Source organism: Equus przewalskii, chromosome 5 (assembly GCF_037783145.1).
Source record: "Equus przewalskii isolate Varuska chromosome 5, EquPr2, whole genome shotgun sequence".
NCBI lineage: Eukaryota > Metazoa > Chordata > Mammalia > Perissodactyla > Equidae > Equus > Equus przewalskii.
In genome coordinates, this window is record NC_091835.1 from 9,060,918 (window position 1) to 9,205,096 (window position 144,179).

The 144,179-nt window shown below is 46.0% G+C and overlaps 1 long non-coding RNA gene across 1 annotated transcript; it reads left to right on the plus strand.

Moving 5' to 3' along the window:
- Positions 1-5,203: 5,203 nt before the first annotated feature.
- LOC139083239 (uncharacterized) lies at positions 5,204-98,219 on the plus strand. Its single transcript, XR_011539796.1, has 2 exons — positions 5,204-5,374; positions 96,004-98,219. It is a non-coding gene; the product is annotated as an uncharacterized lncRNA (long non-coding RNA).
- Positions 98,220-144,179: the final 45,960 nt, after the last annotated feature.

Genomic DNA, 144,179 nt, shown 5'->3' on the forward strand with positions numbered 1-144,179 from the left:
ATTTTCTTACTGTTAAAGACACGTGTCTCTTTCTCTCTCATTCTCTCTCACATTGAAGCAAACAGAGTACCAGGAAGGATGAGAAAAGCAGCCAATCCCAGGCTGGTTTCATGATCTCGGGGCTGAAACAGGACCAAATATGGCTGGGGAAGCGTGGCATCCAGCATTCCACCTCAGCCAGCTTGCTGGACGGTGGCCTCTGTCACCGCTCATCTCCCGGGGAGCCTTGAGGAATCCCGCCCCCGGGCCTGGCCTCCAGGATTACCTGTAGCCCCTCCCTCCACTGAGGCATCCACAGCAGAAACAGAACCGCTTATTCTCTGCGCAGCTAGAAATCTCAGGGCAGAGACTCTCCTAGGCAAAGATGGAGCTTTGTGCAGATCAGGAGAGAAACCTAAGGTGGATGCTCTGAATTTCATTGTTTCTGTTTAGTCCCCGGAACCCCAATCTCCACTGCAATCCTTTGCCATCAAACCAGTGGAGAAACCTACCTTCTGCCAGCTTTCACTCCCCAATATTTACTGAGCTCCCATTGTGTCCACAACACTTTTCCTGGTTCCAGTTGTCCAATCAAGGCTCCCCGAGAACGTTCGGCCACCAAATGCAGGGGCGCCCCATCCCTGCTGTAGAGTGACACTCTGAGTCCAGGACCCTCTTCTCCCTTCCTCCTGCCTTCTGAATCCCATCCTTTTCTCTCCCGTGAGCCTATTCTTTTTCTCTCCATGACCTCAGGCTCCTGATCAGACTTTGGAGAAAACCCATCGTTTATGTTGGTTTCTTTTTTAGTATATGCTAACCTTTTACTCTTGTTGTAGCTTGCCTTCTCACCCACTTCTCGGCTCTTGGAGAAATAGTCCTAGTAGCAGAAAGAGTAGACAATTCTGGAGTGAGAGGGGTTTTCAGTTTTAAGTGGTGGCATCGTCATTCGCTATTGTGACCTTGGGCAAGTGACTTCAGCTCGCTGAGTCTGTTTCTGCGTCTGCACAATGGGTATGACATTAACACCTACCCAGAGGTCTTTTTGGGGCTTAAATGAAACAACTCATGGAAAAAGCACCGTGCAGACGTTTCCTGTTCGTGGACTGGGCAGAAGGTGACTTTAGTCCTGCCGGCTGCCCAGGATGTTCACGCGCACACCGGGATCTGTCCCTCATGCCCGATTTCAGGATTTGGGAAAGCTCTTCATTTCCAGTGCCTCCTGTCCTCACCCCAGAGGCAGATATCAGAAGCTGACTGAGATGTTTCCTGGATTAGTTGCCCCAAAACATTCTGAATTTTATGTTTCAGAATGTCTGAACAGGCTGGAATTTTAATCTCCTTTCTGCCACTCCCCCTAGTCTTATTTTGGAAATGGACTTAAAGACACATTTTTGAGATTTTAAATATGTGACCTCCTGAGCTATCTGGAGCATCCATTTGCTGCTGTTTATAACCCTGGGCTCTTGACCTGACTTTGCCTGCAGCTGGAACTCACTCGAAGACCCCGGGGTTCTCTCGTGCGTCCTCTGGCCTCTGATTTTGGGTGTCATGCTCTCTTGGTTCTGATTTAGATTTTGCGTCTCTTAGATTTCTTGGCTTCTGACTCTGCACATCCCATGACTCTGCCCTGCCTTTCCTTTCCTTTCACGACCCCGTCAGTGGCCACTCAGGCTTTTAGATGGTCCAAGCCTTTTACGGAGCATTCTGGTTGGAAGGCTCTCATATACCTATTCCTCCCTTAACATGAAACAACCCTGTTCTCCTTCATTTAACACGAATATGTGAATTCCAACTGAATTCTTTGTGCTCCTGGGGGACTTACCTTATTGATCTGTGTACTGGATACATCCTCCACTTTCTCCCAAATTATATATGCAATATACCATTTGATTATATTTTATATAATGCATATTATGTTATATAACATATTACATATAATACATACAATATATAATATTATATGTACAAATTTTCCTTTGAGTCTAACAAGGTTTTAGGAATACTTGGAAAGCTGGAAAAAGGAGGTAAAATAACGGGTCATGCTGCTCCCTAGTGGCAGAGCTTGGCAACACACATCTCAGCGAAGGTGGAAGTTTCAGATGCTCTTCTGATCAAAAAACAACCAGCCCTGGTGGTCCAGTGGTTTAAGATTCAGGTCTCTCACTGCTGTGGCCTGGGGTTCGTTTCTGGGTCAGGGAAACAAACCACCCATCTGTCAGTCATCATACTGTGGCAGCTCCGTGTTGCTGTGATGATGCTGAAAGCTATGCCACCCATATTTCAAATACCAGCAGGGTCACCCATGGTGGACAGGTTTCGGCGGAGCTTCCAGACTAGGAAGAAACTTCTGAAAAAACTGGCCCTGAGAAGCCTGTGAACAGCAGCAGAGCGTCATCTGACAGAGCACAGCAAGGTGACTCGTCAGGGTTACCTGTAGAATTTGCATAATGCCCTTTCACCTCTGTGATTTCAGTCTTTTTTTGAGGAAACCATAGACCATGACTGCATATCAAAAATGTGTTATTTTTTGTGGAATCACAATATTGTATACTATATTTATATGAATAAAATAATATTTCCCCCCACAATTTATGTATTTTTTTTCAAAAACTTTCTGTAAAATTGAGATGTGGCTTACACTCCTGGGCATGACAAATAAGGCATTCTACAGGGTCTGGGGCACAAACAGCCTTTTTGTGCTCTCCCAGTGCTGCTGTGACGTCAAGGGATCTGAGCAACTGACTCCAGCCGGTTAGGGGGCCTCTATGGGAGTCCAGCAGGCGGCTGGCCAGCCCTGATTGGGGTCTGCTGTGGTGGGGGGTCCTCTTTGCTGGAGCTCCCTTTGGTCCTTTTACCTTGAATCCTTTGAGCATCTCCACCTGCTACCTGCCCCCCCACCCCCGCTCCCCCCCCCGCCCCACCGGCCCAGGCCCAGGACCCTGGTAATAGACATGACTGGTCCTCCAGCTGCACACCAGACATCGTAGGACCCTGAGGACTGTCCAGGGCCGTGGCCACACTGAAAATATTTGCCACTCACAACACGCTGGAGCAGGGGTAGGCAGAGTTTTCCTGAAAAGGGTCGGAAAGTAAGTATTTTAGACTTGCGGGCCTGACAGTGTCCGTCACAGCTACTCGGTTCTGCTGTTAGTGTGCCTAAGCAGCTGTTGGCAATACAGAAATTAATGTGCTCCAACAAGGCTTCCCGAAGACAAAAAATCGAATTGCCTGTCATTCCCGTGTGTCATGAAATATTGCTCCTCTTTTGATTTTTTCCAGCCATTTTAAAATGTGCAAATCATTCTTAGCTGGCCCATGCTATGAAAACCCGCAACAGCCTGGAACCGGCATTGACGTGAGTATTCCATCCCCCCTTTCTAGCTGATGGCTATTTTTCTGGCAGCCATAAATGACTGGATTCGGGACTCTACTCTATCCAGTTTTACAGGTAAAGCACAGTTCACAAATGGTTAATTTATAGATTAAAACAAATGTAAATTTTTTTCATCCATTCCAAACAGGCACATACTTACGTAGGTGTTTTGAGCTGCTTGGCCGAGTTGGCCTTTTATTTCCTCAGAAGAATTTGTTGATCCACGGATGTTTTATAAAAGCCTGATTTAAAACCTCTGGGGCCTCGCTCAGTCACCTCCGAATGTGTTTCTTTCCATGTCCACGCCTCTGTCCGTTTTCTCCTTTCTTCTCCCTAATGAGCTGACTGTATAATTAAATGTTCCCTAAGTTAGAGGTTTGGAGCCCTCGCCAACGCTCTGATGATCCCGTGGCCCTCCTGTGGCCTCTTCTCTTTCCTTTTGAGATGAAGAGCCCAGAACCGAAAGGCAGTCAAGGTCAAGCCGCCCACATTTGTATTACACACTAGCACACCATTACCATGGTGTTCGCACCTCCTTAATACAGACTAATAGCTCATTCTCCTCCGTGACCTCCGGTGAGCACCGAGCAGCCATGTTCAGTTCTCTCTTTGCGATAATTTCAAGATCTTTTCCTTAGGAAGTTAGAACTAATGCAGGGCCCATCAGCGATCATAAATAGTTTAAATTGCTCTTTCGAGTGTGGACTGCGTCCCCTGGGCCATTTAATTTCCCAGGTGTCTCCTGGCTGTCTGTGCTTGTCCCACGACCAGCCGTTGTCCTGCCCTTTTAAACTCGGTGTCCATGTCTCGTTCTGTCCAGTCTGGGAGGTGGGACCAACCCCTGGGAAGGAGCTGGTGTTCTGCTACTGACTTACCTGGCAATACCTTAATGATGGATTTGCCGGGGTTTCAAGTGTCTTAAGCCCAAAGAGGTCATCTCTGGAGGATATTTGAGAGGCCAAACGGATCCTGGAATCGTGCTCAGAGTTGGTTTTCTTCTGTTTGGAGGAAACCCAGGGGTCTGATTTTCCCTGGAATTTTCCCAGCTTTGGGGTCTGACTGGGTTTTCATAAATGGCCACTCTGGAGAACTTTGGAGACAGGGTTCCGCCCAGGTGACTAGGATTTTAGCTGTCCTCAATGGGTAATTGTTTAAGATGTCAAAATACACGAATTAAGTAGGTAAAATTTGAAGGTGGATTGTAATTAGATAATAATATTGTATCAACGATAAATTTCCTGAATTTGATAATTGCCACTGTGATTACGGAAGACAGTGTCCTTGGACTTGGGAGATACATGCTGAGGGATTTAGGGGTGAAGGGTCATGATGCTGGCACCTTATTTTGAATGGTTCAGAAAAAAAAAATATATACAGTCATCTCTTTTATTCGCGGGGGATTGGTCCCAGGACCTCCACCCCAGTACCGAAATTCACGGATGCTCAAGTCCCTTGGGGGGCCCTCCATATCCGCGGGTTCTGTATCCGCGGATGCGGAGTCCTGATTGCATGTACAGAACATGTATAATAGTGCATACATAAGCACACACCTGTATGTGGAAAGATAAAGCAGATATGGCAAAGCACTAACGATGGACTAGGCGAATAAAGGGTGTGAAGGGTGAATCTAGATGAAGATTACGTAGGAGCTCATTTGTAATATTTTTGCAACTTTTATGTTGGTCTGAAGTTCTTTGCAAACGAATAGTTTAGCTAATTAGGATGGCGGGTCAATGACCATGATGTCCCCGGAGACATTTGTGGGTGGCTGGCCTGGCCCCGCCCTCCGTGGTGTGTTCTGGGGTTTAATCGTCCGCCCCGCCCCAGTGCGTGCTCCCGCCCTTCGCTCCCGGTACCCGCTGGTCTGTCCCGTCTCAGTCAAGAATTGTCAAACGTGTGCTGAGCGCCAGTGCGTGCCAGGCTCCGGCAGGGCCGGGGGAGAGCAAGCAGAAGTTGTCCCCGTCCTCAAGGAGCTACAGTCTAACAGGGAAGACAGAACCAACCAGAGAATCGCAAAGGGCGGTAAGGAGAGGTGTTGATGCTGACGGAAGTGTGTCTTAGGGTCTGATCCAGGTAGCGCCTCAGGAGGACTTCCCGGGGAAGCGGCATCTGAGCCCCGGGCTACAGGATGGTGAGGACTAACTTGGCAAAGAGCGGGTGACAGAGGGACCAGCGCGTGGAGGGGGGGGGTGGGACTTGAGGGCCGAGTTGCGGGTGTTGAGAGAAGCCCAGCCACAGGCGCGGAGCGCAGGGGCAGGGCAGCGGCGGTGGGAGAGGCAGGCAGCGCTGTGGGCCCTTTCGAGAACTTGCTTGTCTTCATGCTGAGAGCCTTGGGCAGGGCGTAGGCGGTAAGGTCATGACTAGCTTTGCATTTTTGAAAAAACAATGCCTCTAGCGGCAATGAAGAGGGTGAGTTGGAAAAAGCAAGAGCGGTGGTGGGGCGAGAAGCCTGGAGGCTGCGGCTGGGGGCCAGCGCACAGCCATGCTTCCCTGGAGCCCGCGGGGGCTGGCCAGAAAGAGAGAGCTGCGTGGGCGTCAGAGATATGTGGGAGCTGGACTTGGTGGGACCCAAGGATTGACTGGACTGTCCTGTTCTGACATCCCTTTATTGAGAAATTTCCCTGTCTTTCCTTCTGGTTTATACATCTGGTTGGAAAATACTGTTTTCTTTCAAAGAGCATTTGCAAATATGCCTATTTACATGGCGTTGACTAATTGTCTTGATTGTGGATGCCTGAGATGGGTATACCTTGCACAAAGATGATGGTTTATCTCATTCGGTAAGATCACTCTCGTTAGGAATTGGGACCTACCCATCTCGCACATTCTGGAAACTTAAGATGTGGGAGATAGAAATTAATGTAGTTTTAAAACAGCCTATCGCGTGTAGGAAACTGCATATCAGAGAATAGGGTTTATATTGGAAGATATTAATTTTGACAGGGAGGAGGCCCTGTAGGATGCAATCACAATTCTGACAAATAAATGCTGTTGTATTTTTCCATGCCAAGGATGATTTACAATTGTAGTAATATGTGGTTCTCTTTGATTTATGGCATCCTGTTTGCCGTGGAATTACTTAGCAAAATCGCTTTGGTTTGATGTAAGATTTTTTCCTTGCCTAGAAAAAATTTTGGCCTGAAGAAAAGATGACATTAATTCAGGAATAGTGGAGTTATCATTGAGTTATCAAAATAAATCTGAAGGCATAAATCAGTTCTATTGCATGGAGAATGCTAAATCGATAAGCCCAGGGAGATGTTATTGATTCTGTGGTCATCACTCTAGCCTTCTTATTAGATTCCTCAGCCATATGTTTAATTGAAATGATAATGTAACTTTGGGAAAATCCATGAATCCTGACTTTGATATGGGGTTGTTCGAAGTAATGGAAACAATTTGGCCAGACTGGCCCTCCTCTTCAGATTCAGGAGGGTACACGTGGGAAGTCTTTACATCTTCCTGTCTCCTTGGAGCTTCGACTCTGGGCAGAGGATGACTCTACAGTTTTAAGTGACTCTTTTTAAATTTAATTAAAAAAATTGTATGAACAAATTTATCACAATATAAGAAGAGAGTTAAAAAAAAATTACTCACTGGGTCTGGTCCTGTGGCCGAGTGGTTAAGTTTGCACACTCTGCTTTGGTGGCCCAGGGTTTTGCTGGTTCGGATCCTGGGCATGGACATGGCACCGCTCATCAGGCCACGCTGAGGTGGCGTCCCACATGGCACAACCAGAGGCGCTCACAACTAGAATATACAACTATGTACTGGGGGGCTTTGGAGAGAAGAAGAAAAAAAAAAAGAAGATTGCCAACAGATGTTAGCTCAGGTGCCAAGCTTTAAAAAAAAAAAGAATTAGGAAAAAAATTACTCATTATTATTATTAACACCACCCTAACATATTGGCAACTATTATACTAAACTATTATCTCAGTGTCCCCTAGATCTCGTTTAAATGCATGCATATTTTTACATAGCTGTAATCAGAACAGTATCAGTTAGCTTTTGCTGCATAACAAACAGCCCCCACGTTTAGTAACTTAAAACAGCAAGCATTTGATTTGCTCCTGACTCTGTGGGTCGGCCAGGTGGTCCTTCTGCTCTCAGCTGGGAATGAATAGTCTAGGATGGCTTCACTCACAGGTCTGACACTTGGTATGATGACACAGGGATGATGGCCACATCTCTCCTTAGCCAGTAGGCAGCGAGCATGATGGCAGGAGAGGTCCCGTCAGCAAGAGGGGAAGTAATTATCAAATACTGTGCAAGTGCTTACCAAGCCTTTGTTTGTGTCACATTTGCTAATAGTCCCTCAACCAAAGCCAGTGACATGCCAAGCCCATATTTGAGAGGTGGAGAAATGGACTCTATGTCTTCATGAGAGGAGTTACAAAATATTGTGGCCGTTTTTTCTAATATACTGCAGAAATATATGTCAAATTGTATTTTGTGCTTTTTTCCCCCTAACTATACATGCTTCCTCTTGTTACTTTTTTTAAAAAAGCTAATATATTGGATATTTACTATGTGCTGATTGCTTTAGGTAAATAAAATATTTAATCCTCAGACAACCTTAAAATGTAGGTAAAATGATTATCCCCATGTTACTAATGAGGAAATGGAGGCTCAGAGGTGTCAAGTAACTCCCCTAAGGTCACACAGCTAGTAAGTGGGAGAGCGGGGATTTTAACCCTGATTGCTCTGGCTCTAGAGCCTTCCACTTAGCAAACTTTTCCTGATGATTATTACTTCCCTCTTGTTGGGTGTTTAGATGTGGATCAGTTTTTGAAGTTGTAGGAAACATTGTCATGATTTCTTAAGCTGTGTGTGAGACTGGCCCTCTGCTCCCATGCTTTCCTGACCCAAGGGTGACTCGGGCCTTAGGGCAGAGCCAGGCCATCTGCAAGTCCATCAGATAAGACTCCTTCTGACTTAGGGTAATTTTGATGTTCACCTTTTTCCTAAACCATGGAGGCGGACGGGTAGTAGCTAGATTCTGTCAAACCCTGAGTTAAGGGTCTGGGTACATCCTGTGTGACTGCTCACCCTCTCCTTCCTTCTCAGGCAGGCAGAGTATTGCAGTGAGTCCGACCAAAGCTGTCCAACATGGTCCAGGAATCTTTATCTTCTTGCCTCCTCTTCTAGGTCGAGTGTCCCCTGAATGATATCATGAAATTATTCAGGTATCCTCCCACCTCCCCATCATCCAGTGGTGGACCAGCTGACTGTTGCTTCCTGGTGGAGCCAAGCTGACGGGAGCGTGGGCTCAGGCTGTGTGTTAGAGAGGGTCGGGCCAGGCTCGGTAACCACACCCCTCAGATGAGTAGGATTCAGAACAGAACAGTTGTTTAGATGTAATTGTTGGACTAGAAAGATCATACATGAGGATTAGCACCCCCTGTTCGGAAGAAACTTGAAAGATGTCCAGAAGCTTGGTCAGTAGCTCAGAAGGATTTCTCCACGCTTTAACCACCATTTCAAGTAATTGGGCCAAAAAATAAGTATAAAGGAAAGACCACACTCTTCCTGTTTCTCCTTTACTCTCGCAACACTTCTGACACCAGACGTGTGGTGTGTGGGTTTTCCACGCACCAAGCAATTCTGTGACACCAGCTGGGCGTCCTACAATTCAGCTCAGTTCTGATAGTAATTGGAGTTATTGTGCAGCCCAGAGATTCAGGGCCCAGTGCCACAAGACTGCCCCCGACTTCAGACGCCAGTCTCAAGTGGCAGGTCTCCAGGGTACCCACAGCTTCTGTCCTCCTTGGAGGTTCCCAGCACGCCCCTCCTTGGATTTGCTCATTTGCCAGAACAGCTCACAGAACTCAAGAAAACAGACTTACTAGTTTATTATATAATAAAGGGTACAGATGAATAGCTGGATGAAGAGGTACGTAGGGTGGGGTCTGGAACAGTCCAAGCGCAGGAGCATCTGTCCCCGTGGAGTGTGCCACCCTCCTGACACGTGGGTGTGATCACCAAACTCTATACTATTGGGATTTTTATAGAGGCTTCATTGTATAGGAATGATCAATCATGAACTCAATCTTCAGCCCCTCTCCCCTTCCTGGAGGATAGGGGGTGGGGCTGAAAGTTCCAAGCTTCTAACTATGGCTCAGTGTTTCTGGTGACCAACCCCCAACTAGGAGCTATTCAAAAGCCCACCAAGAGTCACCTCATTAGAACAAAAGACACTCCTATCACCCATGAAATTACAAGGTTTCAGGAGCCCTGTGTCAGGAACTGGGGTCAAAGACAAATGTTAGAACAAAAGATGCTCCTAGTTCTCTTATCACTTAGGGAATCCCAAGGGTTTTAGGAGCTCTGTGCCAGGAACTGGGGGGCAGAGACCAATATGTATTTTCTATTATTTCACAGTGGACAACTTCCCTAAGACCTAAAACCCTTGTCCAAGAATGCCTCAAATGCTCAGCTCCTCAAAAAGTCCAGTCCCCACAGGTGTGTTATTGGGCACGCTCCAGAGGTGTACTGGAGCTCGCTCATACCGGCTTTTTTAGCATACCATCTGGTCATCAAATTTTCGGGAATTTTGTGAGCCAGTTGTTAAACACGGCCATTATTAAAAATTATATAAGCTTACAATTAAATAAATTCTATTAAAAAGGAGTAAATACTCAAAACTCATCACTTCCTGTTTACTTTACATTTTCCTGCTATCTGTGATCTTGAGGTTATTTATACCTATTTTATCAGTGTGGTGGAGATATTGTATCATGGTGTGCTATTTTGTGTTTCTTCCCAACTGCCATCCATGACGCTATGTTGGTAGCTTGGAATCAGCCATGGTGGGAGTATTTACACCCTGGAAATCTGCAAATGATACAAATCAGGGCTTGGTTTTTTGTTTTGTGGAATCGCCTAGACTTAAGAAAGTAACAGAGAAAATGTGAATAATGCATATTTAAACTTAAAAAGAGTGTCATGTCTCTACCTGTTACATTGAGAATAGTACAGAAAATTCAGGAAATTCTCTTAGTATTTGAAACTATCATCTGACTCAGCAAGGAGGTCACTCGTGTTGTGGATGAACAAGTCTAGTTCTGACACACGTCTTCATTCTTTGCCTTGCTTTCTACTTGTTAGTGTAAAGGAAAATATCAACCAACATTCACGGGGTAACTATACTCGTTTGTCAGTTGCAACCATATCCATACAAGAATCTGCAAAACTCACCATTGTGTGACTCCATTGGCTATATGGAATTTATAATAAAGAGTTTTGTATAATTTATTATTGATGATTGAGTGCTAGACATCCTTTATATCAGTAAAATTTTTATTAAATTTATATATGTAGTCTAGCCACATGTGCACACTTTTTTTTTCCCCAGAGAGAAGTTCTTAAACATCCGCCAGCACACCATTAGCATATTCCCACCACTCTCTTACTGGTCACATATAAGAAGCAGGGGAATTTTCCTCTGCCGTATGTATGCTTGAGGATGCCACCTTTCCTCTATTCTTGGCTCGCTCAGCCACAGGGAGCCCCGCAAAGCATCAGGTTCAGCCCACTGGGGAAGTCCAAAGGACAAGAAAATGACTGTGCCACAGTCTGAGGCCTTCCCTAGGAAGGACTGTACCTGAGCGGGTAGAGGACAGAGTTCTCAGTTCTCGGGGCTCCTCTGAGTGACTGTCTCGTTCGTCACAAAGGAGCATTTTAGAATTTTGCATTTACGTTTATCAAAGTAACCATGACAACAAGCATTTAGGTGCTTTCTCATTGACAAAGCACACCCACGTTTGTTAACTTATTTCCTATTTCTCAAGATGTCTCTGTTTCTAGCAATTCACGTGCAGCTGGAGAGGGGGAATATTTCTCACAGCCTTGGAGCCAGCCAGCTCATTCCTCTCCAGGATGTTGTTGCCTCTCGCACATGGTATTCAAGGCGCTTACTTATTATTTCCTAAACTCTTCATTGCACCCAACTGCAGTGAATTCAGGGCAGGAGACAAAACTCCTTCAGGGGTTATTAACGGTTCGAGTGGAAAGAGTGATCCCACTTGCCAAAAGTGAGTGAGATGGTGTTGTCTTTGAATCTGTTTCTCTCCCTGGGCTGATGATTGGGAGCACTGTGGGGTACAGAGACGGGAGCAAGCGCTGTCCCAGGATTATGGAGAGAGTTCCTCACCGTGTTCTAAATACTGTACCTGTTTTAGCATCCATCACAACGGAGGAAAACGCCATCCCACCCAATTATTTTCTTTTGTTGTTGTGATCAACGTCATAGCATGCAAAGTTTGCTCTGGAAAATTCTGCGTAGAGTAAGGTATGAATTAATTCTGAAGCACGTGGCAACTCATTTGTAATCGTTCACGCCTGTTAACAACAATTAGGCGAGGTCTCAGCAGCACACACGGTGTTGGGAGTTTGGCTATTGTCCAGTTAACATGATTGATTTTCAGAGCTCCTGGGGACCTCTCAGACCCGAAAATGGTTGGGACTAAAAGAAGGGATTTGATGTCCTCTGATAATCAAACTAAATCAGATTGTTATCAAATCGTAACTCCCCTCGATGCTGCGTGAGCTTGGATTGTCCACAATAGCATCCTTGGTACGCTTGGGAACGAAAAAATTCAATTTCAACGGTAAACACAGTTAGAGAATGAAAGTAGTTCAGAGGGCAGCTTATGCATAGAACCAAGCCCAACTCGTTAGGGCCAACAAATACCACCGAAGTCTGCAGAACTGAAGCTGCGTCTTATCCAGCCAAAGGTTGCCAAATATATTTCTTCGCCAAGGTTTGCTTTTTTCTCTTTAGTTATTGATCACCTTTGTGAAGGACAGAATATTGACATGTGCAGAAGACCGTAACGAGTCGAAATAGTTTCAGATAGAGTCTCTTGGGCAGGGTTTCGTGTTCTGATTTAAGTGGGGCCCACTGGTCGTTCTGAAATAGCTTCTGTAACCAGTTTCATCACAGATCTAATCATCTGAGACATCGGCCCCTGTAATTTGACTGAAAAGCGGTGAGACAGCAAAAGCTTCAGTTCTTGAAAAGGATTTAGCAGCCAGCCAGCGCATGCTTATTAGCGATGCTCTTATACCATCTCCTCTCGTCTCTCCTCACTCCAACCACGACTAAATAAATCCAGAGGCTTGAGTCGTGGATGGAGATGGGAGGGGCAGGAGAGAGGACAGAACAGACTCCTGGGAGAAGACTATTTAGTTAAAAAAATATTAAACAAGGCTTTACTGTCCTACACAAGTTCTAGTCTCAAATATCGAGAACTTGAAAAGCGAGTCATTTTTTTTCAGAGGACAGGCAAGGACACCCCCTCAGGCCGGATTATGGTGGAAAGAATTTAGCACTTGTTGAGCGGAGACCTGGCTCCTGGGAACTCTTCTCGGCTGTGTGACCTTTGATGAGACTCTTAACCTCTCTGAGCCTTGGTCCTTTGTTTGAGGCTGTGTTTACTTTCAGCCTGTTCCACTTTTTTTTTTCATGGTAAACCTTTCCACTTTTAAGATGAAATCCTTAGCAGACTTTGCTCTAGCATCAGCTTGTCCTAATTTTTATGCTTTGGATTATTAGCAAACATTATGGTCCTTAGAAACTGTACTGCAGATATCCGGGAAGGCCAGATGTTTTTGGAAGGTATAAACCGAAGTGTAAGGAAGGTGCCATCCTTCAGGTACGCCTAACATCACAAACCAACCCTCATTTTGATTGTGAACACTACAGCATTAAATTAAAAAAAAAAAAAACACATAGAAAACTTGGTGGATGTATGTTACCCAAGCCCCCTCCTTTGCACATCTTAGATGTTTATTAGAGGTCACCTTCCTCCACCCCCGCGTTGACCCGTGGCTCACCCTTCGTCCTCACCTTCTCTCCTCGCCTTCACGCTATCGCCTGGGACTGCCTTCGCTTCTTACTCACCGGCTTCACCCTCTGCTGGAAACCACCCTTCTCCCTTCGTTCCTCCCACGCACAGTGACAAAGCCCAAGGGGAGCAGACCTGCACGAAGTGTTTGGAGATGTCAGAGGGGGGTTAAGGCACAGGACAGGGGTCAAGTTCAATCCAGATGCTCCTGTTCCTAGAAATTGACCGTCGAGCCCCCACTGTGGTGGGTCTGTGGTGATGGGGGGAGGAGGACGAGATGGGACATTTAACAGCTACCGTTTCCTCCCCTCCTCCTTTCCAGGTCCTGGAATCAGAATGTGAGAAGAGAGATGGGGGAGTGCATCTCAGGACGAGAAAAGGGAAGGGAGGCAGCTGCAGAGAGCAAGCTGCCTCGTTCACGGCTTGCCTAGAGCCAGCTCTGTTAGCAATAACCCCCCAACTAGAAGACCTTTAAAAATTCCTTTGGCTTCCAACATCTGGTTGAGCCAACTGCACTGCAACACAGAGTCTGCTTGATGAGGCTGCCCTAAGCCCCCCGCTTTTCTCTGTCAGCTCCCTTACCGGTCTGGCTTTGTAAAAGCTCTTTGGGGGTGTTCAACTAGCTAGTGACAGATCTGGAGATTTCACCACTTTTAGGGCCCGTGCTTTGCTTGGCGGGATAAAGAGATCCTTCTGCTGTCACTCATCTGATCCAACTTGTCTTCCGACCGTCACATCCCCCAGGTCACAATGAAAAGGCGGATTAGCCTGATTCTGGAGGCCCGTCAGCTTGATGCTCTTGGTTAAATGACACCCGCTACGAACCACAGAGCGGAGCTTTGCGGGGTGAGGCTGGGTGCATTATTAAACGACTTCATTTCATAAATTTGCCGTCAGCATCCTAATCCTCAGTCAAGTACAAGCATGAGAAACCTCGTTAGCCACGATTAGGCGACACTGATGGTTAACACCATTTTCTCATCCCACAGGATTCATTTTCATTACAAGTCTAAATTGATTAAAAAAAAACTTCGACAAGAGCACCTGACCGATAGTGACTTTAGGGGTTTTCACGATGAAGGCCTGTTACAGGCAAACTTTCGATTGTTCAGCTTGATTTTACATCCGGGTTTACGCTGGGACCTATGTCCTATATGGTTTCTAATCCTTCAGCCTCCTCTTCCGCCTTACCTGTATCTTCCTTACCTGTGGGTCTTGTCCATCAAACTGGCTAGGCGTTCTCCACATACGCACCAGTCCACTAAAGGTGCAGAGCATTTCCCAGAGGGGGCAGTATCAGGAATGGTTTTCATCTTCCTTCCGTTAGGGTCTGAGGTGGAGCCGTTCTAGGTCCTTGGCAGTGCCCAAGCTTCTGGTCAGACTGGTGGATTCTGACCTGGCTTTGGCTCCTTTCCCCCACTGGCTCCCTCTTGGGAGCAGTGCCCTCACGTTCCCCATGCCTGACAGTGCCAGGTGCACAGGAAGCTCTCCACACATGTAAGAATGAGGGGCCGAGAACCCCAGGTTCCAAATACACAACTGTTGTCCTCCTTACTTGAGAGCTGTGCTCCTCTGGGTCCTGGGGAAAGCAGACACGGAGATGGGATTAACATGCAAGGATTTCACTAGGGGTGCTGCCAAGGTGTGAGAAATGGGGGGGAGAGCTGTCAGACGTGATGCCAGTGTGAAGGAGGGAGGGAGGCAAGGCAGGGTGGTACTGTCCTGGACTGCCGTGCAGGCAAAAGAAGGGTCAGCAAGGATGCTGAGGACTCTCAGAACCAAAGCCAACAGCCAGCCGACGCAGGGACCTGCCTTGGCATCCCTGCCATGCTCAGTCATTGCCTGGGAGCAGTGGGTGGGAAGTGTGGCCTTGGTGGTGCCATATTTCCAAGTGCAGTAGCTGGGGTCCTTGGAGAATTACGCACCCTGGAGGTGGAGGTCTGTGAGGCACCTTCCCGGGGCTGCCACAGAGCCAATGGCTAGAGCTGAGCCAAATGCCACTGTCCAGTGCCTGCCTCTCGGTCTGCCTTCTGTTGAGCTGTGGATGCTGTAGTCTCCTGTCGTCAGCTGTGGTTCACGACTAGGCCCTGTTGCCCATGAGGCCATTGACAGCTCGGGGCGTGCTGCTGCTGTTGGCCGAGCTGCCGTACACTTTCTTGCTGTTGTAGGTGCCATGTTAGCTGAGAAAGACACAAGTCATTCTGCCAGTGAGAGACGGGGAGGGAGAGAGGGCTGTGGGGCTGGAGCAGGACTGCAGAGGGCCTCAAGTGCTGCGCGGAGGCGTTCAGACCACCATCCTGAGGGCAGTGGGGAGTGTTTAGCATGGAGAGCGATATGGTCAGATTTGTGAATAAGAAAAGCAGCTCCAGCAGGCAGGACGAATGGCTTGGGGAGGGAGGCTGCAGGGAGGAGAAGCAAGCAAAGAGATTATTTAGGGAGTTGCTGCAATCGTTTACTTAAGAGGATGGGTGGGACGGAGCACCTGTATCACCTTCTCCATCTGTATTCCCAGCTACCCCGTCGGGGCCTTGTCCTTTCATCGTCCGCCCAAGAGGAGGTCCTTTCTGGTTAGCCCACTTAGGATTCAGGACCCCGTAACTACTTTCTCCCTTCTCTTCCTCTGGCAACAGCTAAACTACTTGGTATAATAGTTTTGTTTAAGATCACCTCTGTTCAGCTGCAGTTATTTACACCCTTGGTGTTTGGGGAGGAAAATCACCCTTCCAGCTCATGCTGTAGGAGGGGCCACGCTTGAGTGAAGCTCACAGACCCCTTTGACATAGGTGCTCGTGTGTGGTTCCTCACTGGCAGGAAGTTGGTGCTTCATGTGCTGTTCTGTTCTCCATTTTCACTGTAGTTAATTCCATTCGCTCTGCTAACTCTCTCTCAACCTTTCTCCTTCCTTTCCTTCTGGAAGTTGTTTTTTTTTTTTTTTTTTTGAGGAAGATTAGCCCTGAGCTAACAACATCTTGGGCCAATCCTCCTCTTTTTGCTGAGGAAGACTGGCCCTGAGCTAACACCCATGCCCATCTTCCTCTACTTTATATGTGGGATGCCTACCACAGCATGGCGTAACAAAGGGTGCCATGTCCCTACCTGGGATCTGAACTGGCGAACCCTGGGCCGCCGAAGCGGAACCTGTGTGCTTAACCGCTGCACCACCGGGCCAGGCCCCTTCTGGAAGTTCTTTGTGGAAGGTGAGCTCTCACTTACTCTCAGTGGTTTCGGATCATCCCTTCTTGAGGAGGGAGTGTTTAGATGGCCACACAAGTCTTCTAATTCACGGTTTTACCCCCTCCCCCCGCCTTAGTTTTTTTCTAGCTCTTTCCCTTTTTCTCTTATTACATTCACACCCCAAGTTTGTCGGAAGACGGCGCTCTCGAGGATGGAGGAACTCCTGGACCTCCACTTCCAACTCGTCTCTGGAGGTTTGTCTTCTCTCACGGGGCTGTTTACAGCTGTTGGCACCCACCAGCTGCGCCCCTGGGCTCTGCTCCCTGATTGCCACCAGGAGACACAGCTCTTCCCCTAAAGCAGAGCTGAGACCAGGCTGGTGTGATTTAGATCTCGCCGCAGGTTTGCAGGGGACCATGAAGGGGCTTACATACAGAGTTACTCACTCTGGGCGGCCAGCTGTGGCTGCAGCTGGAGCAGCTGTTTCTGGTGTCTCTTTGCAGCCCTTGGCTGGCAGCCCTAGTCAAAGACAGTTTCTCGCATCTCCTAACCCAGGCGCACCCCCAGAGTCTCCGCATTACTTAGAGTCCAGCCCAAGAGAGCAACGTGCACAAAGAAGAACAACGTCCCTGCCTCTTATCTCAGACCTGCCTACAGAGTTTTAATAAGGTCCTGTTCTAGGACTACGTACACTCTACACCGCCACTCAGAGCAGTGCGGTCTCACGCTGTGGTCTGATGAGGGAATCTAGTCAGAACACAGTTACCCAATGGCCTCCCTCGTGGACATTTGCAAGAAACCTTCCGCCACAGCTTCGTGATGTCCTGTCCTGCCCCTCAGGGCGCTCACACATCAGCTTGAGCCGCTTGTTAAATGCAGATTGCTAAGGTTTTTGCTCCTGGAAATTCTGATTCGATCCGTCTGAGATGCTCCACTGATGAGCAGCTTAAAATTTGGTTTCTCCAAGCTGGCTCTGTGCTTGTCTTTAGCAGCGTGGGCTCAACTGAGCATGGGGTTCAGCTCCCACAGAGAAATGCAGAGGCCAAGGTCAGGGGTGAAGGACAATTGCAAATCGGACATGGAGACTATGGTGTTTGTATCCACATCCATGAAACTGAGGGCACATCTCCTAACGTTTGCAGCTACTGCCTCGGGAGCCTGTTTTCCATTTGGAATCTCAGTCTTAAGGTCCACAGCCTGTCAAAGAAGTTTTTAGTAGTGAGAAAAGGAGGATGGAGTGACCTGGGGAATCAAAAGTCATACCTAGGTTTTAGGATTTTGTACCAAATTTGATATTCTCTGCACTGAAAAGAACCCCCTGTTCTTGGATTAGATTGAATTTATTTGGTGCAAACACACATCCTATAAGTAGCAGTGTATTTTTACTTTCAAAGACCCTGCACGAAAGACCAGCAGTTGTCAGGAACAGCAGCAAACAACCTTGTAAACTCTTTAATGCAATCAATTAATTAGTAAATTGCTACCACTTTTAAATGAGGCATCCATTCATCGTCGGTGTGACTATAAAGCTGCTGAAATAAAAATTTACTGTTTTCAAATTGGCATTTTATAATGAAAAACAAATTGCTTTATGTAGAACATTTACTTAATTATATTTGCTCTCGTGGGATTTTATCTGAATTTCCCGGCATGTGAAGGAAAGGAGCTAGGTTCTAAGTTGAGAAAAAAGAATAATGGGGAGGTTTTCTGTAATAATTTTTGAGGATTGCATGGAGAAGACGTCAATTTTACTGTACATCCGCCATACAGGGAATTAAAAAACGTACACCATATATGCAGCAGTGTGTCCTACTGGAGAGTAAATCTGTATTTTCCTTCTGTCCTAGCAAGAGAGGGTCAGAAAGATACCTTGGTTGTCTTAAGGAGAATAAATCTTTGAATCACGGAAACTACCCGCTACCCTGCCCCCATGAAGAGATCTAGAACCCCTGTTGTCACTGAGGGGCTGGGACATTCCATTTTCCAGAAAAGCAAGTGTGACCAGACATTTCGGGGGACCAGGGTCTGAGAGGAGAAATGAATACCATCCTGTGAGGAGGCTTGGGGAAGAGAGGGTGCCTGTGGCTGTGGGCCCACGAGGTGGTGAAAGTTGAGCCCATGTGGTTCCTGATTCTAGGGCTGGCTTTCAGTCCGGGAAGTGGGGGAGGATGGGAACAGAGAGCGAGCCATGGCGATGGGCATCCTGCCACCTGGCATTGTGTTCTTGGCTTGTCCCTCCCGCCTGCTAGGCTGTGCTCCCGGGGCTCTCTCAGGGGTCCCTGCAGGCAGTGATACCCACTAACACAGTCAGGGAGCGGGGCTCGAGGGTCCATACTTTGGAGAGAGGGTGAATCATGGAAGTGCCCCCTGGGGAAATATGGGAGAGTCAGAAGGCTGGCCATCTCGTTTACATAAGGCTTCATCGTGAGGCAGGGCTTTCTGACCACGAGGGGTATTAGTCACTGTGATAAAGACCACGTGGACTCTCCTAGGGGCCTTTGACATAGGAAAGTCTCCTCTCTTTGGGGTTATTTTGCCTGATGGGGAATAGGGGACAGGGATGGGGGAGGAAGAGCAGTCAAGGATACCAGAAGAGGTTCATTTCTCACGCTGGGATTATCTGCTTACTCATCTGCTGAAACCCGGATGGGTCCCATCATTGTTCCTGCTCCTCCTGGCTTGCTAGAACTCCCCCAGGGCGCATTAAAAAAATACGGAAATCAGGCACATTATCCTCTATGTTTGGCTTCATAAAAATTAATTATGGGAAAAATATATGCTGTGACGTACTCTTTTTATCCCACTGAGAGGAGAACCTTTGTAGTGCTTTCTTTGGTGGATAGAACTCAATAGTTCTCCTTTGTGTAGTAAAATGGTATTGTAGTCATGCTTGATGGAGGTATTGCATGTAATTACAAGCCTGTTGAGTTCTGCATTTAAGCCCAGTTTCGGGGGATGTGGAGCTCAGCCTTTTTCAATCACACAGGATTAAACTCAGCATTCAAGTTTTTGCATAAAGCTAGTGCTAGCTGGTTAATGTGCATTCTGACCACTAGTGTGGAGAAAGATTAATTCCACTCAGGGTCCTCAGCTGACATGTGCCGGTATTGCTGGACCAGTGTTTGTGGCAAAGGACGATGTCCTTTCTGACGTGGGGCTCCTGCCCCATTGGTTTGCATCCATGTCACACCGGCTGTCAAAATATTTTCAGTATTGCCTCTGACTTACATCTCTATCTTTTTTTCACATGGGGGTTGGATTGCCAAGCTTTAAGCCAAGGTATTGTGTCCAACCTTGAAAATAAGTGCCAACTGACTTGCCTAAAATTTATGGGCATCTGGTGAAGTGCAGTGGATTTGCAAGGAGCTACCTCCAGGCTTCATCAGAGGAGGCAATTGAGTACTGTTGAAATAATTGTTCTTTTTTTTTTTTTAACAGTCCATTCATTAAGCTTCTCATGGGCAGGCTTCCATACAAGGGTTGGTCATAGCTGGGACTGCAGGTCAATAACATCCCATACCTGTGATCATTTCTCCCTGGGTTTCAGTGTGCTCATCTGGTCCAACAGTATCCTGGCCTCTCTGACTCTGTGATGGGTCAGCTTACTAGGTCAACTCTTGAGCTGGGCACGTGCTTTCGTGTAAGATTGTGAAAGTTGATCTCCTGATCTCCCCGGGGTCCGTATTTCTGACTGTTGTCCTCTATGCTGAGTTTCTGAGAGGTATGACTCTGCCTAGAAGGGCTGGGAAATGGGAAGAAAATGGGAAAAGGCAAAAAAGCTTTGGGATTTATGTAACAGTGGTGAGAGTAGAGACTGCCCTTCTCTTGTCCAATTTCCCCAGCCTTTGTTAACTCTCCTTGCCTAAGCAAAGCCAGTCATATGTTGTAGACCTGTTTTGACCTACTATTCCAAACATATAATTATGACTTATAATAATAATAATAAGTGGGATAATAGCTGTCATGTAGCAGAGCAATGGCCACATGCCAAACCCAGGGCTAGTGGTTTCACATTCTTTCATTTAATCTTTAGAACAACAACCCTGTAAGTAGGAATTATTTCCCACATCTTCTAGATAAATAACCTGAGCCTCTGAGAGATTAGTAACTTGCCCAAGTTTACTTAGCCTAGCTCTGTCCTGCACCAAAGTCCACAGTCCATCCTTGCCACCCTGTGGCCTCCCAAAGGAATCCAGTGGTCTTATTTGGCCAATGCATTTTTGAAAATGAGGTCTGAGTAAGTGTTTCATGTGCTCTAACTTTGTATGCAAAGTTCATATTTCCTTTAAAATTCCTCTGCTCACTCCTCCAGTCAAGGTTATCTTGGACACAAAGAGTTCTTCAAATATTCAGGCCACCTGTCACCCATGGCATGCTCTGAACCTTGACAGTCTCTGAAGTGTTCCTCCCCTTGCATGAAAACAGCTCTATCTGGCTTATAATTAGAAGTGAAATAATTTTAAATGGCTTCCACACGGCTCAGCTTTCCGAGAGGTTCCAGTTACATATAAGTTCACATCAACAGATAATCAGAGGCCAGAGCTGGAGAACTCGGTTCCTGCCTTCTAATTGGCATGAAGCAGGGACATCTGCTCTGCATGAAGCCTGGGTCAGGCTGTCGCTCTCATCTGTGACCTCCTGCGGTCGGGAGGGACTCGCTTGGAATTACCTAAAGACTTCACAAGGGCATTGAAAAATGGGATGGAATCAACTTGAACAGAAAGCCCTAATTGGTTTGAATCCTTCCTTAACCATCAGTAATTATTTTGGGATTGATAGCCCAGCTTATAAAATAAACGTTTCCCTTCCAAAGGTAGAATTTCTTGCCTTGGTTACAAGTCCAAACAATTTCACTTAAAAGGCTTCATTAGAGATGGACTTGATCTCATTCTAACTACTCTTCTTACTTAAGATGAATTTTTCAATTGGAGAATATGGAACATTTATTCAAACTTCATCTCAACCTTCCCCTCCATCTCTTCAATACACACACACACACACACACACACACACGTGCACCCACCCTTTATTATTATGGGCCTGGAGAGGGTAAATTGCTTGCCCAAAGTGATACTGCCAGTAACAGAACCAGAATATGAACCCAGGCAGCTGGTTCCAGAACCTGTGGCCTTAACCACTATACTTGTGGTGGCAAAGAATGGAGAGAGGAGACACAGGAACACCTAGATTCATATGCTCATACTGTGTCTTTTCTCCACATTATTCCCCCTTTCCTTTGAGTATATTTAATTTTTCTAGTGCTCAGGGGTAGGTGGTAAAGAAAACTTGTTGAATTGATATTTGCATGTGGGCTTGGAAGAACACTGGGAGTGCTGACGACTTGTCCCTTGTTTTGGCCACTGACAATTTCAAGCCTTGGCCTGGGGTGGGCACTGAGCTTGGCAATGCCTTGTTGGGCCTGGGGAGGGGGGGGTGGTTTTTTTGTGCTGCATCCCAGGAGATTCCCAGTCAGTCAGGAAATAGACTGCCCAAAGCCTATGTCCAAATTGGTCGAGAGAGGAAGGAACAGCCAAGAGGGAAGCTGGTGGGGCCCAGAGCCTTGGGTAGGCCGTGGCTGGGAAAACCTGCGTGGGGAGTCAGGAAGGTGGTCTCGGGCACAGATTCAAAACAGGGAGCTCTTAATACGGCTTCCAGGGGTCAGTGGGCAGCTCTGTACTCCCAGGGCTTGGGAATACAGCTCAGGAAAGGACAGAGGCATCTGTTCGGTGGCCAGCTGTAACTTGGAAGCATTATTCTCTGTCTGCCATTGCTGTGTTGCAGAAAGCATGATTGAGGTCAAGTCGGAGCCAGGGCTAAAGACCAAGAATGGAGTAATGTCTGCAGAGAGAAGGGCAATTAGCAGATTCCGTAATTAGAGTTGGGTTCCTATTTCTCCAGTCAGTTCTAATCACTTGTTGGGTTTTCACTCAGCTCCCTTGGCCTGCAGTGTGCAGCCACAGAGTTCAGAAAATCAGGACCCAGTGATCTTGGTTAAACTAAGTCAGACCTGATTTCCCCTTCTGTAAAAAGATCATCACAAATCTTATTTCCTGAGACTATGAGGATCCAAAGAATTAATATGTGAAAGTGTTGGCAAGCTCTGTAGTTTAGTTGTTTATTATGTTAGTGATAATGATGCCTTATTAGTCATTAATGCCGGCTAGTAAATGATTCTGTGCTTAAATTTCATGCTTCACTGAGTCCCGCTGACTTCATTTCTCACCAAGGTGCCGTTCTGCACTGACACCTGTAATCAAAGCTTGGAGATTTGCTTAGGTACCAAAGATCAATCTTGACAAAATTCATGAAGTTTCTAATTTCTTTTCTGTTCACTGGGCATTAGCCATCATCCGTGGGATGTGACATTCTCATCTTATTCTGATGGGAATTTGTATTTAAATATATGTTTGGAAAATGTCTTGTTGGAAAGCTGCAAGTCGACTGTGGGAAAAGTGCTTTCGTTGAACAGAAATCTCACCCTGGAACCAAGCTCGATATTTCATTACATGACACCTTCATTCTAGGTTGATACTGAAGACTTCCATCTTCCGTTCCACATCTCCTTCCTTTCCTTCAACCAGGATTTAATTGCAAGCGATCAAACTCATCTGTAATTATTCTGTCCTAAAGATACAGATGGAAATAAGATGTACGTCCATCCTCAGTAAGCTTGCTATCTGGGAGAGAAGACAAACTTGAAAATAGATAATTATAATATGGTGAGATAAATGCCATGAATACATATATACAGAGTCCAGAAGTGGTTTTTCAACAGGAAGGAGCCAATGCATCTTAGCATTTTAGCAGGAAAAAAATGCCTTTTGCCACTATCCCCAGCTAAATATGCAACCCCAGAACTCATTCATGACCTAGTAAAACAGACTCACCTTGCTTGCATATAATGTTAATTTAACTATCCTTTTTATTTTCAGAGGTTAAGAAATAAGGTGGGTTTTTGTTAGTTCCGTCTCTTCCTTCTTTCGTCTCACTGTACTTCTTAATCCGTAGCTTATGTATTTATAATGCAAACCACGTTAGGTCATCCCTGCTGCCCCCATTCTCTCCAATGATCTCTCTAGGTGTTGTTTTTATTTTTCCATTGTAAACGTTTAATGCTCCTTTCCTTAAAATCCAACCTTGCCCCATCAGATTTGCAAAAATTTGAAAGCTTGACAATACACTTGTTGGCAAGGCAATGGGGAAATGGGTATTCTCCTAGATTGTTGGTGGGAATGGAAAATGGTACAATTCCTATGGAGGGAAATTAGGTAATATCTAACCATCTGTGTGTGCATTTATCCTTTGATCCAGCAGTCCAGTTTCTAAGAGTTTATCCTGATATACTTCCAACAATATGAAAATACAAATACACAAGGTTATTCATTTAAAAATACAAATATTTGTAATCTGTCTATTTATATATTACAAATATTATACAAAATACAAATATCACAAGGTACTTTTTTTTTCTTAAAGATTAGCACCTGAGCTAACAACTGTGCTAATCTTCTTTTTCTTTTTTTTCTGCTTTCCCCAAATCTCCCCAATACGTAGTTGTATATTTTAGTTGAAGCTCCTAGTTGTGGCATGTGGGACGCCGCCTTAATGTGGCCTGATGAGCGGTGCCATGTCTGCACCCAGGATCTGAAGCAGTGAAACCCTGGGCCACCGAAGTGGAGCGTGTGAACTTAACCACTCGGCCCCGGGGCCGGCCCCCACAAGGTAGTTTTACTTGTAATCACAAAAACATTGGAAACCACCTCAATGTCCAAACATAGGAAATTGATTGGAAAAAACTATAGTACTCACACACAATGGAGTGCTAGGCAGTGGTAAACAAGAATGAGGAAGATCTCTATAACTGCTGTGGAACGATTTCGAGGAGATATTAAGTGAAAAATGCAAGTGCAAAAGAACATGTATAATATGCTACCTTTTGTGCAAGAAAGAAGGGAAATCAGAAAACATATTTGCTTATCTTTACAAAAGAAACACAAGAAGGATAAATCAGGGAACACTTAAGTTGATTACCCACAAGAGGTGGGGGGAATAGGGCTGAAGAGATATGGAGGGAGTAATACTTCTTGGAGTGTATCTTTTTGCACAGTTTTGACCTTCAGAAGCATGTTAATGTTCTACATATTCAAAAGTAAAATGAATAAGGATGGGAAGGGGAAAAAAGTCCCCCAAACAGAAATTAAACTGAAACAAATCACCCAATTGTATTTCAAATGAATACCTTAGCCATACTGAAGAGAAAAAAAAGAAATGACTAATCTAATTTACTTATGAACACAGTGTTTGACTGTATACCTCCGTCCTAGGTAGGGGTAGGGGAGGAGGGAAGTGCACACACATGCTGAACTCTTTTTAGTAGGCTTGTTTTTTGTAGCAGTAGGGAAAAGCGATTCTGAAACACTTCTGTGTGTATTTTAAGACTGAGCAAGTGAGTAAATGTGTTGTTCTTCTTGGGAGCCAGGGTTCTTAGGAGGGAAGAAGGGACATAATATGGAATGGGGAAAGGCAAAAAGGGCCCTGCTGGGATGGGCTGAAATTGGAGGCATCAGTGTGTACTGTGTTTATAAAATATACATCTGTGTTTACGTAGGTGTATGCATGTGTGCATGCATATTTGTATGTATATGTATGTATAAATGTACATACATGCAGATATTACCTAGCTTTGTCTGCTGAGAGCGCTAAGAAGCAATAACACCTCAGTAGCACTGAGCACACCTCACAACCCGATCTTGGTCTCTAATACCATTCCCCACTAACAGGAATGGGAGCTCTGGGAGAAACAGCTGATTCCAGGGCTGGGGCAGCATAGGTATGAGATGAGCCTAGAACATTTTGTTGTGCTAGAAATTAAGAAAGTGCAAAACAAGAGATGGGAGCATGTCACCAGGGCACAGGAGTCAGCTTGAAAGGAATCCTACTGGTTAAATTTGGGACAATTTTTTTTTTTTGAGGCAGATTAGCCCTTAGCTAACTACTGCCAATCCTCCTCTTTTTGCTAAGGAAGACTGGCCCTGAGCTAACATCTGTGCCCATCTTCCTCTACTTTATATGTGGGACGCCTACCACAGCATGGCTTGTCAAGTGGTGCCATGTCTGCACCCGGGATCCGAACTGGCAAACCCTGAGCCGCCAAAGTGGAACGTGTGAACTTAACTGCTGCACCACCCGGCTGGCCCCAAATCTGGGACAATTTGAATACCAAAATAATTAAGTATGATAATGAATCATAAACCATTAAAAATAGCAATTCATGACTGTACTAATAATAAGTGGATATATTAATAATCAATATATGGAGGAGAAGTGAGGGCTCTCGCTTAGAGTGAAATGCTAAATGCCAACTAGTGAATTGGGAGAAGGTGCTAGAGTGGGAAGTCAGCATTTTGCAAACATTGTGGTAAAGATTAGATCAAACAAGAATCGTCAATGCATGCTAAATTTAGGGGGAAATTGAGATGAGGAACAGAATATTTGTATGGTCCCCTTTTTTTTTTTTAAAGATTGGCACCTGAGCTAATATCTGTTGCCAATCTTTCTTTTTTCTTCTTCTCCCCAAAGCCCCCTGGTACACAGTTGTATATTCTAGTTATGAGTGCCTCTGGTTGTGGTATGTGGGACGCCGCCTCAGCATGGCCTGATGAGTGGTGCCATGTCTGCACCCAGGATCTGAACCTGTGAAACCCTGGGCTGCTGAAGCGGAGCGTGCAAACTTAACTACTCGGCCACGGGGCCAGCCCCGTCTGGTCTTAAAGTATCTCCCATAGACTGATTACTAATGCCAAGGGGAAAAAATAGTAATTATACAGTGGAGAAATTTGACATCTTGACTGATTGATCAAAATTTGCGTCTCCAATGACACCAGGTGGACACCATGTCCCTCTAGATGTGATACTCTGAGAAGGACACAATATCACCTGTGTAGTGTTCTGGCCAAGAATGTATAACTAGAATCATGAAGAAACATTAGACAAACTCCAGATGAAAAACATTCTATTAAAAACGAGGGAGAGGGGAGTGCCATACTTAAAAAATGTCATTGTCCTGGAACACTCAATCTGGACCATGACTGCTAAATGCCATCTCTGACCCTAGACTGGATTCTATAGTGGAGGGGAAAATGCTGTAAGGACATTATTGTGTCACTTGACAAAAACGGGATATGGAGAGTAGATTAAAGTATTCTTTCAAAGTTAAATTTACTGAAGATGCTAACCATCTATAGTTACGTAAGAGAATGTCTCTGTTCACAGGAAATACAATCGATATATTTAGGAGTAAGTGTCCATGAGGTATGTAACCTTTCCTGAAATGATTCAAGGGAAAAAATATACATATCCAGAGAAAGGAGGAGAGAGAGAAAGAGACAGAGACAGAGAGACAGAGAGAGAGAGACAGAGAGAGAGAGAGAGGGAGAGGAAGCAAATAATAAAGCACATGGGTAAACTGTTCCAATAGGTAGATTCGGGCAAAAGAAAATCAGGTGTTCTTTTACTATTTTTATTCTTGTAAACTTTTCTCTAAGTTTAAAGTGATTTTCAAATAAAAAGTTAGAAAAATTCAGTCTCGCATGCCTTGCTTTGGTGCAGGAATATTTATATCCCTTCTAGTCTGTTCCTTGGTTTTGGTTCTGGGTACCATGTTGATGTGTGACCACTTGTTAGAATAGATAACATCAGTAATCAAGAAAAAACACTTTTTTAGGGGCAGTGAAGCCCTCTCTTTGCAAATGAAATCTTCTGTGGAATGTCCAGCTGTAGAAGAGATGAAAGACGCCTTTGATGGAAGCATGTGTGTATTTGTTGGGGGCAGTACTTGAGCCCTGTCTACTTCATCTCCCACCCCGAGGTGGGCAGCCATGAGCTTCCTCCAGAAGATGGAGTTTGACAACCACTGCTCTTAAGTAAAGTGGGCATGGTCCCACTGACCTTAGCCGCCGCCGCATGAGAATGACTCTTCTGTGATTGGGTGAAAACCTCAGCATTACTTCAGAGCGGTTGCCTGGTGCTTTCTGTACACCTCGCAGTTTGCACGTTCAGTGATAAATCACCAGTTCCTTTCCTGCCTCTCCACGAGGGTGTTCCATCCTTGGCCTGGGTTCACACTGGTCAGCTGTTCAGCAGCCGGGCCCTGTGTGTCAAGCCCAGTGTGCAACTGTTTCAAAGAATTGAGTTGTCTCTGAAGAAGTGTGTATAGATAAGACTTGTGTAAGTAGAATCTTATCTTCTCGTAGCTGCTTTGTGGACGTTTGGGACTCATTTTCACATGGCCGTGGTGCCTCACAGATGGGTTATATGTTTATCCAACCAGCTTCTCCCTTTCCTTTCCTTTCAGGTACTTAAGAATCTTTAACACATTTGGTGGAGAGGAACTTGGCATTGAAGGAAATCTTTGGCAAACTCTTTTTTTTTTTTTATTAATGTTATGATAGATTACAACCTTGTGAGATTTCAGTTGTACATTATTGTTAGTCATGTTATGGGTACACCACTTCCCCCTCTGTGCCCTCCCCCCACCCCCCCTTTTCCCTGGTAACCACCGATCAGATCTCCTTATCAATATACTAACTTCCACCTATGAGTGGAGTCATATAGAGTTCCTTTCTTTGGCTGGCTTATTTCGCTTAACATAATACCCTCGAGGTCCATCCACGTTGTTGTGAATGGGCCAATTTTGTCTTTTTTATGGCTGAGTAGTATTCTATTGTGTATATATACCACATCTTGTTTATCCAATCATCAGTTTCTGGGCATGTAGGCTGGTTCCACGTCTTGGCTATTGTAAATAATGCTGCGATGAACATAGGGGTGCAACGGACTCTTGAGATTTCTGATATCAGGTTCTTAGGATAGATACCCAGTAATGGGATGGCTGGGTCATAGGGTATTTCTATTTTTAACTTTTTGAGAAATCTCCATACTGTTTTCCATAGTGGCTGTACCAGTTTGCATTCCCACCAACAGTGTATGAGGGTTCCTTTTTCTCCACATCCTCTCCAACATTTGTCACTCTTGGTTTTGGATGTTTTTGTTTGGCAAACTCTTTTTTTAAACTGACTTAACACCCCCCAAGTTAACTCTTCAGAAAGTTGGAATCTTGATATATTTATATCTATTTTAAAACTCAAACCCGAGTCAACCAAAATTTAAGAGTATTATTTATTCAGCAAGCTTTGGGAGATGGTCCATACAACTTCGATTTGTTTAAGAAGATGTGGCCATCTTAGTGATTTGCCTCTGTGTCTCTGTAAGGCTTTTTGCAGAGCCCAAGACTCTAATTGCTACCTGCCCCACTGTTCTTTCCTAGGATGACAGGCGCCCCCTATGGGGAACTGCTCCAAGGCTGAGGACAGAGATGGCCCTTGGATTTCATCTGTTGTGACAATTCCTGTTGGTTGGTAGTGACTCCCTGAGTCCCGTGTTGAGAAGGATTCTGGAGTAGCATCTGGGCTTAGCGAGAATGAGCACCATGATTGATTTGTGATGTCCGCTTGGGGTATGGAATGGGGAAGTTATCCAGATGTATGCAACATATGTGATGCTCCCTGCCTAAAAGTAACTCTCAGGGGCTCTGTTTGGTTGGAAAGGGCACGTTTCCCCATTGACCATGAGCGCTGTCTATTTTATGTGCTTTCTTACTAAACAATGGACTTCGGCTGTGGACTAGATGTGGGAGGAACTGGAGAACACTCCCTGAGGCTTTGAGGTGTTGTTCCTGCCCACATGTGGCACCCAACACCACAAAGGGATCGCTTGTGGAGGGTATGGCAAAAGGCAGTGTTAAAAATCCCCCATACCTTGTTTAGGTTCAATCGGTTGGCATGTTCAACGTGAAATTTTAGAACCCTAGTCTTCTTTTTAAGATTTCAGAGCCCTGAAATTTCTTGTACTTGTGCAAACTTGGTGATGTTTCTTTGTAATTCAAGGGTCAAGGAAAGCTGACCCTGGCCAAGCCCAGCCTCTCTGGGAAACTTCCCCAATACTGAGGCATAAGGGGCAGAACGGCATTAAGAGACAATTCTTTGAAGCACTGCCTGATTTTCACAGACCCGTGGAGAACTCCTCAGAATCCTGCAAGGTTTTGTACCTCTCTTAGGTTAGCTACATCCTGCTGCTCGACTGCCTTCCCACCCAGATCCCCCCCATCTGCCCGCCCCCGTTAGATTACAAGAAGCTTGCAAGAAACCTTCAATCAGTAAACATTTTTGAAGGCCAATTATTATGTCTTGGTTTCCTTTATCTTCCAGTTCTTGGCAAGGTTGAAAACACAGTATGTGTTTGCAAAGTGAATTATTTCAAAAAGACTTGTTTTGGGAATTATTTTTCAGGGTAAGAATACAAAGGTGGGCTGAGTGATGTTAATCCAGGCAGGTCGCGGTAGAATGGTGTCTTCTCCGTCCCGCTGCGCCTTCCCCTCCTTCTCAGGCTTTCGGTTTGGAGTTACTTTTGGAAATCCGCAAAGACAGCTTCCTGAAGCCCAGTCGTAGTTGGAGGTGTTCTCGCCAGAAAGGGTCTTAAAAGCAGCCCTCAGAAGGATTCAATGCACGTTTTGTTCACAAACAGCCCCAAATAAGGAAGAGTTTGTAGGAATGTTGTCATCTTTCCCAATAACACATGCTCGAATTAGCCAGTGCGACCTTCCCTTCCCCAAAGCAGAAAACAGCTCCTCGTTTATGACTCCTTTCCTGTCAGACGCTGTTTACGCCGCCACTTGCCTCCGTCTGTTCTAACTTTGGGGCCAGACAAACAGACATGAGTGTGGAGGCAAAAATACCTCCATCAAAAGAAGTCGTGGATGCAAGTGGTCCCCAGACAGAAGCAGAAATAGGTGCAGGGAACTGGGAGTGGGAGGTTTAAGCAACACTAGGTGGGAGAAGGGGAGTCTACATTCCTATATATATGTATATTTTTTTGCTGAGGAAGATTTGCCGTGAGCTAACATCTGTTGCCAGTCTTCCTCTTCTTTTTGTATGTGAGCTGCTGCAACAGTATGGCCACTGACAGACAGTGGCGTAGCTCCAAACCCGGGTGCTGAAGGAGAGCATCCCAAACTTAACCACTAGGCCACCAGGGCCGGCCCCTCTACGTTCCTATTTTGAAGATTACATTAAATGTCTCCCTTTCCTGCCTCACTTTCTCCTGCATCCTTCCCCCTTCACTGAGGAATTGGGAAGATCTTTTAATTAAAAAGTTGAAACTAGCAAGAAAAAAATACTAAAATGACGTGGATAGATATGCTTTATTTCTTTAATTAAAAGAAATGGAAAACACATTAAAATTTGAGTTTCGGAGAATTTTCACATGATTCTCCTTCAACATATGGTCCCAATTTTATTCTATCCAGGGGGTTGTCTTGACATGGCCGTGGTTTGAGATACTTCGAAGAGTCAAAGAGAATAATTTAATGTTTACGGGAGATGTAAAAAAACTGAGGCATTTAATAATTTTGAATCCAGATCACTTCACAATGATAACCAAGTGGACCCTGAATGCTGACAGATTATTTAGAGCTCATGAACCTGACTACGTATGTTACACCCCTGCCCATCCCCCTACCTCACCTCCAGTGTCTCTCCCTCATTCACCAGGCTCCAGGCCTTGACCAGGCCGTGCCCTTTGCCCTTTCCAGCCTCAGGGTCGCTTCAGGGGGCCATTCCCTGTCCAGGAAGGATGTTTCTCTCCCACCCTCCTGTAGGCAGAGGGCCGGCTCCTCCGGCTTCAATCTTACCGCCTCCAACAATAATGTGAAGTGATCAATAATATGAATCTTCTTCTTCATTTTAGCCTCCTTTTTATTTCCTTCAAAGAATTCATCAAAATTTGTAATTATTTTATTTGTTAGTTTACTGGTTTTTGGTTCCCCTGAAATGTATTCTCTTTGAAGGCTGGGACTTTGTCCCTCTTTGCCAGACTTACGGGTACTTGTGGAATAAGGGAACTTGTGATTCGTGGAAAGTCCCTCAGGGAAGCCCTTTGCCAGTAGGGCCTCGTGGGAGCCAGGCTGGCACGGGGAGGGGTTTCTGTCCCCTGCCTTCCTGCCCCCGCAGCCGGCCAGGCGGGGTCAGCGCGGGGGTTGCTGGGGCGGAGAGACGCCAAGGAGAAAAGTTGAGCTCCTTTTGGTTTCTGGTGCTCTCTGGATGTTTTAGTGGCAAGGTCATGCGAGTCAGCCCAGGCGGGGACTCAAGGCTGTGTCTTTTCTGGCAAAGGGTGGGGATGGGGGGGTCATAGTTACTATGTTTAATATTAGGAATACAGCTTGGAGTTTTTCCTGGAAAAACGTGGCCTTTTCACAGCAGACGCTCAGTAAGCCGTGAAGGTGCCTGCTCAGTCAGGCGTGGTGCAGAGGTCAGGGGGCACAGGGATGAAGGGGACAAGTGACTCAGCATCCCGAGGGCGTGTGTGTGTGTGTGTGTGAGTGTGTGTGTGTGTGTGTGGGGTATGTGTGAGGTAGCCTTTCCAGAAGGTTCCGTCTTAGCTTGCTGCCTCCTTGCTAGTTCCTTTAAAGAGGATTTGGTGACCTCTGCTGGGGGATGAGACCTCCAGCCTGAACTGACTGAGTCGGTGCAAGGAGAGGGCAGATTTGCACAGAACCAAGAAGCCTTTCTAAAGTAAAATATTGGCCTTAAGAGATAAAGTTTGAAGGAGATTTGATAAAAAGTGGAGGGACTTGGACCAATAGCAGCTAGAAAATACTTTGTGAACAGGCCAGAGAGTGGAGAAGGCTGGAAATGAGAGGAGCTAGTGCTCCCTGGAGGGGGATGTGGAAATGGAGGCCCAGCGAAGTGCAAACAGGTGGCTGGGGATGTGGACCGAGTAACTCCACTGTTAAGAATTTATTCTCAGGAGCCAATCAGATACCCGTGCAAAGATCTCTCCCTTCATCGATGGTGCACACTATAGTAGCGAGACACGGGGATGGGTAAATAATTTATGGCATACCCAGAATATGATAGGACCACTGAAATGATGGTGTCATTTTATTTATATTGAGATGGAAAGACATTGGGGAAATATTAAGTAAAAAATCAGATTACAAAACAATACTAAAAACATAGAAAGATCGAGAAGTAAACCAGAATGCTCGAGGCAGTGGGGAGGAGTTAAGAACAATTGTTTATTTTTTTGCTTTACACTTTTATGTGTGTGTGTTTTTCCCCCACAATGAACAGGCATTACATTTACAACCAGAAAAGCAGTAAAGTTATTTCCGTTTTGAAAGGAAAACTCCACAGGGTTTTTAAAGAGAAAATTAAGGCTGGAATGTCAATTGAATAAGGAGCTGTTAGGAAATGCCGTGTCGCTCACTCACGATTTTCTAAGGAGATTCTCCCGGGAGGCAGGGTTCTGGATCTTGTGGTTTTGAGTCTGGGTGGAGAGAGGAACCCTCCTTTGGGTTTGCTCCCCACTGCTGACCTAGGGGTGGGGATGTGCTCCCCTTTAATGCTCTACTGTAGGCGTGGGAAGAGGAGGAGCCTCCCCCATCCTCTGAGCTGGTGGTCTCCATGCTGGACGCACCTTAGAGTCACCAGGGAGGCTGAAAATAATACCTGTGCCTAGGCCCACCCCTCAGACCAATGAAAGCCGGATCTCTAGGGATGAGCCACGTAATGGGCTTAGGTGATGCGATCCTGCAGCCAGAGTTGGGTATCTTCTGAGGAGAGGATACAGAATGGAAGATAAACAGCATCATAAGTCTGGACCAAGTGTTTTTAAGGCGCGCCAGACCTGAGTGTTGATCTTTGAAAAAAGGATTCCCTAGTCAAATACTTCTGTACCTCCTTCTAGAAAAGTCTCAGAGCACATGAGCAAATAAAGGCTCTGGGGAGTCCTGTGGTAAAGACATCCGCTTGATTTGCTTCCCCTGGGATTTCCAATGGTACCTGACCATGGAAACCTTTGTCTTGGGTAATCCTTTATGTGGGTTACCGTGGGCTGGCAGCAGTAGCCTGGCATCTTTCTTGCATGCCACATAGTTTGGCCACACTGTGGGGACACTTCTCCGCAATGTCCTTAGAACACTAGTAAGACCAAAGCTGATCTCTGGACACATAGCTGCATAAGTGAATGGGGAGTTCCCATTCTGAAACTTTGGGGTAAGCCTATTGCCCACTAGAGCACCAGACCTGGCACGGTGGGCAGGGGACACCCTGGCTGCAGAATCTAGTGTACATGGGGGGAAAATGAGGTCCAAAGAGGTTACTGAGTGTCTTGCTCCAAATTATGAAGCTGGACATGAACTCAAAAGGGACTAAGATCCAGACTCTCTGCTTCTCAGGAGGACCCCGCTCCCTTCCCCCCACCAAGTTAAAGACATTATTATCTCAGGCATTTATGATCTTTGAATAGAGGAGCCCCGCCATGATTAATGGGAAGTTCCGACCTTCTAATCCCATTTTGTGTTCCTATCTCCGTCTGCCAAGAAGACACCCAAAGCTCTAAATATCACTTGGTTGTAAGGAATGTTTAGAATTGAAGAGCTGGTCTGACACAATTAAAAGGTTCCAGAAGGCTGTTATGGCGCCAATTATTTACTTAGCGATAGCAAGCTATTTAAATTTCATTATGGAGTAGAAAATAGGGAGATAAGAACAAAATATGGTCAGGCTGACTGTGACCTCAAAACCCCTGTTCCTTTGGTTCCTACAAGATAGCAGGCTCAGAACATTCTGATTCACGGAGGATCGTTTTATTAAACGGTGCATTCTCTTAAATGGAATCGTTTCTTAATCTCTTTGTGGGCTGCTAATGGGCCATTTATCGGAGCATTCCAAGGCAAAGTGAACCTGGACCAAATAGGGCTGCCCATTTGGGGGTGGGTCCCCCGTTATCACAGATGGCTGGGCAGTGACTCAGTGACTCCTCGACCTGAGTGCAGCCAGGTTTATAATTGTAAAGTCATCAACATCCCCCATCAACAAGGTAAAGAAAGCAACCTTCACTCCGTTATTTTCCTGAGTCCCTTTTGTACACATCACTTTGACTCTTGAAACACTCCGTCCTCTTCCCCCAGTCCTCTCTCAAGGCCGTTCTCTACAGTAATTGTAACCATAACGTTCCCAATGACACAGCTTCCCATTTTGTTCTTCTTGTAGGAGGTAGGGCTGGAGGCCATGGCGGGATGGAGAATCTGGTTCAGGGGATTGTCAAAAGGGGCACTTAATTGAGATATATATATATATAGAGAGAGAGAGAGGAGTAATTTACATACAGTAAAATTTACCCTTTTAATGTATAATTTTATGAGTTTTGACAAATGAATACAGTTGTATAACTACCTCCAAAATCAATGTAGAGTCCAGTTCCATCACTCCAAAAAGTCCTCTTGTGTCCCTTTGTTGTCAGTTCCTTCCTTCTGCCTCCAGTCCTTGGCAATTACTGATCAGTTTCTTATCTCCACAGTTCTGCCTCTTCCAGAAAGTCACATGCATGGAATCATACAGTATGTAGGCTTTCGAGTCTGGCTTCTTTCACATAGCGTAATGCATTTGAGATTCATCCACGTTGTTCCGTGTGTCGAGAGTTTGTTCCTTTTTGTTGCTGAGTAGTATTCCATTGCATGGGTGTATTGCAATTTGCATCTCCATTCTCCAGTTAGAGGACACTGGGGTTATTTCTAGTTCTTGGCAATTATGAATAAAGCTGCTGTAAATACTCACATACAGGTTTTGTCTGGATATATGTTTTCATTTCTTTTGAATAAATACCTAGGGAGCAGCATTGTTGTGTCATATGGTAAGTTTATGTATAACTTTATAAGAACTTATTGTTTAATTTTATCAGAAATTTATACGCTTAACTTTATAAGTAACAAACTTTATATGTTTAACTTTATAAACAATATGTTTTAGATGTAAACAATTAAATTAAATCAAAATAAATTGATTAAATTGTCTTTAACTTTATAAAGGGATATATCACTGAGATAATCTTTTAGGGACTAATTTTTTTAATTAACTTCTTATTGTTAAGATTTATCCATATTGTGACATTTGGCTGTGAATGTAATGGTCTAGCAGGTTAATATACCACTTTCCTCATCCCCTCTCCTATTGATGGGCGTTTCCAGATTTCTTTTATTGTTTTGTGTTACTGCTGGCGTTCTTGTATATGTCTCTTGCTGTGTTAGTTATCGATTGCTTTGTAACAATATTGCCAAAAACTTAGCGGCTTAAAATAGCACACATTTATTATCTCACAGTTTCTGCGAGTCGAGAGTCTGGGTATGGCTGAGCTGGGTCTTCTGCTTCAAGTCCTGTTAAGACTGTGGCCACAGAGCTGTCCCGGGCTGTGGGCTAACCTCAGGGCTTCATCCGGGAAGGATTCGCCTTCAAGCTCGTAGGGTTGTTGGCAGGATTCAGGTCCTTGCAGGCTGTCAAATGGAGGGCCTGAGGTTCTCTCTGGCTATCAGCCAGAGGTCGCCCTCAGTTCCTCCCCAGCGTGGTCGATTCCTCAAAGCCAGCAGGGGAGAGAGTCTGCTAGCGTGACAAACGTTACAATCTTATGGAACACAGTCACAGAAGTGACATCCCATCACCCTTGCCACATTCTACTGGTCTGAAGTAAGTGTCCATCCTGCCCACATTCAAGGGGAGGAGAGTGCCCGCGGGTGTAAGTACCAGGAAGCAGGGAGGGTGGGGGCCACTTTAGAGTCTGTCTGCCTCACTTGTTGCACAAGGGTGCGATTTTCCCTTGGGTTTACACCTGGGAGTGGAACTGCTGTGTCCTAGAGAACTCTAGTCCTAATAATGCTCTTGACTTAAAGAATTAAAGACATATCCTTGTGTTTGAAGTATGTCTCTTGTAAACAGCACATAGCAGAATTTCAAAAATAGATCCGGTCTTCAGCCCTTGTTTTTAAGTGGTGAGCTCAGTCCATCTACCTTTGCTGTAATAAATGACACGCATGGGCCTATTTTATCATTTTAATTTTTCAGTCTGTGTCTCTTTCACAATGCTTTCTTCTTATCTTCCTTACTTTTAATTTGAATGATACATCTGTATCTCCCTAAGTTTGCCTAAGGTGGAAATTTAAGATTCCCGGCTCGCTTCTCCATCCACCCCTATCGTGTTGACATAACCTGAGCTTTTAATCCTGGATTGTTAATAGATGTAATTTCTCTTTTCTTTGGCCTCAGCTAGTTTTTTCTTTTTTAAGCACTAAGAAAGTTTATCAAGGTATTTGATCATCCTTGTTCGCAAAATCTCTTGCAGAATCTCCTAGATTTTTCTCTCCTATAGTACTTCAACCAAAACTATTTATAATGCATACCTTTCTGCAGTATATCTTGTATGCTTGAGAATATTTTTATTTGGGCCTAATATTTGAATGACAGTTTGGTTGAATATAAGATATTAGATTCTAAATTCTATTTGTTTCAATTCTGTGGAAACATTAATCCATCTTTTTTTGTTTTGGATCTCATATTGCTGCTGTCAATCTGATTCCTATTCTTTTGTATGTGATCTGCTCTTTCTATGATGACTTTCAGAATTTAAAAAAAATTCTTAAATTTTATTATTATACACCTGGGTGTATGTTTTCCTGATTATAAATATATATATTTTTAATGCAAAAAAATAGATTTTCATTGTGTCCTCAAATTTTTCTTCCTCTCCATTTTATCTCTTTCTTTTATTGGAACTCTAGTTATCTACATGTCTGTACCTCTGTGTCTATCTTCCCTTTTTTCATGTTGTCTATTTCTTTGTCATTTTCTTTTTCCTTCTGGGATATTTCTTCGATGTGTTCTCCCAATTCACTGATTTGTTCTTCAGCAGTATCAGTTCTGCTCTTTATTTCTATTGTTATATTTTTATTACTAATATTTCTGTTTGATTCTTTTTATGTTCTCTTGCTTCTTGTTATTCGCTCTTTCCTGTATCTTTTAACATATTTATCAGGCTGATTAAAAATACTTTGTCCATACGTTTTAATATTTCCGCTTCTGTTGGAATCTGTAATCCAGGAGGTTATTTTCCTTTTGAAATGGCTGTCCTCCTCAAATGTCATGTTATTTTGTTTGGGTGCTCATTTTTTTTCTGGGGCACTGGCTACACAGGCTGGCAGTGCATATGGGGAAAGGCAAACAGACCCTCAGTGAACTCAGGACATAGGGGTAGATCAACTCCAGGGTCTAGAGTTCTGATACCAGAAAATTACATTCAGTTGCTCCTTACCCCACAAAACAACCTCTCTGGTCAGGTCTTCATCCTTTATGCCCCAGAGAAAAGCAGATTCACGAGAGACTCAGAATTCAGTGGTTCTGAAGCTTGGCTGCACTTTGAAATCACCTGGGAAGTTTCCAAAAGTCCTGATGCCCAGACCACACTCCAGACCAATTTCCTTGTCATCCCTGGAGGTGGCAACTGAGGGGCAGGGCTTCTAAAGCGATTTCAGTGTGCAGCCAAGTCTGAGATGTGTTATCAAAACTAGACCGTCATTCTCCAGCCCTGGCTGTTTGACAGAGAAGGGAAATAATTTCCGGGGGTCAGTTGGTCCTCCTAGTTTTTCTTTTTTTTTTTTTCTGAGGACATCTGCACCAGATCTCTGTCTTGGCAGGAGGGGTGCAGGCACTGTTTGTCACAAGGTGACAAGGAGAAGATTGGGGGAAGCAGGAGCAGAATTCTACCAATTTTTCTATTTTACCTTCCCACGACCATGCTGGGCTGTGTCCTGCCCCAGGAAAAAGCCACCACTCCACAAACATCTGTCCAAAGTAGCCCCAGTAAGCTCAGGAGCTTCTTGCAACGTTCTCCTCTTTAGTTTTCTATTCTTGTGGAATTGATGGGGATGGGAATCCAGCCATCAGGCTAATTCAGCATCTTGGCCTGAACAGGAGCTACTCAGGGTATGACCAATGGGCCAGAAGTCTCAGCATCACCTGGGAGCTTGTTAGAAATGCAGAGTCTCAGGCCCCACCCTGGACCTACAGATTCAGGATCTGTATTGGAGCAAGATGCCCAGGTAATTCCCCTGCGTATGAAAGTTCGAGAAGCACTGCTTTACAAACACACTTAAATTGAATCAGGCACCTTTATGACCAAGTACCTCACCGTTTGCTTGGCCATGTTGTGCTGATAAAATGTTGATTTTGGTTCTTTGAGTTGAGCTTTCTCTGCCCTAAGCCAGAATTCAACAAGGTTGAGTTTGCCTACGATGCAGATGGATTTTTAAAACAGAATTCTTTAGTTTAAGAAAAACAACGCTCCAGTAGCACCATCTACCTCTAGGTTCGAGCACTCATGGCTGTTGTAATTTTCTCTTCACTGGTGTGAATAGTTGATTGACGCCTGGCTCCTGCGTGATAGTGTAAGCTCCAGAAAGACCAGGGAGGGGTCTCACTTTGTTAGCCCTTGTCTCCCTAAGGGCCAGCACAGCATGTGGCATACAGCAGGTGCTTACTAAATATCAGTCAAATGAGAGAAATGACTTGAGCACTTACAGAGATCTACTTAACTGATGGCTGTCTGTTGCATGATTACGCCTGTAAATTGTTCTTTTGTTAAGAAATATATATATCTATATAGTTTGGGGAATATATTCCTTCCATTAAGTGTATTGTTATTTCTTGTCAGTAATATTAAGTCCAACTACTTGAATTTTTAGTCTTCTGTTGATTTTAAAGAACTTGAATGCATACCGGCATTTAAATAAATGCAAACATTGAGTACTTAGTAATTTCTTAATTCAATGTCTACATTTTCTTCTCATAAAACAAAACAAAAATGTTGCTTTCAAGGAATTTCACATTTTTCTTGCTATTCTTAGAAAAGAATGAATACATTTATTAAATGATATAAAAAACCAGGAGTGCAGGGGTCGTGGCATGAATCCTGTCTGAAGTGTTTGTGCCGCTGTTCTCCGCTTCCTCACTCCAGTTTAGGCCCAGGGCAGCAGCCCCAACAGTGAATATTAAGTTTACCCTTTCTCCTCTGTCCTCGCTGCCAGATTTCCAAAGAGGTGTTGACCGTGAAGGAGTCTGGCCTCTCCTCAGGGAGAGAGAAATGGGAGCGAAGTGGAGGGCTTAAGAAAAGCATCTGACGAAAATCCAGTTTTTTTATTACAGGTGTATCAACATGCATTTAAATAAACACTTTGTTTAATTTGAATGTTACATTTTATTGGTAAAGATAAAGCATGTGCTCATTATACCAGATACTGATGTCTTTTATAGTCATGGTCGCCAAAAGATATCTGGGTCCCCCAAATATAATCCAGTTTATATAATTCCGAATGGGGCTCCAAGCCTGCTGTCCTGTGTGTCCCCTTTTCTGTTCTTCCCTCAACAAGCCTGATTACACATACGTAATAACGAGGCGTGCAGCAGCATTAGACAATTAAGACAATTGGGATTTTTAAAAGCTCTTGCTTTGATTTTCTCTGGGAAACTTGAAGTATTTTGCTTTAAACTTGGCAAAACTAAAGACCAAAGTGACGTCTCTGATCGGGGAGTCTCACTAATAATTGAACACTCTCGGAGAGCCGGTAGCAGAGCACATGCTCATTGCTCGTCAGAGGTGATGAAAGATACGCAGAGGGCGAAATCGAGCAACAGAGGGAGAGACCTATGGAAGTGATTTGGTTCTGAGCATCGCTGAGCTTTAGAGCAAAGTAACTTATTTCAAGTTTTTCATAAAATATTGAACTGTGAAATGTAGAGACCATTTGAAAATGTTTAATTTTTAATTCCTAAAATGTGCATTTATCTAACAGATAAATGCAAGCCTTAACGAGACATCTGGGGGCTGAACTTTCAGTTATTTATTTTTTTAAATTATTTTATTCAGATCCTATTGGTTTATAACATTGTGTAAATTTCAGGCGTACATTATTGTATTTCGGTTTCTATATAGACGGCATCGTGTTCACCACTGATAGTGAACAGTTTTTATCTGTCACCATACACATGTGCCCCTTTGCCCCTTTCTCCCTCCCCTCACCTCCTTCTCTGGTAACCACTAATCTGTTTCTCTGTATCTATGTGTTTGTTTGTTGATCTTCCACATATGAGTGAAATCATACGTCTTTGTCTTTGACTTATTTCACTTAGCATAATACCCTCAAGGTCCATCCATGTTGTCACAAATGGCACACTTTTGTCTTTTTTATGGCTGAGTAGTATTCCATTGTGTGTGTGTGTGTGTGTGTGTGTGTGTGTGTGTGTGTGTATACCACACCTTCTTCATCTGTTTGTCCATTGATGGGCACTTGGGTTGCTTCCATGTTTTGGCTATTGTGAATAACTTTTATTGTTTTTAGTCCCTACATTTCAAAATCGGTTGCAAATTCTTCATTTCATTCATGGAATATAAAAAAAAAATAAAAGAAAAAAATGAAAGCAAATTATTGAGCTCCAACTGAAAGCATTTCTTTATTTTTTTTCTAGAGACTAATTATTAAACACAATAAAAACCTAGTTGAGTCTCACTTCTACACGTCATTAAAGAGTTCTTGAACCAAACGAACGACGCTCTTTTGCTGAAGAGATTGTAAAAATGACTAGGGTGGAAAAAATGGTCGCGCGTTCAGGGAGGACTGCTCACGTCTCCCCTCCTCCCAGTCTTGGCTCACTTTTTTTCTTTGCAGAGTTGGGGAAAACAACCAGATTGAAAAAACTCGTTTCACCAGCAGAGGTCACTCTTTCTCCTTTATCGCTCCCAGGAAATGGCTTCTTAGCTCTGATTCCCCTGTCCAAGGAGATGCAGTTTTCAGCTGGAAGCACAGCCAGTGGGCTGGTGGGAATATATGCATCATTCCCACGGGCTGTATCTTCTTACATATGCACTGTTTAAGCATATTATCTACCTGGACTCTTAAATGGATAACTTGCATACATACAATAAGAACCTTTAGGTTACGTATAATTATCCTATGCTTTAGTTAATCCACTTCATCAAGAATTATTCACTGCCTGCTGGTGCCAGCTCTAATTCTGCCCAGTTCTCTGAGTCAGGGACCAAAGAGTAGGTTGTCATAACCCCCTGGAGGGAATCAGAGCCCTCAGAGAGAATGCCCTGGAGAGTTTCTGCAGGGGAAAGAAGAAGAATTAAATAGGACGAGGAGAGGAAGTATTGAACATTGACCCAGCACAGAGCCCGGTGCCAGGTACTGGAGGGTATGCTGGGGAGGTATTCGCCCCAGACCCCGCTTCTGCTTTTTGTTTTGTTTTGGAAACAAAAGCATATGTTTCTAGTTCATTTAAAGACTACCACAGGACTACAGAATGAAGTTCTAAGTGGATTACTCATGAGTGTCCAGAGTACGGGTCAGTCCAGAAGTATCACCTACAGAAGGTCATGTGCTGGGGATGGGTGGGGACACGTCACATGTGTCCGGCCAATCCAAAAATGGATCTTGGGAATTCCTCTTCTCTTCCTCCCTGTATGGGGGAACTAATAGGTGTTTTCTTGGGGTCCCTGGGAAGGTTGGGCTTACTGGTTTTGCAATGATTGATGAAGATATTTTCTAAATGAAACTCGCTCCCTTTTTTTTCCCTGTAAATTAAAGTTTTTGTTGGCATTTTAGAAGTCTAAAAATGCAGTGGGCTTTGGGGAGTCCCTGGGGCTGCTGCTCTCCCCTTGGGCTCCAGAGAGCACAACTGCAGGGCACAGGGGGTGACATAGAGCTTCCTAAAGAACAGATGCTGTGCTTTCCCCTTCCCGGAAGTGGGGTCGTTGAATGACCGTGACGGTGGACCTCCCTTAATGCATGTGAGGTGACGCATCCCAGAGAGAAAAATCTGCCTGTGTCCTGGACCTCACCCCCTGGGGTCCTCCTCTTTCTGCTCACTGGGCCACTGGCTCTCCTGGCTGGTCTTGTGCCGGTCACCTCTACCTGCCCTCCCGGCATGCCTTGCAGAAGTATACTAGAGCCAACTGGGGCTGGCTTGCCAGAGACTGTGGATAAATAGGCGGGAATTTTGCAAGGTGATTTTTAAACCATTGGTAGCTTGAAATCAGCCTTGGTGGGAATATTTACAACCCAGAAATTGGCAAACACTAGAAGTCAAGCCCCACCCCCTGCCGGTTTACCAGTAGGCCACAACACTTGTGCCCCTCTTAGTACCAATGGAAACATACCCACATCACCTTATTTTAACAGTGACACACTTTGGAATTTTTTTGGTGCAAATATTTTCTAGGAAAAACAGAGAACACTAGCCTGACTTCCTTTTCCTCCTCCTTCAAAAGCTTTGAAACAAAATGTTTTTTTTTTTTTTCTTTTTTTCATCAGGTACAGATTTCTGCTCTTAATTTTAACCAGAGTTTGTTCAAAAGACAGGAAAGTTGTCCCAGCTTTCAAGCATGGTCTGAGTGCTTTCTTTCAGCTCACACTAGCCAAAATCTCCTTTTAAAATCCCCCATTTTCCTCTTCCTGCCTCCTCTGGCTTCCTGATGGTAACTATCCCCTGACATTGTCCCCACCCCATGGCATCAGACTCTTTGTGCATCCTTTTTGGCTCAAGAAGCCATTTCAGGTCTGCAGACCCACCTGGGCTGCCCATCCTCCTCTGGTTTATTTGTGAGCGACGATGGCAGCATCATCCTCTTATTTCTTAATGGGTCAAATCTGGACCCCACGCGTTGCACCTGGTCTACTGCTGAGCAACATTCAAGAGGGAGAGGAAGGCGTTCTTCCCCTGCCTTCCTCATCCCGCTCATGAGTGCTGGTCCTCCCGCTTGGAAAAAGGTACAGCTACGTAGGTCTAGAGGCTGCATGTTAGAAGAAAAGATGTGGATTCTAGAACTCATGGACGAGACGTATTGTGAGGCGATTGCCCCACTCCTGCTGGGGACATTGTCATATCTGCTGCCGTAAAGCAGTGCTTAGAAGAACAGTTAATCCCCATCTGTTGGCTGACCCGGTTTATCCCCCTCCCTCAGGCAGAAACATATTAGTCATTCAAGCTGCCATGACAAGGGACCACAGACTGGATGGCGTTAGCAATAAACGTTTATTTTCTCAGACTTTCTGGAGGCTAGAAGTCCAAGATCAAGGTTCTGGAAAATTCAGTTTCTGGTGGAACCTCTGTTCCTGAATGTAGACAGCCACTTTCTCACTTGTGTCCTTACGTGGCCTCTTTTCTGTGCATACAAACACAGAAATCTCTGGTGCTTCTTCCTCGTCTTATAAGGACATGATAAGGTTAGGGCCCCACGCTTATGACCTCATTTAACCTTAATTACCTTCTCCTAGGCCCTGTCTCCAAACACAGTCCCATTGCAGCTTAGGGTTTCAACATACAAATTTTAGGGGCACATAATTCAGTTCATAACAAATGGGAACTGATTCTGTTTTAAAAATATTTACGGAAAAGAGAAATGTCCTCGCAATCTTTAATTCCCTCTTTCAGATTGAACAACTCTCTCTTCAGGCAAGCCTTCCACGTGGTCTAAATCCTGCTCGACGCAGGGCGAAGCCATGTTTTCTTCTGGCCCCTGTGGGGAGGGCAGAGAGCAGATCCTAATTCTCTACACCTCTGGCTTCCATTGGAGCATCTACACTTACCCCTTGAAATTTCTCCACTCAAAATTAATTTTTATTCATTTATATTTAAATAATAAACATGTGCCGTAATTTAAAGAGATATACACATAGCCAAGCCAAAAAAACAGCGACGGGGTTTTATGACTCTCAAAAATGAGAACTTTTATTCCTTAAAAACCCTAATAACATAGTGGGTTTGAAAATGACCCTTCTATTATCCTTTATTCCTCTCGTCTTCTCCAGCGAATTCCTTCTCCAATCCTGTTTCTTTCACTAGCTGTCGAGGACATACAATAAATTTGAGTGGAAGTCAGGCAACATACCTAACTGTTTACTCCTCATTTTTATTTGTTTTTCCTTCATAAATTTGAGTGTTGTGGCTTTTTCTTGGTGGGGGAAGTTCTTGTGTTTGTCAGATGGGTTTGGGGGCGGGAGAACAGCCATGGGAGCTGGCGAATGTTAGTGGTGAGAGAGTGGCATTGGGAAAAGAGTTGTCTGAGGCTCAGTACATGCTACTCTTCTGTGCATGTTTGCATTTAATGGGAAACTTCTGGAAGCAAGATGCTGGAATGCAAAGAAACTGAGTGCCTCTGATGAGCATTTCAGGCAGGTCTATGAGTGAGATATTTGTTGGGTGTGTAGGGACTTTCTTCAAATCACACCATCTAGACAAGCATCTGCCTCTCCCCTACTCATGACAGAGTGGCCCAGAGAGCTGGGGGCTGGGGAGGGCGCAGGCCCAAGACTCAGCCATGGAGACGTGTTGGAGGTATGACTGTGTTTGTGACACACACACACATTCCCTAGTCTCTGAATGGGTTATAGCTGGATTTGGGACTACTCTGCCCACGCGTGGCCCCAGGTGCACGGGCTTGAAAGGAGCTGGACCTGAGCCATGTCAGGGGTGGGGCTGGCAGTTGGCAATGTAGGGTGTAGGCTCCCTTCCCCCAGTGGAACCCTGAATCTCAGGACTTCAGAGCTGGCAGGCACCTTAGAAGCCCAGCGAGCATAAGCCTTTCATTTCATAGATAAAGTCACTGAGGCCCCAGAGGGCTCCACCCTCTTTCTGGGCTTGTCAGAGGCACTTAAGAAATACATGTTGACTTGACATGACCCACTGTGAAACAGGCGTAACAAAACTCCCCACATGGCAGCTGGATGAGGCTGCCAGCAGCTGGGAATGATTCTCCCTCTGTTGGTTAAGCTAAATGGTCGGGGGGGAGCAGAGGGGCATTGTGGGAAGATGGGATGGTACAACCTGGGGGGAGGTGGAAAGCTTCCCTTTACAAATACACTGAGTTTAACAGAATGTCAGAGCTGGAAGGGACCTTATAAATCGTTAAGCTCAACCCCCTCAGGTCACACATGAATAAACTGAGGCCCCGAGAGGGGAACCGAATTGGCTGGTGAGTTGCTGGCAGAACTGGGCTTTGAACCCAGCAAGCCAGCTCCCGATGGAGGTTCTCCTCGTGGTGCCATGGGAGCCTCTGTCAGCAGCACGTCGCAAACCTGAGGTTGACTGAATTGTCTGGATGCAGAGAATATATGAGAGTAACGGAAGGGAGGCGCATGGAGGCGGTGAGCAGGCAGAGACGTGGAGCTGGAGCAGCCTGCCTTTCTTTTACGCCGCCATTTTGTGACTTAAGATGGAGCAAGAGTTGTTGTCCCACCAGTGAAACAGAACCGCATAAATTAAACCTGCAATGAACTGTCTGCTGAAGGTGTGAACAAGGCTGATAAATCCCTAGGAGCTTAAGAAACATCTGCTCCTTACCTCGAAGGCAGAAACTTTACTATAAAGCAGACAAAGCCAGGACTGGAATCTTTCACTTTGTCTGAAGGAATAAAGAGGGGGCCCAACCTTCAGGTAAACTCCAGAACTGAGGGAGATTTCGTGCCCCATCTGCTAGCTTCTCCCTTTCTCTTGTATTAGACTGGAATTTTTCCACTTCTGCCGTGCCCATCCCGGTTCTTCAGCAACCTTGTGCTGTTATGCACTCACAGAAGGGGATCTTGACCTGGTCAGGGTACTTTGTGCTGAGTCTCAGTGGTGGATGGGTAAATTTGAGGCAGAGGAAGTGATGACAAGAAGGCTGCCAGGCAGGACAGGAATCACGAGTTGGGGCAGATCACCAGGCCCTGGTTAGAATCCCTGGTCAGAGGTCAGAGTCTGAGGGTGGGTGTGGTGGCCTGGTGAGGGGGGATGGGCAAATAGCCCCCCAGAATTGAGGTCAAGAATCCAGGAAATCGGAATTGGATTACTAATGTAATATGAGGAATCTTGGAATCCAAGGTATATGAGGAAGCACCGTGATTTACATAACATGTGAGATGCTGATTTCCAGTAAGAAGAAATGGTCTTAAACACAAGAATAGTAGATAAGTGACATCTTGCTTGCCAACTGAAGAATGGTGGCCAGTTGAAGTGTGATGTTTAGGAGGGTTGGAATGCCTGGCTGGGTTGAAAGGTGCTGTGTCCATTGGTGATGTCTACTATGGACAAGTCAAAGAAGAGACTGCCTGGTGTCTCATAGTTCCCATTCTTACTTTAATTGATGGTCTCTCCTAATAGTCCTTAGTCCTCCTAACCCTGGTTTGCAGCTTATGCCTATGTGCCCTGTCCACCCATAATCTTTCAGTGTCTTGAATAGGGGCTACGCTTCTGGCCCAAGTCCTAGAAATGCCCTAGAGATGAGCATCCTCTTTTAATTTACCCCCCGGAATGGAGCCTGAGACTTCCTCTCTTCATATACTATTAGTTTCAGTAGCAAAGGGTATCGCATGTATGCCCTTTAGATAAAAAACAATAGGTAGTTTCAAATCTTAGAGGCTGTGCTTGGACGGAGACCCCCATCTTTGTTCCATGGCCATGGAGTCCTATCTCTATGTTCTCAGAGGAGCCTGAGCAGCCTGGGAGTCTAGTGGATGATGATTAGTGAGGAAGCAAGGTGTCCAGACATGATCCTTGCTTTGCCTCGGGATAAGCTCTTACTTCTCTGGACTGATAAGGAATGAATATTTAATAAGCAGTTGGTAAGTGAAATAGATTCTCCTGGGCACAGCATACCATCACAAGGCAAGTATGACCCAGTCCCTCCCCTCCAGGGACTTCCACTCTGGGGAAGAGATGTGGCAGAGGGGTGAGGGAGGACAGCCAGAATTATTTAGTCAATAATAACTGAAGGGGCAATGCAGTGGACTATTTAGTCCTTTGGTCAAAGTCATATGGATAGAGTTGTGCTTGGTTGGGGTGGGGGTGGGGACAGGGAGGGAGAAATCCATATTTCTTCTCCTTCCAATTCATCTGCACACATGAGACTGATCAGAGTTGCCACTTTGAACTTTTTGGTATTTCTCCAGGGGCATGTGTCAAAATCCACTCATCAAGGAAAGAGTGTGGTAGAGGTAAGCACCTATGGTTCAACGTGGGTGTTTCTCTAATTGCGTCATAGCACAACTTTGGGCAAATTACTTGATCTCTTTGAACTTCAGTTTCTTCCTCTTTTTTTAATCTGTGAGGTGGGGTGATAGTGTCTGCCTTACCATCTAATAGGATTAAAAAAACATTAACATGTGTGAAAGCATTTTATAAATTCTAAAGCCCTATAAAAATGCAAAGGTTTATTATTATGACATTAAACATGAATAATTATTAGGTACAAAATGCATGCCTATTGTATTAAAATTTGAAAATGGGACCTCTTTTGAATGGGATAGTCACTCCATATTTTATTTAACCAATCTGGAATCCATAGTAGCCTTCTCTTCTCCCACTCTTCCCTGATGCTGAGCTCCCAGTCAATAGTGAAAACCCTTGAGGTGTTTTAGCAAAGGTGGAGAAGTTTCGCCCTCGCCCTCCATGGGCTGGTTGCTCTGTGGAGAGAAGGGGCTTGCATTTAAGAGGAATGACCAAGTGAGGGGTGCCCTCTTGGATTAAAAACTTGAGCAGAGTCAACTCTGCTTGGTCTCTTGGTTAGCTCTTGTTAACCAACTGGGCCAACTGGACAAATGAATGACAGGTGATGCTGGGACGAGAACTGAGGTTGGAGCTTGCTCTATTCTAGCACCTAACACAACTTCCTGCTAGCTTTTCCTGGACTCAGTTTTTGTTGCTAGCAGACGTTGCACTGGCGAGTTTCACTGCAACTTCTGTTCAGCTCATTTGGACAGAAGAAGGTGATGTCCCGTTTGAGTTCAAGGTGCTCCAATTTGGAGCAAGTGCACTTTGAGCTCAGGAGAACAAATGCTATCCTGGCTACTTGTTTTCACTTTCAATTTCTATAGTTAGGAGGTTAAAAAAAAAGATTTCAAATGTCATTTGCTGTAATGATTAGCTCCAGTGAGGGATTCTATCTACGGTTATTTGCTTCAAAGCTTTAATTGGCTGAAGCTTGTATATTTGATCATTAACAAAATGGTTTCCTTTTTTCTACCATGTTAATAATCTTGTTTAATGGAAATGCAGCTTTGATTTCTTCCTGGGCTAGGTTGCTATTTTTATGGCACTGAGAAGTGTTGGTTTAAGATTTTGCCACATAGGAGACATGGCCACATTCCATCTTGGAAATCTCCAAGGTTGGGACTGCTTAAAAAGATGGGACGGGAAGGAATCTTCTTGGCCCAGCTGCAGGAAGCAGTCTGTTTAGATCAAAACGAAGCCACGAGGTTGGCTTATGTGGAAACTTTATACCTGTCCCACATATTTTAGACACTTCTGAAAAAACAAACAGCTCCAGATTTGCAATTACAGGGTCAAAAAGTCACATGTTGGCCCCAGTGCCAGTTTAGTTAACTGAGTCTTCAAGCAGGCAGCTCTGATGTTGTTAAGCAAGGGTATGTTGTGGCCGTTTAACCAATCTCTGCACCTGGAAAAAATAAAAACTGCAACGAGAAAGAAAGCAAAGTGAATTTGAAACCAGAGTGTGCTATAGTGACGGTGTTCCGATTCTGAGCTCCTGAACTGTCTTTACCTTCCGGGCTTGGAGGGGTATTTGCAAATCTTGTATCTTTATGGGCAGAATCTCCTTAGTCCACATCTCAGGGGCTTAACATTGTGCCACACCCTGTATGGACCCGGATTTCTGAAACTATATTCTCATGAAAAGTGGCCCATTGACCATGTCATCTTTTTCTTCCTCCTGTGGCTTAAGCCAGCTGGGTCATCTTCTGAAATTCAATATGCCCCCCCTCTTTTTTTCAGATATGTCAGTGCACAAAAGAGGCTCATGAAAAGAAACAGCTGCACTGATACCAGCAGGAGCTGCTGCACCTGCATGGAGTTGGGTGACTAAAGATTTGTCAGGGAAAGGAATATCGTGGAACATCGGGACTCTAAAGCCAGAGGGATGGATGGCTCCGGGGGTGGCAAATTGGATACCCCACTGCTCACCTGGAGGTCACAGGATCACACCTGACTTGCATTAGTCGAAAGGATTCCAGGGTGAAGGTTAGTTGGTCCTTTGCGAATGAAATGATTAGCTGGCTGTAACAGTTCCTCATAAACAGATTGTCCATATCGATGACATCTATTCAGTGAGCAGTGAACAAGTGGCATCTCTGTAGTCCTCATGCAGGAGGAGGCACGACTAATGAGACTTAGAAGAATCCTGTTAAGCTGTGTCCTCATGTAGCAGTGAGTGAGTTGGGAGCCACTGGAGGGTTTTGAGCAGAAGAGTGACATGATCTGACATATGTTTAATAGACTCACTCTGACTACTATGTTGGGGATAGACTGTAGAGGGGCAAGGTAAAGCAATCAAGATAAAAAGTGATGGTGACTTGGACCATTGGGGTATTGCTACGAGTGATGAGAAGCTGTGGGATTCTGAGTATATTTTGAAGATAGATTCAGAGTGTGAAAGAAAGGGAGTAAAGGATGCCCCTGAGGTTTTTGGCCTGAGCAGCTGGAAAGGCTGAGTTTCTCAGCCTCTGGGTTGGGGAGGGCTTTGCAGAAGAGCAGATGTTGGGGTGGGAGAGCATCAAGGTATCGGTAATTGTTGCCTCCGTTAGATGTCCAAACGGAGATGATGAGTAGGCGTTTGGATCTATGAGTCTCGAGTTCAGAGAGAGGTTCCAGTTGGAGGTAGAAATCTGGGCGTCATCAGTGAGTGATTGAGATCTGCTGGGACTGAACGAGATGACCAGGGGAGTGGGGCATGTAGAGAAGAAAAGATGCCCGCATGCTGAGCCTTGGGCCCTCCAGTAGGAGGAGGTTGGGGAGATCAGGAGAAGAACATGAAGGAGAATGAGACAGAATGGCCAAGACTGGCGGAAAACTAGGAGAGTGCAGGGACCTGAAAACCAGGTGAGCAAGGGAGGAGGAAGGGAGCAGCCACGTCCACTGATATGCAGGGTGAGCACTGGGCCTCGACAGTGGGATTTAGCTGCATGGATGTCACTGATGACTTTGACAAGAGTGATTTTGGTGGAATGATGAGGATCATCATATGATTGGAAAATACAAGGGAATGAGAGGAGAGAACTTGGCAAAGGAGTACTGACGACTCTTACAAGGGGTTTTATTATGTAATGGAGTGGAGAAATGGGGTGGTTATTAGAGGGAAAGTAGAGTGAGGAAAGGTTTCTTTTTTTTTTAATATGAGAGAAATGGCACATCGACGGGAATAACACAGTAGAGAAGGAAAATTTTGATAAAGTAGGAGGGGGCGGGGGATTGTTGGAGCCATGTCCTTGAGTGGGAGTGGGTGGGATCCAAGGAAGAGGTGGAGGCTGGACTTCTCCAGGAGCAGGGATGGTCCCTCCGTAGTAAGAGGGGAAGACAGTTTATGGGAGCAGATGCGGGTGTGTGGGTAGAAGTGGAGGTGGGAGACTGTGGCGGTTCTCTTCTGAGTGTTTCTATCTTGTCGGTGAGGTAGGAAGCAAGGTTAGCAGCTGAGAGTGGGGATGGGAGAGGAGATGCTGGAGGCCGAGGAGACAGGATGGTTATCCAGGAGAGTGGCAGGGTGAGTGGACGAGACAATGAGATGTGATGGCAGGCAGCACGAGGACCCAGGTGAGGTCATGAAAATGACTGAAGACTAGTGGGTGCTGGTTGTATGATCTTCTCCAGCCAGATTCAGCTGTGGTGCAGTACAGGGTGGAGAGTTGGATTCCAGGGGTCACCAAGGTTCTACAAAGCAAGAGAGGGACACTTTGAAGATTTCTCTTCTTTTTCATTAAAAAAATCATGGTTACAGACTTGCTAGGCTGATTTAACAAACTGTTAATGAGTTGTGACCCACAGTTTGAAAATCACTGATCTAAATGGCATACTTATTTTATTTTTTTTTCTCCTTGGCTTCTTAATGTAGAGACATAGCCTCATCGAGGATTTCTCTGAAAATCCACCAGGCATTTGTTGAGTACCCACGAGGTGCCTAGTACGGTTTTCAGTGCCCTAGCGGGAGACAGATAAGACATAGTTCCTGCCTTCAGGGTGATGAGTTGGTGAGGCTGTGAGTCAGGAGTGGGCTGGTAGACGCTGGAGCTGCCCCTCCCTCGTTAAGCACCTCGGTCAGATTTTACTGCTCAAAGATGGCACCACACCGTAGTGTGCTACTACCTAAACAATTGAATGGACGCTGAACGCCAACCACCACCGATGTCCACCTTCATGTCAATCTGAGAACACCTGCTTGCCTCATATGGTCAGATCACCCGACCCTAAGGCTGTCACCTCTTTTAACCTGAGCAGTAAACTCTATTAATGCATCCTAAGGTAGTGCCAACCTTTCAGGGAACCTTGGCAAACTCTTGGCTCACGCTGAACTTATGGTCAAATTCTACCCTCTGAGACTTAAAAAAAAAAATCTTAGTTCTTATCAATTTTTTAATTATATATCTAATTTTTTTAGAAGGGGGCAATGTGGGGTAAACTAAATGCCCTTCTGTTGGAGGTTGGGGACTGTGTGTTTTGGAGTTGTACACACACTCATGCTGAGTGGGGATAAAGTCAGGGAGCTGGTGGCCTCACATTGTAGTGCATCTCAGAACATCTGGCCCTGCAGGAAACTGGCAAGAGTCTTTGATGCAAAGGGAAAAATACTTAATTTCTTCATCTTTTTGTTCTATTTTTGGTCTTTGAATCAAAGGGGAAATGAGTTAGGACAAAGGTGCTGTGTTCTACCCCATCTGCCGATCGTATTTTAATTCGCTGTACAAGGAGTTCATTTCTCTCTGTGACGCTCAGTGTGTATGGTCCCAGCCCGGCACGTGCTTTCTGTTTATGCTTTGGATGCTTTGTGCTAACATCCGTGCCACTGATTCTGTTGGGCTTGCCTTTCTGGGCAACAGTTAAACCAGCAGGAGACCACTTGTGTGCAATTTGTTGGAATGAAATCTACATTTTGGGATTAGATTACTTAGTAGTGTCATTTTGAGTTGAAGCGACCTTGTGGGTGGTCTCCAATAAACTCTGCACGTACAGCCAGTGTCAGCCCTGATTATCTCCGAGGCCGCTTGTAATGACTGCACAGCTTGGTATTTACAAGAACAAAACAGCTTCCCTTAACTTCTCAGGGAATCCAGGGACATGGACGGACCCCCACAAAAGGGAGGCAAAAGGGAGGCCCCACTGTGGGGCCATTCTTGACGGGGTGCCACTGAACTTTCTTTCCTCTCTGGAGATTAGGATCACAGCCACAGATGTCACTTGGGGCTCGCCAATTAGGACATTTGTCTTTAACGATGCCTGAAGGAGCTGTTTTATCTCAGAACGGACAAGGACTAAAGGATTAGTTGAGGAGGACGGATTAGCGGCGTGAACTGTGTGGTTGGCTGAAGCATGAATATATATACTGTAAATAACAAACAATGTTCCGGGACCACCTCTGTGTCATCCTGGTGGTAACAATTCTTGGGGGGCAGTGGTTCTCAGCGAAGGGTGATTTGGCCCTCCAGGGGATGTTTGGCAACGTCTGGAGACATTTTTGTTGTCACACCTAGGAGGGTGCTGCCGCATCTAGTGGGTAAAGGCCAGGGATGCTGTTAACCATCTTATAATGCACAGACTGCTCCCCCATCCTCCTCCAATAAAGAATTGTTGTGCCCCAAACGTTAGTAGCGCCTCAGTAGTGCCGAGGTCGAGAGACCCTGCCCCAGGGTACCTACCGGTGAACCGTTAACCTGGGGCGGTGGGTGTAATGCACTCTTGCCCTTTCTAGTTCTCTTCTTTTTTACCCTCAACATCCTCTGCTCCACTTTGACTCCCTCTGCATCCCTGCTTGCCTGAAACCCTCATGGGACTGGAGCTAAAATCTTACAGTCACATGGTGGAGAGAGCGTCAGCACAGAGCTAGATGGGTCTAGGTTAAGTCCCAGCCTGACGCCTTCAGCTTGTGTGATTTTGGGGGCAAATTACTCAATCTCTGAGCCTCAATTTAAAAAACCTGAAACAATGGGACTGCAGTCTTTACCTTACTGGATGGTAGTGACGATGACATTTTTGCATATATATCAGGTAGTAGATACTTCATAACATTTTTATCATTGCGCATCCTTGCTTGCAATTTACTAAAGTTCAGTTTTTCCACCTTTAAAACATTATCCCAGCAATTTCTTTTTATTGTAGAAAATTTACAAAAAGATAAGCAAGCAGGAAGAAAACTAAATCACCTGTATTCTTGTGCTTTGGAGATAAACACTGTGAATGCTTTTTGTATATGTATTTCTAGACCTTTTCTGTGTGTGTGTGTGTGTGTGTGTGTGGATGTGTGTTCGTGCTGTGTATACTGTCAAGTGACCAGCTTTTTAGACTTAATGATGGATAAGGAACATCTCTCCATGTCAATAAATATAGATCTACATCATCGTTTTAAAAAACTGCCTGGTATTTTATCGTATCAATGAATCATGATTTAGTCAATCAATCTCTTACATTTGTGGACATTTAGATGGTTAAGCTTAGTCTTCAAAGCCCAGAGAGTATCTTCTCTAGGTTGTGCGGAGTTCGTGGTTTGTGGTTCTAGAAAGCCAGCCCTTTCTGTGCCCACTTGCTACCGTATGGACATCCCAGGTAGTTAATTCAGGAGGAGAGCACAGGATACATGTTCTCTGCTGCCATTCTTCCTGGGCGGCCTGTTCCCGCTGGGTGGGGGAGATAGTGGAGTTAGTGCTCTTTTCTGTTTACGGCACAGCACAATATAGTGGTTCAGAGCTCAGCCTCTGGTGTCAGGCTGCCCAGGTTCAAATCCTAGCTCCCCTGCTTGGGTACATAACCTCACCTGCCTAAGCAGCAGTTTCCACATCTGTACAATGGTGATACCAACTGTGCCTGCATTACAGAGTTGTTCCGAGAATCAAATGAGGCAGGATGCGTCAGGCACACAATGCAAGGTCTGGGATACAGTAACTACTCCATACGTTTTAACTTGTATCGGGCAGGAGCGAGTGCCTGACAGGCTGCCTGCTTCCTGGAAGCCTTCCTCCCATTACCCAGAAATCCACGCTGCTCCGTGTAAATTCCTCTCTGACACTAAGTGTCCCCACCTGTCACCCCAGGAGCAGCAGCAGCTGGAGCTGAAAGATCTCTCCTGCTGCCCTAAGGGTGTTTTGCTTTTCACTGCTGTGTAGTAGTTTCCTGTGGCCACTGTAACAAGTAACCATAAACATAGTGGCTTAACATAACACGAATCTACTGTTTCACAGTTCCGGAGGCCAGAAGTCCAAACTCGGTTTTGCTGGGCTAAAATCAATATATTGGCAGGGCTGCATTCCTTCCAGAGGCTATAGGGGAAAACCCATTTTCTTGCCCTTTTCTAGCTTCTAGAAGCTGCCCACATTCCTTGGCTCGTGGCCTTGCATCCCTCTGACTTCTGTTCCCGTTGTCACATCTCTGACCCTCCTGCCTCACTCTTACCAGGACACTTGTGATTACACTGGGCCCACCGGATAATCCCAGATAATTTCCCCATTTCAATGTCTGTTACCTTAATCACATCTGTAAACTCCCTCTGCTGTGGAAGGTGGCATGGTCACAGGTGGTGGGAATCAGGAGAAGGGTATCTTTGCGAGGCTGTTACTCAGCCTGCCATGTGCCTTTTGTCGGCTACTTTCATGACTCACGTTTTGAACTCAGACATTGCTGGTAGCTCAGGCTCTGGGTACACCTGACAGGTGTGCAGCACACCTGACCGGTATCTGAGTGCTGGCATCCTCATCCTGGACCAACTTTAGCATCTGAGCAGTGCCTCAGCTGCAGGCCATGGGTGGGCACAAGAGAAGACTGCTCCGAGAGTGGTCAGATGCCTGGGCACTGGGCTTGTCCTGTCCCTCAGCTTCTCTCCTTGACCCCCATGGTGCCTGGTTGTTTCAGAGTCCCTCTGGTTCATGCTGTGCTGGCTGTCACACAATTCCTCTTGCTAGGGCCTGCCGGCACTCCTGTCCCCTTGGCTAGGCTCCCACTGGCCTGGAACAAGCCTTCCACTCTTCTCCCTCCCTTCACACTGCCTGGCTTGGAGCGCCCCACACTCCTCCTCCCCAGGGTGAATTCCAAGCCTTCGTCCTTCAGGCTGCCTTGTTCTCCAAAGTGTAATTAGGGGAGCCCTCTCACCGTCATAGGTTCACCCTGTCTCCTGGACCGGAAGTGCGCCCAACAGTCATTCTTCCTTGACTTTATCCAGCCTGTGCTCCCCTCTGCCCAGCTCTGAATCTTCTACGTGTTCAGTGTGGCCCCTCCACCGCCTTGCTAGTCCACAGGTGCTAAGACCCGAGGCTCAGGCAGGGCAGTGTGGCACTCATGCTATAACTGGACCATTGGAGGTGGGCGATCTGAAAGCAGGTGTACAGGTGTCCCCCCAACATGATGTTGGGGTGGTTGGCTGGCGAGATCCCATGGCTGGTGCAATCCTTCCCTTGGCATCTCCTTGCTACAAATCCTCTTAGACAACCTTCTGGGATGTGACCTTAGGTGAATGGGTCCCATTCGGGGTCCTTCCTGCTAGTCCTGCCTCCTTGTTCTCTCAGTTCCCATCCATATGCAGCAGAAAGCCCTTCTTGTTGTTTTCCTGCCACCATGATCCTCAAGGGCCAGTTAGGGAGGATGGAATCACCCTTTAGATTACAGCCCCAAACCCTTAGGAACAGAAAGCTTGGCTTTCCCAAGCCGGACCTGGTTAGTTTCTTAGGAGCATATGCTCTATTTTTTAAGCAGCAAGAAAACAAGTTTCAGTTTGATACAAAACGCAGGTTGACTATTCCTGTCCTTCTGTAGAGATCCTACTTTCTCAGAATCAGGCAAGAGAGAATGACTGCCTATCCTCTCCCCCTTCCACCTATTCTTAAGTCTGTTTTTTATTTGAGGTTTTCACCATTTTCTCAGTGTTACAGAACCATTAGCTGAATATAAAGAGAAAAAATTCACCCATGATACCACTGTCATCCCTGACAAATTAAACTATTTTTATTTTTTCCATGTTCCCTTCCAGTTTTTGTCCCCATGAACATATAATTTAAATAGTTGTAATCATAGTGTAGCTATCATTTTGTGTTCTGCATTTTCCACTTAGCATTAATTATATCATAAGCATTTTTTCCATGTTGCTGCAAAGTCATTGTAATTATCGTTTTTAGTGACTGCAGGAGAATTCATCAAGGGGGGAGTAGAGTCTTTAACCCTTGTTCTGTTGTGGGGCCGTTTGTGACTCCTTCACGTTCTGTTTCTCCTTCAAGGTTGACCTTGATGTCATGTCCCTCTGCTGTCCTCCGGGAAGGGAAGGGAGGCAGGGCGCGGAGGCCAGCAGGGCGGGGATGGGGAGCAGGAGGAGGAGAAAAACAACGCTAGCAAAAGCACGCAGGGGGAGCTGAAGGCAGCCTCACAGTTAAGACTCCTGAAGACAAGAAAGAGCTGGAAGGAAGCCTGGCCTGTTAATCCCCTTCCCTAATGGCTGTTTTTGAGAATGACTTTTTCATTTACCTTTGGGAATGACTCTCAATGCCTAGAGGAAAGGCGGCTGTAGGGAACTGATCAAGAAAAACTTAACCTATCAGTTTTAACTTCCCTGGCCATCAAAATCAACTCCCAGATGCTCTTCTGAATTCTAAAAATGTAGATAGAATTTTTGCTCATCAAATATTTAGTGCTGATTAAAGCTAACGCGGTAACTTGAGAGGATTTCAACTCTGACAGTGTTTCTTAAAGTTCCACGTGCTCTTGGCCCACAAGATCCTCTATAAAACAAGGGTTCCTTGACAAACCTGTTTGGGAAACGGTGATGATACATGCTAAATCCCCTTCTTCGACATTCACGATGCCCATTCATACATTCAGTGCTCTGAGAAGTCCTGCAGAAGCAAACTGCTTAACTTTGGTTGACCTGGTGTTTCCCAAGGCCATGGGATGCTTTGTCATATGGTACCTCCACCAGTCAGAGTCTACTCAGGAAGAGACAAACAAGTTAGGTAATTTAGAGAGGAGTGACTACAGAGATCTAGTTTAAGCGTGGGGAGAGCTGAAAGAGCCAAAATGGTGTTGTAACCCAGAGATTCACAATTGTAGGAAGTAGCTGCAACCCCAAAGGGCGGATGTGGGACACATTTGTTTCTGTGATCGTGGGGGTAACCCACAGGGCTCTGAGACCAGTATGGGGGGCTGGGGGCATGGTGGGATGCAGAAGGTGGTGGGACTAGTGGGGAGGAGATAAGCCCTGGTGCTGGGATGACGAAGTGGCTTGAGCTGTGAGTTCTGGGTCTGTGGAAGGACCCGGGGGCCCACTGCTGTCTCCTGGAGGGTGTCACCCTCTGTGATAGGCAGAATGCTGGTCCCTATGATCTCTGCCTCCTGGTGTCACACCCGTGAATATGTCACATGGTGAAAGTGGCTTTGCAAATGTCATTAAGATAACTAATCAGCTCATTTTATGACAAGGATCTTATCCTGGTTACCTGGGCTGGACCCAGCGTAATCTCCTGAACCCTTAAAAGTAGAAGGGGAGGTCAGAATGGGAAGTCAGAGAAATTAGAAGCATGAGAGCGTTCGGTGTGCCATCGCAGGCTTTGAAGATGGAAGGGACCATGAGCCAAGGAACACAGGCAGCCTCTTGAAGCTGAGAACAACCTTGGCTGACAGCCAGCAACGAAACCTCAGGGAACTCAGTCCTACAACCTCACGAAACTGAATTTGCCAGCAACCTTAAAGAGCTGGAAGTGGATTCTTTTGCAGAGCCTGCAGAGCCAACCAGCACCTTGATTTTGGCCTTGTGGGACCCTAAGCAGAGAGCCCAGCCAGGCCTACTGGACTTCTAACCCATGGAATAGTGAGATGATAAATGAGTGTTGTTTTAAACCACTAAGTTCGTGGTAAATTGTTACAGCAGCAACGGAAAGTTAATACACAATCCTGTCTTGGAACCCCTGCCATTTCCTCACATTTGCAGAATCTAGCAGGAAGCCCATTGGCAAGAGGGTGTGGGAAATGTGGTTTGTGGGCTCTGAGCTCCTGCATAATTCAGCACAGAAAGGCGGGAGTGAAGGCTGAATGCGTATACTTGAGTCTCCAGCGCACCATCTGTTAATATTCGGTGGATGAATATTAGGAAACCACTCCGGGGAATTCTGACTTATGGTAGAGTTGGACTTTGGAAATGGCTACTTTGGGACTTCCCATAAAATGGATGAAGATGGTATACATTCATGCCAACGTTATGAGACTGCCAAAGGGTTGCAGTAGGGTGTCATGGAGAGAACCCTACAGGCTGGAGGTCAGGTGCCAGCTCTGCGCTCTCTCCTTGGGTGGCTTTAAATGGCTCCCCTTCCCACGGCCTCTGCTTCTGCTTGTGGAGTAAAGGGAGCTGACTAAAGGCACCCTTCAGGTCCTTTCAAGCTTTAAGGTTCTCCGACTTGGAGGATAATTTCACTCCTCTAAATGACTGTGGCTTCTGTTTAAATGGTTGTAGTCATATTTATGATTGATTTGATGCTGACTTCTTGATTGGCAACAGAACTCCCAGTCATGAGATTGTTGCTAAGGGAGATTATGATTCAGTTTGCAGTTAACTGCTCACCAACGTGGGAAAAATGGATAGATTCAATAATGACAATCTTTGGCTCCTAGTAAATCGAGGAGCCTCCATTGTGGGCATAAGATTGATTTTCATTGCTAGAATGATTGGTATTACTCTGCACCGGTTGCTGTGGGGGAGATTAGAGCAATGAACTGTATAACCCCTGGCTTCAGGGAGCTTCTAATCCAACCAAGGAGACAAGATGGACACGAGGAAATGATTGGACGGTGATGGGAATGAATAGAACAATGTCTTAAATGACAACGCAGGTTTATGTCAACTTTCTGTTAGTGCACGGGGCTTTTCTTAAAGGAGGCCTTCCCTTTTATCTTTCTAGATCACAGAGAGAGGCACAAACCTCTGAGCAGCGGTGGTTTAGAGCTGGGTTTTGTTGGCCTTTCATTCTTTCTCGCCTCTCCCTGGGAGCTGCTCCGTGAAGGCGTGAGTGTCTGTCATGACAGCTTCCCTGGAGGGTGTGAAACGTAGCTTGCCACCCACCTTGAGCAGGTTGTTTCGTGAGGCATTTGAAAGTAAAACAAAGCACCCTGCCATTAATGGAAAGCTAGAATTTTCTATCCACTTGTAACTTCTGACAGGTTGGTTGATGCTGTCACTGGCTGTGTGTGCCTTTTCAAAATGCATGTTTTTAGCTTATTACTCCTGGGTGGATTAATTCCTAATGCTCCTCTTTGATATGCAATGACGCCACGCTCTTTGTACAGCCCGATTCTGGGGGTGTTGCCCAAGTGTAGAAGCAGCAGCCCTGCCTTCTGAGGACCTGAACATTTGCGCAGGTGGCTGAAATTTTCATTTTGCACCTGGATGTTCAGGGGTCACAGCGATATAGCTTCTGAGTTTAAAGCCTCTTCGATGTTAGAAGTACCTTTGCGTAATAGGTGTTCATTGTTTCTTTTTTTTCCCTAGGAGACTGTGGTTTTGGAAACTTTCAAAATGGGGCATGGAACAAATTTTGCCTTTTCTGTCGTGGGGGCCACTGTTTCTCCATAATAGTACAGGAGTGTGGAACTGGGGAGTGCTGCCTGGGATTGAGTTCTGAGTCCAACATTTCTTTGGACAAATTTCTTAACCTGGTATGTAGTAAGTGCTTAAAACATGTTAGCTGACATTATCACCTTCATGATCACGATAATCATCACTGTCACCACGACTGCCATTGTCATCATCAGCATAACCAAGCATCAACATCAAGATCACCATCACCGTTATTATTATTACCATCATCATCACCACCATCATCACCACGACTACCATTATCATCACCATCACCATTATTATAATTACCATCATCATCACCAACACTACCGTTATCATCACCATCATCATCAGCAGCAGCAGCAGCAGCAGCATCCTGCCCTCCCAAAGACTCTCTGTAGGTGCCTGACATGTAGCAATATCTGGCAGTGAGGCAGATCTCAGCTCCTGCTCTGCCCTGGCCTTGGCTATAGCCACTGTACCTCTGAGGAGCAGCCTGAGGCCCACCTTCTCCTAACCAGGATGCATGACTTCTTTGCTTTCCCTCCTCGCATAGTTCTCTACTTGGCTGGAGTCCTGAGGTTGGGCTGCTGTCGGCCAGCCCCCTCTGGAGGGAGGTTGGAGCCTCCCATGGTCCAGTCGCTGGTGAGGATCTGGCTGCGGAGGGTTAGGCCATACCTGTATTGACTTTACTCCTTGAGACATTGGTTGTAGGGAGTTCAAGGGATTTTGGGGCTGTTCAAGGAAAAAGATATGACCATGAGGTGACAGTAGCACCCTCAGGTTTTATTTGGGTGATGCTTTGACAGGTTTGCGTGTGGAGGAAGTCCCTTCTAGCATGAGACTGTCCAGAGGGTATGCCATGGGGGTCACTACTCAGAAAGGGAGGGAGCAAAGGAGCAAAGGGGAAAGGGAGTTGGGAGGGGGTTTAAGTGTCTAGATGCTGCTTCTCAGCAGCCTGGCCTGGGTCAGAGAGCTCTGAAGGGCAGAACCCTGGGGCTTATCTTATCTATGGCTAGCAGACGTTAGATATGCTAAGCAGGCAGTCTATAAATGGCTAAAAATCTGCTTATTTGGGCTAAATAAAACAATAGGAAGTATTAAAATGAGTTTGGCACCAGTGGGCTTTTGAGCTATCACAGACTGCGTGGCTGATATAATGGACATTTCTCGCAGTTCTAGTGCTGGAAGTCCAAGGTCAGGGTGCCAGCATGGTCAAGCTCTTGGTGAGAGCTCTCACTCTTCCCGGCTTGCAGATGGCTGCCTTCTTGCTATATTCTCACATGTGGAAAGAGAGAGAGGGATCAAGAGATCAAGAGAGAGAGAGAGAGAGAGCACGTGGGTGCTCTGGTCTCTTCTTATAAGGGCAATAATCCCATCATGAGGACCCCATCCTCATGACGTCATCTAGACCTAGTCATCTCCTAAAGGCCCTATCCCCCAAAACCATCGCATTGGGGGTTAGAGCTGAAACATGTGAAGTTTGAGGGGGACACAAACATTAAGTCCAAAACACTTCTGATATAGAACTTTCTTTTCCCCACCAGAGACAATAAATGGAAATATACTTTGAAAAGTGAAGAGCATTATACCAATGGAAGACATTATTTTTATTAGTACTTGAAAGGTTAACTTCTAGCTAATCACAAATGGTTTCCAGTATTATGTTTTCTTACAGTGCAGCCAAATGATGACTTTACCTGTCTTTCTTCTAGCCCCTCCACTGAACAATGTCAAAGGACACCAGCTGCCAAAATAAACCCACACCCTCTGTCCCCTCCCCTTCTATCTGGCAGGAGGAGGGGTGAGATCACAGTGTGTCGAGCAGGCTGTAAACATTTGAGCTGCTTTCCCTTAACTTTTGGGAGGGCTTCTTCGGGATGACAGGGCGACAAAGGGTTGCATTGTAAATTACCATGCAAATTGCCACAGTGTTTGAACTGAAGACACCTCTGCCAGCCTGGTTCCGTGAACTTGAGCTTCTGCGACTCCCACAGAAGGGGAGACATGCAGTACCTTCCAGAGCTGAGTTGCTGAACCACCTGAACAGCCCTGTAGGCTTGACTCCAGCGAGCTCCTATAAAGACACTTGAGCAGCTGCTAAAATATGACAGCCCGAGGAGAGCATGCCGTAAGGTGGTTCTCTGCTGACCTTTTAGCAGGTTTCCCCTTTTAACGCCAGTCTTGTAGGACAACTCTGAACAGTTTGGTAGTGTGATGCTGTGGGTATGTTTCGAGATGCGAGCATCGCCAGCCATAGCATTGCCGACACGTGGACGCTGTTTCTTTCTTTCCCCAGCCCCCTCCTTCCCTCCTTCTGTCTCATTCGCTGGGTCAGCGAGGAGGAAATGGATTGCTCACTTGGGAGGTCCCCCTCACGTCTGAGGCCGGCATGCCTGGTACGTAAGTCCTGCCCCGGAGCCTGTGCCGAGAGGCATGACTTCAGGACATTTCCTTGTGGGCAAACATCTCTGACTTTGTTTCTACCTCCCTTCCTGGGGCTACATCTGCAGTGACGAAGGCTGCGGGCCACCTCCAGAGGTGGTGCTTGTTCCGAGCTCTCAATTCATCTTCCGTTCATAGGAAATGACTCCCTAAGGGCACCACCCCAATTCAGGGACAAAGAAGGAACTGTAGAAAGTGCCCTGAGGGGGCCAGGATGTAGGGAAATTTCTAAAGAGCCATTAGAGCTGATCTTAGTGCTGCTCTCCCCTTGTGCCCATTGTGCCATGATAATAACTCACATTTGGAGGTGTCATTTTTTAGTGTTAAAAAAAGGCATAACCCACAGTTAATGTTCATTAACCTTTATGTGCTGGGTACGGAGCTGAACATTGTGCGTGTTTTGTCTCATTGAAACTGGACAACAGTGCTTTAAAGGTAGATGTATGATGTCTTAGTCAAGATTCTCTGGAGAAACAGAACCCATATATATATATCCTATTGGTATACATACACACATGTATATGTGTATATACACCTACGTGTATTTATGTATATCTGTGTGTGTGAGTATCTATTTATTTATTTTAAGGAATTGGCTCATGCAATCACGGGGGCTAGCAAATCTAAAATGTGCAGGACAGGCTGCAGACTCAGAGAATGGTTGATGCTGCAGCTCGAGTCCGTAGGCAGTGGAGGAAGAATTCCTTCTTTCTTGGGGCTGTCGGTCTTTTCTGTCTTAAGGCCTTTGACTGATTGCAGGAAACCTACCCATATTATGGAGGGTAATTTGCTTTGTTCAAAGTCTATTGATTTAAATGTTAATCTCCTCAAAAACCGTACCTTCACAGTGACATTTAGATTGGTGTTTGACTAAATATCTGGGTACCGTGGCCTAGCCAAGTTGACATACAAAATTAACCATCACAGTAGATCTTGTTTCCTTTTTACAGGTGAGGAAAGCAGGTCTCAGAGAAATCAGTCCACTTCCAGTGGTAGGCTGAACAATGGTCCCCCAATATGTCCATGTCCTAATTCCCAGAGCCTGTGACTGCCACCTTATATGGCAGAAGGGACGTTGTAAGTGTGATGTGATTAAGCATCTTGAGATGGAGAGAGCATCCCGGCTTGTCCAGGAGGGCCCACTGTAACCACAAGTGTCCTCATAAGGGGAAGCCAGAGGGTCAGAGTCAGAGGAGAAGGTGCTGTGGTGATGGAGGCAGAGGTTGGAGTGATGTCCTTTGAAATGGAGGGAGAGGCCACAAGCCAAGGATGATAGGTGGCCACCAGAAGCTGGAAAAGGCAAGGACGTGGAGCCTTCAGAAGGAACTAGCCCTGCCAACATCTTGATTTCAGCCGGCGGAACTGATTTTGGACTTCTTACTTTCAGAACTGTAAGAGAACAATTTTGTGTTGTGTTAGGCCACCAAGTTTGTGGCAATTTGTCATAGCAGCTGTAGGAGGGACAGTAATATGCTTGCCAAGCGCACGTCATTCGTAGGTGGTAAAGGCGGGATTCGAAACCAGGTCGAGCTGAGCCTCAGATGCTTAGTGCTGTTACCATCGTCAGTCCTGTTGATCTCTCCAAACCATAGTTCTTGGTCCGTCCCTCCCTTCTCCTCCCATGGTCCTTGGCCAGACTTTAACCACCCTGCCCCTGACCTCAAAATAACAAGGGAAAATTAGTCTTACAGGAGAGAGGGTCGGCAGGTAGGAGGCCGAAGGGTAACATAAACAAGGGTCTCCATTTATTCCTACTGTGTGGCGGGCACGTCATGAACATTAATTGTTTAGTTCTCTCAATCTCCTTGGAAGGCAGCTACTATTATTTTCCTTATTTCATAGTTGAGGAAACCGAGACCGAGAGAGGTTAAGTAACTTGCCCAGGGTCACACAGCTAGTAAGTGGCAGAGCTAGGGTTAAACAGAGACCTGTCTAATGCCAACACCTTTGCACGTTCTCTTCACCACTCTTGCTTCTTGAGAATCTTCATCACAGCAGCAGCAGCCGGAGAAGAAAATGTTGGTAAAAACTTGAGATAACTGGGGCTGGCCCAGTGGTGTAGTGGTTAAGTTCACATGCTCCACTTCGGTGGCCCGGGGTTTGCCAGTTTGGATCCCAGGCACGGACCCACGCACCGCTTACCGGCCATGCTGTGGCAGCATCCCACATATAAAGTAGAGGAAGATGGGCACAGATGTTAACTCAGGGCCATTCTTCCTCAGCAAAAAGAGGAAGATTGGTGGCAGATGTTGGCTCAGGGCTAATCTTCCAAAAAGAATCCCCAAAAAACTGGGAAGAACTGAAGTCTGAGGTTCCCTGTGTTTTTGCTTCACTTTCCAGAAATCACTGTCTCAGGGGTATAGGCTTCAAATCCAGGGCTGGGGTCCCCACAGCGTCCTCTACACCCGAGGGTGGATGATGCTCCTCTGGTCATGGAGGACCTTTTCCTCTGCCTTCTGGTCTTCCTTTTCCACCTCTGCTCTTTGCTGCCTTTAGCATCTGCTGACGTAGCATTTGGGTACCGCCCGCCTCTTTTCCTCTTTCCAGTCTCATTGCTGTCATTTCCCTTTCACTCTGATTTTGCCCACCCACAGAGGGAGCTAGAAAACATGCGAGGGAAGGGAGCAGAGGGTGAGCCTTGGTCTCCAAAGACGTCTGACCAGGTTTCCTTGGCCTGTCGTGGTCGTGGTCATGTCGTGGGTTAGTGCAGAAGCTCGAGGGCAGCCAGGCCTGGGGCCCTCACCCTGGTGAGCCAGGGATCCAGTGATGAAGCGGACTCCCGGCGGCCAGTGCTGACTGGAGACATACGCTGATTCTGAGCTGAGTTTATGACTTAACAAAACAGGTTATCAACCACAATAGGCTAAAAATACCTCGTTTATTTTTGAAACAACTTGTTTCGGCAGTTATAAATACTCTAGGAAGCCAGCTTAGAATGTGGTCTAGCAGCTCTCAGGGAACTGAATAATATTTCAGATGTGCACATGATTTTCTCTGCAGAATCCAACATGCCGTTTCCGACCGGCTCTTCCCCAGCGTGGGTAATGGAGGGGAGATTGGGTGCGGGCAAACCAGTGAAGAATCGACTTAGTGAAGGCTTGCAGCCTAAGTTTCCAACCTGAGAATCTTACTTTGGAGTAGATGCTACTGGAAGAAATGCTCGAGGAAGTTTCCTTTGCCCACCGGGTACCCTTCTGCCACTGGGTAGCAGAGAACTGAAGTGAATTGTCAGAATTCCTTCTCTCTTCTCCCCTTCTCTTCCCTTACCCTCTTCTCCTACCTCCCTACCTCCCTCCTACCTTCCTCCCCTCTCCTTCCTCCATTCCTCTCTCTCCCTCCCTCCTTCTGCTCTTCTCTTCCCTGCCCTCCCTCCCTCCCCACTGGTTCCGCTTCCTCCCTCCCTTCCTCCTTCTTCCCCTCCCCCTCTCTTCCCCTTTCCCCTTCTCTTCCTTCCCTCTCCCTCCTCTCTTCCTTCTTTCTTCATCCATCCACCCTGCAAACAATTATTGAGCACCGATTTTGTGCCAGACACGTTGCTGGGCGCTGCGAGAGTGATCGACAAAACCAGCTCAATCTGTGTGCCCCGCTTCCCAACCTGAAGTTTAGGATGCTCTGTGATGGCGATTAACAAGTGGACAAAGGGATAAATAATTACAAAATGGGATTCGCACTATAAGTAATACCTGGGAGGGAGGGAGAGAGGCTGGGGTGGCATCTCCTTAGTGCAGACAGGTTGGCCTCTCTGAGGGGGTGGCATTTTAGCTGAGCCTGGAAGGATGAGGAGCCCACCTGAGGGTGGACGTGGGGCATGTTCCCAGCAAAGGAACCAACTGCCCGTGGGAAGGTCTGAGAAAGAGAGGGACAGGTTCGAGAATTGGCTTGATTCACTTTTATTTAAGAAATTTCTACCAAGAGCTGGAGCAGGGCTGCCTGCCTCGAACTCTGAAGAGCTTGGCACTGATTCTTTCCCTCTCTTCCTCTTTCCTTCCGTTCCCTCTCCTCTCCCTGTTGGTGGGACTCTCTCCTCTGCCGAAAAAACCACTCCCGCTGTTGCCTCGCCTCATCACGGTCACCACACTGTCCTCAGCTCCGAGCCCACCAGCACCGTTCCTGCTCGCTTCAGAGGTGCCCTGATAAGTTGAAAGATCTTGGGAATGTCCCTAACCATTGGACTACAATAGTCCGTCCATGGTTATTATGAGGATTATGGAAATGATGGATGCGAAACCTGCCTGGCACTTAGCAGATACTTAACGAAAGGGCAGTGTCTTCTCTCTCTCCTCCCTGTGGCCGTTGGTGACTCACAAAGAAGAAATGAACCCCCCGGTCACCGGCACCCACACAGAGCTTGCTGCCGCTCTACAGCACCTCCACTGCTGAGAAGTCATTTTGGAAACAACTTGAGGACTCCCTCACTGCCGTTTAAAATATTTTGGTTCATGATGCTCAATATTTCTTTAAATTACAAAGCACTACATTAATATATTCTTGTAAAAACACCAAGAATAGATAAAGGAAAGTTCTCAACCATCGCCGCCTCTCACTTTCCAATGCCAGTTTCTTCCTTAGTGGAACCTACTCTGAACGCTTAGTCTACAGAACAGCCTTCTGACCTGTAACAAATACATTTACATTGTGTTTTCATTTTTTAAAGAACTGGTATCATAATGTAATATGTATCTTAATGTGATATTACACTGCAACTTGATATTTCACTTAATATGTCATTTCCTTGACAGGACGTATAGAACTGTATCTTCTGTTTAGGAGCTGGCATTTTCTTTATTTTTAATGTTTTATTACGGGAAATTTTAAATACATGCAAAAGTGGACAGAATAACGTCATGAACCCTTACATACCCACTCCCAAGCTTCAGCAATTATCAACTTGTCCAGTTGGGAACATCTAATCCCACTTGCTTTCTGCTCCTTTATTATTGAAAGCAAATCCCAGGTATAGCATTCCAACCATAAATATTTCGTTATGTATCTCTAAAAGACAGGGGCTATTAAAAAGTATAAACACAATGCCACTGCCACACTTAAAAAAATTAACAATTCCTTGACATCAGCCTTTATCTAGTTTAAAAAAATTGAGTCAGGATCCTATTAAGAGCCCCACATTGCAATTGGTTAATATATCTCTTACATTTCTCTTTTACTCTCTAAGTTCCCCCTCCATTTCTCTCTCTCTCGCTCTATCTTTCCTTGCAATTTATTTGTTGAAAATATTTACCTTTTTACCTGCTGCATAGTATTTTTTGGGTAAGGATCCGTCATAGTCTATTTTCCCATCCTATTGATGGGCATTTAGGTTATTTTCAAACTCCTGCTGTCATACATACGTTCCAGTGAGTATCTTAGTGTGAGATCTTTGTGCAAATGTGCCGACATTTCTCTAGGGTAGCTACAAAGAAGTCAATGTGCACAGTTCAAGGGTGTGCACGTGGTATTTGGCTGAACCATTTAAAATTTTTATAGGTCAAAGATTGGCTCATTCTTATGGTTTGACCTAATATATTTTAATTGAAATTGTCAAATTGCTTTTAAACACATTATATCAACTTACCCTCCTCCTAACAGTTTATAATCATACCCATTTCCCTACGCCATCACCACAGTTAAAATGGTCAGTGTTTTAAATGTTCTGAGAATCTGATGGGCAAAGAATGGCTTTTATTGTGCTTGTCATTGACTCTCAACAGCCCTGTGGCATATGCAGGCTGGGATCCTTCTGTGGGAGCCAGATCCTCTGGATACAGACTCACACAAGATGGGTAGGGTTGCTGCTGGGCTGTGCAGTGAGATCTGTCGTGTGGCTGAGCTGCAGACAGGGAGAGGGGATGGACTGCCTCTTCAGGTGGATTCTTCTTTTCCCTACCTGCAATGAACCATGACCCCTAAGGGAGGCTTATACCTGGTTGAAAAACGAGGCCATTCGGCTGAAGCCAGTTGGTAATAGGTAATCTTCATTCCTGTTAAGGCACCTGCATTGGCTGGTGAAGAGAGACCATGGACTGAAGGCTCAGAAGGATACCTGGGCACGGCAGTGGCTGGTCCCTGCTTTACCCCAGCCTTGCCCATTCAGCGTCTAAGGGGTTTCTGGTGCCTGTTTCCCTAGTTAAGGGATGTATTGGGAGCCGGGCGAGGGGTGTGGGGGTTGCAGTTGTGGCTGGGGAGGACTTGCATGCTGGTGGAAGGAACACCAGACTGAAAGTCAGAAGTCCTAGTTGTAGATGCTGTGCTGTCCGTTAGAGCACTGTGACCGGGCCATTGTCTTCATTTGTCTGTGCCGCAGTTGTCCCATCTGGACAGTGGGGACATGAGGGCCTGCCATCCCCGACTCCTTCCCCTCACAGTGTTGTCCCAATGATGCGAAGTCTGTGAAGGCATTTTGAAAGCGTCTCTGAGCTCTGCCAAAGCAAAATCCAGTGTGTGAAACCCACCGAGTCTGCAAACTAGAGAAATGCCGCTTTCCTGGTAATTATCCAGTGATTATTCACGTAAGAAGGATCTCATTGTTACGTTTCGTATACCCGTCGCAGTTGATGGCCTTTTAATAGTGGCATTGAGTTTGTGTACAGAAAGGTTATTCATTTTAAGATTTCTGGGCCTTAATTGTTATTTGTTTTGCTCGGTTCCAGTGCGCTATAAATTAGTGATATCCACAGAGCATATTTGTCTTGGCACCGCGGCGAATTGTCTGCAGCGAGCGCTGTTTGGCCTGGCACCGGCCTGCATTTCCCCATCTGTTTCTGATGTTTACATTGTTAAAGATACGAGAGACACATAGGACACGGCCACATGCAGAGAGGGAACTTTTTTCCACTCCAGTGCATCAAACAAGGTCTGAGCCTGTAATAAGCATAGCCCTAAATTACACTTGAGCCCGCTAATGGCCGGGCCAGCCCCGCAACCGGGGAGGGATTGCTCCCGCCCTGGGGTATTCACTCCCAGGAATGCTTCCAGGGGCTCAACAGCTCAATCTCAGAAATTCTTTTTGCCTTGTATTTGAAAAGGGGGAACCACACAAACTGCATTCCAAATGGTGCTCCGAAAACCAAGGATGGGAAAGAGAAGGCGGTCAGTCCCCCAAGAATCCCGGTGTCGAGTCCTGGGGGCCGGTCTGTTCCAGAGGCCTGGACGCGGGAGGGACTGGTGCTGGTTGTCAGCTCAGTGGATGGGCCTGCTACAGTGGGGGCCCAGGTCTTTTCGTGAGGGGGAGATCTTAAATTTTCCTTGTTGTGTGCCAGCCCCCAGGAAGGAAGAAGAAGGGGGGGGGGGTAAAGTAGGCTGAGCAGGGGAGGGGCATTTGGTGTCTGTTAAGAGCAGTGGCTTTGAGGGGAGAGGGGATGCGGACAATGCCCTCTTTAAGTTCCCTAAATGAGGTGTGTGCGTAAGGGGGCAGGGAGGGGGTGGGATTGTGTGTAGTGAGGACACTGTTGATGGAGGCAGCCAACAGCCTTCTGGTTAGCTTGGGGCAAGACTTTGACATCTGCTGTCACATCCTTATTTTCAGCCTGGGGGTTCATCCTCTGCACCCCCTTCGAGTGCCGCCCTTGGGTCAGGGCAGAGCCTGCCCGCCCTTGCTGAACTGTATCCCTTTCAGTCCCCTGAGACGAAGGTGCTGAGAAGTTGCCCGGGTTGGTTCCTCCCCACGTATCCACGAGGGCGCTGAGCTCTGGGGTCTTCAGAGCTTGGAGAGGAGAAAACATCTCCGCATCCTCAGCTGCTGTTGGCGTGGGAACCCAGTCTCCCTTTCTCTCGCCTGCCCTATTTATCCTTTCGTAACTTGGCGCCCTTTTTGGGTAGCTCCAGCTCCCTGTGGAGGGGAATAGGTGGCCAATGACGTGGGATGACTTGCTGTTGCAGGCCTGTTCAGGAATCTGCTCACTGCCTGCAGAGAAATGCTTAAATCCCCAGCTCTGTCTCCTAACCAATCCCCCTATTCCTCTCTCCAATCCATTCTCCATACTGCAGTCAAGATGAACTTTCTAGAACGTTCGTGGAAGGGTAATATACAGAGATAGTCATTGGCGATTTGTTCTTGCTATATTTTCCCCATCACTGTGTCTCCTACCCCACGTCCACCTCTGAAGAAGGTCACCAGACTCTGCTCAACCCCGGGAGACGTTTGTGCTTCCTGGGCAGAGAAGCAAGTGCTCTTCCTGGCTCTGTTTTCCAAAAGCCTGAACTTCTTGAGGGGGATATGCTAGGAAGGATCTTGGAGGAGGAGGAGGAGCGGGGGGAGGGGAAAGAAGGGGAAGAGCATTGCGGATTTGACCTGCTTGTAGCCTCTGTGCTGTCTGTCCTGCTGTCTCCTCTCCCTGGAAACACTCGAACACCCCCGTCATGACTCCAGGCTCAGCCCAGGTGTGACCTCGTCTCTGACTCCTCCTTCCTGGGGGTCGTCGCTGTTCCTCTGAACACCCATAACCTCTCGCCCCATGTCTCTCCATCACGACACATCCCATTGGGTTCAATTTCCTGATAACGTGCCTTCCCCCTCCAGGGCTGGGGGCTCACTCATCTTTGATCCGTGGCACCTGGCAAGGTGCTGGGCGCCCAGGTGTGTTTGCTGAGTGACTGACTGCTCTGGAAGGGCTTTTCTCCGGGGGGCATCCTCTGGGCTGTCTGGGCACTCTCGCTCGTTTGCTTTGCGATATTGAACAAGTTTTCTTCATTCCCCTGTGAAGTGACGGGATGGGGCTGGAAGGTCTCCCAAGTCCTCTTGGGTGCTAAGATCCCCAGGGAGGAGAGGAAACTTGATCAAATAGAGATGGCCACACTCGCCGTTCTTGTTTGACTCCGCCATCTTCCCCATTACAGCCGTGGTTCTGCTGGGGTGGTATGGTCAGGGAACGGCATGCGTGCACCTAACACCCAGAGATCCAGAACCTTCTCTCTTTAATTGGGCCTCCTCCAGCATTTTTTATCTTAGTGAATGGCATTACCATCCATCCAGCTTTGCAGACCAGAAGCCCAAGGGCCATCCATTGACACTTGCTTGTCTGCACCCCTGTCCCCATCTGACCCACTCCCTGGTCCTAGATAGCTTCAAAATGTCTCTTGAATCCAACCACTTCTCCCCTTTCCACCTCCACCACTCTAGCTTTCTGGCCCTTTCATTGCATGCTCCAGGATACCCTCTGTCACAGGGCCTTTGCACATGCTTATCACCTTTTACAGATGCGATTTTACATTTGTGAGTGTAATTATCTGATTAATATCTGTTTCCTTTCCACTGTTAGGCCCAGGAAGGCAGGGCCATCTCTGTTTTTGTTTACTGTATCTATCTCTATACCTAGCACTGTACTTGGCACTTGGCACTCAATATATTTGTTAAAGGAAGGCAGGAAGGGAGGGAGGAAGGAAGGAAGGAAAGAAGGAAGGAAAGAAGGAAGGAAAGACGGAAGGAAGGAAGGAAGGATGATACACCCTGTTCAACATTTGTATGCTTACTTTACTGGAGCATATCCGGTTTGTCATACTAACTGGTAACTACTAACACTTAACAGGAAATTTTGCTTGGGCAACGCTATTCTCTGCATTTTATTAATCAAAATCTTAATATGCTAAATAGAATAAAGATTTGCTCCATTGTAAAAGATTCCATATGGCCTTAAGAATTAGTTCTAATAAAATGATGAATGGCTCTTCACTTCATTAACAAATGATCATTAATTTTAATTCATACGTCTGACATCTGTTCCTGATCTTTGTCCTTTCAAGCGTAATTAAAATAATTGTAAATATGCAACACATCACTGAAACTTACAGGTGATTGTACTAAGTTGTGTCTGTTCTCCAGCCAGCCGGTATTTCCTGGAGAGTAGGATCCATTCCAGCTGGGTGCTCGATCAGTGTCGGAGGAATAAGTGGTGCTATAAGGGAACAGAGATGGGGTTGGTCTGTGTGGGAGGCAACCATTTAAAGAGATGGCTTGAAAATGGATTTCTCTCTGATATGACCATGAACTAGTTCTCCCAAAGGCAACTCTGCTTCTATGGCCTTTTTGCTTTTTGGGCCGTTTTGTTTTAGGTATCTGTGCAGAAAATGATGAGATTTCAAGGAGCTAGAAAAGTCTCCCTTCTCACTCCCACTTCCAAAAAGAGTCTAATCAAATATGCCTGAGATCCCTCTAAGAACAAAATATTCTTTCTCACAGTCAGAAGGGTTATAAATTAAAACACCTTTGAAAGAGGAGATATTTGAATTCTCACTAAAGTGTGAATGACTGACTTGAGGTCATTTCCCCAGAGGAAGTTTTGGTACAGAAAAGGTCCTGAGTGCCTAGCGTAAGAAAATGTACCTAGAAAGGGGAGGTTTAAAGAATACTCTGTTGCCTGGGCATTTCCAGAACTCTTAGGTTTCATACTTAATTGTGTCCTTGTCAGAATAACAGGGGACCACTGCCTGGAGCAGGCAGCTTGTGGAAGTGGTTAGCTCTGGGATCAGAAATTTGTGCCAAGGGTGTCCCTAGGCTCAGTGCTAGGGGGAGTCATGGGAAACCCAGGGAGGGTGAGCTTCTCCATGTCTGCAGGAGTCCCTGGTCCCTGGTGTGTAGGAGGCAACTGGCCCCCTTCAACTAAGTCAGAAACCACTGCAAAGCCACTCCCTTATTAAATCTCTCAGGTCTCTTTCTGGGAGAAAACAGGCTTTACTATGGATGAAATAAAAATTTTAACACACTTGGGAAAAACGATGCAAGTGGAGTGTTTTCCGTATCCCTGGGTCTCACTGGTCGCAGAGAAGTTTTATTGTGATGGGGCCCGTGATCTCAGAGACCGGGTTTTTATCCAGAGGCAATTCTACTTTTATAACCACATCAAATCCGTGGAACGTGTGAGCTGATGACGATTTTGTTTCTCAGATCTGTCGTGTTTGTGAAACCTATTTCTGCTCTTGACACAGGTTCAGCCATGATGTTTTTGCATCTGAAGGAGAGAAAGGATCTCTTCTTCTCTCCCTCCCTTCGTTCTTTGTTTCCTCTCTCTCGATCTCTCTCTCTCTTTCTCTCTCTCACTCTTTCTCTCTCTTGCAAAGGCTCTAATGAAAGGAAGGATTTCAGAGTTTTCTGGGAATCTGTTCTCTGCTTTGAACCTGGGATAATAGGAGTGGTGATCCTGGTTCTGGGCACGCAGAGGAATAAACTCCTGTACTCCCTTCCCATCCGCATTCTCCCCTTGCTTTTATGGGGGGGGCGGGAGAAATTGCTCCCCTGGTTACAGCCCACAGGTAAGCAGGAGCGGCGGCTGTGATGTAATAATCGTAAATAGAGGAACTGGTTGGGATGATGAGATAAAAAGCCATGAGCGTCTTCTCTGTTTTCTCCTGGGGCCTCTCCCCCTGTTGAATCCAGTGAAGCTGGAACTATTCCCAAGTTAGCGACTTAGTTTTTCCATTCTTCCAAGATGTGACTTTCTTCATCAATTACCTTGCAAATCTTTAATCTAAATGATTAAATTATGACCTTTGGCCATCTCTCGGCATGCTACATCTGACAGAAAGGGGCACTTATTTCTGGCCTTAAGATCGACTGAATCTGAGTGTGGGTTTGAATCTCCTGTAATGCCAACCCTTGTAATAGATAAGGCACATCTTTGACATTAGTGGGAAGAAATAAAATTCTTTATTAAGGAAGTTGGATGGCTAGGGGGAGAAATAACTATATTTTTCTTTGCAAAAATGTATTGCAGTGTTTTTAGCTGTATGTTCTGGAAAAAGGAACGTAGTTTCTCTGAAAGTTAAGTAGTTGCCTTGAGAGGTCAAGTTGGGGGAAAATGGCACCTTCCAGAACTAACCACTGTTAATATTCTTCCAGACTATTTTCCTATGCAAGTATCTTTATATTTTTCAAAGGTCATCTCATATTACACATAACTATTGTCTTCTGGCTATGGCTGCTTTTTTCATATAATGATATTCTGGGGACATATTTTCGTAACAATATATAAAAATCTACCCCGTGTTTTTTAAATGGCAACATAGAAGCTAGTTGCATGGATGGCATTAATTTACTCAACCCGTCCTCTGGTGATGCACACTGGGGTCATTTCCTGGTTTTCACTGTGATAAATAACTCAGGGATGAACACCATTTTTACGTCGTTTTCTTAATTTGGCCAATCATTTTCATAGAGTGAATCTCAGTAGCCCTGGGTCAAAGATGTCCACCCGAATACATGAACATATGCCTGCTATAAAAATTCAAAGAAAATCTCCGACCCCAGCCCCTCCCCTCCTCATAGTTAATGTGCTACATTTGCATGTGTTTTGTTAAGCTGTGGTTTTACTAAAGATTAGTGAGTGCCAGGAAGGATGACTTCCCATTAAAAAACAACAACAAACAACTCCTTTTCGGCATTTTTCTTCTGGTTCCGCTCCCCCAGCTGGCCCCTCCTTTCCTCCTATCCCTGGCTACTCCTTTTCTGTCTCCTTTACCTCCTTTTTATGCGCAGAATGTCTCCTCTGACCTTTGGAACCTGGGTGCCAACCTGTCCTTCCATCTCTCAACAAAGACCCATGAAGTGCCACCCAGGTCTTGTCCTGTTCTAAGCTTTAGGTGTTCAGAAGGGAGCCAAAGAGACGTCATACTCCTACAGAACTACGTGCAGGGAGAGGAGGAGGGGAGGGGAGGGAGAGGAGGAGGGGGAGGGGAAGAAAGGAGGGGAGAGGGAGGGAGAGCATCAATTGTGCTAATAAAGAAACAAAGTGGACATTGAGATTATTTGTTTATTCCCGAACCTCTGCTATATCGTTTTATTTATTGTCCTTTATAGTACGTTTTAATATTAGGCAGAGCAAGACCCTCAGAACTGTTGTGTTTTTAAGAAGATCAGTTAAACAGAGGTACTGGGCAAAGATCAGAAGAGGGAACCTAGAAGGATTCACTGGAGGGCCTAGGAAAATCCCTTTTGATTGGTAGAGATTCTGGTGCCCAGGGAATATTCTGGACTTCCCAGGAGGGAGCAATGCCGACTCCGCATATGGGAAATGTGGGGCGTCCTAAAGTTCAGTCAAAGCAATCTGCTCTCCTCTCATGTCTAAAAGAATTGGGTGACAACAGCAACGTCCATGTGACTGAAATGCTAAGTCCTGGGGGTAGGGCAAGGACTTTAGCCAAGATAATAGTCAAATGAATTGTCGCATCCTCGGTGTAGTCCGTGGAGGCGGAGTTCATCACCATGAGAAGAAAAGGCATCAAATCGCTCAGGCTGCGGCTAACCTGGTTCCCCTGGATGGAACCCAAGTATGAAACGCTCCTATTTCTTAAGCAGCTTTTCCTTTTCTTTTGATTCCTAACCAGTTCCATTTCCTCTTAAAATTGAAATCAATATTGACTTTTTATCGTTGTTGATGAATAATTTGTGATGTAGGGCCTTCCCATTTTTGAGTTGTAACCTACTACTGTACTTCCTAGCCTGGCTGGAAATTGATTTCAGAGTCAAAGGATACGATTCTGTTGAACGGTTTTCATTCGACAATGATGGTGCAGTAGTAAATGAGGACATTAGAATAAACATCATAAGGCCCTGGCTGTGAGCATCAATAGTGTTTTTGTAATAGCTATTAGAGTTATTGAGTTTTCCATTTTATAATACCATTTGTGATTATGCTGGAGCGAGTAGAAAAGAAGCTCTGATAATATGGATTTATTTTTTGATGCATTAAGGAGGCATATTGGATTCAGAATCCAAGATTTTGGTTTTAAATCTAGCCCTACTAGCTCGATTTCCTCAGTGTGGCCATTTCTCTTCTGTGAATCTCAGTTGCATTGTCTGTAAAATGGGGAAAATAAGACTTACCTTACCCATATATTGGGTTCTTGAATGGAGTGAAAAAGACGACGTGTGGAAAGTTACTTTGTAAAAAGCAAAGCATGATCAATCTATAAAATGCCAAGCAATTACTGAGGGACACAAAGCATCCGTCAGATTCCTTCAGAGTGGTACTTTGTAAATAATCCAATTAACCCACAAATTCATTTTTGCACTGGATTCAAACAGTCTCAGTTCACTCTACTTTATCGTTTGTAGTGATGGTCATACCATCAGCAAATCTAGGTTCTTCTCTGGGTTGGTTGGTTGGTTGGTTGGTTTTTCCCCAAGAACAATCAATTGCCCTTTGGTGCCTGGGCATGGAGGACCCCATAGTTCAGATCAGTGTGGTTCCTAAATCTGGATCTCCATCACACCCACAGGGAACTTTTGAAAAATGCCGATTCTAAGTTCTCACTCCAGACCGACTGAATCAGAATTCTCAGAGGCCGGGGCCCCCAAATGTGTGTTTCTAACCAGCTCCCCAGCGCTTCAGATGCACGGCCGGACTCAGGGCTACACCTGGAACCAGGAGGCGAAGCTTCTGTTTCTCGCTCTGCCAGGTACTCCTGGAGTCTGTCTGGGCCTCACTTTTGTCATCAGTGAAATGTCTGTATTTTTAAGCTGTGATCAAAATCCAAGAGCGGAGGAGCTTCCGACACTTCGGATCTGTAAACAAGGAAGCATTTCAAGCCAATCTGAAGATTGAAGCCGTCCCGAGAACTCTCACTGCTTCTGTTTAATAATCGGGATTCTGAAAGCTTCTGTCTGAAGTAAGTTCCCCGGCTAAAGAAGTTTGGACCCCGCTAAGACTCTATGACCTCTGCATTACCTTCTAGCTCCGACAGTCCGTGCTTATCTAGCCACAGTTAAAATCCTCTCAGAGAAGGTGGTATAAAACTGCTTCCTTTTGTTTCACGTTCCAGTTATTAAAAGTCAGCACAAATCTCAGTAATGCGGAGAGACCAGCTTTGAGGATAATTTGGATCTTCAAAGAATGCTGCTCAGCCTCCTTGAACAAAGTTGTGTTAAAGCAATGAAATGTTATGTGGAGGAAAGAGAAAGCACAAGCTGACTACTGACTAACAGGAATAGTTAAAAAAACAAAACAATCCCACCCTGGGATCAAAGCCAGTGATGGGCAGCACGATCGTGTGCGGGGCTAAGGGGAGAGGGGGAGAACGGAGGGCATCAGAATGGCCTCGGCTCAATTAAAGATGTGAATGTGCAATTTGGGGATAGTCTTCTGAATTCAGAACAATAGCTGGAACAGAAACATGAATGGCCCCATGAGAACTCACAATGCAAGAAACACTGGATTATGCATCTCTGTTCAGACAAGGGGCCAAATAAAGGAGCAAAACAAACAAGTGCACGTAATTGTCTGCCATTCAAGGGAGCCACAGAGCGCTCAGCATATGGTATGCGGAGATTCCGGCATGGGAATCTCATTTGGAATGACTCTTCTCGTTCCAGAGACCTGGGAGCCAGATGAGCACAGGCCTGCCTGAAAGATGAGGGGAATTGTTCTCTCCATTTTTGATGCAGAACAGTATTTCTCAGCTTCCTTGCCCAAGTTATTCACCAAACTTGGCTCCAGTACACGTTGATTGTTTCCAAAATTCAAATCTCTCCCAAGAGATTTTGAAAATGCATTACAGACTAAAGAGAATCCCCCCAAAGGAGGTGCGGAACTCTTTTGAGGAACACTGGGAGGAAATGCACCGGGTCCCCACGGACCAATGGGGGCACGTGATGTGGGGTGCGTTTGCTGCCCTGTTTGTGGAACTTCCGGAGAATGGGGAAGATTGAGCTGTGGCGCGTGGAGGCCTGTGAGAGGTGACCGCGTCATAGTCTGTGGGACTTTCTGGCTTAGATGCAAGAATTCACAGAGTACCATGTTCTCTGGGTGCAGGAGGGAGAAACAGGAAGTAGTTGTTAAAAAATCCAACTCTCCAAGTCTGGGTGTCCTTAGGGAGTTAGTTCATCAGTTCTGGGCCATGTTACGAGGGGCAGAAAAATTCTTAGGCCAAATAAATCTGGGAGACAGTTGAAGTAAAACAGGCTTTTTGTTTTTATTGCAGGATTTTTCATAATCTTTGGTATTCTAGGACAGCGCTATGATACACAGCATTTTCCAAGTGCATTTGCTCACGGAAACGTTTCTTTGCGTGGCATCTCGTGAGACTAATGTTCCGTGGAACACGCATCGCAAAGAAAAGAAACGGGGTCAGAGAATCTTAGGGACCCGAGAGTCTATTTCCTCATCTTAGAAACCAGGTTATAGATACTAAGAGAGAAAATGGTTTTCCCAGGATCACACAGATGGTTTTTGGCTCAGGCTGGATGAGAAAGCAGAGTATCTGTAGAAAGTAACAGGTCTTAGGACTCCAGATATGTCCCTTTCTACCGCATCACATTGTACTTGTCATTGCCCCTTCGTACAGGGGGTCCAGCTATTCTTTAGTAAAGCTGAGATCAGGAAGGATGGGTAATCAGGGGTCCAATGTGGGAGGGGTTTGAATGCCAGATATTTTTGGATTTTATCCTGTGGTGGTATATTTCTGTCTTAGCACTTATCACACTGTGTCATCACTGTCTCCAGTGGCAGATGATAATATTTCGCTCACAGTTCTTGCTTCTTTTCCCACATTTGCTATGGTGGGTGGAGTCTGCTCCCCTGTGCCATTGATGTTGGGCATGGCCGTGTGTTATGGGACTTTGTCACAGCAGTCCTGGGAAACGAATACAATGTCTGAGGTAGTGTTCATCATTGGTAGGTGGCTGTCGTCTAAGGAGTCATCAGGAGTCCGGGCCTTTCCCATCTTATGGCTCTGCCATCTTCAGCACATGGTTTCCAACACTGCTGTGCTTGTCTACAAGAGGATGGCAATGGGGGAAGAGGATGAAAGAACACAGGTGAATGTTTTATGGGCTACGTCTGGAAGCAGCACACACTACCTCCACTCACATTCCACTGGTTAGTTAGTTAGAACTCAATCACATGGGTGCACCTGCTGCAAAGGATGCTGGGAACTGTAGTCTGTGGTGCCCCCGGGAAGAAGAGGAAATGAACTTGGAGATTAGCTGGCTGGTCTTAGCCATTTCTCTTAACTACCCTGTGGACTAGGTTGCATGAGAAAATAGAAATAATTTATGTCAGATCAAACGGCTAGAAAGTGGCATATGCTTTAAATCGTTATAAAAGAAACTTTGTACTTGTAAAGAAAACTGTATCGAAGTGTGTAATGTAGGAAGTAACAACCCCATTTGTTCCTCCTTTCCCAAAGCCAGGCCCCAGAGGAGACTGGAGCACCAGGCCCCTGGCCTCACGTGTGGCATCATCCATCTGTCAAGGTGGTTCAGCTGACGTGTGTGAGCTGGGGGTTCACACTGGCGCTGGGATTAACAACTGCACAAGGAGTGTGTCTCCCTCTCAATGTCAAAGTCACTTTCCCCGCCCTGTGGGTACCCTGATTGGGAAATCACACTGATTTCTACACACACAGAACCTAATGACTCCTCTGTTTCTGACTGGTATTTATTTGGTGGCAACTGATTGAGACTCAGACAAGGTCAGGAGGTCAGAAGAGCATCAGACTCATTCTGAAAGGAGTTGAATATTAGCTGGAGAGACGTCCTAGATGCACATTCAGAAACAGCGGTTCTTATTATTTTTAATGTTGGTGGCCTGGTTTAATTTTCTTTGCAAAATAAAAACACGACTTCGACGGTAGCTCCAACTTTGATATGATAGTGGTGTTTTGACTCGCTTGCTTTTCTCCTTATACCAGAAAATATTGATTCTAACTCGGCCCTGTTTAAGCCTGGGGCAATTTGAGGTTTTATTTTCTCATTTTGGGCAAAGAGGCGAATTTAGATGGATTATCATCAAGTCATCTCTTCTGGGGAGCCTTTGTTCTAAGCACAGGAACACCCCTCCGGTTTTGCCATCCCTGACACTTGCAACGCACCCCTTGGGTTTTGGCTGTTCGATTCTCCTGGTGTGTCTTATCTCTCAGGAACACTTGTCTTGTTCAAGTGCTATTGCGTTGTTAGAAAATAGGTTCTAATTCTCTTAAGGTGAAACATTTCCCTCATTTACTTTTCATTCATTCCACAAACATTTATCAAATGCCTTCTAGTCCCCAGAGGACCAAAACAAGCAAGACGGTCCCTGCTCTCCCAAACCCAGTGTCTAGTGGGGTTGGTTCCATTGTCACTGAAACTTGTCCTGTGTATTGTGGGAAGACTGGTTATCTTATCGTATGTGCCAGGGGTGGTTTAATGCATTGAATGAAAAGACTGAACATAATCTTGATATTCTTAAATTTGGAAACGTGCCTTCCTGGACATATAGATAAATATAAATAATTTCCCTTATGATTGTAAGAGGTAGTTGAACAGGAAGTGAAGATGATATTTCTGGAACATAGTACATTACTCAAAAATGACATGGAGTGAATCATTTATTTTATTAGATAGCAGCTCTTTATTCAATAAGTTATTGAATACATTAGGAAAGAGCTTGAGAGGAAATAGTCTATATTATGCCTTTTCCTTCCTTCTTTCCTTCCTCTAGCCCTCACCCTACTCCCTCCCTCCTTTTTTTTCTTTTTTTGAGGAAGATTAGCCCTGAGTTATCATCTGCCACCAGCCCTCCTCTTTTTGCTGAGGAAGACTGGCCCTGAGCTAACATCCATGCCCATCTTCCTCTACTTTATATGTGGGACGCCTGCCACAGCATGGGTTGCCAAGTGGTGCCATGTCTGCACCCGGGATCCGAACTGGTGAACCCCAGGCTGCTGAAGCGGAACGTGCGCACTTAACCACTACACCACCGGGCTGGCTCTTCCCTTCCTCCTTTCTCCCTCCCTCCCTTCCTTCTTTCTTTGTTAATTTAACATTTATTGAAAATCTGCCATATTCGTGGTGGTTCTCTGTCCAGAATTTTCCAGTATAGACCCAATTTCATATAATTTTATTTTTTTAAAATAAGACGCTGTATTAAATACTTAACTAAATGTGATTTGATTTCTAGCCCCTTGTTAAACTTTTCATATAAAAGAATCCACAAAATGGGGGGAAAAAAAAACCCTTGCTAGGGCTTGGGTTCTCTCTCTGGCTCGGACGATGTCATCTCTGGATGTGTTTAAGGTTTGGGGAGAGGCCTGAATCGGGCAGTGTGGGGACACACAGGGGAATAGGGCTCAGCCCCTGTTACGATCGCACAGGAGTGATAAGGCAGAAATCTAAGCCTCTGTCACGAAGGCACGATTTGATGAGTGTATATCGCGTCCCTCATGGACTTTTCCCGGCCATTCCTTCAGGAAGTGTGTGAAAAATGAGAAATTACTTCATTCGCGTGGTTTTATCCCTGTACATTTATGTTCATGACAATCCTTCTAGACAAGATGTTTCCCCAGAATTGGCTTTTTGTTGATCTGATAAATCCAAGGCACTCAGCTTTTTGGGAGCATTTCCGACTTCCTCTGTTGTACGTTTCAGGGTCAGCAAACTCTGGCCATCTGGTTTTGCAGGGCCCGTGGGCTAAGAATGGATTTTACATTTTTCAATGGTTGAAAAAAAAAAATCAAAAGAAGAATATTTCGTGACTTGAGAAAATTATATGAAATTCAAATATCCAGGTCCATAAATAAAGTTTTATTGGAACACAGCCATGCTCATTAATTTACATATTGTTTGTGGCTGCTTTTGCTACAATGGCAGAGTTGAGTAGTTGTGATAGAGGCCATATGGCCCAGAAGTAGAGCTGGAAGTAGTTATTATCTGGTCCTTTAAGAAGGCTTGCTAACTCCCTGATATATTGTTGGATTCGCCAGTGGAGAAAAGTTAAAAGAAAAAAGGCATCTTAACACCTGGTCCCAGAATCTCTTCTAGAGAAGGAATTGTCTTTGTCTAGAAAAATCCTCTGATGGACCATGTGGATGTGAAAGGACAGGCCCCGGGGTAGGTTGGGGGCGGCACCCAGCTGCCCTGCATAAAACTGGAGGACCGTGACCCTGTCCCTGTACCTCCTTGTCCAGATAGAAAGAAGATGCCCTTGTAGTAAAACATATTCAAGTTTGAATCCCAGCTCTGTGTGATGTTGGGCCGGTCACTTAACCTTTCTGAGCTTCAGGTTCTTTATTGGTAATATGGGAACAGTAATCAAATTTACCTCTCAGGTTTCTGTGAGGATAAACTGAATTAATCCATATACAGCACTTAGCATAGGGCCTGGCACACAGTCAGATGGCAATCTCTTTTAGCTATGAATTGTGATTATCATTATTCTATTTATAGAATATAGGAGAATTGAATGAAATAGTATATGTGAAGTGCCTAGAATACTAGCTAGCAAAATACCTTTTACAGTCCAGCGGAAGGTCCCCTGATGTGCAATCCTTCTTGGAGCCAGGTCTGCGATCCAGTCTGATCCACAATGTCAGAGATGTACAGATGTGTATCTGAAGCCAGAGCTGGTAACAGGGACCCCTGGAGGGACTGGGCAGCGTGGCCCTTGAATGTGAAGGGTCAGTGTGATTAATAATGGGCTTTAGCACAAGCAGCGTCCTCGCATAGAGCTGACGATGATTACAGGGATCCTGTCTCCTCAGAGGTTTGAACAGGAAGCAATGGGTTGGTCATGCAATGTGAGGCACAATATTGAGAAAGAATCTACTGATAGTGATGGTTGTTCAGTTGATTTTCCAAGAAAGCAAGGAATTCTCAGGAAATGGGAGTATTGTATGTCACACAACAGAGACCGGGGGCAGTAAAGAGCTTTTTTTTTTTTTTGCTGAGGAAGATTAGCCCTGAGCTAACATCTGTTGCCAATCTTCCTTTTTTGCTTGACAAAGATTATTGCTGAGCTAACATCCATGCCAATCTCTCTTTTGTATGTGGGTCACCACCAAAGCATGGCTTGGTAAATGGTGTGGGTCCACACCTGGGATCTGAACCCATGAACCCGGGCTGATGAAGCAGAACACACCAAACGTAACTTCTATGCCACTGGGCCAGCCTAAGGAGAGTTTGATGATAATGAGTAGTTTAAAACTTTTATCTTCAGCAAACATTTTCCATCCACTGTTAATTTAGAATGCACACTGTTGGCTGGCCTGCAAGCTGCTCTTGAACCCTGTGTTAAATTAAATGAGGGCACACACCACTGTGTCTGTGAGTAGTTGTTCAGAGCTTGGATTCTAGAGTCACAATGACCAGCCAGATTCAGATCCTGGCTCTGCCACATATTAATGGTGACCTCTGGCAAGTGACTTTATCTATCTGTGCCTCATTGCCTCATCTGTAGATCAGGAATAATATAATACCTGCTTGTGGTAGCCAGCCGGCCACAGGGATCCCCACCTACTGTGTTCACACCCTTGTGGGTCCCCTCCTACATTGTACCAGGGGTGCCTGTGTGACCAAGAGAATCCAGCAGAAGGGATGGTATCTTGTTTCCAAGGTTAGGTTATAAAAGATACTGTGGCTTCAACTTTGTTCTGTCTTTCTTCTCCGTCTCTACTGTCTCTCCACCTCTCCTCTTCTCAGATCACTTGCTCTAGGAGAAGTCAGATGCCATGAAGCGAAGAGACTCAGTGTGTTGAGAAGGACATGTGAGGAGAAACTGAGGCCTGCTAACAACCACGTGGGTGAACTTGGAAGCAGGTTCTCTAACCCGGGTGACTGCAGCTCTGGCCAGTGGTGTGACTACCATTAGAGACCTTGAGTCGGAACCATCCAGTGAAGCTAATCCCCAAATCCTGACCCACAGAACCTGTGAGACAATAAATGTTTGTTGTTTGAAGCAGGTACATTTTGGGATAATTTGTTACATAACTAATACAGTATCTCACAGAGTTGTTAATACTGATAAAGCTCTAGAACAGTATCTGCCACTCAGTAAACACCATGTAAGTGTTTGTGAAAGACATCAGTTCACGCATGAATACATTCCCACCTGGGGGATTAGGGCAGGGGAAGGGGCCCTTGTGGTTGGTAAAAGTCCCGATAGTCAGGTCTTGGCTGTTTCAAAATCAATGGCTTCTGCTTTCTTTAAGGCAATCTTGCCTGTTTTCATAGCAATCTGAAATAAGGAGACCCTGATTTATATTTCCCCTAGAAGAGAAGAGAAATTGAAATGGTAAGTGCCAAAGAAATTAAAAGTCATTTCGGTTTTTCAATTCATTACTTCTGGAAAAAAATTTGAGCCCGGCTTCATTACTACTGCTCTGTTTTAGTGCTGATGATAATTGCAAAGGCAGCACTTTAAATTAGAATGTATACGACCACATGTAATTAACCTGTACAGAAGGGCTGAGACTCCATATTAGGCTATTAAATCAATCTCAACAGAGTCACCTGATGCTGAGCAATTGATTTGAAAATACTGTATGGGCAGAGTAAAGAAGCTGGATGCTAATTACATCCACAGGAATTTAGCACACTCCTTGGATGTAGTTAGAACGGAAGGCTTTTTCCTCTGGCCCTTAACCCACTCAAAGCTGAAAATGCAAATCAGTTCACATTGACTCCTTAAAACCTGGAGCTTAAGGCAAGAGCGGGATTTTCTGCCACCCTGTGAATCTGGCGATCTTGAGTCTAACTGTTCGGGTGCCGTGACTGTTGGGACACCCAGCTTGTGTGCATGTTTCAGGGTCCTGGCGAAAAGTCCCAAGAAGAGTCTGGTTGAAGCATTTCCTGATGCAGGGGGCGCGAGCGGCTCCCTCTGCAACTTGCATTTTGTGTACCATCCTTTTACACATTCCTCTCTCAGCTCATCCCTGTTCTTATTTCTTCTTGTTCCTGGCCTGCAACATCCATTTTTCTTTCTTTCTTCTTCTTCCTTTTCACTGAATCATTCAAGTAACCAGCAAATACCTACTGGCTTACCCAATAAAAAGAAGAAGAATGACAACGATAGCTTACATTTATTGAGCGCTGCGGCAGGGAATGCAAGCCGGCCATCAGAATCCAGTCCCTGCTCCGCCTAGAGTGATACGGCTAAATCACGCGTCCCCGACTGTCTGTAATGAGGTGTGACCACATCCCTCCATGGCTCCGTGAAGGGAAGGGACGTGTGCTGCTTCCGGGCTGAGCCCTTCAAAAGAAGGAGTGTGTATTCTCCGCGCCCCCTCTTTGCTGGCTGGATGCAGATGATAACATGGCCCTGGAGCCACAAGAGGGAGTGAGACTGGGTCCCTGAGTTGGCGTATAGAGTAAGGCCACTGCCATCTGGGTTCACGCTCCTGGGTCTGTCATGTGAACAAGAAATATTTTGTGTTTGAGGCATTGTAATTTTCAGTCTACTTGTTGTATCCCTTTAGCTTACCCCTGCTAAAGTTTTTATGCAGTAAATCCTCATAAAACCCTTTTAAGGGTATTATTATTATTCTGTTTCATGGAAGAAGAAACAAAGGCTCAGAAGATGAAACAGCTTGTCTGACGGCACCCGGAGAGTGAATAACAGACCTGGACTTATTTTAACCTGGCACCGGAGAGGGGATAAAGAAGTCTGAGAAGTTGTCTTTGGGCTCTAGTAAGCTACAGGCTATAGAGGGTCATCTTCTTTATGACCAAGAAGAACTAGAGAGCCATGGAATACCTATTGCTTACGCTTGCCATCTGCTCTAATTGGTTGGTGCCTATGCCATGCTGTTGTTAGATATTTTGAATATTACTCCTGCTTGAGGCAAAGCATGGTGACTGGTGCCTCTCTCCTCTGTGGCTATTGACATTCTATGCGTGATGAGGACATTCTAATTCTCTCCATGTGCCGTGATGGGGTTGGAGCCAAAGCTTCTGGGTGTTCTTGCTGCACTGAGGTAAATCTGACTCTTGCTTTTTTTGGGGGAGAGGTGGTTGCAGGGAGGTAGGAGGGAGAGTCAGGGTCAGCCTTATGCTGCTTTATTTTGAGATTACTTAGGCCTAATGAGGTTAAAATCAAACCAGGAATGATCATTGGCACTTTCCTCATGTGTCAGGTTGGGTTCCTCCACGTGTGTTCGTGTGAAGCGACTATTCAGGATGTTCTCCCAGAGGAGACAAGTAAGGGAGTTGGGGAGCAGGCCAGGGAGGAGAGGAAGCCAGGCCGGGGTGAGATTTCGGGTGATGTTCTGGCCTCAGTCTAACCTGTGGGACCAGGTGCAGAAATCTCCCCAGAATTTGTCCCGCCACAGGCAGTCGTGCTGGGTCGTGGATTTCGTCACCTGGCAGGCCTCGGTTCCCTCGCCAGTTCCCAGCTACTTCGGGGCCTCCATGTGAGGTCAAACGGCAGTCCCCTGCAGAGGCAAAGTGCATCGAGCTGGGGGGGGTGGGTCACAGGACCCTAAGGGGGATCGGGGTGGACACCGGCAGGAGCTGCCACGCCTCAGGACAGGGCTCTTGCCCACAGAAGCTTTGGTCTGCCTCGCTTCTCTCTCTCTTGCCTAACCTCCCCGCTCTCCGTGCTCATCTGTGCTCCCGCCAAAGGCACGTCTATACCACTCCTGGATTGTCTTCTGTTTTGTGCCGCTGTACTTTCATTCCCTTTGCTGGGAGTAATTCCTCCCTCCCCTCCTCGCTGACTCTGATCCTAGGCGTCCTCATTGCCCATTCAGAGGCTTGCTTTGCACGGTGCTTTTCTTTACCGCCTCAGTCAGAAGCCTCTGCCCATCTGTACTCTGCCAGCACTTTGTCCATTCTGGTGGCATCATCGTCTACTTCGGAGCAGGGGGTACGCACTCCTTGTCCTTCCTGTCACCTAAGTGAGGAACTAGAGATTATAGACAGTGGGTGCTGGAAGTCCCTGAGACATAGCTGAGCACCCAGGGCTGCTAGCCTATATAGTACTTTGGTTTCAGTTAGGCAAAACAGCCTCTTCGGGTAGACACAGCCTTGAGCAAGGTGCATGACTAGGTAGGCGTGCACACTTTGGCTGGTGGCCTTTGTGCAGTGTACAACTTTTGCAACTGTACACTGTGGCCCTACCTTGCACACTCTTCCCTGAGCTGGGTCCAGGAAGGGGATTAGGGATACATGTGGTTGAATCATAGAGGAAAGGATCTGTTGCCCAGATTCCCAGGAGATAGCCAGGAGGTTGCTAGACAATGTAGTATATGTGAGGAAGGATGGCATTGTTTGAGGGAGGTGTGGCCTAGACCAGCTCTGTCCTTGGCATTGGGGCAATCACTTCTAATGGTACCATGGCAGGTTTCAAAAATGGCCACAAATTCTTTGATGCTCCTAACTGAGAGGTGGAACAAATTCTTGTGAATCTTAATGGCCTTAGTGACCCACCTGCAGCCCACAGAATGCAATGCAAATGACACTGCACGACTTCTGTGGTGAGGCCACAAGGAGCTGTGCAGCTTCTGCTTTTGTTTCTTGGAGCACTTACTCTTGGATGCTCTGTCTCAGAACCCAGCTCTGAGAAGCCCAAACCACAGGAGAGGTCACGTGGAGGTGCTTGCATCAAGGAATGGCCCCAGCTGGGCTCCAGTTGACAGCCAGCGTCAACTGCCAGCCATCTTGGATGTCCAGCCCGGTTGGGCCTTCGGCTGGCAGCAGCCCCAGCTATGATCTGACTGCCACTTCAGGAGAGGACTCGAGTGAGAACCACCCAGTAGATACCCTTCTCCAATTCATGATCCACAAAATTATGAACAAAAGAAAATGGCTATTTTTCAACCACTAAGTTTTGGGGTAATTTGTTATGCAGAACACGTGCATAAATTGCCTCTTCTTACTCTTGCATCAGTGGGTTAAAATCTGAGCCTTGGTCGAAGATTTGGGGGGAATAGAGAGAAGCAGCCTCATGCTCCTTTGATTGGAGATGATTGAGGCCTAATTAGTTTAGGACAATGGTCCAAGACTCGGGTAATAATAAAATATTACTCCCTTTACTTTGCCACAGTGTTTGGAGTGGGGGTCTGGGTGGAGAGAATCCAAACGGTCAGCAAAACTCGCTAGAGTTGTCTCATGGCTTCTCCTGTGTTTTTGCCTAGATGCTTCCTTGTTTATAGTTTTTGTGACATTTCACATATATTTGAGGCTGGAAAGGCTCAGAGGTTAATAGGTTAAATTCAGAGGCCAGTGCTACTTGCTTGTCCTTAAGAAAAGCAGCTCTGTTACTAAGGTTCAAAATGCCTTGTCATTATTTGCAGTTGGTTAGAGCCACCTGAGGAATGTTGCCTGCCAATGCCACATTAAAGAAAAAAAAGTAAGAAGAGGAAAAAAATCCCTAGATTCTTTCGTAGAGGCTGATGTTACCATTTTTCAAACTTCTTGGCCAAGACCTCACTGAGTTGTGCTCCACGGAGTTCGTGCCATCTTTAGTTTATCATCCAGAAACCTTCCACGGAACTTCGAGATTTGAAGGAAGACAAAGGAGAACCACATCGGAAACCTTCATTTAGCCCAAAGTTGCCAAGACGTTTGGGGTTCAAAGTGGAGGAATTTAGTTTTCTTCCTTCATTTTGTCTGAGATAGAAAACCAAAAGAGGGATTTAGGGATTCAAAGAGATTATCACCCAAACAGAATGTATGTTCAGTTTCATATAAACAAGTAAATTCAGGAAATTAATGAAACCTGTTGAGCTTTGCTATTTGATGGACCCAAACTTAGCATGCTTTGAGATTTATTTGGAACTGCTCTCGTGTTGGAGGCCTGTTGACTGCCGTGTCCTAACTGGCTGCTGAATTAGGTGGCCTGTCCGCTTTTGGTGGATTTGACATGTCCTCCGAGGGGGAAAGGTCCCCGCAGATTCAGTATTTGGACTTGAGGACGTGAGTCGTGACCCAGGGGTTGTCTCAGATTGATTTAGCGAGCTCTGTTCTTCAATTTCCAGGTTACACTGTGGTTTTATACACGTTTCAGAAGACCCGTCTTCCAGCATGTTAATCCAAGTGGGAGACAAAAGCGAGACACATGGGGACGGAGCTGCGAAGCGGGGTCGGGATGTGGAATCCCAGGGCGGCAGGGGGGCCAGGTCCCATCCTAGGCAACAGGCACGTTCAGTCAAGTTTGTCTTCTAACTTTTTCAAGAACCTGTTGGTGTCTTTCTCCTCTAATCGTTCATATTTTCTTCCCTCCTTCCCATCCCTCTGGGTTAGTCTAACAGAGGTCTGGCTTTAAGAAGGGACACTTAGGGACCGGCTCTGTGGCCGAGTGGTTCAGTTCACGTGCTCCGCTTTGGCAGCCCAGGGTTTCGCCGGTTCAGATCCTGAGCGCGGACATGGCACTGCTCATCAGGCCATGCTGAGGCGGCGTCCTACATAGCACAACAAGAAGGACCTACAACTATGCACTGGGGGCTTTGGGGAGAAGAAGAAGAAGAAAAAAATGAAGATTGGCAACAGATGTTAGCTCAGGTGCCAATCTTTGGGGAAAAAAAAAAGAATGGACACTGATATGTCTGTACAAATTACACTTTTCAGCCTTGAGTTTAGAGGAAAGCTGTCTCAGCCAAAGATCCGAGCTGATAGCAGGTTGAGCTCCAACATGAGAGAGGTGCTCGGATGGTGATGCTGGTGACCAGCCTGTCCAGGTGGAGATCCTACAGGTTGGCAGAAGCCTTGAAGCTGGGCTTTCCTAGATCCTGGGCTCTCATCCATATTCTCTAGAATTCACAGACTTTCCCCTGAAACTCTAGCCTTATTATTTGGTTGCAACAACTACCTTTTCGCAAACCACGTTCCCTAGGAGGGCCATATTTTTGCATTAGCTGCAGGCTACATTGTAAGTAGGAATCACACCTTCGGTCTGTGGCCATGCTCAGTCATTTATCTGTTGTGGCATGAAGCCAGGAAGACTAAGGCCAACACTCCTGGTGTTGGCAAACTACATTCTTACCTCCTTCTACCTACTGGTCCACACCTTCTCTGGAGAAGAATCTTTATTGGTTAATGAGTAAATGAATTGAACAACATCCATCAAGGCCTGTTATGTCCCAGGCACTGTGCTGGGCGTGGGCACCAGGTCAGGTGAGTGAGAGGAGCATGATCTCTGTCCTCAGGGAGTTCAGAGTTGAGTGGGGGAGAGAAATGCCCACAGCAGAGACATGACCCCAGCACAGAGAGGGTCCTGAAGGATATGCACAGGGAGCTACCATCGCGATTCCCTGGAGGGACTGACTTAGGATAGAGCGGACAGGGAAGGCCTCTCAGAGGGGGCGGCATTTAACCTCCAGCCTGACGGATGAGAAGGTGCCATGGTTGAGAAAGGGAGGTCAAGGGGTGGGAAAGGGGCAGAGGGTCTCAGTGAGAAGTGTTCTGAGGGCTATTGATTACATCTCCCTGGTGTGTTGACTGTCTGAGCCTCAGCTCTTATGGGGGATTTCCAGACTCGGCCTGGGGGAAGCTGTTTATTTGGGGGCTGAGGGCCCTTGCTGACCACACCTGCTCTCACCTTTACAGGCAGGTTTAACTTAAGAGGCGTCCTGGGAGTTCTTGGATGCCAGCCCTGGCTCCGCCCCTGCTTACTCCCACCCCCGCAACTGAAGGTTGTTTTCAGTTCTACTGGAGAAAGGAGCCAGGAAGCTTTGGGGCCAACAGGTCTGTGCAGGACACGGTTTTCCAGGCCAAAGTGGGAGGTGGTTGGGCCTGGGCTAGTGAGCCACCCGGGAGCTGGGTGGAGGGGGCGTACGCCTCCAAGTGTGGGGAGGACACGTGGGGGAGCAGGGCTCTTTAACCCCTCCGCTGGCTCTGGTCCCACGGGAACCACTTCCTCCTCTTCCTCCAGTCCCATGCATAAAGGCAGGGCAACCCGATGAACCACTCAGGAAGAGCTGTGGTCCATGAGCGCGCACGCACACACGCACGTACGTACGCACATACGTACGCGCTCATTCGTCCAGCCAGGATGGGGCAGAGATTCTTTCTACAGGCTCTCTGAGTTCATTTAAAATCTTAAGACAATTCTTGAAAGGCTCCGTTTATCTCTTAGAAGCTCACTTTCTTTCAGCGGTGTTCTACATCAAGGTTATTTACGTAGATTTCACTGGAGGGAAGGGTATTGCTTATCCCACAGAAAGGAAATCCGCTTTTCTTGTGTTCTTTTCTTTTCTTCTCACAAGCGTTGGAGACAACTCGGCGTCCATCTTTTTGGAATCTGACTGAGCTCTGGTGCCTCAAGTCCCTGATGACAGTGGCCTCTGACCCGTGGCTCACCCAAAGCCCTCGCGTCGCGGGGTGAGCACGTTTTCGCTCATTAGTCCATCCTTGAGGTCTCACAGGACATTTTATTGTAAGTAATGTCAGGTGAGGTTTAGGGAGAGTTTCCCCAACTGTAAATCAATGCCTTGAGGCTTTGAGAGTATTCCTTCTTGTCTTTCCTTTTGGAATTATGCGGTTTAGTCCCCATGGGTACGGTTTAGGAAGATCTCAAACTAGAAATTTATTGAAAATTACTTTCAGTACTTTCTCTGTCAGCAAAAAGAATAACGTGTAGTTTTTTTTTCTCCGCCAATAAATGCGCATACCATCCGTTTCTCCTTTGCACCCCAACTTGGGAGAGAATGAAGTCTTACAACCTAAGTTCAGGGTCATCTCTAGTCTCTGAAATGTCCTGGGATCCTGTGAACCATCATTGAACTCCACTGGACTCGTTAAGCACCTGCTCTGTGCCACGCCCTATGCTAGGTGCTCCGGGTGTAACGATGCTCAGGATACAGCCTCTACCTTGTGGAAACTAAGGTGTGCCTTGGGAGAGAGACAGGTAGAGCATTGACCATAGAATGAAGTGACAAAGACAAGAGAGAGAGAATTAGATATTATATTATATATGCTACGGGAGTGAATAGATGGAAGAGAAAATCCTGCAGTGGAGTGGAGGAGGCGGGGGGCCATTTGTCTCTTAGGGGACATTTAGCAATGTCTGGAAGCATTTTTGATTGTCAAAATTGGTTGTGGGGAAGTGCTACTGGCATCTGGTGGATAGAGGCCAGGGATGCTGCCAAACATCCCACAGTGCACAGGACACACTGCTATAAGAAAGAGTCATCTGGCCCCGGATGGCAAGAGTGCAAGGTTGAGAAAGAATGCTATGGGGTGATGTATGAGCTGGGCCTTTAAGGTGACTGGCGTCTGCCAGGCAGCAGCTAGGGAAGGCCATTCTGTTCAAAGGCTTCACTCCATCACTAGCTTTGGGGACCTTGGATTGGGCAACACTGGGAAGGGATGAGGTTCTGGATTGCGTGTGGTCAGCTCACAGTGATGGTGTTCCCGGGTGGCTTCAGAGCTGGCTCCAGGTCGTTCCTGCATCCACTGAGGTGCGAGTCAAGGGTAGCAGGGCAGAAGAATGGTCTTTTCTCCTTTGGGTGGCAGCTCAAAACGGAGAATGGAGGACTTTGTCCTTCTCTGGGCCCTGAGGAGGATGGGTGGCCAGCAGCCAGGAAAAGTACACTGGAGAGAGCAAGATTAGGGAAGACGACCTCCCAGAATAAGTGACTTAATTTGGGCTTGTGATTTGCAGCAGTGTGTGAGGCAGCCAGACCATTACATTTAAGACTCAGCTGTTAAACCTGTTCACCTTCAAGTCTGGAGTGGGAGGACTGAGCTTTACCGTTGACTCCGCAAAATGTCTTTGGATTGATGCCAAAGAATGTTCTTAAAGGAGGTGAAACAGCATTATCTGAATGGCCCCTCCCAATAACCCTGTGAGGTTGGCTGAAAGAGGTTGTAGTGCATTTAGGTACAATAGTGCAATTGAGGAAACAGACTCAGAGCTGCTCTGTCCAGAGTGGTGCTGATACGGAGAGCGGAGACGCCGTAGCCCTGGTTTGGCTGGTGGACCAAGGCTGAGGTATTCACTGCAGTCATCTGTAGGCCTTGATTAGCTCTGCGCTTTACCCCTCTGACTGCTCCTCTCCCTCGTGCTGGCCTGTGCCGGTTCCGTTTTCCTCCAACTTTCATTCGTCACCACAATAAGAACACTCCAAGGTGTAAGGAGAATAAGATTTCCCACAATGCCTCACCCTAAGACAATTGTTTGGTTTTGTTTTCTGCCATTATCCGTATGGTCCATAGTTGCAAAAATATATAATTGCCACTGAGTCCTTTTTCACGTATGATGTGCTTGTTCGTGCTCTCACATAGACCCCATGAATCGTTTTAATGAGCCCGTGTTATTCCATCAAGGAATGTGTGCCATCGTTTACCCATCAGTTCCCCTCTTTGGTCATTTCAGAGGCTTCCACACTTTCAGTCTCACAATAACATTGTAGTATCTTTGTGGAAATAGCTCTTTTGCTATTTGAAAGGTCAAAGATTTCTTTAGGATACATTTCCAGCAGTGGGATTAATGTGTCAGAGGCTATGAATATCTTCATGGATCCTGATACTATTGTCAAATTGCTTTCCAGGAGTGTAGCAATTTACATACCTGCCGTGAATAAATGTGTGCAGCAGCTTGGCAAAATATTGCCAGCATTGAATATTATTATTTTGTTTTCAAACTTCTTTTCCTGATTTAATAAATGTAACAACATCCCATTAAATATACGTAAGATGCCTGGCACCATGATTGGCACATGGTAGTTGTTTCCTGGTGTTTCCTGGCACCTTATGATGCCTGTCCTGAGCTTGGACTGCAGCCTGGGTCTCCTGTCTGTCCTACACGCCCCCCTGCCCGACCTTGGTGGCCATCAGTCTCCAGCGAGTGCCTGGCCTTGGCTTGGCCTAGCTTCAGATAAACGTTAGCCAATAATGATAATATTGAGCATCTGGGCTCAGCCTGCAGGTAGCACAGTGGTTGGAAGACTGCTCATATTCATCTCTCGGCTCTTCAATTTATCAGCTGGGTGACCTTCGATAAATTACTTCGTCTCTCTAAGCCTGGGGTTAATTGAGATAACATATCTTAAGCAAATAACACCATACCTGATACAGAGTAAGTAACATTAGTGTTAATAATAATAGTCTATTTTAATAAATCATGTCAATCTTTGATAACGACAACAGATGACGTTATTATCCTCATTTTAAAGATGAGACATTGAGGCTCGGAGAGGTTAAAGTGCTGTGTCCAATAAGGGTCACCTAAGGCAGTGTGACCTCTGACTCTTCCCTTCTGTGGCATGGGCCCATGGGCCCAGTGGGTGGTAGGAATATTCATGAAAGCTCTTTCTATACGAGGACAGCGAGCAATCACTATACATGGAAATAAAAAAAATGTCTCACTTCTGAAAAATTTACCGAACGTGCGACCACGTGAACTTATCGCTCAGGGCCCTGGAAAGGGCCAGGCTACGTGAGGGGCCCAGAAGCTGCAGCCTCATTAGCTTCGTGGTAAATTGGCCACTGGCCTGATCTCTTGACTAGCAGTTAAGCAGCAATAGTATGGGCTAGTTACTTTTGATGGTCTGTCCCTTTTCTCTGAATTAAAACTTTGTCATTAGCATAGTTTCGGTCTGAGAATTACTGCCAGGGTGGAATTACTCTAATTAAGAGGAAAAGAAAAATATGTTGCCAGTCATTAATTTTTCTTGATTAGAGGGTGACCCAGTTTGAGGTTAAGCGAAGAGGATTGAGGTAGTAATTTAGCACTTTGGGGGGTTTGTGGAGATTTTTGTGAGCTGGAGAAGCAACAGCTGGATCCCAAGATTGCCATCTGATTGGAATTCATAGCTACTTGTAAATACAGGGGTACGAGATCTTTAGGAGCAGCGTGCTAATTTTTAGAATGAACAAAAACAAGAATAGAGTTGGAGGCACAACTCTATAAGCTGAAGGCTACCCAGGCCACATCTATGTCCCAATAAATGTTCAAAAGCTTTTTCTGTCTTAAATGTGAAAATATTATATTTTCATATTTTCTTGATTTGAGGGTCCAGGCATTGACTTGTCAAACTCTGGGATAGCAAGAAACTTTATCTTTAGCATATGCCCAAACATTGAATGTAGGTTAAAATGGACACAATAGTTCAGCTCTCTGACTTACTCAAGTACACATTATTTTGAAGTTTCTGTGATGACAGCAAAGCGTAATTTAGTGCAAAGAGCCCAGACTTGGAGCCAGGAGACCCGAATGTGAGTTCTGCTGCTGCCACCCGCCAGCTCCGTGATTTGGAAGTTAATCTTTTTGAGCTCTCTGAACTCGTTTCCACATTATAAACCTAGTTTAAGGAGTCAAGTGAGATAATGAAATATATGGAATAATAATAAAGTGATAGACAGTTATTTTGGCATCTCTCAGTTCTCAGATCACTTATAAGTTGAGACTTCAAGCAGTATGTTTGGGAAGGAGGTGGAAGGGAAGAGTGAAAGTCTTGGGTTGGCTTCAAGATGGTAGGGACCATTAGTCTTGAATGTGTAGGACATTCTTTGTCACTATAAGAATCAGGCTGGACGTGGCACCTCTGTACTCGTTGCCTGTTGGTTTTGTACTGGAGGCAAAATTTTACCTTTACCTTCATAGGGTTTTTGGCTGGGCCTCAGAATTAATTGACATAAGACCCATTAACAGGAGAAAAAGCATATGAATTTATTTAATGTAGGGTTTAAGAACTTGAGAACCTTCATAAAGAAGACTCAAAGAAGTGGCAAAACCTAAATACTTTTATATTAGGTTGAACAGAGAGAGGCAATTGTGAAAAAGTAACTAAACTGTGTGGGGAGGCTAAAGGAAGATAAGAATTATTTTAACAAGATCTGTTTGTACCGAATTCTCTCCGTCTCGACTTCCCGTCCTTGATGATCAGAATGTTACTTTCTTTCCAGGAGAACATCTTCCATCTGGGGGTTTTATCTTCTGCTTTCAGGGATAAAGTGGGGAGTGCTTTTAGCTCAAAATAGTTTTTATGTCAGAGCCATATTTTGGAGTGACATATTCTGGTTTCCTTCAGTTTTATCTCCTCATCATCCTCTCTCTTTTCTCTCTCCTTTTCCAGTGGCCCACCCCCCAAAGGAGAACGGTTGCTTCCCTCTGTCAAGTGGTTCTGGGGACACTGCCTCTGCTCTTGGCTGTAGCAATGGACACAAAATCCAGACCTGGCCGATCATGATGTTCAGTATGGAGATGACCAAACTGGGCCAAGCAGAATGCTTCTCTGGAGCTCCCACGTGGATGCCAGGCAGGAAGGCTTTTCTTTCCTCTAAGATTGATAAACTGGAATGATGTCTCCTTACAATACAAAAAGAGAAGTAGGCAACATTGCTTGAGCCCCTGATGACTCTGGGACCCAACCCAGCCCCATTACAAAGAGCCAACGAGAGCAAAGAAAGATTCTATTTTAGAGACAGGGGTCTCTTGTGTTCCTTAAATCACGTGATATTGTGATGGCTTCTGAAAAGGGGCCACAGTAATTTCCCAGCACTTTATAGCCATCCTCTCTCCTGCCTATGGACCCTTTCTGTTCACGCAAGGGAAAATGGGGCAATAACGAGGCTTGGCAGAAGCGAAGGGACTGGTAGCCCAGTCCAGTCTTGCTGCCTCACTAAAGCCCGTTTATATTACGCCCCATCAGAAATGCCCTCAAAGGCCACAGAGTCATGAAGGGAATGTACATTTTCAATAAGTTCTTCATGTGACTAGTCATTCAATAGATGTTTGCTGAGTGCCTGCTGTCCAAGTCTTGGAGTTACAGCAGTGAATGAAATGGACAAACTCCCCTGGGCTTGAGAGCTTACATTTGGGGCTGAGCAGAGAAACTAAACAAAAGAAACAACTAAATCATGTGCTTTAGATGGTGATGACCCCACTGGGATCTGGGAGAGAGTGTGCAGAGGGAACAGCCAGTGCAAAAGCCCTAAGGCAGGCTTGTGCCTGGTGTGTTCCAGGAACTTGAAGATAGAGGCAGGAAGATGAGGTCAGCGAGGTCAGGGATGGGGCCAAAGGGGCGGGGCCGCGTAGACCCGCTATGGGACCTGGGGCTTTGACTCAGTGAGGCGGGAAACTCGGGGTGGCTGTTGGGCAGAGCTTTTATGAAGCTCACACTTGATTCTCTACCTAGAAGCCCACAGCCCTCTGCAGCCCCTGCATTCTGCACAGATCGTGGGGGTGGTGAAATGAGCCAGTGTATGGAGAGTTCGCAGCATGGGTGGGCCTGATGCAAAGTAGACCCCAATGGAATGGAAGCTGTTATGATGAACAACAGTCAGACCATTTATACCGAGGTGTAAGTGACTGACCTCAGGTACTCTCTTTAAAGCAGATTTAATGGGAAAGAGAGTTTGAGTCATTGAAGAGACGGAGGGAGAGGGAGGAAGCAGCAGCCCCAAGGGAAGGGAAATTGGGCTGCTTCCCACCTGCTCTGTTCTTACCACAAATTTTCCAAGGGCTGGCCCCAAGAATCTGTTTGGGTCTTCATGCTATTCGGAAGTCCTTAGGCTATGTGCAGTATTGCCTGGCACAGAGTAGACTTCATAAGTCAGTGTTATAAGAATGAATGAATGAATGCAATCCAGTTTACAGTGTCTTTACTGAGCCTCCAGTCACACGGGGTGCCCGCATCCCCTCCCCTGAGCCACTGAGACATGGCTAACTTGAGGACAGCCGGGAAAGGATTGATGTCTCCAAGATCACAGCTGAGTACCCGGAGCTCGTGGTGATGCTTACTACACCGTGTTCTCCTTGAGTCTGAGGATCTGTTGGTATCTGTCAGCTTCTCTGGTTCATTTTAAGGGTGAAGCTGCAGGAGGTACAAGATGTGGAGGAATCGCTGGGCTGCGGAAGGAAGACGACCCAGGCCCCCAGGGACCATACCCCTTCCTCTTTCATCTGCTGAGGCTCCCTTGGCCCTGGAGACTGTGCACATTTTGGAGAGATGTAACTTCATAATTTTTTTTATGGTCCATGGCTGAGTTTAAAGAAGAGGTGGCGGCTGGTAAAATTTTTATTTATGACGTGATTCTCAGAATTCAGTGTTTGCAAATACTGGCAAGGTTGAATTTATGAAAGTCGAGGCTATTTTAATATGTTATCCACGCAGTTTAAAATGTTGCCCCAGGTGGAGATGTTAGAATTTGGCTGCAGCAGATGGCATCCTGGAGCTGCTTGTCCTCAATAGGTACTTTCCTGAAATTGTATTATGACTTACAGCGGAAAGGCTAAATGCCATGAATTCCACTTGTGACTCACATATAGATTTCAATTTGGCTGAAGAAAGTTTTGTTTTCCTGGGTCTATTCTTAATTAGTAATTTGATTCAGGTGCAATTAACACTGCCTTGTGATTGTTTTTGCCTCCTTAGCATTTTTTAACCTGTTAGCTTTGAAATTTGAAGTAGCTAGCCCAAGTGGATAAAAAATAATCTTTTTTCCTTTCTTTTTTTTTTTTTCTGTGCTGAGGAATATTCGCCCTGAGGTAACATCTGTTGCTGATCTTCCTGTTGTGTTTTTTTTTGTACGTGAGCCACCTGTACAACGTGGCCACTGACAGGCAACTGGTGTAGGTGTGCACCCGGGAACTGAACCTGGGCTACTGAAGCAGAGTGTGCTGAACTGAACCACTAGGCTACCAGGGCTGGCCCCAATAATCTTTTTTCTTAAAGACAATTTCTTACATAGGAAAGATTATAATTCATAGTTATTTGCAATTGGTATCAACTGGTGGAACAGGGAGCGGGGGTTGGAGTAGAGGCTGTGAGGGTGGGAGCTGTGTGGCTGCCCTGAACCCCTGCCTGTGGGTACAGAGGCAGGGTTGGACTTACTCATTAAACCACGGTCTTGATCCAATGCATGAACATAAAAATCTTCCTGGCGTATTTTTGGAAGCTGAGCTGCCCTTTTCAAAGGAGGTCTTGCAATTATTTTTTAAGGGCAAGGCTGAGGATCTGTGAGGCATGCACATGGTGGATCATTTTAGAGAGATTCTATGTGACAAGAGAAAAAGACAATGTCATAAACTCAACTTTTGTCTTTTAAAGCTTTTCAGAAATGCGTAGAGAAACCCAAGGATAGAAATAATCAATAGTTCCTAGCATGGGAACGGATGTTCTTTAAAATGGAAGGTATTCAAAAACAAGAATCTAGAAAAAAATTCGTTAGCCGGATTAGTCCCCAAAATGTGAAGCACAGTGTAGCAAAAGGGTTGGCAGCAAAGCAGCTCCTAGGAGGGGTGACAGACTGTCTCCATTGTCCAAAGCCTCTCGGGGGACAACAATGCACACTTGAGCCTGGGCCCACAGAGCTGCTTGACCTGTGGATGACCTTCTGTGCTCTGGCGGGTCTTATAATTCAGTGAGGAGCTCAGATCTGGGTTAGAATACTGGCTTCACCACTGACTGATCATAAGATCTTGGACAAGTCACCTAATCTTCCAAAATCTGTAAAATGGGTTTAACAGTCATGCATAGCTCTCAAGTGGCTGTGAGGATTAAATGAGGGAATATGTGTTAAGTGCCCCAGGCTCTAGCTCTTAATCCCTGCTAGCTTCAGCCACTTGGAGCACAGCCCGTCAACCTCTCATTTAGAAAGAGAAGAGGGTCATTCTCAAGAGAGGATAGAGGAGCCCGCCTTGGAGACGCTCATCCTTCACCTGGAGATGCTCGTCTGGGAAAGGCCCCTCTGTCTTCCCTTTGGCAGAGCCTGACATCTTGTGACTCCCAGGAGAGGTTCGGACTTGGAATTGGTGTAGCATCTTGGCACTTAGGTTCCTTCATTCGTGCCCAGCACACAAATACTCATGTTTCTCTAGGCTCTGGTTGACGGGCTGGGAAACGTTCTGAGACCAGAATTGCACAGGAGGTCACCGAGGTCCTGGGCAGCTCTCCGTGGTAGAGGATGTAACGTGGCTTAACCCAGGTGCTGCTTCTGCACCAGAGCCGGAGGGGGAACATTCTCCAAGTCTCACTGAGCTGTTCGTCTTGTCTCCCCAATTCTGCTTGAGGGATTTGGAGCCCTCCTAGGGCTTCGTAAATTCTCCTTGCTGGAGGTGTGATCACTCTGTCCTGGCCTGCTGTTGCTTTAGCATCAGTCCCCCTGTGAGGGGGTCATGGGGGCTCTATCTTGCTTTGTAAGGAGTTGACATGCCAGTCCAGGGAGGAGCTAAAGTGTGAACAGCAAAGAAGTAAGAAAGAGTCAAGTATTTAATGGCTTAATTTTTCATTATTTTTAAAGGTAGGAAGTAGATAATTATATGTATACTGTTGAGGTCTGGTTTGATTTTCCTTCTGTGCTCTTTGCTCTTACTATTGGTAAGTAGAGGAAAACGTATGCTGGGGGCCCTTTCCATTTTTTTCTGATTTCATCTCCCCATGTATTCAGGTTTTTCTTTCCAAAAGCAAGTGATGGGTTGGAGGTGGGGTGCAATCAGATTGTGTGGGTTTGGGGATTCTATATGGACCTTCCCTTTCCCCAAAATGGGTGAACGTGGGAGTTCCAAACCCAGATTCTATTATTGTGCACCCTGAGAAAGGCAAACAGAAGGACAGACCAAAGGCAGTGTCAGCATGACTCTTTCCTGTTCACCTTTGCTCTTGAAGGTCCCACTTTCTATGATGCACCTGGGGCACAGTGAATTACAGCTGTCTCCATCCTATTCCACAAATAACAAACTGAAGGAACAGAGCAAATAACAGGTTAACACGATGAGCTGATTGTGAGTGCCTGGCTCACGTCCTTCTGCCCATCAGATTCTCTCCTCTGCACCAGGAGGGGCTTTCTTGAGGCCCGGGCAGTGGGGAGCATGGGCTGCATGGTGCGTGAAGCTTTTATGTTAAAAAGCTTAGATACGTCCTTTGAAAGTGGGAAATGGCTTCAAAAGAAATCACATTTTTGTCAGGAGCAGACTGGAGAGCCTGCAACCTTACAGAACTTTAGAATTTCAGAGTCGAATGGATTTGTCCAGTTTGATTTTTCCAAGGAGAAATGGGGGTCCCAGGGAGATTCAGTGTCTTTCCGCAGGCCCACAGCACCCCTCTTTATGCTAAATCTGGCTTTGAGGGAGTGGAGATACAGTGAGAATCTGAAGCGTAAGCCGTAAAGAAATCTAAGTAGGCAGACCCAGAACCAGAACTCTTTGTGCCTTTTATAAGCAGGGAACTGCTGTTGTTTTATTTACGCATCATCTTGTGTGTGGGAAAAAGTTTTTGAAAACCAAATTTGAAATTTGCTAAATATTCATTACCTACTTGATGGAGAAGATCAATGCAGTATGATAAAAAAGTTCTGGCGCTGGGAGTGGGGTGGGAAGAGTCAGAAGACCTAGGTGAGTCCCAAATGTGTGATGAGACGGTCACTCTCTCTTCTTGGTCGCTAAATCCTCATTTGTACTGTGAAGAGTTGGACTGGATAATTTCTAAATTATGTTATAACACTAAAGTTCTGGAACTTTATGATTGTACAAGCAGTATTAGTTAGGACATAGTTCCTGCTGTGTGTGACAGAAATAAAAAATACCAGTGGTTTAAACAAGGTACACCTGTATGTATTTCTCATGTAAAAAGTCAAGCTGATATGGTGGCTGTGCTCTCTGACGTCATCAGCAGCCCAGGTACCTTCTGTGTTGTTGCTCTGCCAACCTTAGGGTGTTCTCTCATCTTTACAATCCAAGATGCCTGGTCACCACGTTGATGTTCTAAGCCACAGGATGGAGGAAGGAGGCAGAGGAGAGGGAGAGCCCCTTGCCTTTATGAGTGTGGCTCAAAATTTGCACTTACCACTTTTGCTCAAACCCTGTTGAGCAGAACTTAGGCAAGTGGCCATACCTAGATGCAAGGGAGGCTAAGAAATGTAAACTTTATTTTGACTGGCTGTCTGCCTAACTACAAGTTCTACTTTTATAGGAGAAGAAGAAATATATATTGGGGATAACTATCAGTCTGTGTCATGGGAGTTATACTTGAGACAATATAGAACACAGGATAGTCTGTTCCTCCACTACTGCTCAGTGAGGCATGGGGGTGCTCAGGTGGAGGTGGTGCCTCTGATCGCCATGACAGAAGCCCAACTTGGAGGAATAAGGATGGGTCTCAGAGAACCTGCTGCTGAAACTCTATTATTCAAAGAAGTGAGTAACGGTTGGAAATTCCTTTTGGCGAATCGGCCCAGTTCCTGATGCTCCCCTTTCTCTGAGATTTACTTCTTATTCTCCAACGTGGCAGGTGATGGCAGCCATATTTGTACCAAATGTCCTTCTCTCCTTCAGTGGCCACAGACTGAAACAGGTGTGGACACTTGGCCCATGCTGGGCCATCATATCCCTTCTCCTGGGAATTCAGAGCTGTGACTGAGAGAGTCATGTTAATTGGGGGCCATTTGCTTGCACTTGAGTGTTATAAACTCCAAAGTGGTGGGCTGCCATCTTCTGTCATGAGTGTGGGGAGTCAGAGAAAGCTGGCCGTGGACAGAGAAGGATGAAGCAGGTGTTCAGAGAGAGCAGTCCCCAGACACCATGGAGCCTGAGTGAAAAACTGGGAGGGGGCTGCTGGTTCCTGAAGGAGCCACTGACAGTGATTCAGTTTCACATAAGGCTGAGATGCATTCATTCCTACTAAATTTATTAAAACCCTCTTAAAAAATACACCATGTTGATATAGAGAGAGCTCTTTTTAAAAAAAGAACTCCTGATCAGTTGTTTTTTTTTTATAATGTCTTAAAATCTCATGTACCATCTTAACAGCTAATGGCTTGCAAATTTCAATTTTCTGCTTGTCACTAAGAGTGACAACTCAGAGGAGACTATATAAATTGATTCACCTAGCCAAACTTATCCGAAGTGGGGAAGCTAAATAGGTCAGCCAATGGAAACCAAAACCACAGTGTCTTTTCCCAAATAAAACAGCAAGAAATCCACGTAGGAAGGGATGAAATACAATGCAACGGTTCTGACGGAAGATGGAACACAGTTCATCTTTATTTTTAAATATCTCCCTTTGACTTCAATGAACGTGTGGGTTTGAAAAGAGCATCAGTTGGTGTTAGAGGAGAGAACTCACTATATACACATTTATAACTTGGCTTCAAAGGAAAAAAAATAGATAGGCAAGTCATCAACTTGCTTCAGTAAAATTTAAGAGTGGAGATTCTGATGAGGAATAGAGTCCGTGCTGTGAAACTTCCCATATGAAATATGAAATCCACTTGAAATGTATTGGAGTAAGACTTCGATTAACTGGAACCTAATTAATCAGACCTTTCAGTTATTATTATTCTCAAACCTACTTAAGTCGGGGATATAATAAAACAAATCAGTCCTTGGGGGTGTCCAGGCTTTAGGCTTAAAAATTGTTTTTATCTCTAATATTTATCTAGAGCCATAGAATTGACCAAATAATTGGTTTTTAGAGCTACTAAGACCTTAAAGACCATCAAATGTGCTGGTTTTCAACATTAGCTGCATGTTGCAATCACCTGGGGAGCGTTTAAAACTCCTGATGCCCAGGCTGCACCCCATACCAATTAAATCAGGATCTCTAGAGTTGGGAACTGGGCATCAGTATTTAAAAAAATTTTCCAGACGATTCCACTGTGCAGTCAAGTTGGAAAACCAGGGATCTTCTCTACAGATTTTCCAAGAAGTGAAGTAACCAACTCAGATTGCCAAATGGTGCAGAACCAGAACTGGAATCTAGGACTTTCCGAACCAGTCTGACCTCTGCCCCCTTACACCACGCAGGCTCCCGGCTACAGAGGGCTAACACACGCCACCCCACTCTGACTGCTAAGCTGGTGCTTCTGCAACTTTGACTTGCCTCCCAATTACCCAGAGAGTTTATTAAATCCAGGTGATGTTGATGCTGCTCGTCTGGGTACCACCCTCTGAGAACCACTGTGTAAGCCATCCTGCACTCTCCCTTCACCCACAAGCACACCTACCTAGCACCCAGGTGGTCGATTTGGACTCTTCTCATCCCCGTGCTGTACGGTGCAGTATCTCCTTGTTTCTCCAAAAGCTGTGAAGCTATTCTGTTCACTTGGAACCTAAGAACCACCCACAGATGAAGGGTCGTTTCCTGCCGAGGGATTTTTCAGCCATTGTGCTTTGCTGAATTGCAACATTTGGCCACATTATTTCCAGAGCTGGGTTTTTTTTTTTTTGCCTTATCCCTGAGAGAGTGAAAGATGTGCTTCATAATGGGCAACACCAAGGAGGTTAAAGTTCACCGACAAGGACCATTCGTTAGGCAGGATGGGTGTCTGCAGTCTGCTTATCAGCCTCCACATGTGGCCAGAGATGGAAAAACTGACAGGCAGTAGAATGAAACCCGGGCACCTGTGGAAATCCAGGCCTAATCCCTTCCCATAAAACAAAGTGGAAGATAAGTGGAAACGGTTGAAACCTGAAAGCAGATGGCTGAGTTGCTCCACACCGGGCCATAAAGGGGAACCTTTGTGACAGAGTATTTATGGGTTTGGGGAAACCTGACAAGGTGTTGCTGTAAATGCCAAGAAATATACAGAACAGTGATTTTGTTATTTGAACACATCTCATGATACCTGCAGCTTCGCAAGGATGGAGAAAGACAGATGCTGTGTGTGTGTGCACGCACATTAGTTTAGCTCATGCTGCTATGAGAAGACGAACCTGGTGGTTGGGGGAAAAGGGCTGCCAAGGGAAATCCCTGTGAGTGTGTAAGCAGGGACCAGCTGACCATTTGGTCACCGAGGGTCTCTATATGGGGGTTTTGGAGTAGGGGATAGGGGGGTTTGGGCTCATGGCTTTAGTGTTCTCTTTAAAGAGCTGCCCCAAACAAAAGTGGGTCCAAAGCGCCATAGACTGAAGTAGGTGTCTGTTTGGCCGCCCCTGTGCCAGGCCATTCCACTACTCTGAGGCCACCATCTTTGCCTTATGCCTTTTAGCATCAGTACCTAGAGCAGCCCTGCTTTCTTTGTATGGGTATCGAGCTGTGACTAATATCTTTGACTGATCAGCCAGGTATTCCCGATCTTTTAAAGTTCTGTCCTTGCTCATGGCCTGATTTATAGAATCCTTTTGATAGGTAGAAAGAATTCCTTAATATGCAAAGGAGTTGCTAACTGGACCTTTGAAAGCTATTCTCTATGAAAAGAAAGTACCACATGTATTATTTAGAAATTCATTTTTAAAATCCAAAGAGCCCTTTCTAATTGCAGTCCTGAAACAAGCCTGCAGTACTGGGTGGATGGGGGGAGGGGTGGCCTTTTTGTCTCGAGATCCGAAGAACACATGCTCTCCTTTTCAAAGTGGATGAATCAAGCAGGAAGATTTTCAATTGTAGTTTAAACCGAGCAGACCCTTCGGATTTTCCTGCAGCCTGTCCGAATTCTATTTCTGGGAAACTGCATTGTGATAGAAAAAGACAAGGAGGGAGGAGAGAGGAATCCAAATGAGAAACATGCGGAGAAGGGAAAACAGATGTCTGGAAGTTGCATGCAGGGCCCCTTGGTTGCAGTGTTGGGGTAAACAGGCCGAGTCTGGAGAGGCAGTTTTGGACGGGAACCATAGATGCAAAAGGGAAGGAACCAGTGGCCCTGGAGCCCCACGGTGGGCTGCTCCACACCTGCCCATTGGAGACTTCAGACAGCAACCAGAGGCTGCCCTTCTGCCTTGGGGGGGGGGGGGGCCTGGCAGTGTGCCCTCCTGAAGGCAAAGAGTGAGGCCCGCTCACCTCCCACCCGATTCCCTACTGCATTCTTCCGGCCCCCCAGGATTTGCTGGCAACAGGGTTCCTTGCTGGGCGGCCCACCTCCCCCCAGGCTCATCTCCTGCCTTCCACTGTTGAAATTTACAGGTGCAGTATCAATCTCTTCCCTAGCTGCTCCCTGCCAAATGACAGATGCCAGTCGGATGAAACCAGCGGTGTCTCCCATTGTAGGGCAGTAGTTCTCAATAAGCAGTTCCTGGACCAGCAGGGCAGCATCACCTGGAAACTTACAGAAATGTAAATTCTCGGGCCCCACCCCAGATCTACTCCAGGGGTAGGGCCAACATCTCCTGATCACAACATCTTGTGAATGGCAAGCCCTTCAGCTGATTCTTGCTGAAGTTTGAAAACCACTAATACAGACGTTTAGGATATTTGCATTGGAGCAGAGGAGATCATCCGTGGAGAGTGGTGAATTTCCTGGTGGGAATTTGGGAGCGCTGTGATGAGTCAGTGGAGGAGGTAAAATTTAGGGGAGCAGCTGGGCCCCTTTTTAGGCCTCTAGATGACTCCCTGTTTTGCCCATGTGTGAGACCCGCCCCTGGGGCCATCTTTAGTGGAGCTAGCCTTGGGTAGGTGATGTTGCTGCTGATACCAGGGTTCTTATATCCTTGAGAGGGTCCCCCAAGGAGCAGGCTGCCCAGCTCACCCCACTGCCAACACCCACTTCCTGACGCTCCTCTATTCTCCAGCCTGCATTGGATGCATCTTCTCTGGGAGCTCTTCTTTGCAGTGGTTCTCACTCCACCCCTACCTGCCCCCAAACATACACTCTCACACCCACTCACACTCTCCCTCTCACGCCCCCTCCCCCGCCCCAAGTCAAGGACACAGAGGGCATCCCTGCTTTTCCTTTCTTCTCTCTTGGGGGATGCACCCAAGAGAGGCAGGCAGCAGAGTTTCTTTGATGAGAACTCTGTAAAATGTTGCTCACAGAGCTGCTTTCCACGTGTTTTGGCTGTAGAATTTCCAATGGCAGATTAAATAGTGCGTGTGTCTACTTAAATTAACTCTTCCTTGCCCTCAATCCTGAGTCGATTATACCGTGTTACTGATCCCCCCTAATTGCTGCCTGGATGCTCATGCTGATTTAAGAGGGCCTATTTAGCGGAGTCTTTGGCTGGACGCTGCTAGCCCACAGTGATCTCTCCCTCTTTGGGACTTGGGTTGGAGTTTGGCTTTTTGGTTGCAAGGGCTCAACTTCTCTTGGGTTGCCCAAGCATTCTGGGCCTTCTTATAAGTGTAACTAGGGGAATCTGACTACACCTTGTCCATTCCACCTCCCTCTCCCTGGAAAGAGAACAACAAAATTTAATCCTGCTCTTTCTAGAATGATCTATCACAGTAACCAAGGGGCAACCATTGAAAGACAAGAAGGCTCCTTTCCTCTTGAGTTTGGCTCCCAAGACGGAGCTGAGAAGAAACCAGTGTGCATTTCTTTTTGGATCATGCTGAGGAAAGATCAAGTTATTAAGAACTTGAACTGGTCTTCTATGTTATCATTCCCTTTTGCAATTTGTCCCAACTCTTCAGTAAAGATCTTCCTAAATACCTACCCAGCCTGGTGTAGAAGTTTTTGGGAGATGGAACAGACAGAGTGTGAAGGGGTGGGGGCCGCCCACTCCACCTCTTTGGTGACTTCAGTGGGGAGAGGGCATCCTGCCTGTTGAATGACCTACATTCAGCCCCTCCATTTGTGGCCCGTTGAGTCCGTGGGGGGAGTTGGAGAAAGACCACAGGTGGGGAGGAGAGCCCCTCTGGGGGAAACTCAGGAGAAGCAGTCAAGATGGCCTATGTGTCATGGACATCTTGGTACTTAAGGGAACAGTTGCATGGGAATCCAGACATGGCCAAAGAGCCAGCCTCAGGAAGGGCGGGATTGGAGATCGGACCTGGAGCCCCAAAGGTAGCTTTGGGAAACACAAGAGTTTGTGAACTTGGCTCCATGTTCCATCATTTATTTCCAGGATTCTGCTCCTCCCCACTTGTCTGCTCCTTCGTAGCTTCCTCTACTGACCGTTTTTCCCCAAAGTCCACTCTGAATAGCTTCGTGTACCCGTCCAGATCCACCTTTCACCCTTCTCTACCCTGCTCTGTGCCCTGGGAGGCTGAACCATGTAAAACAAAGACCATTAGAGCTAAAACATAGAAACTGAGTTTATTAACTTGCCAGGCAAATGAACACACACCAGTGAATAAATGCACTGAGTTGTTCTTGGAGGAGGAAAAGTCAGTTTTTTGGGTTTCTTTTTGCTTGAGGACGATTGTTCCTGAGCTAACATCCATGCCAATCTTCCTCTATTTTGTATTTTGTATGTGGGATGCTGCCACAGCATGGCTTGTTGAGTGGTGTGTAGATCTGTGCCCAGGATCTGAACCCGCGAACCCTGGGCCACTGAAGCAGAGCATGAGATCTTAACCACTGTACCACCAGACTGGCCTCCAGAGTTTTTCTAAAGACTTAGTAAGAGGGTTTCAGGATGGTAATGCCAATTATGGATCGACAACCAGCACTTTCCATAGTCTGAGCCCAGTCGGTTAAAACAAGTCCCATTGTTCATTGGTGACGAAGAAGCCTGCTGTGAGGGGGGGCCTGGCCTTCCTGAGTCACTCAAAGTTCACAGTCAGTGAACAATTCCAGCTGGTCAGAACCAGCCACGACACAACACAGATTCAGTTTTGATATCTTTTGGGGCAAAGTGTGCTGCGAGGAAGACACTTCCCTCTACAGCCAAATGAGTTTCCCCCTGGCTCTGCTTTGGTTTGGCCAATCGAGGCAGCCCAGAATAGATGGTAGGAGGGTGAGGTCGAGGACTTAGTCCCCCAGCTCCTTTCCTGCTGGGTGGCTGTGGGCTGGTTGCAACCAATGCCCAAACAGCCTTCTCCATTCAGCTCCCCTGTCCTGGTCTGGTGACATCAGGCCTCAGGGTGGCAACAGTCCCCGCCAAGGCCAGCTCTCATGTACTGCATCCTCCTTTGTTAATTTCCCTAAACCCTGCCCCCAACTTTGAACATAATCTCCTTATCCCATCTTTCTTAAATTACTCAGTTTGAGCGTACAGTCATTTTCCTGCCAGGACCTTGACAGCTAGGTTGATAGATATGACCTACACTGCCTAATTTTTTTCTTCTCTCTTGTTATTCATATACTTTACAACCTCCCAGCGTTAGCCTGCACACAGTCCATCAGTGCTATTCTCGACATTACAGCTTTTCAGCTTAATCTCCCACTTCTAAGGGCCTCCATTTGTTAACATTTCTTTCTTTTTTTTTTTGAGGAAGATTAGCCCTGAGCTAACAACATCCATGCCCATCTTCCTCAACTTTATATGTGGGACGCCTACCACAGCATGGCGTGCCAAGCAGTGCCATGCCACACCCGGGATCCGAACCAGTGAACCCCGGGCCGCTGAGAAGCAGAACGTGCGAACTTAACCGCTGTGCCACTGGGCCAGCCCCCTGGTTAACATTTCTGAGCAATTATTAGATGGGTCTGTTCTTAGAGCTGGGTCGCATCATATGTGCCTGGCAAACCTGTAAATTGGCTCATTTGTTCAGCTACTCTTGGTTCCATCTCCCATGGCCAAGGATGGAGAGAATCACATGCAAAGCATGTGGGGTGGGGCTGGGTGGGGGTGCTCCCTTAGAATGGGAGTCCATGGCAGACACTGTCGTCGATGTAGAATTTTTAATCCATTCAGTCTCCTCTCCCTCTCTTACTCAGAGGCTCCTCCGGGGCCCAGGACTGTGTCTTGGCTGCCTCCGTAGCCACCCAAGTGTCTTTGCTGTGTGTGCTCCGTGAGCCTGGATGAATGAGGGGTTCCTTTCAGACACCTCCCCTCCCCAGAGGATCAGCAGGCTGCCTAGTTCAGTTACAGGGGAGGAGGAATGACTTTGAAACTGTCTATGCGCGTTACCTCTTCAATTTCTGAAATGCCTCCATCATCTTTCCCAGATTGCATCCAGGTTCTCCCCACTCTCATTCTTCCTACTCAGCCCTGCAGCAGTGAGCAGGGGAGCTGATGGGACCAGAGTGGGCTGAGGAGTTTATCTTTCTTGCTGTCTCCAGGTGCCCTCCGTCTGGACTCGAGGGGGTGGCGGATAGAGTTCACGTTTGCTCTGTGGCGGCCCTGAGCCCCTGCCAGAGCATTTCTTCGTGGAAAGAGGAGAAGCAGCTGACGTTTACTCAGCACCTCCTTGGTTTCAGGCACTTTCCTAGCAGCTTACATATGTTTTCTTGTTTTATCTTCTGTGAAATCCCATGATGTAGGTATTTTTCTCCTCCTTTTACAGATGGGGAAACTGAGGCTCAGATAAGTTAAATTCCTTGCTCGAATTCAGTGGCACAGCCGGGAGTTGGACCCTTGTTCCCGTGACTCTAAGCTTCTGCCATTTCAACTCGGCCACATTACAAACACCTGAGGTGTGAACGCAGCATCCTTGCTGGCTGACCCTCCACTCCCCATCTACCAGGGGGCTTCTGGGGGTGCCCAGCTGCTTTTCCTTCACCCAGAGGCTGGACAGTTTGGAGGAACCTGAGGGTGGGACCTGTCAGGCATTTTTCCGCTGTCTGCCTTACTGTCCTTAAAGCATAGTAGGCTCTCAGTAAATCCACAATAAATTGAGTTGCAAATGGAACAATTGGAAATAGTTTTGATTAGGTAATTTCTTTTCGAGGTGGGCAGGGGGGAGGGGAAATGGCTATAAAATAATTTACCCTGGTTCTCATCCCGCCATCGTTTCTCACTTTTCATCTCTTTGTCCAGACCTGATATGAGTGGAGGTTTGATGGCCCCGTAAGTTAGAATCGAGTCAGGGCTGAAGAACTCAGCCAGTTGACATCCTCTTTCAGCAGACTGCAATTTTGAGAATTGCTTTCTTGATTGGCTATTGTGGATGGGTACGAAGAGCCTGGTGCTCAGGTAGGGCGACAGGAATGCTTCTAGAATTCCAATGGAGGTCCGCTTTGGATGCTCGGTACTTATTCATGAGAACTCTTACACAGAATCACACTCCCCTCACAAGTGAAAATATTTATATGATGGTATTCATGCAATTTGAAAAAAAAAAATCGCAGCCTGCAAATGCTTCCCTTTCCTCCGGGCTCCGGCATCTCGGAGTATTTTTCTTTCCTCCCCCAATATTAATGAAAAAGAAATCAAACTTTTGCTGGCTTCACTTAGTTCCTGACTTTCAATCAGATAAATTTGTGACCTGAATATTTCCTTCTCCTCTTTCAGTATTCATGAAGGATCGTTTGTGGCCAGGCTGGTGGATTTAAGCATTTGTCTAGTTCAGGAAAGACAGATTTATTCCTTGGGAGTTGCGTGTATCTTACAACCTACATATTTCTGCCCCTCCCCTGCTTTCTCCATCCTTTTTTCTGTTTTTAGATTTAGAGGGCATCATTTTTTTTCTGGTTTGTTGTTAGTACAAAGTTAAGGAGTTTGGGCTTAAAATACTGGTCTAGCTTCTCCCATAGAGACCTTGCTCCCTGAGTTTTGCAGCTTGTTATGGCTCATTGAAAGTGGTCTGGACTGAATTTGCTTATTAGAATGTTACACTTCTCTCCTGGGTCAATTTTTATCCACTTTATCAAGTTACTTATTCATTACAGCTCTTGTCACATGCACGTTAGTTTGCCAAGGAACTTAAAGATATGTCTTGTTTCTTGCTTAAGTAGGCTGGGAATATTGTGGACTCTAGCGCACCGGGGACCCCAGATGCCCCGATTTTTGAAACTGACTATTCTTTCTTAGGCATTGGGCTTGGAATGATATTGGTTGTCTAGAACAGGGAAACAAAACAGATAAGAAGTGCCCCCTGACCTCCCCATTAATTTTGTTCTCTGGAAATATGTAGAGGCAATTTCATCTTGAATGAAGGGAACAGAAAGAAAGTATTGGGGTGGAAACTTAAGACTGGAGGGGCCGGATAGAACAGATCCAAGTCCAGTCCAGCAGAGGATGGGCTGGGTATTTTTACGCCCAAGAAAATAGTGATTTGGAAAAAGGAAGGAGAATATGCTTTATGCTGCTGTACCCTGTACCTGGACAGCTTTTCAAGATATTTGCTTCCTTTAATTTGCAATCAGATATGGAAAAGTCTGTCATGAAAGCAGAACTCTAATGAGCTTTAGTCTGAAGATTTGGGACCCCTCAGCAGGTCATGGACTAACCAAAATACTGGGATTCTTGCTGCCATGGGAACAAAGAACACCTAGGAACATGCTCAAAATGGAAACATTTATTTTTCTATTGAATCTCGGCTTTGTACGTCCAAACGGTTGTTTCTAGGGCTTAATCCAAGTAGAATTGTGAAGCTGTCTTTGGTGCCATCCTACCTCCATTTTTAAATATCCTAACTCAAAGTAGTGAGTAGTGTTACCTAGAGAAGATATAATTTGACACTTATTTATATTAAACTGAGATAACATTATTTTATGTGTTACTAGTATTTTCTTCTATCAAAGTGCCAAGAACTTGAAGGCAGGCTTTGTGCCTAGGGGATGCTTGCAGTGGACATTGGCTGTTATGGGCTGCTCAGTCTCTTAACAGTTTTCCTTGTTTTTAGGAAACTCAACTATAATATCCAGCCTCCAAGATAGCCAGCAATGATCCCTGTCTCCTGTCTTCATGCCCTTGTGTGGCCCCCTCCCATGTTGTCTTAGGGTTGGTCTGTGTGACCGATAGCATATGGCAGAAGTGGTGGTTTGTGATTATGAGTCCAGGTCACAAAAGACATGGTGGCTTCTGCTTTGCTCTTCCTTGGATCTCTTCCTTTGGGGGAAGCCAGTTGCCATGTTAGGAGCACATGTAAGCAGCTGGTTGGAGAGGTCTACATGACGAGGAATGGGGCCTCCTGCCAATAACTAGCTCGCCATGTGCATAAGCCACCATGGAAGTGCATCCTCGGCCTCTGCCAAGCTTTCAGACACAGCCCTGGCCAACATCTTATCTGCAACTTCCTAAGAGGCTCTGAGCCAGAGGCACCCAGCTAAGCCACTTCCAGATTCCTGACTCTCAGAAACTGGGTAAGACAGTACATGTTTATTGTGTTAAGCTGTTAAATTTTGGGATGATTTGTTACACAGCAATAGATAACTAATACAGGAAGGGAGGCCTGTCCCACTTCCCACAATGGAAGCCAGAGGGGGCAGACATTTCCAATCCCAGCTTCCTGGCAGTTAGTGCTGGGGCATGTGACCTCTACTGAGCCAATCAAATGCTTCTACTTGGGCATGTGACCTCTACTGAGCCAATCAGATGCTTATGCTTGGGCACATGACCTCTACCGAGCCAATCAGATGCTTATGCTTGAACATGTGACCTCTACTGAGTCAATCAGATGCTTATGCTTGGGCACGTGACCTCTACTGAGCCAATCAGATGCTTATGCTTGGGCACCTGACCTCTACTGAGCCAATCAGATGCTTATGCTTGGGCATGTGACCTCTACTGAACCAATCATATGCTTAGACTTGGGCTTGTAACCTACATTGGGCCAATCAGATGCTCGGATCTAAGACCTTGAATCTGAAGAGAGTTGTAATAAAATAGAGTCCAGTTTAGAATTAATTCCCTCAGCAGGAGCAATAGCAGGAAACAGTGTCTTTTGTGGGCACCCATGAGAGTAAGCAGTATGCTTCTGTACCTTGGGCCTGGCCAGCTTGGTGGGCCACTCTCAAGGGTGGGTTGGCCGCCCTTGGGTGGAGTGTGGTGTCTGTATCCGGATTTTTGCCAAGGCATGATTTTGGTTATGATTCTGCCAGCTTGGCCTCCGTTGGTTTCTCCTTGCTTTCAAAGCTGAACCTTCTAGTCTTCCTAATAATTCCTCAAACCTGATATTCTTCCAATGAACTCTTTTTTTCTATTTAAGTTAAACTAAATCAGTTTATATTTTATGCAGCCAGGAACTCTGACTAAGACAGCGCTCAAGTACATTTTTATATGTCCATTGCCCTGAGTACTGGCTAGATGCAAAGCCGATGGCAAGTAGATCTTTATGGATCGGAGAGCTAATTAGGATCTTTCCTTGTGTGACTCTCTGCTCTATTAGTGGCTTTGTGGAAACGGCAATGTGAGGGGCAGTGCCTGCCATCAAGGAGTTTATCATGTGGACTAGAGACAAACCATCCCATTTCCCCACCCCTGTTTCAATCTGACCCAGTGATGTCCTGGGAAGAAGTCTCTCTTTGGAGGCTGAGCCACTGCACTTATCAGTTGTTCAACTAAGGGAGAGTTATTTGACGTGTTGGAGCCTGGTTTATCTCATTGACAGAATCCCCACCCCTCCCCCACTAGATGCTGTGAGATTGGGTTAGATAACATGTGTGAAAAGAGCTTGGCGCATGCGGAGTGTAGGAAGGTCTTGACTGAGCCCTTACTGCTCCAGCTCTGGCTCAGGGCTGGCGGGGCTCTGGGGCTCCGACCACCAATGCGGGATCTCAGCCAGTCACTCACTTTGACTTCTCAGCGTCTCCATCTGAAAAAAACAGCAGGTTGAATTGGAGCTGTGGTTTTCAAACCTACTTTTTGCTTCTGGACGTTTAAAAAATAAAATCATGTATAGATTTCCACATAAAATAAAGAAGTAGTGTTTTACTAGCATCAATGTGTTTTATAAATTTGCCTATTATCACAATAACTCACTTAGTGAGAACCACGGAGCTATTCTGATGAACATAAACGTTTGAAATCAGGGTTATGGTTAACATTTGCCATCCAGGCTTAAGTATCAAATTTAACTCTGCATATTGGTTTGGATGCTCATCAGTGAGAAAGTCCTGTTTCGTATAAGTAGTTGCAAATGGCACTTGTTCTTGATAGTCTCTCTTGCAGTCTCAGATTTTTAGCTAGACAGAGCAGCTTAGGTGTGAAGATTGCATGGAATATGAGCTCCCCGAAGCACAAGTTAACATGCAATGGGTTTAAGGGTGGCCTCTGCCACATTTGGGTATGTTTGTGGAACCCTCGGGAAACCAATTTGCAAACTCCTGGAGTAGACGTTGCTAAGGTTTTTTTCAGCTTGCAAGTTCAGTGGTTCTAAGGATTGATGCAGGGGTGCTGTCTGTATAACATCAGCCAGTCATCTTTTTTTTGAGGAAGATTAGCCCTGAGCTAACTGCTGCCAATCCTCCTCTTTTTGCTGAGGAAGACTGGCCCTGAGCTAACATCCGTGCCCATCTTCCTCTACTTTCTATGTGGGACGCCTACCACCGCATGGCTTTTGCCAAGTGGTGCCATGTCCACACCCGGGATCCGAATCGGTGAACCCTGGGCTGCCAAGAAGCGGAACGTGCGAACTTAACTGCTGCGCTACCGGGCCGGCCCAGCCAGTCATCTTTTTAACTTGCAAGAGTAGTACATGAACGTATGCTCAGGGCAAGCACTTGACACAACATGGAAGCATATATAATAAAAAGTAAGAGTTCCCGTCCAACCATCTTCCTTTCTGGCTGTGTCCGCCTCCCTTTCGCTGGAGGGAGCACTGTCAGCACTTGACTCCTTCCTGTTGCTCTGCATTTACATATACACACATGCAGGTCATTCCTTTTTTCACATAAATGAGATCATACTGTCCAAATTGTTCTGTGCCTTTTTTCTCTCTCTCTCTGTCTTAACCTATCTTGGCAGGCTTCCTATGAATATATAACTATCTTATCCTTTTGAACTCATTTAATATTTTATAACAAATATTCATAATTCATTAGCTGTTTCTCTGTTTCACAAATATTTAAGATATCCTATGTTTTCCATTATTACAAACAGCGCTGTAATAATCACCCTTATACATGTCTTTGCTGAGCTTTCAGCAGGATAGGTCCTGAGAATTGGAATTGCCTCATCAGAAGAAATTAAGTATTGATAGATCTGGCCCAATAGCTCTTTCAAAAGTCTCTGCCCCACTAATTATATTTATTTATTTATTTAAACAGTGTGCATTTTTTTTAAAGAGTTTATTTTTTTCCTTTTTATCCCCAAAGCCCCCCCTGGTACATAGTTGTATATTCTTCGTTGTGGGTCCTTCTAGTTGTGGCATGTGGGACGCTGCCTCAGCGTGGTTTGATGAGCAGTGCCATGTCCGCGCCCAGGAATCGAACCAACAAAACAGTGGGCCGCCTGCAGCGGAGCGCGTGAACTTAACCACTCGGCCACGGGGCCAGCCCCTAATTATATTTATTTTAATTTACACTTCTCTGATTACTAGTGAGCTTGAGCATGTTTTCATACTTACTGGCCACTTCTATTTACATTTTGATACGTTGCCTCTAACTGCCTTTTCTGATTTTTCCATTGGGTTCTAATAGTTTTTCTTTCCTGACTGGTATCTCACATCTTTCAAGCAATATTTGATATGAAACTATTCCAGAGTACCGACAAATCCAAATGGATTTTTTGGAACTTGTTGCAACAGCAATTGATCCATGTAAGTAAATGTTTCTATCCATTTATTCATTTACTCAACAAACATGAAAGAAATATTCCTGTGTGTCAGGTATCAGAAATACAAAAATACATAAGTCATGCTCTTGGCACTCAAGGTGCCCACAATTCACTTGGGAAGACACATATGTAAAGAGTTGCACTTTTCAGTGATAAGTGCTCTAACACAGGTGCATCTGGGGGCCTGTGCGAGCACCAGGTCTACCAGCTCTGAGTTATATGTACAGGGTGTGCTGTCTGGAGCGTCATATCCCATTAACTCTGGAACTGAGTGGTGGAGCTAACCAGACACTGCCTATGACTTTCAAGGAATACATTTTAGAAAGCTGGAATTTTAAGAGCTGTTTGAAAAGCTGGAGAGAAGGGCTTAGCAGGCTTGGGGGCGGGGGTGGAAAAAAAAGAAAGAGAATGACATCAGAGAAAGCTTTGAATCTGTGATAGGGAAATTACTTGAGTAAGGGAATGAGTGGGAGAGATTGGGGCGAGTGAAAGGAGAAGGTGGGGAATGAAGAAAAAGGAGAGAGATGATGAATTGGGCTTGAAGTTAAGAGTATCCTAATGTAGACATCCATGGAGTTTGGAGACAAAGAATCATAATGTCAAACAAGTCAGGAAAGAAGATTTCATAACCCTCACTTAAGATTTACTAATGGCTTCTACAGGAGGAGGAGGAGACCCTGAAGGGAATTATATGAGCTCTCCTAGGAGGGAGTCAAGAGCTTGGCAAAAGAATTTGGTCTCAGGGTCAGGGAGAAATCATACTACACACACTCACACACGCATTTTGAGGGGAAAGAAAGCAACATTTGGTGTTGGAAGGGGGGTAGGAAAAGCATTAAAATTGGGAGTCAAGATAATGGAAGTTTTAGCCTAGAGTTCTCTAGAATTTTCTAGCATTCTCTAGAAAGCAGAGCCTGAGGCAAGGGTTAAAGTCCTGACTCTTTACTTGGGAGGTGCAAGCTCAAGGCAGTGAGGGTAAGGAAAAGCAGAGGTGAGGCAAGGCAAGATGTGGAACACTGGGATGCAATGCATGGTTACACTGGTCATCACTTCCCAATGAACCTCAATGGAACATAACAGGTCACTCAGCAGGTCTGTTGCTTGGCATCTGAGACTTTCTAGGAAGCACTGGAAGGAAAAAGCACACTCAAAGAAGAAACCACACCTCAGAGCTGTCCACAGAAGAGATACAGGATGGGGAGTTTAATGGCCAGCCACCTTCTTTCTCCCATTTTCTCTTGGTCAAATTTCACTCCTTGGGGAGCTGATTGCCCTGAAGTCCTTTCTGCTTAGAAGAGGCAGCTTCTATTACTTGCACTGAAGGACCCTGAGAGACCCCTGTATCATGACCTGCATGGGTCCCCATCTCCATGGCTTGCCTCTCTCCACACTTGCCTCAACCCGTACTTGCTGGGACTGATGATGCCCTTAGGAAACTTACTTAGCTCAGGTGATTCACCATCAAATCAGACCTTCTCTCAGGTACTCCCATTCTGACCAGCCTCTGCTTCTGGCAACTTCATTTTGATCTCTTTTATCATCAATCTCCGTCCTCCTCCAGGTCCGTAACTGGTTCTTTGTCTTCATCCCTGCATCTCTTCCCTTATAACCGGGGTGGAATTTACAAGGAAGTAGATCTGAAATTAATATAATTGCAATTCAACCCAAAACTGGGCCTCCTGTGGTCTATCTTTGGCAGAGAATTGCACTCTTGAGAAACAGTCCAGCAACCAAAAGCAGTTAAATTAAATTAAAACTTTACTGGTATCTCCGAGAGGAATGTCAAGGGAAGTAAACATATTTTTAGTGTACAGCAAGGTGTGTTAAACTTTTTCCCATCTCTGGCATTCCTTATTTTTCTACTCTCCACCCCACCAAACTCCTCTCTCCTTCAATCCTATTCTAAACCAAGAATTTTCCCCATTGCCCTGCCTTTGTGACTTCCTTATTTTCTTCCTCTTCCCTTTCCTTCTGCCTCTATTGTTTCTATGCCGACTTCTGATACATATATCCCCTTTTTCATTTCCAGTTCTATCCTTCTTTTCCTCCCCATTGCCCCAGAACTGAGCTGGCAAAGACAGAATTCTCCTTAAAAAGAGTGAAGGAGGGGAGCATTCACATATTAATGATTTTTATTTTCATCATTTGAGAAGGAATTTGCTAATAATCAGAGCTGCTCAGTGATGGAATAGACTGCTTCATTAGGTAATGATTCTCCTGTCATGGGGATAATTCAAACAAAGACTGGATGATCAATGCTCAAGATATTGAGAAGGGGCTCTGGTTCCGGGTGATGTTGGGTCAGATGGCTTATAAGCTCCCACCACGTGCAAGATCCTAGGTTTAGATTTGTGTCCCCTAAACTCTGCCATAGGATTGTGTTTGAATCCTGTTAGCTTTTTCCCTCTTTAGAAATCTCTGTGCCAGGGATGGGGAGCCTTAGACCCTAAGCTTGGTTTAACTCTTGTCTTGATTTTAATTTCTTTTGAGACAAGTTGTCTAAATTATCTTTTTAGCATCCCGGCCTTTCCTGCTACAATCAACAAGCGCAATTACGTGTACTCTCAAATGGCTCAGATTTCCCACTAATGTGTCAACTACACGGTCTAGCCATGCCAGGCTCTCGCTTGAGAACTCTTCATTTTGCTCTGAGACAGCATTTTCCGGGGGATGAATGGGCACAGCAGATGTTGAATTGGTGAGAGGCAGCAGCTGGGAGCACAGATTTCCCTGGGGAGGGAACGGAGTCAGGATGCCGGCTTACCAGACCCACTATGATCTAGGGAAGCAGTGTGGTGGGAGAGGGAGGGCACGCACTTTGGGGTCAGACGAGCCTGGTCTGAATCAGCTGCTCACGCACAAAGGATGTTAGTCAGGACTCCTTGGGTTGCAAGTGACAGAATTCAGACTGGCTTGAGAAAAATGAAAAGGGTGCTGGTGGTGGTGCAGGGGGACTTACTGGCTTCCCAAACTGGAACTGCAGGCACAGCTGTATCCAGGAGCTCAAGAGGCTTGTGAAGACTTGCCTCTTGCTTAGTCTCTTTCTCTGTTTCTCCACCCTTAGCTCCTCCTTTTCTGTGTTGCCTCATTTTCTATCCCAGTGGAAAGAAGTCCTCTTTCCAAATATTTTGAGCCAAATTCTCAGAGTTGAATCTCACTGGCCTGACTGGGCTCGTGTGTTTGCGCCTGAATCAGTCTTGGTGGCCAGGGGCTGGAGTATGCTGATTGACCAGGAGAGTGTTTTCCCAAAGGGAAAGTGAGCGTTTGTTGCCAAAGAAGAGGATACAGATGCTGGATGGTCAAAAACAGCTCACGTCCGCTGCGGTTCAACCTCAGCAATGACGTTATTTCTCTGAGCCCAATTTCTTCAAGTGCAAAATTCCTGCTTCATAGAGCTGTTGTGAAGACTGTAAATATGAATGATAGCGCCTGTCACACGGCAGGCCTTCCATATTAGTAACGATTCTTATCATTAGTTCCAGGGAACCAGTGGGTGAGAGGGAGAATTCTACCCAATGGGAAGATGTGTGTGTGCATATGTGTGTGCACGTGTGTACACATGTGTGTACATGCATGCATTCCTGTGTTAGCTCTCAGGGAGGCAAGGCTAAGAAGAAGTAGTTGGTACCATCCCAACCTTCCTCTCCTTCTTTCCCTTTTCGTTCCTCCTCTCCCCTTCCCTTCTCTCCTTTCCTTTTCCTTTCGCCGGCCATATTAATACCTATATTATAAAAATGCAATATTTTCTTACTTTTTGTGATATGAATTGAGTTTATGTATTTTTTACATCCTGACAAAAAAAAGATTTGAGATCTCTCACCCATGTACACACCACAGAATAATATAAATAGCTGAGGAAATTGGAATGGAGGGAATAAATAAAGAGAAACAAAGTCAACTTAGAAAACAAAGTGTATCTTATCTTATATGCAGCCATATCTGATATGAGTGTTGGAGGTGGGCTCTCTTTCCTGAAGATGAAGTTTAATGTTCCCTGTTCTTAATTTAAAAGTTGAGCAGACTGGAAATTTTCTCTTTTCTCTAAAACCAGCCCAAGCAGTGAAGTCAACTGAACATGATTGTTATGTGTGGTCCTTGATCTCATCTATGGGGCAGTGGCTTTTGATGGTAAGAAGGTTCTACGTGTTTATGGGCTCCTTTAATACCCTGAGAGGGTGTTGAAGACAAATCAGGGTTGGGGGCAGACAGGAGAAGGGAAACAGCAGATCTCTCTTCCAAGGTCCGTAGAACTTCAGGGAGGAAAGACGTCAGTACAACGGAGATACACATATTTTGGAATGAAAGTGTAAATAAAGATGAAGTGGGAAATCTGCCTTGTTAAAACCCAGCTCCCCAAAGAATTTGACTCACTGGTTTGTTTTGTGTTGGGGCCAAGGGTAGCCACCAGGCTGGCTATTTTCTGGCTGATCCCTTTTAAGAATGTGATTTTTGCTGAGAAAGGTGTTTGCATGTCAGAGCAGTCAAGGGAATGTGGCCATCTGGACAACGGTGCATAAACCAACTTACTGCTTCTTTAATGCCACCTACAAACACAACGATGTGTTGTTTCTTATTTGAAGGGGAGCCAGCAATACTTGGGAAGATGGGAAGAGGAGAGGGCGTTAAGGGACGGAGGAGGAATTCTTCACGCATTAAGTGGAAAAGGGCAGATAGTACTAGTGGGGAAAGCTGTTGTGCTTGAGATGTGGGATTGTCCCATGGGGAGAGGGCGTACATGCGTCAGGGGCTTGGGCATCGTAGAGCCATAAAGTTGTAAGATGGCAAGGGCCGTCAGCCTGACTCTAGAGATGGTGCCCAGCCAGTGAGAGTTGTGAGTGCTGTTGAGTCCATTCAGACCTAGCGACCCGTGCACAGCCCTGTACAGCTCATGAGAGAACACGAGGATATACGCGTTTTATCTACTGTGATATCATCGCAGGGGAACAAAGGGAAACTCACCCGCCCCCACCTCCTGCTCTGGGCTGAGTCTGGGGGAACTTCCGTGGGCTTTGCCTTGCTCCTCCGTAGGTGGGAACACTAATCCTTGCCTTAGGTCCTTCCTGGGCCTGTCGTGGGGATTCCCTCATTCGGAAAGAATTTATGGAGCTCCGACCACACATCCCGCACTGGGTTGGACACTTCGGGGAACAGGGAGCAAGGTTAATTTCCAGTCTTGATCCTTAAAGAACTAACAGATGTGGAGGGCCTTTATAGAGCCATCAGGGGTATTTGCAGATGAGATATGCAGCCTGGGGTGGGTCACCTGCCTGGCCAGGCCTCGGGCTTAGTCCTGCTCTGCCCTCAGTGATGGGCGCGGGCGCCCATCCTCTGGGCCTCACCTACAAAACCAGGGGTGGGACTAGTCGCTCCAGGGGGTCTCTTCCAGGTCTGGCCTACGAGAGTTTCCGGACCACTCAGATCCTTTGCTTGTGAAGCCCAGAGCAGAAACCAAAGTGGATGGCCAGGAGGTGCTTGGTTTTTCCTATGGCAAAGCCAGATTGTCTCCCCCAACCCCAGAACGAAGAGTTCTGCAAAATGCCGTGACCTTCGAACTTCTAGCTGCGTGGACGCAGCCCAATTTTTCTGACCATGGGTCGTGTGCCTGGGAGGGCGCTGGGTCTGTGGGCTGTCCTGATAGGTGAGGGGTGTGAGCTTGGTCTGCAGGCTTCTGCTACAGAAGGACAGGAGAGCTGTCAGTGTTCCTCCCTGGGCTCACGGGGCGGGAGTGTCCCGGTGGGTACCTCTGCCCTCTGTACAGGGCACAGCCTCTGTGGTTCTTCTCCTTAAGGGTCTGATCAAGGCAGCTTTAGACTCACAGAGGCTTCCCATGGCCAAATGTTTTCATTTTTCTCTTGGCTAGACTCCTGGTGCTGTCATTCTCAGTTGCCGTGGGCACGCTTGTGTTTCAGGAGCATTCTGCTAACTCTGTGGGTCTTCTCCAAAAGCCATCTAAGTGGAGAGTCAAGGCCATTCCCCAAATTGGAATCCACATTGCCACTGATCCACACGCCGGAGGCAAATTCCTGCCCCTGGCCTCTGACAGCGCGTGCAGTCTGGCTCACCCAGAAGCTCCCCGTGCTTCCCCATTTTAAGACAGCGTAAAGAAAAACAGGTGCCCGCTGGTCTAGTCACATCCTCTATAAAATGGTTGGCGTCTTTACTTTTTGTGGGAAAACAGCAGAGGGGGGTTGGACTAATGAGTTTCCTCCCAGCAATCCGATTAAGGGAAGGTTGAGCAGCGTGGGAAAGAAAAGGGAATCACCATCCAGAACCGTCAGCAGCGAGAGCCGAGCTGTTCAAAAGTTGAATAGGCTGCTTACAGATGAAGTGAGCTTCCCGGCTTTGGCGGTATTCAAGCAGAGGCCAGGCCGCCACTCGGGGCAGAAAGGGCACAAAGGTGACTGATGAACTTGGCAGAGGTTGGAGTAGAGAACTGTGAAGGTTTGCGGTGACTCTGAAATTTCCTCGCAAAACTGACGTACAGGAGAGAGGGCAGCATTCAGTGCCTCTATTCTTTTTACTTTTTCAAACATTTAAAACATTGTGGTAAAATATGCATAACATAAAATTTGCCATTTGAGTCATTTTTAAATGAGCAGTTCAGCAGCAAGTCCATTTGCGTTGTTGTGCAACTGTCACCACCGTCCACCTCTAGAACTTTATCTTCCCAAACTGGAACTTCACACCCGCTCAACAACAACTCCCTATTTTCCCTCTACCCCCGCCCCTGGCAACCCCCATCCTGCTTCCTGTCTCTATGAGTTTGACCACTCTAGGGACCTCATTTAAGTAGAACCCTACAATATTTGTCCTTGTGTGACTGGCTTATTTCACTTAGCATAGTGTCTTCAAGGTTCGTCCATGTTGTAGCATATGTCAAAATTTCATTCTTTTTTAAGGCACATGTTCTGTTGTGTGTCTATAGTGCATTTTGTTTATCCATTCGTCCACTGATGGACATTTGAATGGATCCACCTTTTGATTTTTGAGAATAATGCTGCTATGAACGTGGGCATACAAATATCTATTCAAGTCCCACTTTCAATTATTTTGAGTTTATACCTAGAATCGGAATTGCTGGATCGTATGGTAGTTGTATGTTTAATTTTTTTAGGAACCGCCATACTGTTTTCCATGGTGGCTGCAGCATTTTATGTTCCCGCCAGCAATGCACGAGGGTTGGTGCCTCTACTCTCAGGAGCCATTTCTGTTTAGTCTCCTAGCACCCAGAGGAAGCATGGGCAATAGATGTGCCTTTGTGCTCACCCCACCTGGACCATCAGAGAACAAAGGGGGTCAGCTCTTTGTGGCTTCAAATGCCAGGAAGCTGGAAATGTAAATAACCCTGAAAGATGCCAATGTTAATCAGTAGCTAGACCAAATGAGGCATTTAATGGGAAGGATCCAGACATCATTACACAGGTAGGAGAGTGGAAACGTGGGTCTTTGTTCCTGTTCTAAAAATCAGGGTTGAAGGAGAGCCTGTGGCAATTTAGGGCAAGGTTTGTTGATTTCACGAGTCTCTTTCAGAGAAGGTACCAGAGTCTGCGTTTCTCTCCCATCTCTCCCAGACCCTTACAGCCAAACGCATCTTTAGGCCCCAAACTTTACTGAGCACTCACTATGTGCTGGTCCCAGCGGTCTAGTGGTTAAGATTCAGCGCTCTCATCCTTGGGTTTGTTTCCCCGTCAGGGAACCATACCACCTGTCTGTTGGTTGTCATACTGTGGTGGCTGCATGTTGCTGTGATGCTGAAAGCTATGCCACTGGGATTTCAAATACCAGCAGGGTCACCCATGGTGGTCAGGTTTCAGCAGAGCTTCAAGACTAAGACAGACTAGGAAGAAGGACCTGGTCATCCCCTTCCAAAGGAACTGGCCATGAAAACCCTGTGAGTAGCAGCGGAGCATTGTCTGATAGAGTGCTGGGAGGTGAGAGGATGGCGCAAAAAGACCGGGCAGGGCTCCGCTCTGCTGTCAACAGGGTCACTAGGACTTGGAATCCACTCGACAGCACTAACAAAGCAACACAATCTGCCAGGCATTTTATAGGTACTTTGTGTTCGTTTACTCATTAGTCCTCTTTAACATCTGGAAGGCTTGTGTCCCGAGAATCACCAAATTCAAAAATACCCCTGTAGCCTACCCCCTCCCCCATAAAGTGCAGTAGAGCGTGACCAAAGATTCGAGTGAGCATTGAAGTCTTAATGAGAGTTGCTGAGAATGTGACAATAGGGGGACAAGAAACTTCCACAAAGACTTGGAGACTGAGCCTGGGCTCCGTCTGACCTGGGCTCTGTGCTTTTATTTTGCTGCTTAATGAATCTTCATGGATTACCTTGCGTCTGCAGTGACTCAAGGTTCTGTCAGTTAGTCCTGTCCTAGCCTGGTCTTCTGCCTGCTTGTCGACTCAACTTACAACAAAGATGTGCGTAGTGAGTCCACCCTGATTCCTTTCTTGAGTCAGGAAGGGGAGATGGAGCTGCCTTTCCAGGCCCAGAAGGGAGGAGGGTTTCTCTCTGGTTTCTGGACAGGTACGCCCATACCCGCCTCACATGGCTTAGTGGATGTGGTTCGTGTTGTCTCTTCCTCTCCGGCCCTGACCTTCACCCTCTCTCTCACCCCAGGCCACTTAAAACCTGGTCTCCTAAGCATCTTGCCTTCTCGTTACCCACGGGCGTCGGGACATCCTGGCTCCCAAGAATTTGACCTTGGAGTCACCTCTGACTGCTTCCTCTCTTGGCCTGCCCCTATCAGAATGGTCTGGCAATTCTACCTTTGGGATCTGACCTTCTCGAGCCATTGACACAGCCAAGCCTCCCTTGGCGTCCAGGCTCTGATTGCCTCCCATGCTGATTTCTGCAGCCTCCTTCCTAGCAGGCCTTTCCACCTGCAGCCTCACCCCTCCTGGTACATTCTGTTCCCAACAGCTAGGCTAATTTTCTCGGAGTGCTATTTTGATTTTGTCACTTGTCCATTCAGAAATCGGCAGGAGCTCCCATTTGCCTCCCACCTTTAATCTCAACCCCTCAGCATGTGTTTTAAGATCTTTGCAAACTCACATTTAACTACCCTCATCTTCTGCAAGCCCCTGGCATCTCATCTTTGCTCTGGCCCGACACAACCCACTTAAATTGCTGGCTTTGGGGCATGACTCTGTCCTTGCCCCTGGGATTCGTGTCTATCTTAAGACATGACAAAGATGTGTGATGTCACCAGGCTTGTTTGATATTGTATCCCTACCTCCTATGCAACGCTTATCACATAGTAGATGCTTAATAAATATTTGTTGAATAAATGAATGTTAAAGACTTCTCTTCTTGACTAACGCTACCTGGGGTGATCAATACACATATTAGAGACATTGTGCTAAGTGTTTAGGACACAAAATGAGTAAGCTTCTGCTCAAGAAGCTTGCAGTCTGGTCTAGATCTATGAACAAATACCACATTTCCTTGATGATATGATAGATTGAGTGTAAGATGCAATGTTAATTTAAAAACAGCTTTTGGAGATAAAAGAAACACTACCACTTTAATTATATACAATGTAGCTTGAGCTTTAATTTCAGCAACTTTGAAATGTGAAAAAATATGCATGTTAGAATGGAGAAAATAAAGTGTTGCCATACAGGGCTTTGGGTGCTGCAGGGGGATGTACAAAATGCAACAGAAGGATGCTGCTGACTCGGAGCTGGGACCTGATTGGTCTCCCGGGTAGACTGGGAAGGAAGGCAAGTACCAGCAGCCTTTGAAAACTGGCACCTCCGGCCCTGCAAAACGGTGTGGCCTGGGACAAATGATTTAATGTGTTTCAGCCAAGTTTCCTCTTCTGTAAAATGAGGGAATGGTAGAAGCTAGCCAGTCACCTGTAGCTCCCACTTACTGAGCATTGACTGTGTACCCAGCCCGGGCAAAGTGCTTAAAATGTCCTATTTAATCTTCAGTTGTAGGTATTGTCAACCCAATCCTGGGTGCATAGTAAACACTCGACAAACAGTTTTATTTAGTGGACATGAGGGTTTTTTAAAAAAATTATTTTATTGAGGTCGCATTTGTTTATAACACTGTGTAAATTTCAGGTGTACATTCTTATATTTCAGTTTCTGTATAGACTGCATCGTGTTCACCACCAATAGTCTAGTTTTTATCCGTCACCTGTGCCCATGTCCTCTTTTACTCCTTTCACCCTCCCCCTGCCTCCTTCCTTTCTGGTAACCGGTAATCTGTTCCCCGTATCTATGTGTTTGTTTGTTTGTTTATCTTGCACATATGAGTGAAATCATATGGTGTTTGTCTTTGTCTGACTTATTTTGCTTAGCATAATACGCTTAAGGTCCATCCGTGTTGTCAGAAACAGCACGATTTTGTCTTTTTTATGGCTGAGTAATATTCCATTGTGTGTGTATATATATATATATATATATATATATATATATATATATATATAGCACATCTTCTTTATCCACTTGTCTGTTGATGGGCACTTGGGTTGCTCCCACGTCTTGGCCATTGTGGTTTTTGATGTTGTAGCATCTGCCTGCTGGGCCTTCATTCACCCTTTTCATGGTAACAGCATCCAGATTTCCCTTTGAGGGAACACCTCGCCCGCTGTCAGTCCATATTGGTGCAGCTGCTCCCTCTGCCCCTGCTTGTGGGAACTTGGGGTGGGCGTACAGCCTAGGCTTGGCCAGTGAGACTGTTGAATCCCCTGGCAGCAGTGACTGGTTCAGAGATGGCACCTGGCCCCAGCCTGTTGGAATTGTGAAGAGGACTCCTCTCTCTGCTGGCACTGCTGGATGGGTGGATGGGAGCTGCAGCAGCGGGTGGGCATCTTGCTGGGCACTCTGAGCACCTGGCTGGGAGTGGGGCTGGCAGGGGCTACAGGGACCCTGCTTGAGCATTTGGATCCCATGGAACCTGTTTACCCCTCGGCTTTTCAGCACACCTGAACGGCTGTTACTGGAGCCAATACATCCCCTTTAAAAATTTTTTGGCTTAAACCGGATTTGGTTGGAATTCTGTATTTTACAGTGAAAAGTCTTCTTTGACCCAAACCGGAATGGTGATTATAATGATGCTGTGTTCTGGGAGAGTGAGGAGCTCAGAGGAGCTGGAGCACAGGAGTCCATGTGTGTGGAGGGGCGCCCGCGTTAGGCATGTGGATAGCTGACTGCACAAGCCCAAAAACACGTGTGGTTAGAGTGAGCATGTCACGGGTGCTGGAGGCGGCAGAGGACAGAGGAAGCTTGCTGGGTGGGTGCGTTCCTGAGGGCTGGAGCCTGTTGGGGAGACTGTGGCCGGCAAGGAGGAGGGGCTGGGGCCGTAGGCAGGCGGTGAGCAACACAGAGGCGCAGTGCCAGTGCATTCGGGACTAAGGGAGTAGGTCAGCCTGGCTGCTTTGCTTAGGGAGCGAGGACACAGGGCGGGCACACGGGTCTGGGAGCTGACACTGTGGGCTTTGGGTTCCCGACCTGGAGGGTGGGGTCGGTACCTCCCTCTCCACAGCCCTGTTATTGAAGCACCTGCTTTTACGCTGTGAAGCAGGTTCCTTAGCAGCTGTGTGTGTGTTTTCTTTGGTCTCCTGACGTGTCGTTCATTCGCACGCCAGCTCCTTCCTCCCAGAGGCATGTCTGCCTCCTGTTCTTGAGTGTGGCGGGGATACGCTCAGCCTGTACAACAGTCTGCCAGGGTTTGAATCCTGGCTCAGCACTTCCCGTGCGTGACCCCTTGGGCAAATCACTCCTTCTTTCTGTGCCTCAGTCTCCTCATCTGTAAAATGGGAATAATAGTAGTATCTTCCTCAGGGGGTAGCTGGGAACATGAAATGAGTCAGTGAATGTACAGCGTTGAGAACAGTGCCTGGCACAGAGTAAGGCGAGGCAGGTGTAAGCTATTGGTTATTTTTATTATTCATTCCATTCCATCATGCTCAGTGTAGACTGTTGCATAAAGTGGGTGCTCAGTGACATAATTTTCCAATGAGGAAACCCATGCTCAGAGTGGTTCAGTGTCTTCCCTAAGGCCTCGACTAATCAGGGGAGAAGAAACGTACTGTAGGCATCGCAGGGAGAACATCAACATCTCTGACCAAAATCTGGTTTGCGGTGTGTGTGTGGGGATGTGGTTATTTTCTCTTGTCCCCTCCCTCTGCCCCATGCCCTCTTTTGGGCTTTCATCATTAGCCTCATCTCTTGAGGGGCTCCCGACCCCGCAGAGGCCCTGACTGGCGTGGCAGCGAAGCTCCCCACTGCCTGGTCTTGCTGGAGTTCTCTTTGTTACTCAGGCTTCTTTTATTCTGATTCCAGGAGCATCTGCTCACAGGATTTCTGACACTCCTGGGCTCTCGGAGCTATGGGGTCTCTCTAACGCACCGTCCCTCCGTTACTACATCGAAAGACGATTTACCTAACAGATGGGATCTTTTGAATATTTATGTCTGGACACATCTGTTCTGGCCTTGAAAGTTTAATAAAGCTTTTCATTTTCCGAAGCGTGGGTGAAGCCTGTCTGTGGTAAGCCGACAGCTCCGTGGGGTCGGCTCTCAGTTGTGACTCTGGGGCATGGGGGTACGGCTTGGGAGACCCCACTTGGCAGGCAGCCATACTCTCCAAACCCTCTTCCTCCTTCCTGTGGCGAAGGCAGGAATGGCCAAGGGGCCGGCGGCAGGCGGCGCGGTGCTGACTCCATGGACCACTGGAATGTATTTCCAGAGAGGAAAGTAGGAACAGTTGTTTGCGGAGGGGGAAAATGTTTTCTTGTTCTTTCCTGGGGAAGATGGGTACCCTGGTTTCGGTGAAGGATGGAGGAGTGTGGCCTTGTCTGGGTCTTTGCCCCATAGCACATGGGGGCTCTTGGGGGTCTAGATGCATGTGTGGGAGGGGGCTCGGACAGCAGTACTCACCAAGTGGGCATGTGGGGCTCTTGCTGCCCATTCCTTCCTCTCTTGACCTTGGTGGCATTCTGTAATGTCCCCACCCCTTTAGACTCTGTTCCAGTCTAGTCTCCCAAGAAAGAATAAAAATGACAGAAATAACAATAACACGCAATGCAAAGACATGCCAAGAACTGTGCTACACTTTTATCTCTGTTCTTGTGTCTAATTATCCCCTCAACATCAAGGGAGGAACTCTTGGTACCGCCATTTTATAGATGAGGAAACCGAGGCAAAGAGAGTTTAATTGACTTGCTCAAGGCCACTCAGTTACTAAGTGGGGCAGCCAGGATTTGAACCCAGGGCCCCTTACACCAGAGCCCAAACTCTCAGTGCTTTATTGCCGGCTGTGATGGGAGTCTGTCAGCCAGCATTTTCCAAAATATGTTTTTTGGAACGTAGGGTGCAATGATCAGATAACTCCAAATGCCATGTCCCCTCAGGCCAGTTTAAAATGTACATCAACTTCTTAAAGGCTCTGAGGGATCCCGCAGTAAACAAACTGTGTAAATCATTGTTTTCCAAATTTCTTTAACAACAACAAAAAACTCTCCTTTTTCTTAACACCAATTAAAAAGCCTCATAGACCTAATATACTGCAAGCTACTTTGGGAAACACTATTGAAATGAGTGTTGGCTTAAAATATTACCTCTCCCAAGGATTCTTGCATTTTAACAAAGTTCTAAGTTTTAAGTCTCAGTAAGAAGAGAGTGGGAGTGGATAGAAACTATAGTGATGGAATTTTAGGTATCATTAGGTTGAGAGGGTTTTCTTAAGGGAGGAACTTCAAAAAGAACTGGATTGTATGAATTTTTTTTGTGTGTGAGGAAGATTGGCCCTGAGCTAATATCTGTTGCCAATCTTCCTCTTTTTGCATGAGGAAGATTGTCTCTGAGCTAACGTCTGTGCTGCATTTTCCCTGTGGGACACCACCTCAGCACGGCTTGATGAGCAGTACACAGGGCTGTGCCCAGGATCTGAACGGGCGAATACCGGGCCGCAGAAGCAGAGTGTGTGAACTTAACCGCTATGCCCCCGGGCCAGCCCTGGATTATATGAATTTTTTAAAAAAATATTTTGTTTTAAAACTATTTCAAACTGATAGAAATTTGTAAAAATAGTACAAAGAACTCCTGTATACCTTTTGCCCTGAGACCCCACTCAAGTCTTGCCAGCGTCCCAGTGACATCTATATGCGCTAGATCCAGTTTAGGGTCACACGTAGCTCTCGATTGTCATGTCCCTCTTGGCTCTTTCAATCTGGACCAGCTCCTCCTTTTTCTTTGATTTTCATGCCTTTGAAAATGTTGAAGTGTACAGGCCAGTTCTTTTGTAGACTGTCCCTCAATTGGTGTTCGTCCATTGTTTCCTCTCCATTTGCCCCAGGTTATGGATTTTTAGCCAGAATATCATAAATACTGTGTCCTTTTCATGGAAACCCATGGGGTGGTAGGTGCTTGATGTCTCTTCCTCCTGTTGTTGGTCGTGTTAACTTCCATCACTTGGTGAAGACGGTGTCTGCAGGTTTCTCCACTGATCCTTTCTTCCTCTTTGCATTTAATAAATGTTTTGTGGGGAGGTACTCTGACCCATTCCTAGAATCCAATTCCTCACTCCACCTTCACCCAGTGGTTGTAGCATCTCTTGACCTTTCTCTCCTGAATTAATTGTTACTGTGGTGGCTGCCAAATGCTGAGTTTCTAACGCCACGACCCCTTCTCCATTTAGTAGCTGCCTTTCCACCACAAGGAAAAGCTTTTCCTCTCCCCGTTTATTTATTCATTTCAAATTTTTATCTGTGTGTGGATTTATGGGCTCCTACTTTTTTATTCAATGGCTGTAATCTGTTACTATCCTTATTTATTTTGATGCTGTAATTTTTTGAGATTTGGCCGGTGGGAACCTGTTCAAACTGGCTCCTATAGCTTTTTGACACATTTCCATCATACTTTGAGCACTTCCTTACTTTTTGGCAGCACGAGGTGTTCCAGGCACATCTTCTACTTTCCCTCTCTGCCCTGGAATCAGCCATTTCTCCAAGAAGCTCTAGTTCCTTTCAGTGGAGAATAGTGTTTCAAAATCAAGATTTGGGCAACAGGTGTGCTCATCGCTAGTGGGATGTCCCTGCTCTCAGGTGTATCCATAGATGCAGCTAGGAAATAAGAGACACAAATTTACGTCCATATTATAGAAAACCATGAGTTCATATTGATGCTTCCACTTCCAATCCAATATCACAGAGTCGATTCTGGTTTTCTCCGTTCCATATTTGTACCTCCTTTGCGATGGTGAGAAACCTAGCTCCCCTTATGTCTGTCCCCCTCTATGTAGTCAATCTCTGGACCCCCTGACTTCTGCCCCCTTGTGTGTGGACCCTGACAGCAGCTTGGGCCTCCCCCAGGCCTCTTATATCATTCGGGCCTGCCTAATGGCATTTTGATAAAGGAGGGAGAGAAGGAAGGCGGAAGGGATGGAGAGAGGGAGAGAGAGAGAGGAAAGAAGGAAGGAGGCTAATAAATATTTTTTAAGGCAGGGAGAGGAAGGGAACGGGGTGTGGATAGCCGTATAGATTTTGCAACATTTTTTTATACTCAAAATTGAAAATATCTGGGTTTGTGGTAAACTCAATCTCTGATCCTCTGAGGTATTCATTTATTTATTCTTAGTGTTCCAATGGGCAGAACTAAGACCCCCTAAGTAGGAATTACATGGTGGCAGACTTCAGCTCACTATAAAAAATACTTCTCCAGTCAGAGCTGCTCAACATAGGGCGGTCTTGGTTGCAAAGGAGTGAGCTCCCCGTTAATAGAGGAGTTCATTTAGAGACTGTCGGACCACCAGTCAGAGTGACAGTGAAAAGATTTCTCCCACTGTGAGAGAAATTGGATTAAAGGCCAGTAGAGTTCAGTGCTGAGTCAGTGATAGCAACTTAGCTGGAGGCCAGGATTTGATCGGGCTTCCCAAGGGGCAGTGACACCACACTCCCCTCTTGGGGGCTGGGGAGGCAGGCAGGGCTCCAGAAGGAGACTTTTCTGTCCTTCCTGCTGGAGTCAGCAGCAAGGAGAGCCTCCCAGAGCCCCATGAGGATGCAGCCCGCAGCCGCACCAACGTGAGAGAGCTCCGGTGTGTTTGCACAATGAATTTGCATCTCGAGATAAAACATAGCTCCAGACTGAGACAGCCTTTAGTTCCAGTGCCAACAATCTAATGTTGGCTTCAAAGGAGAAAATAAAAAGATTCTTCTTGGAGCCGGTTCTGGCCCTTGTAGTTCTTTTATTGTTCCCAAATGGACCACATACTGGGGAGCTTTGTGATGACCCTAACAACAGTAACCTGTCAAACGCAACGAGCAAAATCTTTAAAGGGTTTCTTCTCAGGAGCAAATTCGAACGTCAGATGCTCCTCTACTCTCGCCTCTTCGTTTTTCCAGCCCCCACCCAACCAGTCTACCTACAGCTCTGCCGCAGAGGAGCTGGAGTTTTAATATCTTTTCATATGTTGAAATAAACTTAAGACTTAAAATTCTATAGGACACCAGCAAGCATGACTTCAATCACCTAGGATAGGACCAGCAATGGTTCAGCAAACATTAGTTGAATGACTTCTTTTTGTTGTTGTTGTTTTGTTTTTGAGGAAGGTTAGCCCTGAGCTAACATCTGCTGCCAATCCTCCTCTTTTTTTTTCTTTTGCTGAGGAAGACTGGCCCTGAGCTAACACCCATGCCTATCTTCCTCTACTTTATACGTGGGATGACTGCCACAGCATGACTTGACAAGTGGTGCATAGGTCCCCACCTGGGATCTGACCTGGCAAACCCCAGGCTGCCAAAGTGGAACGTGCACACTTAACTGCTGTGCGACCGGGCCGGCCCCTTGAATGCCTTCTTTGTGCTGGCAGCTGTGCTAGTTCTGAACTATACCACTAAGCAAGGTATTCATGGTCCCATTTCACAGGTGAGAAAGCTGAGGCAGAGTAGGTCAAAAACTTTATCACGAGCAATAACCCACGGGGCTAGCTATAGCTTCCCCTCCCGCTTCCCAGAGCACAGCGGTTGCCTTGGTGCTGGGGAGGAAGGCGTGGCTCGCCCATCTTTCCCTGAGTAAGCGGGAGTGTTCATGACCATGTTTTGTCTTCCTGATGAAGGTGCTGTCAATCAGAACCACTTTGGACCAGGAGTTGTATCCTGATGGGATTCTGCATCTGGACATTTAACATTTCCACAAAAATCTGACTCTTGCTGGCCGGTTTGCGTTACGCGTCAATGTTTATGTGCATATATATTTTTCAGCAGGTTGTGTTTGTGCTTTGGGTGCGTCTGTTGCACGTGGGCACCCACTTGGGTCGCCGTGAGTCCTGAAGAACAAGCTCTCCCACCAGGGAATATTAATGATAGTGACGGCTGAGCAAGCAGACTGCCGTGTGCTGGGCTTGTACACACAGACTCTCCTTCAAGCTTCCCAACAGCGGAGAGAGGAAGATTAATTTACAGAGGGGGAAGCCGAGGCCCAGAGAGGTTGTCACATATTCCATCCAAAGCCCCACGGCTAGAAAGTGGCAGCGTTGGGCTTTAAACTCAGACTTGTCTGACTCTGAAGGGGTGACGTGCACTATGTTACACTGCCCCTCACAGAGCACTGCCCCCAAAGTCAGGTGGCCAAACGCCAGGTGCAGTCACGACGGGGGGTGACGGGGGGCAACGGGCCACCGGGAACTCGAAGAAATAGGTTATGTAAGAGTTAAAAAAAAATTCTACCGGGGAGGTTTTTTATGTGTCTTTTCCAAAGGCCAGAGTTCAGATTTACGATGCTGGAATATTCATGAGCTGCCGCAGTGTGCAGTACTAGGGAGAAAAGTTTCTCATGACAGAAATTAACTTTAAGGCAAGGGCTCTTCTGAATTAAGTTTCAGACCTGGCAGACGTGATCAAAGCAATCATACAACCCACTTGGGAGGATGTGGATTCACATCTTAAAATGGTATTTAAGAGCTGGCCCGGTGGCATAGTGGTTGGGTTCAGGCATTCAACTTCAGCAGCCTGGGGTTTGTGGGTTCAGATCCTGGGCACAGACCTACACACTGCTCATCAAACCATGCTGTGGTGGCATCCCACATACAAAGTAGAGGAAGACTGGCACAGATGTTAGCTCAGGGCCAATCTTCCTCAACAAAAATAAAAGAAAAAAGATATTTAATGATTTGGGACACAGTAGTGCTGATTTTCATCCATCCATCCATCCATCCATCCATCCATCCATGCATCTGCTATGTGCATAACCCCCTATTGGAGCCTATGGAGGGATACCCAAACCAAATTAAACCAAACCCTCATAAGTGGCTTTCAGCCGAGTTGGGGAGAGTTAGATGCGTACCAGAATAGACAAATGATGAGGTGTCTAATTAAGTAACAAAGTGGGTGGTCTAGACACTGGGTGTTTGCCAGGGACCTAGAAGAGGGAGGTGTTTGAAGCTGTGGCGTGGCTGGCCTGGCCATTTTGGCTGCCTTCAAGGGCCGTTATGGCACCTGTGAGCCTGCCAGGATCCAATCAGCTCCAGTCTGGATACAGCCTGAGCTGGGAAATTGGATATAGAGTCTACCCACTGCTGAGATACAGTTTGAGCCTCTGTTTGAAAATGAGATGCCATTTTTAATCTTAAACACCAGTGTGATGTTCCCACAGGATCGAGAGAAGATGAAACAAGCAGAGATCCATTGGAGGGAGGCCTCTTCCTCTCCACGCCCTTGTTTGACCGCTAAAATATAATGAGAGATTGTTGGTATGTCCAAATCTAGGAAAACCAGCTACAAACCCAGCTCTCCAGTGGCAGATTCCCCTGGCTTTTATGACCTCAAGGCCTGCAAGGTTGACAGTAGGGGACCCAGACACTGAGGGGGCCTTGAATGTGAGGTGCAGACATATGTGACATAATTAGGCAGCCTTTATGAGGAAAGCAAAGAGAAGTCATTAGGGCTGCTGTTTAACAAAGGGGCCCTTCCTGCTCCGACCCCCATATTACAGAGCAGCTTTTCAACTGTGTTGCGCTTCTTTGATCCCCGAAGGCCCCTGATGTTTCACTCACATCCTGTCATGAGATTTAACGATGCCTCACATGTGCACCAGGAGCGCGGCCCAACTTAGCATCCTTTGGGGAAAGGCATTGTAAAATAACAAGGTTTTGATGTGTTTCCTTGCACGGCAAGGTTAGCGAGGCAGCTACGCAGCCGCTATGAGAGCCCCAATTTCACTCGGCAGTGGAAGCGATGGAAAGTAATGACCGAGAGACCCAAATAGTGCCACGTTCTCCAGCGGAAACTTTGTTTATGATGGCGTCTGTAGCATCAGCTGGTGCGCAGCGCTCAGGAGAGGAAAGAAAGAATTTGGTTTTGGACGGTCTTCTTTCAAAAGTCTGGGGAATGTTTCCGAGGGATGGGTCTTCTTCCAACCCACGGTTCCCTGTGATCACACGCACGAACAGCTGCTAAAAGGAAGATTAATAGGCCCTTAGGGACCATCCAGCCCGTACCAGATAGATCAGTCCTTCTACAGAAATCCTGGTAGGCAGTCTCCCCCTGTCTGCCCGCGCACCTCTGCAGATGAAGAACTCGCCAGCACCAGCCAGCACGCTGTGGCTGCTCCGACGGTGTGAACGTTCCTGTCTATTTAGTTGCCTTTTGCAGCTTCTAACACTGGTCCCAGCTGGGCGCTTGGCAGCTACACAGAGCAACTGGGCTCTGCTTTGTGAGAGTTCTTCAACCCTCAGGCGCTCCCTGAGCATTCTCTTTGCAGGCTAACGCCCCATTTCTGCTACTGTTTCTCCTGGTTTCTGCACCCTCATATCTGATGCTCCTTCTTGGAATGTTCTGGCAGAACAGTGTTGCCGCCCTTGTTCTCTGAATGCTGATTCAGTTTGCCTTCGCCTCTTTGGTCGCTGTTCAGCTCAGGTCTCTGAAGTGGAGCGATAATCTCGACATACAAAGGCAAGAATTTGGGTTTCCCATGAGATTCCCACATGGGTCCAAGTTCACATTCCAAGGGTTAGCTTGTGTGAACATTTCCTTTCCCTCCCTGGCTATTCGGATTTAAAAAAGCGTGTCAAGGGCTAATGGCTTGGTCCTCTCTCTAGTAATTTCACCCAGAGGACAGTCCAAGTGGCCCACAAGTGAATGCCAATGGGACTGAAAACCTTTGCTAACTGCCTCTTACTGGAGATCCATCCACTTCTCTGCATTGCTACCACCTTTTCCAAGCCTGTCATTTCTCTCCTGGATTACAGCCAGAGGCCCCGAGAGATCCCCTACATTTATTCCTGCCCCTTAAACACAGTTGCTAAAAACATTTCAGCAGCTTCCCATTGGACATTTAATAAGACCCAGACATTGGGTTTGCTCTTTGCCTGCTTGGCTCCTTTCCGTCTTCGGATCTTAAATGTTATAGGCTTGCATACTACATCTGTGGAGAGATCCTCCCATATCTCAGATTTGCTGTTATCATTGTCTGACCCTGCGCTATTTATTTTATAGAACTGATCACAATTTCTAATTAGGTGTTTGTTTCCTTGCTTATTTTCTGTCTCCCCTTGCCTCTCCCACCTCCCCCGCCTCCTCTTGCCTCCTCCCACCTCCTGATCCTCTAACAGGCAGGCTCTTGTCTTCTCTGGTCTCCAATATATCCCCAGCCCGAGCTCAGCTTCTGGTGCAGGATGAAGTTTCAACGTATGCATGTTGAATGAGTGAATAACGGAATGGATGCATGAATGGATGCAGCATCATATTTGTCTCCAGCTGTCCATCAACTTGAATACAAAATTCATTCTTGAGTTATAAACTTTAAGTTGTAGGAGAAACTTTTAAAGATAGAACAGTCTCCCTGAAGTAGGCATCCCTTTTGCTTTCTTTACTCTCCACATCCCAGCAAGATGGAGTTTTTGCTAGAATCTGATCATGATGCAAATGCAGGTCCTGATTGTCCTGGTTGAATTGTAGATCTTCCACTTAGACTGATATTGCTTTTATTTTTGACAGGGTAAGAATATTTTATAAAATAGCCATTTCTTGAGTGTTTTAGTGTTTTATCTAGATGAAAAAAAGGAAAGAAAAAGAATTTGGGGGCCGGCCCATGGCATAGCGGTTAAGTGCACACGGTCTGCTTTGGCCGCCTGGGGTTCTCCAGTTCGGATCCCGGGTGTGGACATGGCACATATAAAGTAGAGGAAGATGGGCACAGATGTTAGCTCAGGGCCAGTCTTCCTCAGCAAAAAGAGGAGGATTGGCAGCAATCAGCTCAGGGCTAATCTTCCTTAAAAAAAAAGGAATTTGAAATTTTGAGCACCATTCCTCATTCTAATCTCAAAACAGAGGATTCGGATGTCTTCATTTTTTTGGTGAATTTAATTACCCTGCAACTCCACCCCAAATCACAGAATGGAGAGAGGTGACTCTAATCAAACCCATGCTTTCAGGTATCATCTCCTAATTGGAAAATTTGTGTTAATTTCCTTGTGTTGCTGTAACAAAGTACCGCAAACTGAGTGGCTTAAAACAACAGAAATGTATTCTCTCAAAGTTTGGCAGGCCGGAAGTCTGAAATCAAGCTGTCAGTGGTGAGGCCTGAGGGGGAATCTGTTCCATGCTTCCATTAGCTTCTGAAGGCTGCTGGCAATAGGGATTCCCTGGCTTGGAGATGTATCGCTTCCGTCTCGGCCTGTCTTCACGTGGCCGCCTTCTCTCTGCGTCTTTGTGTCCGTGTCTCAAATCTCCCTCTCCTTTCTCTTAGAAGGACACCAGTCATTGGATTTAGAGCCCATTCTAAATCTAGAATGATCTCATTTGAGATCCTTGACTTAATGACACCTGCAAAGACCCTATTTCTAAATAAGGTCACATTCACAGGTATTAGAGATTAGGACTTGGACGTTCTTTTGGGGGGCTACAAGGATGAGCAGTGAGATCCAGAGAGGCACAGTGACTTGCCAAAGACGTACAGCTACGTATTGAGGAAATCAGAACCATAGCTCAGATCTTTTGGTCCTGGACAAATGCTCTTTGCACTCTGCTATATCGTCTCTCAAAAGAATGAACTCTTGCCTTCTAAGGCATTGGTTATATATCTTTTTTTTCCTGCATTAGGGCCCCTTTTATCAGCTGGCAACTGACTGGTCAAGCCTCTACAGGCACAAACCACATTAGTCGATCTAGTCCAAATAATAATCAGACGAGTTTGTGCAGGTGATGTTTCTCTCTATTTGGAAAAGAAGATAAAGGATGATAAAATATATTTTTGCTGAGCCGATTATATCTATCTGGCATAATTGTATTTGTTGATGTTCAATGGCAGCCATTCAAACTTTTGTAAATTAAAATGATAATTTCTCCAACTTTATCTTTGGCTCCATGGGCCAGACGCATTTGGTAGAGCCCAATGAGTAGCAGTCAAGGCCAGAATTGTTGGTTGACCACAGGCCAGGGCAGTGGTCCCCAGTTACGTTCTGCTCCCACACACACCTTAGATGATGGTCGTACACCAGATACATGCCAATGAGTCCACCCAGGTTTTTGCACAATCCAAACCATTTTTCAGAAAAATAAGGCAAATAGCACCACAACCGTTTTCTTTTCTCTTTTTGGTGGGGGAGGGGTACGAGGGAACTTGATACTCATGAAAGCATTTCATAACCATGTGAGTAATAAAATCCATCTTTTAAAGATGTAATGCATTTTACAGGCTTTCTCAATCTATCCTTGTCTTCCTTCTTCCTTAGAAACAATTTAGCGATGATTAAATTAAAAAGAAAATGGAAGTCATAATAAAATAAAAACTCACAAGCACCACGGTAATTTGTGATTTCCACAAGTATTAATGGTACATTCCCAACTGGCACTCACTGCTCCTGTGGCCTAGATAGGCAGGATACGACTGTCAGCAGATTCCTCTTATCCAGGTGCTACGCCATCCCTTCCTCTCCACTCAAGAGAGCGTTTGGAAGGCAAGTCACTGGATAGATAACTACAAGTAATCCGTTCTTAAACTGTAAAGCTAAAGCTCATCATTACATGGCTATGTAATAGAAAATCCAACTGGAAATTTCTTTAATGCTAGGGATTCACCAACCTCAGCACATTACCTTGGTCTGCAGACTGGCATCCCTCATGCCTTCAAGATGACTGGCGTAGCTGTGTGCATGGGACACCCAAGCATGGGGATATCCTTCAGGGGAAGAAAAATCTCTCTTTCTTGTGTCTTTTCTTCCTAAAGCAAGAAAGCTTCCCAGAAGCCCCCAGCAGACCTCCCCTCCCATTTCATTGGCAGATTTGGGTCACATTTGCACCCTAGACCAATGCCCAGAAGGAAATGGGACTATCACCAATAGTTTAGCTAATCCCGGTCGAGGGTATAGGTTGCCCGAAGAAAATTGGGATTCTGTTCCCAAGGAACAAGATGCTATATTAAGACAATTTTTGTTCACAAGGACATCCAAATAAAAATGACCTAAACAATAATGAAAATTTCATCATTTTACATAATAAGAAGAGCAGCAATAGGCCTCCTATCTTAAATTATTTTAGCAGTTAGTAGGAAGGTCAAAGCTTCTTCCTGAGTCTTTTGTTCTTAAAAGTAATCAAACAAAAGAGACACATCTTGGGGTAGCAAATTCTGCTCCCCTCCATAGTCATGGCTACGTCATGAGAGCAGCAAGCGGGCCTTCTTCTTTGGGCTAAGAGCAGAGAGCAGTGGGACTCCTTTAGGATATATGGGAGTTATTGAGATGGGCAGCTCAGAGAGCTCCCTGGGTGGAGCCCTGGCCTGTAGGGATGGGAGTGGGCACAGGCCTCCTCCTCTAGCCCAGCTCCCTGGTTTACAGCCAGGAAGGGAGAGTCATCTCCCCCACATGCCCTGCTGCTGCCAGTAGAGGGGGCTTTCCTCACTCATCCCCTCCAAGTTGTCCAGAAATGCCTCTGGGACCTACAAATCTTCCTCCTTCTCTTTTCCATAAGGCACCCCTGAAAAGTAGCCAAAGCAAGCACGAGGGTTGTTGATAACATCTTTTCATCAGGATATAAGACAGCTGTGCCCTTTTCCTCTTCCTGGCGCTCAAATCTTGAAGGCATCCAACTTGACTCAAGTCTCAGCTCCATCACCTTCCAGTTTCTTACCTTCAGCAGTCTGACCTAACTTAGCTTAACTTTGTCACTGGCTGGCCTGCATGCAGAAGGGGACAAAGCATTGCCACTGAGGAGTGGTAAGGCCCTGAATAAGTCTTCTCAGAATGATGAGGTCTTGGTTCTTCGTGTCTAAAATCTAGATAATTATGCTCTCCTTGAAAAGAGTAATGCGTGCCATATGATGGAAGGCATTTGTGGTGTGCACGAGTCTCCTTCCCTTTTTCTTCTTCTGGGGTTTGTGCTCTCTCATTTATGTTTTATGATCTGCTTGTTTATTTGGTTGTTTACTTATTTATGGCAGTGAAAGCTGGGTCCCTTTACCTGATTGGGGGCGTTCAAAAACAACTCCTCGGAACTCATCATTAATATTCACCCAGTGCCATGCAAATGGCCCCGGAGGCCTGTCCTACGTGGGAGCTTTAATGTGGCAGTTATGAAAGTAGCTCAGACCAAGCTCGATTAGCATAATAATGAAGCTTTGGCTGCAGCGTTATCATCCTCAAAGGAAATAGCTGGAGTGGTCACAGAGCCTTTAACAAGTACTGCTTTAGGATAAAAAAGGACAAAGGGGTGGGAAATGATAGATGGCAAATGTGGAATATTGGAAGGGGGTCAGAAGGGGTGGGAACTAGCAGAGAAAGTGGGGAGGGAGCTTGTTGGTTGTCCTTTTGCCTCCTTCCTAAGAGGTGTTGTCTGCAACCACGGAACTTCCTTCGGCAGTGGCCCGTTAGAAGTGCATTGGGATTTATGTTTCCAGAAAAATTTAACATTAGTGTCTCTTCTGGCTGTAGAAGAAAAAAAACCCAGTCCCCAAGAGTAGCAAGCTCTTTCAGATGTTCAATAACCCCTAAAAAGAGGCTGGGTGGCCATTATTACCTCGTCTTAAAAGATGAATGTTTATCATCCATCCATCCATCCATCCATCCATCCATCCATCCATCCATCTTCTATCTTGCTCCAGAAATGATTTAAGGCAGTTTCCAGGTGAAGTATCCAAAGTCCCAATGCTAGGAAGAGGCAGTGTGCAGATCTGAACTCAGATCTGCTCTCACTCTTTCCCCCAAACCATGGTTCTTTGTAATCCCTTAAAAATCCAGACCAAGGACCATATGTCCTAACTCTTGCAGTTAATTGTTAAGAAACAGGTTCAGCTGGATTCTCATGGCCGATCCACAGTTACTCTCTCCCAGTCGCTTTCTCAGCTGAGGGATCCTAACATGAGTACAGACTGTGCTTCTACAGAACCATTTAGTTGGCCATTGGCCCAGTTTGGGCCAGTGGAATAACTTCAATTTGCACGTTTAAGCTATTGGCTATTTTGCTGGATTTTTTAAACACAGGGATCAGCTGTTCCCTCATTACACAGACATGGAAAACAGCAGGAAAGCTGAAGTGCACTCAGGCTGTCTCTGGCCATGTAAAATCAAGCACTAAGTGGAAGGAATAGTCTGGATAATTCAAGAGAATCTCCTCAAGCCCCTCCTTCTGCTTTACCAGCCCATGCATATGGAGCAGGAAGAAAGAAAATCTCTATTGAAAGCAAGAACCGACTGCAGCTGGCTTGCCATACTAGGTCATGGCACATTTCACATTAGGGGAGATGGCTCTTTGTTTAGAAAACTACTTTAATGGTCTCTTTGGTGGAAAGATGAAGGCTCCCCACCCACCTCCCCCAAAGGACAGTTTGGAAACATGCTGAGAGAAAGGGAGGTCAGAATTACTCTGCATAATAAAGGCGGGAGAATGAGGAGGGGAGTGACGCAGAGACAGAAGCCATTTGGTGGAGGAGTGAGATGCTAAGAAAGACAGTTGTCCCGTCAGGGAGACCCTGGGCTGGAAATGGCCCAGGAGCTCTAGTTTTCAATTGTTCATGGTGCTGTGATATAATTCCCTCTGGAACCCCAACCTTTAGTTACAAAGTCTATTTGCAATACGCAACTGCTTCACCGTGGATGGTGCTTTAGAAATGTTACAGGAAAAGGGCTGCATCTCACATTCAGCTTGGTCCAGGACAGAAAGGAGAGAGTGACCACAGAGTGGGAGATAAAACAATTTGAAAGATCACCAGAAACAGGAAATATGAGGGGGGGAGGGGTGACCGCAGAAGACCCCTCTGAATTAACCAAATGTCTTTCAATATGTAGTATGGTGCTTAAGTCAGATTTCCTTCCCAATTTAAAAGAAGTGGAACCCCAGAAGTTTACCTAGACAGGATATATTTGTTTCCATGTTCTTGAAGCTTTGATAGCGATCTGAATGAATGAATTGATATTCAGCAATTATGATCGCCGCTTCACATCTCTACGTCTTTTTGTAGAGTTTGCCGTCTAAGATCAATTGCCAGAGATGTCACATTCATATACAGTCATGTGCCATATAACGACGTTTTGGTCAATGACAGACAGCATATATGACTGTGGTCCCAGAAGATTAGTACCGTATAGCCTAGGTGTGTAGTAGGCTCTACCATCCAGGTTTGCATAGGTGCTGTAGGGGAGGAAGAGATTTTCCTCTACCCTTCTAGGGTCTTCTGGCTGGTGTAAGAATTAAATTGACATGAGACAGTTTAACAGGAGAAAAAACAGCAAAAGTTTAGTAACATATATACATGGGAGAAACCCAGGAAAACTGAGTAAGTCACCAAAATGCCCAAAGCCCTCACCTTAAATACCGCCCTCAGCTAAAGACAAAAGAGGATGTTGGGGTGGGGAGAGTCAGGGACTTCAAAGGGAAGGAAGGCAATTCACAGGACAGTGAAAAGGAGCAAACATTTGGAAAACAAGTGTTTGGCCACACAGAAACAGAAGAACACAGAGGGAGCCCAACCAACAGGCTTTTCTACATTCCTCCCCGTCCACCACCCAGTTCATGTCATACTAAGGTGATAGCTCACTTTCTGAGACAGCTTTCTTTAATCTGAATTCTTTTAGGCAGTTAAGGGGGTGGTAACAAGGAAAACTTTCTGAGTCTTTTGTTTCTTAAAAATATTCAGCCTAAAACAATCTTTGTGTTAAAGAGACGCATTTTGGGCTGGCAAATTTTCTTCCCCTTTAGTACACTCTATGACATTCACACAATGATGAAATCACCTAACAACACGTTTCTCAGAATGTGAGATGATTAAGTGACACATGAGTGTATTTCTTTACAATTTATAAGCACTTTGCATTATTTCACTTAATCTTCATAACCACTTTGGGAGGGAAGCTTAAGACCCAAATCACCCAGGGAACATTGATCTATTTTCGTTAACTCATACTTTGTTCTCATGAAATGACTTAACTGGTTGTATATGCAAACACAATACTCAACTCGATGTCTATATAGGGGAGAACATACTAGCATTGCCAGGCTCTTGGTTGACGGAGGTGGGGGTAAGGGGTAGAGTTTTTAGCCACAGAGCAATTTCTCTTCCAGTTTCTTTTTAGGTACAAGCTAAGGAGGGTTGGCACATGCAACCCTATTAAAGCTGTGGTTACATGTGGTCCAGTATCAAAGCTGTAGTTGAAGAAACAGCCCAGAAATTAAAAGTGAATTTTATAATATCTGTAGGGTTTTTTCCCCCAAAATTTGATACAAATTCCACAGCAATACTTCTAAATTTTGCCTTTTTGGTTGGATTAATTCTCTCACATTCTTTTGATTATCCAGAGTGGCTCTTCTCTAAACTTCCTGAAAAATCACTCCGGTGAGGTCTAGCCTTGGTGGTGTCTTCATTCTTTCCATCCCTTGCTCTTTCCCTCCCCATCCCCAATTCTGCTTCCCCAAAGTTCCAAAGACAAACCTGGCAATGGCAGAGCCCTCCTCAAAAGGAGAGGAGGGGAGGAAACTGAGTCAGGGAAGTTAGTTAGAATATGCTTTTGTGGTAGGAAGAAGAGACAGACTAAGAATACATTTGCGTAAACATTTCAGAGTTGTAATAAATAAATGTTAAAAGTTAATCTGGCAATATGCATGACTTTTGT